At 42.4% G+C, this 144179-nt stretch overlaps 1 protein-coding gene across 1 annotated transcript; it reads right to left on the bottom strand.

The window, feature by feature from the left end:
• Window positions 1-61057: 61057 nt before the first annotated feature.
• TRIM44 (tripartite motif containing 44) lies at window positions 61058-118429 on the bottom strand. The gene is made up of 4 exons (XM_068989093.1): window positions 117586-118429; window positions 99211-99288; window positions 74507-74746; window positions 61058-61180 (listed from the first exon to the last, which is right to left on the bottom strand). The coding sequence occupies exons 1-4, from the start codon at window positions 118240-118242 to the stop codon at window positions 61157-61159; spliced, it is 999 nt and encodes a 332-aa protein (XP_068845194.1). The 5' UTR covers window positions 118243-118429; the 3' UTR covers window positions 61058-61156.
• Between the last annotated feature and the right edge of the window lie 25750 nt (window positions 118430-144179).

Here is a 144179-nt window from a genome sequence, read left to right as displayed (position 1 = left end):
TTTCTTTTCCTAGCAACAACTACTAAATACCAGCTTCCCAGGCTGGTTTTATGAGGTTTATTCTTCTTGCAGCAAAGAACTGGAGAAATACAAGTGAGACTCTGTTATTACAGGTTAAATTGTGTTATACTCAACTTGTGGAGAGGGTCCAGTTTCCTTTTATTATACCCCAATTTTGCTGTAAAGACTGTTGCTTGAGATAAATGAGCAATTGACAGGGGGTTAAACATAACAGGGATGCTTAAGTGATTTTTATGGTAGCAGTATTTGTTGTAACAGAATTTGACCTGTATTCTGGTTATTAGTTTTACTCATCACATTGGAAACTTGGCGCTTCCATTGTTCATGCCATTATATGCAAAGCACTGTAGCATGAAAGTCACTTACAAAGCTATGAAAAGAAACTCTCTAATCACAAGAGGCTCCTGGAACAATAAAACCTCGGGTAGGGGGATGTTTTGTTTTGTTAAGCTAAATGTTCTGGATAGTCCCAGATTTATTCCTTTAACCCCTAAAAAGGAAATTAGTTTCATTCTTTTGTACCATTTGTGATAGAAATATTTCTAAAATTTGATATGGAAGTTCTCACTTTCTTCTGAGCATAATTTAGTTTCAGGGTCATCATTTTGAGTATAATTACATGGTCCTATGATATGAGCGTTTAGAAATTGAGATGTGTAAAGAGCTATTTTTGGCACTAAATGCCACCCTGGAGTGGTTCTTGAACTCTTCAGTCTATTTAAACTTTTTGTGTGTGTCTTCTGTATTGCCGTCAGCTCTTTTTCCTTCTTGATTTAAGTTTCTGCTAGATGTCTGTTTCCCGCCCTTAAATTTAATCTGCGGTAGTCTTGGAAACCAGACAGCAAACATTTACAATTATGTGTGAAACAGGAATAAATAGGTTCTGCGTAGGTGCTTTATGGAGAGACAGATGGCCTTTCTCTTATGTGTTTGCTTCATGCTATTTATTTCAACTCATCAGGAGCCTTGTCTACTCACTTCATAGTTCTCAGTCATTTTCGAATGGGTCCAGCCGAGGTTTCAGATCTTTCCAGTTCTGCCTCAATTACTCATTGTCAGACCACTTGTGTTGTGTATTTTGTTTAAGAAGTAGGGATAGGTGAAGCTGGCTGAGCCCTAGGAAAATGAGTTGTGACTGACTCCCTAAACTGGTGTGAAGATTGTGGACCATTTTGGTAAGGCAAATCGCATGCTATGGCCAAGATGGCTCAACTCAGTAAATGAACTATAAAACAGACAAGCTCCCTTTACAGTCCCTTTCCAAGAATATGAAGCTGGCCTGATGTCAAGCTGTTGGAGACGCCTTTAAGACGTTTAATTAAATGACAGACTCGGTGCCAGAGATGGCTGACTTTGGGTATTCTAAGACTAAAGCCCAAGAAGCCAAGGCTTTGCCTCTGCTGGTGATTTAATGATTTATGGCCTTGGAAGAAAGGAGATAAGGCAAGTCTAGTAATTCCCTCCTTACGGAAGTGCAGTTTCAGGCCGGAGAGGATTTCACTCTTCTCTTTAGCCTTCCTTCTCTCACTGTACCTCTGCGTTTCACAAACTGTATAAAACAAGGCCTAAAAGGACAAATTCCTTTGCCCCAAGGCCACACTGCATGTGTTTGTGGGGAGGATGTGCATGGGTGATGTTGTTCACTGGCATAAGGTAGAATCAGTGCAGCTAGGAGAGGAGAGATTGAGAGCTGGGGTTTTATGTCAATTCCTGCTGTGATATGCTTAGTCGCTCAGTCGTGTCCGACTCTTTGTGACTCCACGGACTGTAGCCCACCAGACTCCTCTGTCCATGGGATTCTCCAGGCAAGAATACTGGAGTGGGTTGCCATGCCCTCCTCCAGGGGATCTTACCAACCCAGAGATTGAACCCAGGTCTCCCGTACTGCAGGCGGATTCATTACCATCTGAGCCACCAGGGAAGCCCAAGTCAGCCAGATCTGGGTTTAAATCCCACCTTTTCATTTATTGGGATGTGACCTTGGGCATAGCTTTTAACTCTCTGATGCCTGAACAATAAAATAGAGTAATATCAGTGTGATGAGAATTAAATAAGATAATGTAAAAAGCAATGAGGACAGTGCCTGGTCTGGAAAAAGAGCTCAGTAAATGGTAGCTATTATTTAACAAAATGAATGATTTAGCCTGCAAGACTGTCACATTGAACAAGGAATTAGTGCAGACACTCTGCTCAGCCAGTTATTGACTTTGTTTCCTTTTCTGTGACGTCTTCTTTTTTTGCTAATACCGGCAGCCTGACTTTCGGCCGGGTGTACCTACCTCTCGTTAAGGCCAGGAGATAGTCCAAACCAGCTGTAATTTCACTCTTTTATGAGTGTGAAGGAAATGGGGCCACCTGTAAGTTGGCCAAGCAAAGATCAATGAGACAAAATAAAGAGTTGTAGCTATCAGAGGGAAAGACGATAAAATGAGAAAAGGCTGGGGCAGTGGGATGTGGTATTGAGTTGCTGGCACCAGGAAGCAAGGAAGAAAACCTCCAAACACACTGTGGTTTGTTAAAACACCAAGACTCCCAAGTACCACAGTGCTTGGCAGCCCCATCTCACCAAGGCAGAAGTGTCCTCAGCAGCTGGGGAGGTTATGAGAGATGGGAGGAAGTGGGCCTAATGGTTACTCCAGGAGACAGAGAGTCTGATGGCCTGGCTCACTGGGTGACCTTACTTGCTCTAGAACCCTTACTGGAACAATTTCTCCAAAGTTCATACAGCCCCCAGCTAACTGAAGGGGTCTGATGGAGACAAATCTGTTAAAAAAATTGTTTTAGAGCAGGGCTCATACAAACACTCTTGCTGGTAGGTTTTAAAAACTGAATTTTAATACCTTTAGGTAGGACTTGTACTTTCTAATTCATACAGTATCTACTACCTTGAGTTTTCACATTTTGCCTCTTGGTTTTAATGCATCCTTGGCTCCTAGTATTACAAACTGGATGAGAACTGCTTCATTTATAACTTAATTCTATCTCTTCATCAGTTGTATAAAATGTGTACTTCTAAGATTCCCCAAAGATGATTTTGCTGGCCTAACTGTAATTTGCTCTATGAAATTTTTTTTTCCCTAGAAAATATGGTAAAGATTAAAGTTTTCCCACCCCCTTGGGCTAATCCAAATTGTAAAGCTTTAACATTATTTGAAAACATCATTCAGGACCAAGCATTCTTTACTTTATAATCTACTTTGCTCAGAAAATTTAATGTAGGCATGGATCGTTTCACTTTGAGGAGAAAACGTCTCTTTAAATAACTATGATTTTCAATCTGTCCTTCTGCAACTCCCAGAGACCTCCTAAGTCACTCCAGAGAAGCCAGGACGAAGGAGCATCCCATCTCTCATAACCAAAACACCATCATCTGCAGCATGATCATGGTTAAGAGTGCAGATCACTGTGAATATTTACACCTAGCACGTCCTTTGTGCAAAACTCTGAGAGACAAATGGTATTTCCAGGAATAGTTTATTGATTTCCAAATGCACAGGGGCACCGAGTCCAAACATCCTGGGATAGCGGTAAATCTCTCTCACAAGATAATTTACAGCAAGAAAATGATATACTGCAACATTAACTCAAACGTATAATTCCCTTGAAAGATTGAGTGTTCCCTTGTTTAATGTAAAGGGTGAAAGGGGAAGATGACTCAGGAGGGAATGAGACAGTGTACAGGAAAACAGGCAGAGGACGATGGATTCGTTGGTTCTCCCCATCCACGAAGTGGGTGCAAGACCGGTCACTGTAGAAAGACTGGCCACTGATACTCCCATGAAGGATAAATCTACTGTCCCTCAAGGTCATACCAAGCCCAGCATGATATGACCTGGCCCTGTGGTATTTTTGTACCAGTATACCACAAGTGTTGTAATTAATTTATTTTTATTTTCCTGCTCTGGCACCGGTTCTGCTGTTTCTGGTGTGTTCTCGGGCCTTATAGCTCTTGGAATGAGCTGGCGTGGGACTTCCAACACACTGTTGGGTAAGGCAGTATTAATGAGATCTAAAGTCTCCTCTATAGGCCTTTTTTTGTTTGTTTGTTTTTCTCAAGGCTAGGCTGAGTCCACTCATAATGAGATCGATTTGTTTTTTTAATCAGAAGATTTTAGATGTGCTAGGCACATAGTAAACAAGCAACTGATTTTCTTATGGAAAAGCATGTGTCGAACAGCTATTATATGCGTGTGCCAAGGTACAGGCAAGAGAATATTGTCTAGGTGGAGGAAAGAGCTTCCTAAGCCCTACCACTCTTACCAGTTATGAATTCTTCAGCCATGCCCTCAGGCCTGACTGCAGTGGTCAGACTCCCAGGTCACCAAAATGTCTGGGTATCCAAATTTCCCGTGTCATTAGACCTCCAGGAGTAGGGCTGGAGTGTAAATTCCTTCAGGGCTGTCACCTTCGCTCAGCTTTAGGAGCTGACAACCTTTGCCGAGGCACAGCTCTTCCTATAAGCATCTCTTGAGCAAGCACCACTGCTCCATTACCTGGTGACGCTTGTGATCAGAGCCGGCAGGAACCTCTGCATGGTATGTAAGATAATGAGGGGACTGCTCTGCAGTTCCCTTGGTTGTTAAACTGAGTGTGTGTGTATGTGTACATATACACATCAGGTATTTGCAGGGACGTCCATATTCACTGGACTTTGAATTGCCACATCCTCACAGGGCACAGACTAGCTAGGTTTACTAGAATATGAAGATTTCCTTTGCAGCAGCAGGCATTTTCAAATAGAGAGCGGAACACTGCTCACTTTCACTATTTCTGAGACGTTCCACATTCCTAAAGGCCTAGAAACACTTTATTTATGGGCTGCGTGCATGTTCAGTAGTGTCTGACTGTGAGCCTGGACTGTAGCCCGCCAGACTCTTCTGCCCATTCTCCAGGCAAGAATACTAGCATGGGTTGCTATGTCCTTCTCCAGATCTTTTCCACCCAGGGATCAAAGCTGTGTCTCTTGTATCTACTGCATTGGCAGGCAGGTGCTTTACCAGCTGAGCCACTGGGGAAACCCAGTAACTGGCCTAGATGGCTCCAACTCCCCCTTCTTTATGAGGGATGGCACCAAAGAGGAAAGGCCTCCTCCCATTCCTGGGGGCAGGCTCAAGTCAGCAACATGTACTTAATGTATCTGCTAAACTGGAAGAATAAGGCTACCCTGATGCCATTTCTGGGCCCAAACTACTGCCATGAAATGCCACTGTGAAAAAGAATCCTTAGAGTGGAATGGTCAGACTGTAGCAGGGGAACCCACAGTCTTTTCTGTATTTTAGGGATATATAAGAGTTAGGAAGGGAGAAGGAAATGGCAACCCACTCCAGTATTCTTGCCTAGAGAATCCTGTGGACAGAGGAGCCTGGAGGGCTGCTGTCCATAGGGTCACACAGAGTCGGACACGACTGAAACAACTTAGCATGCATGCATGCATTGGAGAAGGAAATGGCAACCCACTTCAGTATTGTTGCCTGGAGAATCCCAGGGACAGCAGAGCCTGGTGGGCTGGCATCTACGGGGTCGCCCAAAGTCATACACAGCTGAAGCGACTTAGCAGCAGCAGCAGCAGCAGCAGCAGCAGCAGCAGCAGCAGAGTTAGGAAGAGCCAGGTACAAAAATCTGGCTCCCATACTTTCTAGCTGCATAACTCAAGACAAATAACTCTTACCTACAAATCTGTATTATCATCTGAGAAATGGGGCCTTGGTGCAGGGTCCTCAGTATTTAAAATCATTTCCCTATTTGGGCTGTCAGAGCAGAGACCCCAGGCACTTCTTGGAATTGCCCTGGATGTAATGTCACCAAATCAAGGGTCAGACCTCCTCGTAGCCTCGGATATCCAACCTTTGGAAGGCATCCAGGGATTGCTGTGAGGACCCAATTCATTCTGAAGACAGTCATTACCTGTCTCCCTTGCTGACATCTCCCTAGGGATGTCTGCAAACCCTGCAGCCAGGCAGGACACAATTTGGAGCAACTCTACTGACCTGGTAGGAGGGAAGCCTCCTTGTGCTGGGGCTTAAGGCCAAGCAGCCTGCTCCAGCTTTGGGGAAGCTGGTGCCACTGCAGGCAGCATCCTAGCTCTTGCGTTGATAGATGCTGCCGGCAGGAACTCGGGAGCCTGGGCAGAAGCTGCTGTGCCGTGTTTAATGCTTCCCTGGTTAAAGTTTTATCAGGTACTGAGGACAGCGGGAGCCCATAAAGCAGATCTGAAATCCTTTCTAGGTAAAAGCCAAAGTGCTTTCCTCGAGGATTATAGAGATATGATAATTTATTGAGACAGGCTGGTATGTATTTTTATATTCCCATTCATATCCATTGCATAAATGCCTGGGTTTCCCAAATACTGATTTAAAGTAATAGCTATGATCACTTATGGAGGAGCCAATAAGCTGTTGATTGCTAAGATAAGGCTACCACTTGGAGATTAAACAATGGTTATGGGGAAAGACAACACAAGCTTCCAAATCCTACAGTCTTCTTAATCTTTCAATTTTTTAAACTCTTTTTGAGAATGGCCACTGGTCTTCCTTTAAAGGTAGTTGCATTGGATGTGCCTGGGGATGTAATTAGTGGTCTGCCAAAATCTCCAGTTTTTTGTGGGCAGAAAGGTAAAGCACCGAACATGTCTCAGCCATTTGTTGGCCACCAGTTTAAGAGAAAAAATTAAAAAAAAAACCAAAAAACAAAAAACAGCCCAAACTACTCTCAGCCCCCAGTGTCCCTCATGATTTAGTAAGCTGGGGTACTCTTAACTGAGAAGCGTATATGCCTGGTAGCTTCCTGGCATCAAAGAAATAGTCATTTCATAGCATGCACAGGATTGAACAGTGATATAAACAGGATTCCGACAGTAAGCACTATTTCTACCTCAAAACCACTCTGCACACACACATCAGTTGTTGACAGGTGTACAGGTCACAGGCAGGCAGGCAGGAAAAGAGGAAGATCCCCCGATGCAGGCCCCTGTGGTTCTGCCTCAGAAGCACTAGGAGTCTGGGTCCTGAGTCAGCAGAAGCCCCAAGGCTCTTGGATGTACGCAGTTCCAATTGTACTTCTCAGAAGCGAACACCCAAATACCACCGACGGCAGAGGAGGGGGAACGCACAGCCCACTTGCAAACAAAAGTCCTCTGCGAAGTCTCCCGTTTTATCTTTACAGTTTATGTATATGAACATTCTATTTCATAATGTAACTGTGTTTGTTTTATCCGAAAATAACATCATGCCCTGACTCCAAAACATTTGTTCAGTCAAAACTGCTGCTGCGGAAGAGGCATGCTTTTCAGTTTCCATTTCTGTGTTCCCTAGTACATCACTGCTTGGTTGGGAGTAAAAAGCTTGGCTGTAAGGAAATGTGATTTGGAGTGGGGAGAGGCCAGAGTCCAACCACCGTGTGTCTCTGCTCACAGCGTGAAAGAGGGGAGAGGCAGTGGGTGGGAAATGACCTGGATGTGGGGAGCGCTGGGGCCGGAGGGGTCCTCCCCTAGAGTGAAAGGAAGGTCTGTCTGCCAGGGGGTGGAGCTCAATTCACACACCACAGAGGGCCAAGTATCCTCCCCACTCTGCACTGAAGCCAAATCAGGCTAAGCTAGGGGAAGAGGAACAAAACCTACAGAGCAAATTCCCATTTGTGACACACATTCCAGACTTTCACGATGTGATGAGACCCATAAAACCTCAGAATCCACTCATATAATTCAGGTTCCGTCAGATCCTTTACTGACTATTTTGGAAACCTAGGCAATTTGAGTTCAGAAATATTTATTTCGATTTCAACTTTTAATCAGATCTTTTTGGTTCCCCCCTCTTTTTTTTTTTTTTTTAAAGTCATTTCCTTTCTACCTCTTCAATCTTTTTTTTTTTTTTTTTCATTTCCACAGGATTGAATTACGAATCTGAAGTCCAGGATAACCTCACGTACTAAAAATATCTTTATATATTTCTAACTTTTAACTCTGTAGGTTTTCAAGCCATCCATCTTAATTCATGAAACCACATTTTCACAGATGTATAATTGGACTTGTAGAGACTAATTACATGGGTTGATTCAGCCCTACTTTCCCCCTCATTTATTCCATGCTTCGATATGAATAAAGTGGGGGGTTATTAGCAGGGAGGGAAACAAATCCTGACTGCCCTTCAAGATGATTTCAGCTCCTTCTTAATGAAGTGGTACTGTTTGGGTATACACCATTACAGGGACTGGCTTTCCTGAGGAAGTTCAAAGCAGCTGTTGAGGGAATGACCCGAGGACCCTGTAATTGCTCCTGGTGGAGCACGGGGGCACTTCTCCTTTTCCTGCCACAAGAGAATGAGAAGCACGGTCAGTAACAGTAAAGCTGGTCATTCCCTGGAGAGCTCTGTGCCTGGTGCGGGTCTGGGGAGGCATCTGGCGGAAGCACGTTGCTTGCCGGGCAGCCTTCACAGGGGTCAGGAGCCGTTGCACACACGCTGTCACATACGCACAAGGGGAAGGAGGGGTGTTCCACCGGGGGGGACAGGCCTTCATGTGTCCTCGTCTTCATCGGCACCACTACAAAGGAAAGGAGAACCAGTGAGTTCAGACATCACAAGACGGGAGGCGCGCCTGTCTACTGACAGCAGGCATAGGCTCTGCCGTCAGAGCCCCCTAGATTCCAGCCCTCACCCTACCACTGCGGGCACTGCGGCCAGCGGCATGCTTCTGCCCCTCTCCATGTTCTGATTTCTTTATTTGACTGCAGAGATAATGATGATAATGAAACCTACTTTCTCAGGTTACTGGAGGAATAAATAAGAAAATACAGGTAAAATGCCTGTGCCTGGTACACAATAGGTGAATAGCTATTTAAAGGAACAAGTGATTTGTCATAGTATTTTTTTTTTTTATTGTAACTTGACAAAATAAATAGCTGCTAAAAATTGGGAGTCTGACTTCCCCTAAGCCTTAAAGCCAGGGCTTCCTCGGTGGCTCAGTGATGAAGAATCTGCCTGCCAACGTAGGAAACACAGGAGATGTGGGTTCAATCCCTGGGCTGGGAAGATCCCCTGGGGGAGGAAATGCAACCCACTCCTGTATTCTTGCTTGGATAATCCCATGGACAGAGGAGCCTGGCGGGCTACAGTCGTGGGGTCACAAAGAGTCAGATCCCACTGAGCACACACACAAACCCTAAAGTCACCTATTGTTAGAAGAGAAAAGCAAAGAGAAGCTGTCATTCTGTACACCCAGTGGCACTTCTCACTTGGAATAAAACCAAGGTTTCCATTCATGCCACAGGGACAGTCACTGGATTCAGGTATCACCGCCTCAGAGAAGGTCCCCTATCTCAGTCAGCCTCCTTGGTCATGTCCATCTCCATCTTATTTTTTCATAGCCCTTATCACGTCCTATAAATCATTTGCTTGCTATTTATGCCTCCCTCTACCCCCGCTAGAGCACAAAAAGAGGAGCAGTACTGTCTATTTTATCGACGACTGTTTATCTGGCACTAATACTGTGCTACACATAGAGAAGTGTTCAATAAATAGCTGTTTCTAAAAGGGAGTGAGAAATAAAAACGGGAAGGGAGGGAAGAAAGGTGCTGAAAGGAACAGTCATTCAAAGCTGCCTTGATCAGGGCATCTTGGGTGTTGGTGGTATGTCAGGGGCCAAAAAATGAGTTGTGAGTCTTAGAAGCACAGCTAGAAGCTCAGCTGCTCAGGGTTAGAGCCTTGCTGGCTTGGTCCTTGGAGAGAACACTGTTGATAAAATATGCAAGAAAAAGGCAGGGTCAGTAAAAGCCTTAGAAAAGTAGCAAACTTGCCTGGTTTCTCCTCCTCCACCACTTCTAGGGGTCACTATCCTGAAAATAAAGAAGGCTGAGCACTGACGAATTGACGTGTTTGAACTGGGGTGCTGGAGAAGACTCTTGAGAGTCCCTTGGACAGCAGGAGATCAAACTAGTCAATCCTAAAGGAAATCAACCCTGAATACTGGGAGAACTGGAAGAACTGATGCTGAAGCTGAAGCTTTAATACTTTGGCCACTGGATGTGAAGAGCTGACTCACTGGAAAAGATCCTGATGCTGGGAAAGATCGAGGGCAAGAGGAGAAGCGGGCAACAGAGTATGAAAGGGTTGGATGGCATCATCGTCTCAATGGACATGACTCTGAGCAAACTCTGGGAATCAGTGAAAGACAGGGAAGCCTGGTGTGCAGCAGTTCATGGGGTCATGAGAGTCAGACATGACTCAGCGACTGAACAACAGCAATGTCCTGAAAATAAAAAGAGCTTGATCAAGTGTGCCGGGGCACGAAGCTAAGCGCTCCTCGCCCATTCTTTCTATTACTCCTCACAACAACCCTAGGATGCAGGGACTACTGTTAATGTTATTATGTTCCCCATTTGGCAAATGAGGAAAGCGAAGCTCTGAGAGACATAAAATCCTCGGCCACAGAGTAAGGTCCATGTCCTTGAAACTTAGGGATTAGTTTTGGCTGGAGAAAGTCTCAGAGTCAGGCTAGGATACTTGGAAGGGAGGGAAAATCTCCTTCCTCTGGTCAAGACAGGAGTTAGGAAGAAGAAAGGCCTGGGGTGCCTTAGCTCCCAGCTATGACCTAGAAATTTGTTTTTTTTTTTAACGTCACAACAGATTATCTATGTCTATATAAAATCAGGGCTGTTTTGCATCCACTTGGGAAAGACTGTAAGGGAAAAATACCCTTAACAACAGACCTGTAGAACTGCTGCTTAGGGTGAAAGCACCTTAAGACACGGAGCCTGAAATTAAGGCAAGTGTACTCTAGGAGCCAGAAGATCCAACCCAGCAACCTTCACTATCCAAACTCTGCCCTATTCCATTTGCCCTATTCTATTCCCTCTTTCTGCCTGTTGTCCAATCTTGGGAGGAAGGGTGCACGCTTGGAGGGGTTGGTCAGTGAACTGTCATTAAGGAGCAGTGTTTGGTGGCATCCGTCCCAAAGGGAACAAAGGGTCTTTCATGAGAGTGCCTTGGCAGAATCAAGGCACAGTTGGAACTGGCGCCATAGTCTCCCCTCTGGTATTATATCCAAAGCAAGCTCAATGTTCTTTTGTCCATTTTCCTTCAAATATGAGAGTTCTAGCATCAGCGTGTGCCCTTCCCTTAAACTGCGGCTCACTTTTTAGCATTCTTAACTTGAGATACATAGTTTAGAGGGTTCATGAACCTACTGAAATTGTATACAAGATTGTGTCTGTGTGTTCCTTGTCGGACAGAGGCCATAATTTTCATTATACTCAAAAAGGGGTCAACAACCTCCCAAAATTAAGTATAATGAAATTATAAATAAATTTAAGTTCCTTTCAAGTGGCCAGGTCCCTTACTATGAGACATGCGGAGTTGACTTGGGGAGAAGATCAGAAGCCCTGGCTGATAAAATCTTTTCTCATTATCCTGAAAGAGATCTGTTATGGGGCCTGAATGACCACACTCAAATCACAGTTTAAAAGCATAAGACCTTGGGATTCTAGCACCAACTCTTTTGTGACCCCATGGACTGTAGCCTTTCAGCCTCCTCTTTCCATGGGCTCTCCCAGGCAAGAATACTGGAGTGGGTTGCCATTCCCTTTTCCAGAGGATTTTCCTGATCGAGGGATTGAACCCATGTCTCCTGCATTGGCGGGCAGATTTTTTACCACTGAGCCACCAGGGAAGTCCACGCCACTGATTAATCTGACTGTATACTCTGTATTAGTCAGGGCACTAGGCACAATGAGTAAGATGCGATCACCGTAGTTGCCCTCATGGACTTTACAGTCCAGTAGGTGAGGGAGGGGGAAGCGGAGGGGAGGGATGAGGGGAAAGAGAGAGGGAGATGGGGGGTTGAAGGAGAGAAACATTTTTGTCCAGAATAGCATCTTCAAATAAAGCATCTTCTTTTTCATAGTTAATGACCGGGCTTTTATACAACAATAAAGAAGAAAAAAATATAACTGAATCTATAGCACAGAGCTCTGTTCACTTTGCATGTGATCTCTCCTGGAGAGTCACACAGTATAGCTGGTGTGAGATATCATCTGAATGCTCCTTCTTGACTCTCTGTATGAGCTGATCTGCGTTCACAGGATTTTATCTTAGTCTGTAGGAGCCTTTACTTTCTCCAAGGGAAGAAACATTGTCTTCCATCTTAGCCACTTATCATCCTCTGCCCCTCACACTGGATTTATAATTGGAGTGATACTCAGAAACTTTTTAAGTGTTTGTTTTGTTGCTGCTGTTTTGAGAATAAACTAAGGGTGTTAGGTGGCCCATTCTGCAGTGGATATTCACCACGACAGAAGCAGCACTATATAATGGCTTTGAAGTCACCAAACCGAACTAGGTTGAACATCCCACTCACTCTGGCACTAATGAGCTGCGGGACTTGGGGTGAGCTGATCAGCCTCTCTGGGTCTCAGTTTCCTCGTGGTAATACTGTATATCTTACGGGCTTACTGTGAGAGTTCTATGCATTTTATGCCGTATAAATACAATGCCGGCTCCCTTCTTCACCCTGCCTTTCCAGAAGCAGTACCTGCCTAACTTTCCTTCCACGCTGCTCTTCTAGCATCTGAGATGCTGCATTGCAGAGCATGTGCGCTCCTGTCCCCAAATGTCCTTAAAACATCCTTAAAGTTCTGGAGTGCGACAGGCTATCCAGAGACAGACCTATGGATACTGAATAGAAAGAAAGGCTGAGCTCCCTGCTTCTGACCCTTCTGCTTGACTCAGTCGTGTCCGACTCTTTGCGACCCCGTGGACTGTAGTCTGCCAGGCTCCTCTGTCCATGGGGATTCTCCAGGCAAGAAGACTAGAGTGGGCTGCCAGGCCCTCCTCCAGGTTCTGTTTGACAGATCTCTAGAAAAGTCAGTCCCTTAAAAACACCGGTGAGGACAGACACGGTGAATCCAGTTCACTGGCCTCAGTCATAGACTGGCCCAGTTAGAGAGTGCTGGTGTTTCTAAAGGCAGAGGTTTTGAGACCAGGGTACACATGCCTCTGTGGTACCTAGTGATCTTCCAGGAGGTTATCTGCTGCTGCTGCTAAGTCACTTCAGTCGTGTCTGACTGTGCAACCCCATAGATGGCAACCCACCAGGCACCCCCGTCCCTGGGATTCTCCAGGCAAGAGCACTGGAGTGGGTTGCCATTTCCTTCTCCAATGCATGAAAGTGAAAAGTGAAAGGGAAGTCGCTCAGTCGTGTCTGACTCTTCATGATGGTCATGGCTCATTCAAAAGAAATTAATGTCCAGATCTGTACCTTCCATGTATACCCTTTCTTAAAACCGACCTCTCCCAGAACATGCTTGTATCTACAGGTTCTGTCTTTAGTCACTCTCACTTTTTACAATCACCTTACCTCCACCTCAGAAAAGAAATGCATACCCCTCATCCTACTGAATCTCACCACAGGACAATTTTAAAAAGCCTTGCTTCTATGAGAGCAGGGTAAGAAATAGTGAAGGATATAATCTTTTATTTCATTCGGGTAGTAAACTGACAAAGCTGTGTGCCTTTATCTGTCTATCCACGGATCTAAGAATTCATATTCAGAAGTCAGACACTTGTCATGAAATGTGTACTAATATGTTCATTTTTAATTGAAAAAAAAGAAAGAAAGAAACCAGATTTGGATCTGACAGAATGCAAAACTGATTTGGCTGGATGGTTTGACCATTTAAATCATCTTTGCTCATGAGAGTATACAGCGGATCTTGCCTATAAATTTAAAAAGCTGTATCTGTAGTGTCAAAGTTTTGACAAAAATGTATATAAAGCAACACAATATGTCAGAAATAACATCCTTTTCAACTATATAAACTTGATGTATAATTTTAGGAGTTAAAATGGGCAAGAAGACACATGATTTTTTTTTCTAAATTATTTTGGGGGGTGTAAGAACAAAAGAAATAGCTAAAGGAACTGAGAATTTCTAAATTGTGACTGGGTGAGTGATTTGACATTTAACACCTGCTGGGGGTAGGGCTCCAGGTGACAGAATGCGACTAAGAAGCCCCGCCCCGGCAGACCGCTGTGTCTCCTCTGCCAGCGGGGTGCACCTCCCCAAGAACAATCCCTTCTGTCTTGTGCTTGTGAACCTGAAGGCATTGTTAGAGGCAGGCCACAAGCCCCTGGTCCTATTGAGCCTCTCAACACCCGCTGATAAAGTGATTATGATGGAAGAGTGTTTCCCTGCCTGACAAGCTTTCAGACAGTCCATATAGACAGGCAGCTCAGATTTTCAGCTTCCGTCCCCAGAGATGGACACTTATACGAGGAAGTTAATAAATGAGGTGCGTAAGTACTCTGATCTCGCAAGTTACTTTCTTTTCCTGAGACTATAATACAACTTAATTCGATTTGGCATCACTTACACTGCCGAGTCCTTGGCTATTTATTATTATTGCTGTGAAAAGATTTTTCACTCATGAAGATGGAGAAATTAAGAGGTATCAACAAGAGAGGAAAGCTAGACTCAGCTGGGATTCCAAACGATAGATGTGGTGTTCTTCAAAAGTGAAGCCACACAGGTACTGTATGAGGAACTAATGGGAAGTCTCCATTCACCATCTAAAGCTGCAGTGTCTCACTTCCAGTGAGTGCGTGTTCAGCCCAGCTGGGGGATGGGCCAAACACCCAGATCAGAAACGCTCCTCCACCAGCCAGAGGACAGCTGCCACTCCTGTCTCCCAACACACCTGTCCCAACAGCCTAGGATGCAGGTGAGGGGGTTACTGTGCCAGAAGGAATCAGAACTCATATAAGTAGCTGCAGCCATGGTTTTTCCGGTAGTCATGTATGGATGTGAGAGTTGGATATAAAAAAAGCTGAGTGCTGAAGAATTGATGCTTTTGAACTGTGGTGTTGGAGAAGACTCTTGGAGTCCCTTGGACAGCAAGGAGATCCAACCAGTCCATTCTAAAGGAGATCAGTCCTCAATATTCATTGGAAGGACTGATGCTGAAGCTGAAACTCCAATATTTGGCCACCTGCTGCAGAGCTGACTCATTGGAAAAGACCCTGATGCTGGGAAAGATTGAAGGCAGGAGGAGAAGGGGACAACAGAGGAGAAGATAGTTGGATGGCATCACCAACTCAATGGACATGAGTTTGAGTAAGCTCTGGGAGTTGGTGATGGATGGGGAAGCAGGGAAGCCTGGTGTGCTGCAGTCCATGGGGTTGCAAAGAGCCGGACACGACTGAGCAACTGAACTGACTGACTGCCTGTAGGACTAATACAAATTAATTTTAAGAGATATAAGTGTACATTTTAAAGCGATACACACATAAAGCGAAATGTCCTAAGTTTATCCTGGGATAACAGAGAAATACATGAGAGGACCCCACAGTTCTAGTCCTAGCTTTGCTGTGGGACCTCATTTCCTCATCTGGTGAATTTCACCTTAATGAAATTTACAAAATTTCAAACCAGACAAAAGTGAAGCTCCTTCCTGACTTACCACTTGCTGGGCTGGTTAATTAGCTCTCACTTCTACTGTTTTTCCTCTTCCTTCCCGTGCACTACCCTCTTGCTCATGCTTCTCCAACTCAACCTGAAGGCTGACCTCAAGTGTTCAAGTTCTTTCACTTCTTTTTTTCTGGCTGGGCCCAAACACCAGGTTGATGAACTGCAGTGCTTGCTCAAGACCTAGGGCAGACCCTAGTTCAGTGAGCTCTGGTAACCTAATTCATCGTGGTTCCTGAAGTCTAACGTGGCACCAGCCTTGTTGCATCTTCCTTTGCAAATTACAGGGAACAAGGGAGAAGAGCACTTTCCTCTCTAGATCCGTTTATACTTTATCCCATGAATCTTCTCTCCTTCAACAGTGACCACTGTTCGCAGATGGGTGACTTCATGCTCTAGGCACTGGGCTAAGCAATTTATGTATACAATCTCACTAAACCCCGATAGTGACTTTAGAAGACGTATTATTATCTCCATCCTACAGATGAAAACACTGAGGCCAAGAGCAGCTACGTGACTTGCTTGAAATACACAGCTTGTAAATGGTAGATCTAGCCTATGAAGATTCCAGGACCCTCAGATATGAAACTGCACTCGTGTAAAAGGAGAGACATACACCTGATCCTCTGACCCTGGGGCCCAGATGGTAAGAGACAGCCATTTAAGAGCTCTAGGTTCAATTTTTACCTGAAAAATGAGATGATAATTATCTACCTTCAAGGGTTGCTGTAATGAATTGGAAGGTACATGCAAGTTCTGTTTTAAGATGAAAAATTTCCAATTAAGGGTAGGATGACTATGGAAGGAGAAGGAAATAGACACTGGGTTTGTCTCTCAGCCCTCACAGCTGCCTCTGCTCCTATAGACTGATGGAGGTACCTCTGAGAGAGGCTTGGGGTTCCAGTGGCCACAGATTCACACACTGACGACAGTGCTAAGTTTGATCTCTATGCACCCTGCAACCTGTTTATCGTTTGACAGGTGGCTGCCCTTCTCACACTCCACAGAGGCTGTGTGGGTGGTGGCCCTTTTCTATGGAGGACGGACAGGCACCAGCAGGCCTGTTCAGGCAGTGCCCTTTGATAGGGAGACCCCTGAACAGAAGTACCGGGCAGGCTTCTTAGCCTGCCAGCGTTCCATCTGTTCTCAGAACTCCCTTCTGTAGGACTGAGTCTTCTGCTACTGCTGCTGCTGGATTTATAATGGAATTAACCCCAACCATTTTTCTTTTAATTAAAAAGTAACTTTTTGTTTTTTGCTGATCTGTACTTTCTGGAGCAAACAAGTACTGCTTTTGTAAAAAGGGGGGAAAAAACCCATGCTGTTATCCACTGGTGATTAACACATAGAAATATATTCATTTATACCCCTCTGTGCATGCTAAGTCACTTCAGTCATGTCCTACACTTTGCAGACCCCCTGGACTTTAGCCCGCCAGGCTCCTCTGTCCATGGGGTTTTCCAGGCAAGAATATGGGAATGGGTTGCCATGCCCTCCTCCAGGGCATCTTCCCGACCCAGGGATCCAATTGGCAGGCGGGTTCTTTACCACTAGTACCACCTGGGAAGCCTCTATACCCCTCCTATGCGTATGTAAAATCATATATTTCAGTAAGTTCTTTCATAGTCTACGTTTTTCTTTCAACTATCAATCCTGAATACTGTTCCTTATCAAGAAATACAGTTCTATAAGGTTATGATTCATGATTAAGTTGTACAGATTTATCATACCTAATATTGGACACAAATTATTTCTACATTTTCATTATTACCTATATACGCTGGGATCCATATTCATATTGGTGAATCTTTAGGTTCACCCTTAATTATTTCCAAAGAAAAAAACTGCCTGAAGGGAAACTCCTGGGTCAAAGGAAAAAATTACAAAGATAGTACAGAGGGTTCCAATATCTAGTTTCCTTTAACACTATTATCTTACATTAGTGCATTTGTTAGAATGAATCAGCAAATTTGGTATACTAGCTTAATACTTATATAAACTAGTATTAATACTTATATAAGTATATATACACTTATATAATATTTAATATAATATTAAAGTATTGATATAAGTATTAATACTTATATAAACATATATCATGTCTGTATTTGATTCAGATACCCTTAGCTTTTTCCCTAATGTTCTTTTTCTGTTCCAAATTTCACTCGAGATACTACTTTATATTTAGTCATCAGGTCTCCTAAGCCTTGTTTTGGCTTTGACAGTTTCTTAGACTTTCTTGTTTTTGATGACCTTGACAGTGTTGAGAAGTGCTGGTCAGATATTTGGTAGAAAGTCCCTCACTGGGGATTTGTCTTAAGTTCTTCTCATGGTTGTGGGTCTTAAGAAGGAAAATCATAGAATAAAGTGCTGTTCTGATCCCATCATATCAAGGGCGCGTGCTATTGATATGACAGTGCTGTTGATGTTGACCTTGATCACCTGGCTGAGCTTGTACTTGTTAAAGGTTTTCCACTGGAAAGTTACTCTTTTTCCCCCTTTACCTACTGTACTCTCTGAAAAGAAGTCATGATGAGCAGCTACACCTAAGGAGTGAGGAGTTATGCTCCCCTTGGATGAAGGCAGAGTATCGAAAATCATTTGAAGTTTTCTGAACATGAGATATGTCCATTCTTCATTTATTTATTTATGGATCATTTGTTTACATCAGTATGGACTCACAGATACTTATTTTTACATTTGGGTTATAATCCAACGCTACTTTATTTTGTTGCTCAAATTGTTCAGCTTTGGCCTTTGGGAGCTCTTGTACTAGTAATAGTCCAATCCTGTGACCTCTGACATACCCTCATCAATGTGAGGTTTGCTTTGAGGATTTGCAGAAACACTTCCTTACTTTCTGACACTACAATACTATAGCCTCATTCTCTATATTTCCTGTCCCAGTCCAAGAATCAGATATTACCCCAACAAGCAAAGGATATGCATTTTTTAAGAGTATTTGATCTATTGTTGTCAAAATGTGCTCCAGAAGTCATTCCGTACTGATTTACAATCATTACTCAAATAGGAATGAAAATGCCCATCTTCCCCCCACCCTTGCCAACGTGGGGCAGTTCCAGTGACTGTGGGGATGAGATGGTGTGTGCTTCTTCTCTCTGCATTAACTTTTATGTTACTATTTGGTTTTCTGTTGAACTTCAAGAGGGAAATGCCATGCAGGCTGTAAGCTCTCCCTTTTCTCTGCCAATCTGTTGGTCTTCCCCAACCTCCCCTCCCTTCCACTACTGCTGGATTTCACATAACTGATGACCTCCTGTCGTGAGGGCTGAAAGGAACTCTTTCCAAAGCCTCCATTAGGCCCTGGGCAACTCCAGGGGGTAGGGGTTTAGAAGCAGAAAATAGCTCAAGGGTTTACCTTCCCTGCTTCCTGCACCTTCAGGAAATCCACCTGACCCAGTTTCCTCATCTTTTCTTGGCAAGTGCATAATAGAAACCAAATCTCTCTCAAGCAGTTTCCTTCCACAGAAATCTTAAACATAAGATTTAATAAAATGCTGGACTTCAAATTTCCTGTTGCCTCAGCTGCTGTATCTTACAAGTTACCAAAGGGAGAGGAGAAAAGATCAATAAATTAATACACTCTTGCCATAAATCTCTAATCTCTGTATGAATAGTAGGGTTTTCCCCCCAGATGTCCCATATTAGCTCTTAGTAGTTTTGAGTCCCAAGATGACCTTAAATTGAGGTCCGGAAGTTGTAGAAAGTTGGAAACTGGAAGCACACCAACTCTCAGAATCTACTTTTCATGTCTCAGAGGGTTATGAATGTGGATTTAAGAGTTAGGAACACCTAGGTTTGAGTCACAGCTTTGCCATTCACTAGTTGTGGGATTTGGGGTTTAATGTTCCTACCTGGAAATGGAAGACAACTTAGTACCTACCTAGAAGAGTTACTGGAAGGATCAGCTGAGGATTAACGTAGAGAGAGACTGCAGGACCTTTGTAGAGAGAGCTGAGCATGGAACCTGGCACCTAGAAAGTGCACAGTACATTGTATAGTTATAGATGAAGAAATCAAAGCTAAGAGAGGCCACAAGTTAAATAGGGCCTCTATTGAATATGAGATGAATTGAACACGAGTTTCTGGTTCCTGAACATATCATCATATTTGCAAGCCTCATTTTCTCTAAGAATGGCATTTATTAACAAGAGAGAAGAGACAACGCCGCTGTCACACATGCATGACAGGCATCATTCTGCCACTTGAATGGGTTCAAGATTGCTTCTCAAGCTTATTCTTTTGGTGTTTGATAACAGGCTGTTGGCTAATAACAACAGTCAACAACTATAATTTATTGAGTGCTTTATGTGTGCCAACCACTGTGCTCAAAATCTCCCTACTCCACTGAGTCCGCCAGCGAGTTCTGTCCACTCCCTCTGCACTTTTATCCTGTGGCTGTCCATTCCTCTTCTCCAGTGCCACCATCTCCTGCTTGAACGGCTGCAGTTGACTTTGGACTGGTTTTCCTATTTCTGTTCTTACTTCACTTCTGTTTGGTTTTCAAACTGCACTCAGAGTAATAGTTCGTAAGTGCACAACAGATCAAGTCACTGCCCACTTAAAAATCCATCAATGGCTTCCTAAAGCCTTGGAATAAAGTCCCTGGCCTACATGGTTTGGCCCCTGCCTGCCTCTCTGATCTATTTCATGCCACTTGCCAGCCACACTAGCTCTCTCTTTGCCTCCTCAGATAAGCAGAGCTTGGTCCTGTCTAAGGCTTGTGCGTTTGCAGTTAGGTCTCAAAAGCTTCCCCCCTCACAGCTTGGAATGACTGGCTCCTTAACGCTTAGGGCTCAGCTCCAATGTCACCTTTTCTGAGACTTTCCCTGACCAAGCAATCTAGAGTAGCAGCCCCACCCCTGTGCTGTTCCATTAGAATCTCCTGTTGTCTTCACAGCACTGATCACTACCTAACATTGTTTCGAGATGAAAAGGTCCTTAACTATTTTGTCCCCTGCTATGTCACTGGTACCTGATAATGAGCCTGGCACCAGTGAAACTTCAACACAGTTATTCTGAGCGAATGATCAAAACAACCGCATAAAGAATTACTGTTCTAGAAACATTCCAAGTCTCCCCAGGCAACTTGCTGGTCTTAGAGATACTGCCCAGGAATCTCATGGACAGCTTACTCACAGGTGAGCCTGGGATCCATTTCTTTCCTAACTCTCACTGTGATCACCAGGCACAAATAACCACTGGGGACACCAGGTGTGGATTAAAATGCTGTATCATGAGTGATGCTTATGTTTACAAATGTCTAAGCCTTACTGGTAAAGAATGTGCATGTCTGATGGACAAGGAATGCTGTGTCACTAAGGATAAAGCAGAAGCAAGTTCATGTCCAGTTCCTCCCAAGCAAAGAAACCTGTTCAGTTCAGTTCAATTGCTCAGTCGTGTCCAACTCTTTGCAACCTCATGAACCACAGCATGCCAGGCCTCCCTGTCCATCACCAACTCCCAGAGTTCACCCAAACCCAGGTCCATTGAGTCGGTGATGCCATCCAACCATCTCATCCTCTGTCGTCCCCTTCTCTTCCTGCTCTCAATCTTTCCCAGCATCAGGATCTTTTCAAATGAGTCACTTCTTTGCATCAGGTGGCCAAAGTATTGGAGTTTCAGCTTCAACATTAGTCCTTCCAATAAACACCCAGGACTGATCTCCTTTAGGATGGACTGGTTGGATCTCCTTGCAGGCCAAGGGACTCCCAAGAGTCTTCTCCAACACCACAGTTCAAAAGTATCAATTCTTCGGCTCTCAGCTTTCTTTACAGTCCAACTCTCACATCCATACATGACCACTGGAAAAACCACAGCCTTGACTAGATGGACCTTTGTTGGCAAAGTAATGTCTCTGCTTTTTAATATGCTATCTAGGTTGGTCATAACTTTCCTTCCAAGGAGTAAGCATCTTTTAATTCCATGGCTGCAGTCACCATCTGCAGTGATCTTGGAGCCCAGAAAAATAAAGTCAGCCACTATTTTCACTGTTTCCCCATCTATTTGCCATGAAGTGATGGGACCAGATGCCATGATCTTAGTTTTTAAGCCAACTTTTTCACTCTCTTTTTTCACTTTCATCAAGAGGCTCTTTAGTTCTTCCTCACTTTCTGCCATAAGGGTGGTGTCATCTGCATATCTGAGGTTATTGATATTTCCTACCTTCCTTACAAAACAGCTGCATGTTTGGCAACTTCCAGCCTTCTATAATCCAGCTGTGAGCTGACTCAAGGCAGGTTTGGATTCTAAGGCTTCAACTGTTTGCCCCTCACCCTAACGGTCTATGGAGGGAGAGTCGTCCAGGCCAAAATGGAAGTAAAGGGGAGTTTACTCACTGCCCCTCTCCTTCCCGTGGTGAGATGCCGGCTGAGGTGGAGATCCGGAGTGGGAGAGCTGGGTGGTTCCTGTGGTTGTAGTGACGGTACAAAAGCACACAACTAAGAATCAGAGACGTGGCTTCAAACCTCATTCCAGCTGCATCTAAAGAGCGACCTTGAGCAGTGGGGGGGAATGGGTACATAAATATGTATGGCTGAGTCCCTTTTCTGTCCACCTGAAACTATCACAATATTGTTAACTGGCTATACCCCAACACAAAATAGAAAGTTTTAATAAAAAATTCAATTAAGCCCTGTGATATGCTGTGAAATCAAATGCAAACTTCATATTGAAATCATTTACTAATTCAATTATACTAAAATTATCAGAATTATTACATGTTTTGCTCCTTTTAATACATAGTTTTCTTCCTATCTATATTTCAAAATTTGCATAGAACATTTTAAAGACTTTTGTAAACTCTGATATCAACTTTTGAAAATTTTTTATTTTAAATTTATATTCTATATTAAACAATTTATTGATGCTTGAAACAAACTATTTTATTAAAATATCATTCCCGAAGTAAAAGTCTTTTGAATTGTGAAAAAAAAAAGAAAAGCAGTATGACCCTGATTGAAAGGCCTCTTTAAAGTTTCCATGTTTGTTTGTAAAAGGAGGACAATGATACCTGTAGAAGTGAGCTCGCTCAGTCGTGTCCGACTCTTTGCGACCCCACGGACTGTAGGCCACCAGGCTCCTCCATCCATGGGATTCTCCAGGTAAGAACACTGGAGTGGGTTGCCATTTCCTTCTCCAGGGGAACTTCCCGACCCGGGGATCGAACCCGAGTCTCCTGCATTGCAGGCAGGCACTTTACCCTCTGAGCCACCGGGGAAGCTATAAGTACTCACTAAATGGATGCTACCATTATTTACTAATGGGCTTCCCTGGTGGCTCAGATAGTAAAGAATCCACCTGCAGTGCAGGAGACCTGGGTTCAATCCCTGGGTTAGGAAGATGGCTTGGAGAAGAGAATGGCCACCCACTTCAGTATTCTTGCCTGGGGAATTCCATGGACAGAGGAGTCTGGCGGGCTACAGTCTATGGGGTAGCAAAGAGTGGGATATGACTGAGTGACTAACGCTTTCACTTTTCACATTATCTACTAATAACCGTAACCTTAACTGTAACCCTCTATAACAGCACCACCACTCCATTTTACAGATGAAAAAAAGTGACAAGTAGAGACATGAATGACATCCCAAGGGCAGAGCTGGAATACAACCAAGGCAGGGCCCTTGCTTTCAACCATGGACAGGGGACTCAGTGCTGAGTGAAGGCAGCTATGTGGGGGCATGTGAAGTCAGCTTGGCCGCATTTATTCAGCCAGGTTACTGGTAATGCCTCAATACCAGTAGCATAGGTTGTAAACTTTGCTGACTGCTAAAGACTTTGCCAAGGCTTTGGCAAACTCAAATCCAAACCAAGTGCTAGAAAACCACCCCCCTGCCTTGAGGATCCCAAGAGTCTCTTTTTTAAAAAAGATACAGCTAGACGTTTTCATTTTTTTCAACCACAGCCAGTCTGTGACTTCCTTGTAGCAAGCCAGCTGCAAGTCAGCCATTTCCCTCTGATTCTCACCTTGGTTCTTGTGAGCTTCAGCAAACAGCCGTACAAAAGGGCCCACCCCTAAGATACCATCGCCTGGACAGAGTCTCTCTGGGTCAGACATCAGTTTCAATTTCAATTCCACTTGTCTTGAGGTGACAGGCACCCAGGTCCTATTTAATTAGGCTGCATAGAAAATATCCTTCAAGGCTTCAGCTGATTTTCACTCCACCCCACTAGAGAAGAAAATCAGTGTTAAGTCGAGATAATGCCCCACTGTCTGCCTTCAGGGAACTGGTGATGAAGGTGGTCTGAGGGATGTCTGCTCAGCCTGTGCAGCCTGCAAGGGGTTCAGGGATTCAGCACGCCTTTCCGTGGCTGTATTGTAAATGTCAGTCTTTGCTACTTGGACTCCTTGGAGGCTGGATCTGTTTTTCATTCACTGTTTACCCCAAGTGTTCACCAACATGCCTGGCACTTATGACGAATCTGGTGATGGGTACACAGTCTCTCTCACAACCTGCCTCGGCCAAGGAGAAGGGAGTCAGCTGGTGAAGGGCGCGGTGGGGAAGGTTGACCTTCAAGTAGAAGCTAGGTGCAGCAGGAAAGCAGATTTTCCTCCTAGGATTGCTAAGATCCACCTGCTAGTAGAACGCCTACAGGAGGTGGTGTGACATGTTAGGATCGCCCACTCTGGAGGAAGACCAGAATTCCCACCCAAGCCCTTCTGAGCTGTGCGACTCTGGCAAAACAACCTCTCTAAGTCTTCATCTCCTTATCTGCAAAACAGGGAGCCATTCATTCATTCACTCTCTCAGTGAACAAATGTTTATTGAGTATTCACAATATATTTAGGTTCTGTAACACATGATAGCATGATAGTAGTGAGCAAGACTGACAAAGTCTGGTTTTCATGAAGCTTAACTTCTAGTTAAGAAATAAGGGAGTTACACAAATTAATGCTTTCAGATGGTGCGGAGTACTATGAAGACAACAGAGCAAGATTCTGAGACAGCAAATGACGGGTGCATGTGTGTTGAGGGGCAAAAGTATCGGGGTCTACTGCTCAGAGTCGACGAGTAGTAAGTGAGATAACAGACGTAAACGAGTCAGCATCCTCACTAACAAGAAATGAGCCCTCAGTTGAAAGTCAACTGTTTCATGTTACTTCATCCTGAGGTCAGCTGCTTTTCTCTCAGCTCACAGCGGCTGAGCCCCTGCTATAGGCAAGTGAGCGGAAGGCAGGGTGGGATCAGATACGAGCTCAGAGTCAGGCAAAGAATGTAGCCTGTGTGTTATGAGAGAAGGGAGAAGTGGTAAGCTCCACCTATAGAGTCAGCAAAGGCTATCACTTAATGTTGACAGATGGACCGGTATGATTCAGGAAGACTATGGGGCCAGAAGAAGGGCATGCCAGGTGGAGAGAACAGCTGGAAAAAGCTCTTAAGGATGCAATACAGCTTGGCATGTTCAGGGAGCTGTGAAAAACTCAGAATGGCTAGAGATCGAGTGCAAGAGGGCACGCCAAGAGGAGAAGCATCTCATCAGCGGCTCCTAATGCTTATCTTCATGGGTCTGAAGTGTCTCCTAAGGAGATGCGGCGGGGGCTGTGGACGGGAAAGAACAGGAGATGAGAAGTGTGTCAGAGCTCCATATGGCGTCTACCACACTGCTAGCACTCCACTCCAAAACGTGAATAAGGGCTATGTTGAAAATGTGCAGCCTGGATTCTGTGTGACACTCCCTCTGGCAGCACAAACAGATGTTTCGAGGAGGGGGAAATCCAAACACCCAGTGGTAACTCAATATAAATCCCGTGCCAGTGGAAGGCAGGCATCGGGCTGCTCAAATAGGACTGTATCATCAGTGCAAGCCTGAGACTCAGCCTAGAGGAGGAATGCAGGTGACAGTGAATGATGCTGGGGGTCTGGAGTGAATGGACTCTTGTTCCCAAGAAGAACCAAGGACTCCCTCTTTGCCAAAGCCAGATTCACTTGTCCAAGGGTTTAAGGCCCATGGGGGAACTGTCTATGAGAGGGCTGTGTAACAGAGAAACAGGAAACTACAAGGAGGTTGCTTGTGCCAAGTTAGTAACTCAGGCATCTCTGCCAGCACGTCTTCTCTGAGATGTCTGTGTAAGGGCACCGTTCAGACAGAGGCCTGGTTCCCTGCCTATTTATTACTGCATCCTATCCCTGCCCCTGCAGTACACGCTCTTCTGTCAGGAGTCTCCCCAGGAAATGGAGAAGAAATTAAGAAGGTCTCATTTCCGTTCCCAATATTCCAAGAGCTTATCATACAGTCAACAGGTCTGGCCTGTAGGAATCTGCCCTTACTGGGAGGAAGGCTGCTCGAAGCAGACAGCCAAGGAAGGAGATGAACCTTACATCCAGTATGCATTCAGCATCTTACCTGAGGCTCTCCCCGGAGTCCAGCTCAGTTTGTTGGAGGCAGAACATTAGTCTGGCCAGAAGAGGGGAGGATGACCCCACACATGTGAACACACCCAGCAGGAGAGCCGAAGCACAGTGAGAAAAGGGGAATGAACACTCCACGCCCGTCATCCTTCTGCTTGCCACTGCCCAGAAGGCGATGGCACCCCACTCCAGGACTCTTGCCTGGAGAATCCCAGGGACGGGGGAGCCTGGTGGGCTGCCGTCTATGGAGTCGCACAGAGTCGGACACTACTGAAGCGACTTAGCAGCAGCAGCCCAGTCATAAGACTGAACAAAGACCACAGGTCTGACTCAAAGGGCTGCCCTAGGCATTGGAGGAATGAATAGATACCCAACATGACATCATGCAGAAAGCAGCCATCGCCTTCGTTACATGCAAAAGATCTCCGTATAAGCCATTAAATCTAAAGACCTTATCAAAGTCGTTTACCTTAAGTCTAAGGTAGTCACTCGAGCTGAGCTCCCAGAGTTAAAAATCAGTAGATATGACAAGATAAGAGTAGGCCATGGGATCACCATAAGCACTTGAGCACAGATGAGTTTTTGGGTGAGTCAGCCAGAAGCTGATGGGTTGAGATGGATGGTTAAGTTTCACTAGGGAAAAAGAAGTAATACTCCTTAAAGGGCCAGGACTAGGGTATAAGTACAGGATGCTGAAGGAAGCAGATAAAGATTATTAAATACATGTTCTGTCTTTCTCCTAGGTTTTCCTGAAGCCAGCTCTGCTGTGACACTCAAATGACATAACCCTACCACTTCAGACTTGGTTCATCCGTTTTCGGAAGAACCTGTCTATGGCTCAGTCTCAACACATATCAGATATTTTAAGACTGATTTCTGATACCTGGAAGGGAACTGGCCCAGTCACAGCACTCAGCTAGCCAGAGCAGAAAATACTCTGACTACCTGATGCAGAGAGCCGACTCACTGGAAAAGACCCTGATGCTGGGAAAGACTGAGGGCATGAGGAGAAGGGGGTGAGAGAAGATGAGATGGTTGGACGGCATCACCAATTCAATAAACATGAGTTTGAGCAAACTCCAAGAGATAGTGAAGGACAAGGAAGCCTAGAGTGCTACAGTCCATGAAGTGAAAGTCGCTCAGTCAGGTCCAACTCTTTGCAACCCCATGGACTATACAGTCCTTGGAATTCTCCAGGCCAGAATACTGGAGTGGGTAGCCTTTCCCTTCTCCAGGGGATCTTCACAACCCAGGGATCGAACCCAGGTCTCCTGCATTGCGGGTGGATTCTTTACCAGCTGAGTCACAAGGGAAGTCCATGAATACTGGAGTGGGTAGCCTTTCCCTTCTCCAGTGGGTCTTCCCAACCCAGGAATCGAACCGGGGTCTCCAGCACTATAGATGGATTCTTTACCAACTGAGGTACCAAGGAAGCCCAGTTCCCCGGCCTCAGTTTCCTCACCTGTACAACAAGTCTGTACAACAGGCTCCCAGGTTCTTCATGAACCTAAGAGGCATATCAGTTCAGTTCAGTTCATATGGCATATGGCAAATGCTCATTAGGTGGCTGTTCTTGTCAGGAAATGGTGTGCACGACAGTACCTGCAACTTTCCCCACTCAGCTCTGCTCCCTTCCTCCTGCCTGGATCAGATGCTCTCTCAGACTCCACACTCGGAGTCCCAGTCGGAATTAAAGTTTACACAGGACAGTAAGCATATCAGTAAGCACGAGAAACTAACAAAAGTACACAGATCTCCTGCTTTCCCTATCCGCTCACCTGCGCACTACTTAGAACATGCCACACTGTCCTCACCCAGCCCTGCACAGACGGGTCGGAGGGGCAACAAAATAAATATTTCAGCTCATCACTTTGGGGAAAAGATGAGAGAATCCCTTTAGGGGTGGTTTCTAAATTAAAAATAAATTTTGCTGTGAGACAATAAGGCCACTCTTCCCTAAAAACTAGTTTTATGGCTCTGGGCTAAAATATATACAAAAAATAAAGAAAAGAATAAAAAGATGAGAATTCTGTATATAAGAGTTTAAGAAAAATCTATGGAACTACTTGACTATGGAAAGAGAAAGCTCTATTCCTTCTCACATGGCTTCTCCAATCTCTCTGAAGTCTGATTTCATTTCACCTTTCCTGATCTCTATTACAGACATCACAGACACAGGCTATTGTGTCATTTAAGGTGTACAACGTGACGATTTGATACATGTGTATATTATGGAATGTTTCCCATAGTAAGGTTAGTTAACACATCCTTTGCCTCGCATAATTAGACTTTACTATTGTTGTTATGATCTAAGTCTGATTTCTGACAGTGCTCGGAGCTCGGTGGGACAAAGGACCCTGGTGGCTACTCAGACCTCTGGCCCATGGAGGAGGATGGGAAGACCAGTCTCTGGAAATGGCGCTAGATTAACTGCAGGAACCCGGTACCAAAGGCTGGAACCACTGGTCTACAAGGAAGACAACATGATCATCCACTTAGCTCTGATTTATTTTAAATGGCATGAATAGTAGCAGGGTAACTGTAAAGGGCACTCTTGCTAAGGGTCAAAATGAGACTCTCTGATGAGCCTCTAGCACAGGAATGTGAAACATGTCTAGAAGAGGAGAGTGGAATGACTCCACGAATCTGACATAACTCCATACGAGAGGCTTTATTTTCTCGCTTTCATTCCAACTCCTCCTCCCCTCCCCTCTGGTAAAGAACAGTAATAGCATTGAAATCCACAGATAATCCTTAAATCTCTGTGGCAGCTCCGGTTCTAAACTCCTCCTTCACACTGACGGTTTTAACAGCTGTTAACAAGTCATAACAAGGCCCTCTCTTGCTCCAGCCTGGAATATCGATATCCTTTCTCTTGGCCTACTCAAATCATACCAGCCTTCAGGTCCACATGTTCCATGAAGCTGTGCTGACCCTCCAGCCTACATGTGTGTGTGCTCAGTCATATCCAACTTTTTGAGACCCCATGGGCTGTAGCCTGCCAGACTCTTCTGTCCAAGGGATTGTCCAGGCAAGTATACTGGAGCGGGTTGCCATTTCCCCCTCCGAGGGATCTTCCTGACCCGGGGATCAAACCCACATCTTGAGCGGCTCCCACACTGCAGGTGGATTCTTTACCACAGTGCTACCTGGGAAGCCCTACAGAGACTCCAGCCTACAGAGACTACTCAGCATTCCCCCTCAGACTCTCAGGGTCTGGGTCCTGTCTGTAGGGCCCTGGGGAACTTAGCGGTTCCACAGCTCATGGCGGAGTGGTAGAAATACAGGATCCTGAGGGTGGGTGGATAAGACCAGGCAAGCTAGAAGCAGCCTAGTTCAGAGAATATGCGTGAAAATTGCCATGGAGGCAAGGCACTGAAGGGGCAGAGTGGCAGCTGGAGCGGTGAACCATGTCTATAAACAGGATCACTCATTATAAAGCCCAAAGTTCAGAAGGTCCACGAGGGCTAGGAAGTAGAGTGCAAGGTGAATAGGACTCAAGTGTTCAGGAGGGGCGCTGTGAACACGGTGGGCACTGGAAGCCTCTTTAGGCCATCTAGGCTGTGTGATTTGGGGCAAAGTGCCTGAAAAGTTCAAGAGTCACAAAGATGGGGATGAAGTACTTAATGTGAAATCCACTTTCCTGGCACTGACCCCCTCCACTACAGGTACCTCTTGCGGCGCTATTAATCTGGTAGGATGCTTGCCTTTTCCTCCTCTGGACAGCTTGCAGCCTCTCAAAGGCATATATTGCGACTTATCACAAATCTGATGAGCAGTTTCGTGTCTAAGAGTTGTGAAATGGAGGTAACGGTTTTGCATTTTCCCTCCATTTCCTATACCTCAATCACCTTCCCCTTGGTGAAGAGAATAGGAATTAGAAGATTAAGAAAAGTAGGAGGCAGTCTAGACCCCCACCCTGGGGTGGGGGGCGGACCATGGTCTGATGGCTGGTGGACTCTAGTGATGGCAGGGTGCTCCTAAGGGCACTGCACGCCTCTCACGGGGGTAACACACACACTGCGGAAATGTACTTCTAGCCACACTGTGCTCCTTATCTCTGTTTTCATTTTGCTTGGGGTTGTTTAAGAACAATGGAACCTTACCCATCCCATAATTCTCTCCTGATTATACCTCCAGACACGCTGGACAGAGGGAGACAAGGTGGGAAGGCGTCCGGAGCCGTGCCTCCCGCTGCCTCCCAGATGCTCTGGGACCTATCGTCTTGCTTTGCCGGAGCAGAGCCTGGCTGCCTCCTCCAGTCCCCAGTGCTTTCCCAGAGGTCAGCCACAAGTTCACGTCAGCAACAAGCAGTGATTACAGGTTGCTTGCCTGCTGAGAATATCCTTCTAGTGTCAAGCGACTGTTAAAAGCACTTAAGGAAATCACAAGTGGGAGGTGAGAGAATACTTTGGGAAGGGATGGGATAAGGCGGGCAGAAAGGAAAGCAGCAGCCCACCTCCTGCCTTGGAGGGAAAAACAGGCCAGAAAAAGCAAAACTGGTTCTAAAGAAGGGGCCCTCCTTTGGGAAACGCAGAACACTGCATTTTTCAACTACTCAACTGCTAGGGCCAAAACATTTCAGGGTGCCTGGGAAACCTTTTGCTGATACAGAATAAAATGAAATTTTAAGCCACTTTGTATTTCTTAAAAATTACTCAACGGCATATATTATAATAGGTATTTATATACAGTCTCTCATCCAATTTGGACTGCATCTTTGTGAAGAAGACATTTTCATTCCCCATTTTACAGATGTGTAAACTGACATTCAGAGAAGTCAGTGGCTCGATCATGTTTGGAGTTCAAGTTTGTCTGACTGCAAAGCCCATGTTCTTCCTACCAAAAAAAAAAAAGAAATGTGAGCTGTGACTCCTTGCCAGGGCTGCCTCATTCTGACCTACCTGCTATGAGTTACTCCTGGGTTAGTCAGGTATTAGCGTGTGGTGTGGGGTCTGTAGAGCACAGTGGCCCTTCCTGGGGTCCATTTAAAAGAAGAGCAAACCTATCCATCATAAGTGGGCTAACTGAGTCTCTGATAGACTCTTTCTTCAATCTTCCAGCTGTCAATAACCACCTAGAAGAGAAGGACTGGGTTCTGAGATAAGCAGACAATGAAACCTAGGTCACTTTCCTCTTTGAGTTTAGTATCATCTGTAAAACGTGTTCAATAAAACCTTTATAACTGAGTAGTTGTGAAATCTAAATAAGACACCTTATTGGAATCCTTAATATAATATCTGGCACAAGGTAAATACTTAATGACAGCTATTATTGCAATTTGTTTTTTTTTTTCAGTTTTGGAAAATACATATGTTTAGCTTCAACTAGTTCCCATTCTGTAGATACTATTTATTATTGAAAAATTTTTTTAAATCTTGAGTTTGTTTCATAGCCAAGAACAACTATTACAAAAGAATGGCAGTAGAAGCACAGACAATTTGAGTTCAGGGAACAGAGTCATATCCTCCTGGGCGCCGGTCTTCTCCCTATCTGCTCAGTCATCTTTGTTGTTCAGTCGCTAAGTCCTGTCCGACTCCTCTGCGACCCCATGGACAGTAGTAGTCTGCCAGTCTCCTTTATCTGTGGGATTTTTCAGGCAAAGATACTGGAGTGGGTTGTCACTGCCTCCTCCAGGGGATCTTCCGGACCCAGGGCTCCAACCTGTACCTCCTGAGTTGGCAGGTGGGTTCTTTACCACTAAGCCACCAGGGAGGCCCATCAGTCATCTTAGAGCAGACTGTAAGTGCAGCTACTTAGAGACTAGAAACTTATGCTACACACACACACACACACACACACACACACACACACACACACACACACACATATGGCAGGAGCCTTGAGCACTTCAGGAGGCAAAAGATGAATTAATGCAAGTGGCTCTGCTTCTAGTTATACAGTCCCCCGAAGGTACATTTACTTGAGGAACTCTCGTAAGATGCGCGGCTCCTCAGGAGGGCACTTTAGGCTGCTTCCCTGGCTTGTCAGCCAGCTTAGTCGAGCAGGGAGCAGTGAACCGAAGGAGAATCAGGCTGATACAGTGTCCTATCTCCTGCTCCTCACTCTGACCCTAACAGGGGCACGAAGACCTACATTCCTCTGTGGGTTTTAATCTCTGATACTTCTGACTCAAAGCTGGTGGTAAACTGCATCTTGCTCGAAGCCCATGGAAACCTGAAGCCACTGCTGCAGGAGACAGCTTCTATCTGCATCCTCATTCCTGCACCCCTTTCAGAAAGGCTTTCCAGGTTGAAGCAAGACTAAACCCTGCCGCAGGGCAAAAATAAACTGTGCTTTATATCACTGCCCCTGAGGAAATGGTGAACAAGCTTTCTCTTACTGTTCGACTCCTTTTCTTTTAGAGGATACAGCAAGCCATTCCAGTTGTTTGAATTTGCAAGAATGGAGACTTTGAGACGCAAGAGATTCAACTCAGAGCCAGATTCATTTGTGTTTTAACTAAACCCCCAAACAGTATATTTGGTTCTACAGAACTTCCTGTAAAATAGACTTTTCAGTGTAGGACAAGTTCAAGCAGCTTTGTGGCATGGAGGAAGGGAAGAGCAATAACTTCTTTGAGTACTGCACTGGTCTTAACCGGGCTTATACTTGTAGGTAGATTTGGGGAAACTAGTTCTCTCAAGGCTGTCTTTCAGGTATTGACAGAAGAGTCAGGGGACGAACTGTATAAAAATTAAGGCTCCAGAGACTCAGAGGGAAAAGCACTCCCTATGAAACAGAAAAGGAGAGATATTGAAATTCCACAGCCTCATTTTTTTGATAGATTTTCAGCAATAAAAATCTAGTGAGATTTAAGATTACTTAGAGACTAGAAAGAAATTTTGCCCCCCAGCCAAGCCAAATTTTAGAGTCACGCTTGCCCCTTTTTTATTAAAGGCAAGACCAAACATTTCCAGACCCCTGCCAATATTTGCATTTTGCATATGTGTGTACAAACACGCACGCCCACACCCGTTACCCATTCTAAATTCAGTTTGCAACCTCTATTTCTTATTTAATTTGCCTTGCAATCACTGAGTGGCCAATTTTTATTAACAGGCAACTCCTGAATATCTAAAAGATTTCGCTGAAATAGGTGCAGTATAAAAACATAGGATTTTATAGAAATTTAGGATACTCTTACATTCTGTAAACCACCACATCACCCCCTTTAAAATTCCTAGAACCTTTGAATGGGGATGCACAATATTGGGCCTGACAAGTTATCTTCTAGGTACCCTTTAACTGCTGAGATCCCAAGCCTTGGAAAGGATACGTTTGGTATCAATTCAGTTCAGTTCAGTTCAGTCGCTCAGTCGTGTCCAACTCTTTGCAATCCCATGAATCGCAGCACGCCAGGCCTCCCTGTCCATCACCAACTCCCGGAGTTCACTCAAACTCACGTCCATCGAGTCGGTGATGCCATCCAGCCATCTCATCCTCTGTCATCCCCTTTTCCTCCTGCCCCCAATCCCTCCCAGCATCAGAGTCTTTCCCAATGAGTCAACTCTTCCCATGAGGTGGCTAAAGTACTGGAGTTTCAGCTTTAGCATCATTCAGATATACCTAAAAACATATCACCCTAAGAACCCCCTGAAGACAGCAAGCTAAATGACCAGCACTTCTTGGCCCACAAATTGTTTCAAATATAGGGGAGGCCTGCCCCAGCCTCTCTCCATAAAGGCAACGTTCTACTACTATTGGGCATTTCAGACTCTGTGACTATTACCATCCCTCTATTTCATAGACAGACTCTCACCATAAAGATCAGGTCACATAATTAATTCCAAACTGAGCACATTCTGCTCCCTGGTGGGCCTGTCTCATTATTTACCTGCAATGTCAAAAAGGCTGTGACGGTGTGTGCTGAGTGATGAGACTGGCTGGTACCAAGCACATCAACCTTGCTGGCTATACACACGAGGTCAATAAGATCTTCAGGGTACCCCCAAAACTGGACCCCTCAATCAGCAAGGCTCTCTCTCTGCCTTTCTAACAATGTCTGACTATAATTTATGCCTACTGGGTAGGCCCTTCTATCCCTTAGGAAACCTGCTTGCATAGCTTTGCTGATGTTCACAGCACATTACTTCCAATGTGCCCTTCCAGGAAAGAGCCAGACTCCTACTTCAGGCACACAATTCATTCTGACCCAAACATCCTATCTACTGCATGAATGCAAAAACATATGCACACACACAGGGCGGCCCTCATTTTCTCTGGAGTAATGGGAGCCTGGGCAATACTTTAAGTATTCATTTCCCAACATAAATTAGAATGGAGCATTGAAAACACCAGTGACATCTGCACGGATCCAGAATGTATTCATTATGGTTGGTGCTATTACAATGAGAGGAAATGCATTCATAATGGCAGGACATTTGAAATAATGTGTTGCTGGATTCCGTGTCCATAAAGCAATAATGAAGAAACAGGAGTGGGTCAAAAATAAATTAGAAGGAGTAAGAGGGGCTTGGGATGAGGTGGCTTCAAGGGCTCTGGGCAATGTCAGTGAGCTGGCACATTCACTGGGTTCATAGGGAGGAAGTTATGAGAGTTTCAAGGTAGCAGAGGCAAGAAGGGCATCAGGCTGACACTCTGGAGAACTGAGGTCTGAATCCTGGCTCTGTTGTATGCTAGCTTTGTGATCCTGGGCAAGTCACGTCAGTATGCCCTTGATTATGTCCATACCTGGACTACTCATTTCTAACAAGAGGAGATAGACCTCAAGGACTGCATGAGGAGGAAAGGAGAGACCATATGTTAAGTGCTCAGCTAGAGTCTGGTGTGTAATAAGCATATGTCAACATTAGCTCTCCATTTTCTTTTTTTGTTATCACTAAATAAATGTTCAACTCTGTGATTTCAGGCACTATCTAGCTCTCCAAATCTCAGTTTCTTCTGCAAAGTGGAGCTAATAACACTGGCTCTTCCTACTGCGTGAGCTTATTACAAAGAGCAAGTGAAATGGAAAGTTTGGCAAGATACTATTGATTGGCTGAATCTAGTCATTCTCAACGCGCTCTCCCTGCTGCTTTCTGCTTTGGGGTGAGGAAGGGTTAAATATCTGCATACCAAGCCTGTACTGCAGTGGGGGATGGGGACACAGAGCCCAGTTCAAGCCTCTGACATAGAAGGATAAGTCTTCCGGTTGTATGTGGGGGGCTGTTTCCTGGAAAAAAAGTGCTCACTTTTCTGATTAATGCAGACAGGGCCCTTCTTCATGCTTGAACATGGATATGACACCCAGAGCTGCTGCCCTTTTTCAATCATAAGGCAGTGAGCACAAAGGAAAAGCCCAAGGAGTTTCACAGGAAGATGGCAGTACGGTCATCATTAGCCACTGAACCAAAGCCAGCACTCACCTCCCTCCAAACTTATTATGTGAAACAGATAAACCTCTGTTTGCTTAAGCTACTGATACCAGAGTTTTCTCTTACTCAAAGCTGAACACAGTTCTGATACAATGCATTAAGTACTCTGGAGAATTAAAAGCCCTATATATAAGTACATGATCCTTCCTCTGCCAAGAACTTCATTCCCTTGGACCCATCTGGCTAATTTATCTGTGTCCTTTAAACTTAGGTTTAGTAATGTCTCCTCTAGGAAGCTCTCCAAGGCCCTATCGCTTGCCTTTGTCCTGCCCTCTGGGCTTCTCAAAGCCCTCCATAGCACCAGGACCAGCACACGTTCCACTGCTTTGTAATGAGCCATCTCCTAGTCTCTTTGCTCCACCAGATGCTTTAGATGTCTCAACAACAAGGATCCCTATTTTACCCACTTAAAAAATTTCATAGTGCTTCTCATTAATACCTGGCACACAGAAATAATTCATTAAGGATTTATTGAAATACTGAACAAACCAACGAAAGAATGACCTGAAAGGACATGGGAAGTAAATGAGAGCCTGTAGTCTCATTGTCCATTCAGACTTTTGAGATACTGCAAATAGCTTTCTAATTCCTGTTATTACTTTAAGGGTATCTAGGTTGGGACAGCCTATGTTAGGTCTAGGCAGTGATTTATTGCTTTAAGTCACTCCACTTGATCCTAGTTTGAGTTCATGACAGTCCCCTATTCCTACCTCCTAAACTATTTTTTGCTGTGTATTGACTGAGTCCATACTTACCTACACAAAAAGAATTTTATTTCCTTCCTTGTGGTAACCAGGCTATCCTGGTTATCCTGTGATAACCAAAGGTATCCTGGGAATGATGCTATATAGCACCAAACTAAATGTTCACACCCCCCGGCAGCCTGCCGCCTAGGTGTCTGAGTTCTGTCTGTGTGTGGCTGGGTTTCTGGGAGCGCCTGTCTGACTCTGCCATACCTGGGTCCTTGCCATCCTCGAACGTACAACGTGAGGTCCTCAGGCTGAGCCTATGTGGTTCTCTAGAAGGAAATATAGGTAAACTCGTGTGCCCTCTCTTTGTTGATAAAGCCAGCTTGTCTCCATGACTTGTAGAGATCATAGCCTTCTTGAAGCCACATTACTAACCCATTGCAGAATACCGAGAAAAAGAGTAATGCCGAATAATGTAATAGTATGATTCAGATTATAAATCAGAAACATGTTCCATTATGAGGCCTGTTACATTTTCAAAAAGTCTAAAAGGTGAAGTGGCCTGCTGCGACGGTCACCAGCGGCCAGCCTCAAGTCTGAACTCCCGATCCCTTTGCCCCTAATGCTCACATGCCCATTTTTGCTTGGCTGGCCCCTTTGTTCAGTCAGGTTTCGGCTCAAAAGTGACCTCCTTAGCCCTTCTTTGAACACCTTATCTTTACCAGCTTCGTCTCCCCAACCCCCTTCTACCAAGTCACGCTTTTTCATTTCCTTTCTAACACTGCTATCTGAAATTATTTTCTTCATTTAATGGTTTACTAGTTTTTTTTGTCTATCTCTTCTCACTAGAATTAAATTCCACCAGGGAAGGGATCGCACCTGTCTTGTTCATCATGTATCTTTAGTCATTAGAGCTGTGCCTGGCATAATAGAGGTGTTTATTAAACATGCGTTGAAAATGAGTAAGAAGTGAGTGGGCAGCATGTATTCACCCAGGAAATCCACTTTGGTGCTCTTTATTTGAGTTTCCCTTTGGGAGTGAGGATGAGGATGGGGTTGAGGGCCAAGAGGAATCCTTCGGAGGGAGAGGTTGGCTGTGGGACACGCCGTGGAGACATGGAAAGAGCCAGAGTTCTCGTTCTGCTACTGTCTTAATTGGAACATGTCCCTTGATCTCACTGAGCTTCAGTTTTGTCATCTGAATGGTAAACTGTTTCAGCGGATCAGTGTAACAATTAAATAAGACAGCAGTGGCATGCAGTGAGTAAGTTTGTTCCCCTCTGCCTGGCCTTTGAGGCTGTAAAAGGAGGAAGCAGTCCAGGAGCCCCAGGAAAATCGAGAAAGTCGGCTAATGCTTTTCCCCCTTCTAGTAGTCACCTTAGCAACCGCAACAATCCTTCACGGAGATAATGTCAACCTGCTGTATCACGGAGGCTAGCCCACGGGCCAGTTGTGAAGTCCCGAGGATGTTCTGAAAACACTGAGCATGAGTCTACTTTAGTAGACTGCAAGTTTATTAGAAATGCATTCCTCTCTTCTCAACCTTACATCAACCTGCGTTAAACTGAGGCCGATGTTATTCCGCAGAGGTAAGCTTATCCATCTGCTTAAAGAGCGTTGGGTGCTGATTCTGCCACGGTATGTGCTTACTGCAGTCTCCTCAAAACCAGACATTCAAAGCCATCAAAAATTTGTGGTCTCCAGGCCTGCTAGACACACTTCTGGTGACTTCTTCTTTGATAGATGTTTACTGGTTTAAACACATTTAAATCCTTACACTCAATTTTTTCTACCTGTTCATTCGTTAATTCAACAAGCATTAACTTAGTGCCAACTGCATGTTTAACCCGAAGAGTTAACATATTCTCACAGTTATTAAATGGTAAGCACCGTGCCTAACCTTTATGAGCATCAGATCATTCGATCTTCATTTCACCCCACAGGCATTATAATTAAACCCATTTTACAGACAAGAGAGCTGAAACCCAGGAGTTTACGTAAATTGCTTTCATGGACAATTCATGGTGACCAGAACTTTAACCTAGGTCTTTCTGACAATACTTTCTGACAAGAGTTTCACAATACTCTAGCAAGTAGGTCTTAAAAAGGCACTTGGTGCTTATCAGGGTCCTAGATACTTTCATGAATTAAAAAGAAACCATGCTAGACTACTTGACCCTTCTCAGGAACTCTGTCTTACTCTTCTTTGCATTCCCAACCCCTTAAACAATAATGAGAATGTGACTCCTGTTCTCAAAGATACAGCAGAGCCAAACAGACAAGTGTGCATGAAAGACCTTAAGAAGAAGCCCAAGACACAAACTCTATAGGGTACAAAATGTGTGTGTGACTACCACTAGCGGATGGGTTTAACTTTATACCTGAGCAACAAAATGAGGAGACTGGACGAGCCTGGGCATCAGAGATTCCAGTGCTTATAGGGGCCCCACAGGTAACATGAATGAATGAGGCAAACAAATCGGGCCAGGTAGAGTCTGGTAAACTGCAAAGTACATACCCTTTCTAAGGAGCCAGCTGGTTAACGTCACGGGTAAATACAGATTCAGTACTGCTAAAAATTCTGAATTTTCAAAAGAAGCTGAAAAAAAAAATCTGCTTTTTGATGTGAAATCTTTCAATTTTTAAATGCTGGTCAGTTGGGAAAAATACTTTATGAGGCAAACAAAACACCTTTGGGCTAGATTTGGCTGGCTGATGACCCATGAGTTTGCAGTTTGGGGATTAGGCTGCATTTCATAATCTTCACCATCAAGGACCCCCATGTACCCTCCAAAGGCTTCAGAATTTGAAACTCTTTGTCTAACATACAACATTTTTTAATATTTAATTAGTTTTCTTGTGTGAATTAAATAATCAATAACTGACAAATTAGGTCACCATGGGGTGAAAAAACTTAACATAATTCTGCTCTGTTGCAGTTAAATGTAAGATTTCTCACTACAATTTTTGAAATACTGAAAATAGTTCATAGACTTTTATTTCTATCTTCATAGATCCTTTTGGCGTCTGAAGAGTCTAGGTACAAATTAAACATGTAGACTCTCAAGATCTGGTGGCAGTAAGGCATAGTGGGGAAAATGGGGGAACCAGAGTCAAACAGAACTGGGTTGAATCCTAGCTCTTTGACTTACTAGCTGAGTGAACGTCAATAAATAATTCAGCATCTTTTACTTATTTGCAAGAGGGGATAATTTGTGATCCTTGTTTTTCTCTTACCATCATCTAATTAAAAGAAGCACCCAGATAACAGCCCACTTAATACCATTACGATGATTAAAATAGTTCCAGCTCACAAATGAGCAAAGCAAAAGGCTCCCTGTCGTGAACAGGAGTCACGATGACGTGCGCGCTCATGGAGGAGCAGCGCACCTATGACCTTCCATTATGCATTTCATCCGGGGAACTCCAAGTGCACGATGACAGCCCAGAGAGGTAGAAAAGCAGAAACTTGGTGTGTTTACAAGTCCTGCCAAAAACCATGCATGCCCTGCCTTAGATGAGCAGATGCCAGAGGGTCCAATCCCTCAGTAACTCATGCTAAATATCAACCAAAAAGCTATCTTGGTTGCCACCACTAACATAATCGATTAATAACTGAACTCATCAGTATAGTGTTTTACTATTCACAAAATCATTCAATGCGCATTTATCATATGTTTCTCACAAGCATCTAGAGTGGCTGGGGAGGTACAAGTCAGCCCCATTTTGTGAATCAGAAAACAGATTCTAAGAGGTTAGAAGTAGTTTATGGCCACTAAATTAGCAAGAAATGGAAGTAACTCCATGTGATGTAAAATTCATGGTTTTTCTCATATACCCTGACCTTTAAGAGGCAACAGCAAATGAGAAACAGGGGTGCTGTTAAGAGTCACATGTTGGTTGAGTGTGCATCTTCTGTTTATCTGTGAGATGCTAAGTGTATAAGAAATAAAACTGTTCTGCAACAGACACTTCCAGGAGTTGGTGATGGACAGGGAGGCCTGGCGTGCTGCGATTCATGGAGTCGCAAAGAGTCGGACACGACTGAGTGACTGAACTGAATTGAACTGACAGGCACTTAAGGGCACTCTGCTGTCTAACTATAAAAAAACTGTTAAGAAAAATTAAATTGTCATCTTTGATTACATACCAGTTTGCTTCTCTAGGGGCACATAGCAGAATATTGTTCAATTTTTGCTTACCTTTTTCAATTCACCCTTCTGTCCTGTCCCTACCTGGGGGAAAAAAAGCCCTACAAACCACATGACGCCTCACCCCCCACCCTCACCCCCCTTCTACAGTAACTGATGAGACAGGCATGACTACCTAACTCAAGGGTAGCTATTAATAGACATGAATTGGCTAGATTTTCTCTCAAGACTGTAGTGAAGCAATGTTGAATTCTGCATCGGAAAACTATAGCAGGGACCAAAGTGCTGCCAGGACAAGCTGAGATTATAGGGAAAGAGGAGAGACAAAGCAAACAGAAAGTCTGCTCTGTGGGGTGGAGGGGGAAGCAGGAAGAAGAAAGAGGGAAAGAAGGAGCAGAGGCTGTGAGAGCAACTTTTGGTCTTAACCAGTTTCCATGCTTACACCCACCAGGTGCAGAAACGCTTCCTTTGATCGAGTCCTGTGAAAAATGTACCATATCTTTTCCATATCCCACTGTGTTATCTGAACTGGTTGGGGTAGATTTCTGTTCCTTACAATCAAAGAGTCTCTGGTTAATACAATGAGAAACAGGAGCCATAGTTATAACAGAGAACAATTTTTAAAAAATGGAAACAGTTAAAAGGAAATTAAATCTCTTTCTTTTAGATGGCAGAGAAAGAGAAGAAGAGAAAGAACTTCAAAACTTCAAAACTCTAGATCATGGCTCCTCAAAATATGCCAAGTTTATTTCCATTATGCCTATGCTCTTTCTAAAACCAGAAGGATAAATGTTGGCAAAGCTCTCTTCTTCTAAAGCACAATGCTGACAAAGGACTAAATAGTGATATAGTACATAATTTCTCCTCGTGCGCCACAGTTCAAAATTCCCTTGTCACTACCAGAACGTGAACATACAATTACGATGCCCATTCTCCATCAATCAACTTACTGTTGAATAGCTCGGTTCAGGCCACTGGTTCAAATGGGTCAACACCTGTGAAATCTTCCCTAATTCCCCAGGAAGAATTAGCCACTTTTTATTCTGCTTCCCATGGCACTCAGCACATCTCTCTATGTGGGTTCTCATGCCAGTGTATTATAGTTCTTTGCCCATGAGCTTCATTTCTCAATCAAACTGCAAGTGCTTTAAGAGTAGGGCCCGTGGCTCATTCTTTAACCCTGTTGCACCTCACACAGTGTCAGACATACACACTGATGGAATAATGCAAGGCTCATTAGCTTTGCCTCCTAGGAGACTTCCTAGAAACAATACTTAAGATTTTAAAAATTTTGTAAAGAATCAAGTGGGGTTACAACTACGCACGCAAATTGCGTTTAACCATTTCAACTGAATTGGCCTATAATTTTAGCTTTTAAAAAGGTACCAAAAGCATGTCAGAATTTAAACACCTGCTTGTTAAACAGTTATATTTCAAAACACTGGCTGTAGTGGAAGATAGGAAGGAGGTTAAAAACCTCAAACTATTCAGTACAACTTTCATCTTTGGGAACTTAGACTGTACCATTAATTTAATACTGACATTTCAAAGTAGTCATTTAACTAAAATGACCATATGAAAAGAGCACTGAATCCAGCATTTTGGGTGAAGTGGCTAAAAATATCAGGATATAAGAGGGAACCCAGTTTCCTGGAAACAAAGTGTAGAGGGCAGGCAGACACTGGTTGATGGCAACTCAGCTTTGATGCAATACTTATGACGCACAATAAACCAGTACTCTCTTTCACAGCTGCATTTTCCTGTGGGCCAAGCTGAGGGAGGGGGACAAGAAGCCATTACCAAGTGTGAGGGGATGCGGAAAGGGTCTGCTGAAGACCATGATGTCACTTGTTCACCGTGTTCTCCACTTTCAAACAAGGAGAGCAGAGACTTCAGGAGCTAAACTATGATCAAGGTATTACTTTTGTTAATGGAGACCCAATTAATATAGTGCCGAGATTTCTAAAGCTACAGTAGGTGCCTCCTGCCACCTCTCCCACTATTAGTGAAAGTGAAAGTCGCTCAGTCGTGTCCAACTCTTTGCAACCCCATGGACTATACAGTCCATGGAATTCTCCAGGCCAGAATACTGGAGTGGGTAGCCTATCCCTTCTCCAGGGGATCTTCCCAACCCAGGAATGGAACTGGGGTCTCCTGCATTGCAGGCAGATTCTTTACCAGCTGAGCTACCAGAGAAGATGCCCCTCCACTAAATTATTAAAGTTATCTGAATTCCAGGGAAGAAGTGACTTAATTTACTTAATTAGTCATTGATGGGGAAGCTGGAACAAAGACCTAACTTCATCCAAAAGAGACGGTTTCCTCCTAGTCCTCTTATTTCAGTGGAGAGCAAAGAGCAAGGAAGGTACATCCTGCCTGAACCCAGTGATTGAAGAAAGCAAAAGAGAAGAGAGAAAGACATAGCCATGCTGTCTTTTCAGGGCAGTGATTGCTAACACATTAACCCTGTGTAACTGAGAGGAGAGGTCAAATAATTGCCAGACTCTCACCAATCAGACAAGTTACTCCTCTTCCCAAGGGAAGGAGTGAGTACAGGATAAGAGGGGCTGTAGCATGCCCTTGAGAAGGAGGAAGAGTGGCAGAAATGTCTAATTCTGTGGATATGTGGTATGTGATAGGCTGGGGCAGGGGGGATAAGGATTCTTCTTAAACAGACTCCCAGGCTGACACTGTGAAGGTGCTATCATAACATGAAATATGCTGAGGGATAGAGAGATGCCAGGATGCCAAAAGATGCTGGAGAAACACTGTCCATAAGGCTACATTAGTCCCATGACCTCAAGGTGCTATGTGTTTCCAAGGACCCCATTTTGGAGATGAAAAAGAAATTCTATTTCCTTTTTGGATTCAAAATGAAGCCAAGTAGAAAGGGAGCTCTAAGCAAAATCAAAGAGGAAAGGCACACAACCCAGTGGGCTGAGACAGATGCAAACTGGAGTCACTCTAACACCTTCTCTCTAAGCCAGCCTTCCTTCCCATGAGCACCACTCCCAGTGGTCTGTGATCTCCTAAGACACAGACTTCAGAGTCAGAGCCAGAAAGAGACAGAGCTAGAGGGAACCTCAGGGGCCACATCAAACTCGGGTCTTTCATCTTATAAACGTTGAACTCAAAGCCCAGAATGGTTCCATGACCTGCCTGAGTTTACATAACTAGGTAGCAGCAGAGCAAGCCTTGGAAGCCAGTGCTCCTGACTGAGCTCCGTCTTCCTCCTTTATTCTCAAATGCGGTCACTCGCTAAGTTCTCGCCAGTCCCCATCCCATGCTTCTCCCACCTATCCTCTTCTCTGCATGGCCGCTCTTCTAATCCAAGCCTAGAACTTCAGGCTTTTTCATCTGAATCACTGCAAAAACGTTCTCATCTTGCAAGCCTTCCAGACTCTTCTATCCCTCTGTCGCTTGCCTCAAAAGTGAGCCCCTGCTCTCCTGGGGTGAGCTGCACCATTTTGCTACCGCTCTTTCCCCTTTGCCAGCCAGCATGTCCTACACGGGGTCTGCTCTTTAGCCTAGGTCTTGGAATGAAGGAGAAGGGGCCAGAGCTAAAGCTGATCCACAGGGGACACGCAGTATGTGAGAGAAGTAAAGGCTTGCTGTCGCCACTGAGATTTCAGGGGCCTTTTCCATATCCCATGCACTCAGAACAGTGCCTAGCTCAGATTTGGCACTCAAAAGATTTTTTTTTTAATGAATGATCTCACTAATCCTCTCATTAATCTTAACTATAGATACTGTTATCATCTCTATTTGGCAGATGAGAAAAAAAAGCTTAAGGAATTGAAATAGTAGGGCTAAGGTTATATAGCTAGTAGTGATGAGGTTGGAATTCTGACCCAGAACCTCTGACCCCAAAGTCTGTATTCTTTACCCAGTGCATCACATTGATTCTTTGAACTCTTAAAGTGATAGAGTATAAAACACGCACTCAGTTTTTAATGAATGTTTTGTCTTAAAGCTGTCTGATTATTTCATATATTACATCATTCCTCTGTATCCACAGGGGAATCGATTCCAGGATCTCCCTCAGACACCAAAATCCATGATGCGCAAGCCCCTTATTTATATATAATAGTGGAGTACACACATATAACCTCCTCTGCCATTTCCCCTTAGTTGCAGGCAGAGTCTCTCCTAAAGATGTCTTTACTGACTGATGCTGGTTGATTCAGGACAAGAGTTCACTCTTCCTACTTCCAGTTCTCATGGAGTCAGAAGGCTGACTTGAGTACTCCTCACCTTGACTCAAGAGCTCCACAGGCAAAGACTGAATTTTAAACAACTTTCAGGCCTGATGGAGATGTAACTTGTAAAGAAGTAGATCACTTCTCCTTTTTCCCAGATGTCAGCCCTGTCACTCAAAGGCAGGTAGGAAGAGAAATGCCTTCTAGAAAGATTGTTTTAAGAGAAGAAAGAGGAAACAGGCTTCGGCTGGAAAAGCAAGAGTCAGCACAAAACCCCCCTATTTGGGGAACTATCTCACAGTGATACATGTGAGTTCACACCCTGTTTTTCCAGACAGCAGCCTGTACTAATGCTGGCTCAGACAGGCCACCATCACAAGGCTCCAACTTCACCATCACAAGGCACACAAGTCCACAGCTAAAAGGGTGGCCACTGACATGAAGGCACCTCTGCACCCCATCACTTGTCAAGGACAGAGAAAGAGCACCGCCCAAATCTCTCCACGGTCCTGAGAGCGCAGTTTACTCCATGCAAAGCTCTCATTGCTGCATCCCTACCCTTCTCAGAAGGCTTACACAGAGCAAACAGGGCACGTGTGAAGCTTTAAATGAAAAGAGCCAAGAAACTAGCCTTGAATACTTAGATTAAAAGCCTTCTTTAGCACAGATGCACCAAGCTGAACTATTGTTTTTTTAAATATTTATTTACTAAATCATCTACTTATCTATCTATCTATCTTGCTGTACGCCTACACTGAGGATTTGCAAAGGTAGAAGAAAGAGTTGGTTAAGAATACAGACTCCACAGCCAGATGGCTTTGGTTCAAACCCTGGCTCTCTATCATTCACTGGCTATGTGACCTTGGGCAAACTATGTACTCTTTCTGTGCTTAATTGTCCTCATCTGGAAAATGGGGCCAGTAGCAGCCTCTCAGAGAAGGCGATGGCATCCCACTCCAGTGTTCTTGCCTGGAAAATCCCATGGACAGAGGAGCCTGGTAGGCTGCATGCAGTCACTGGGGTCGCGAAGAGTCGGACATGACTGAGTGACTTCCCTTTCACTTTTCACTTTCATGCATTGGAGAAGGAAATGGCAACCCACTCCAGTGTTCTTGCCTGGAGAATCCCAGGGACGGGGGAGCCTGGTGGGCTGCTGTCTATGGGGTCACACAGAGTCGGACACGACTGAAGTGACTTATTGGCAGTAGCAGCAGCAGCCTCTACCCCTATGGGGCTATCAAAAGGATTAAATGAAACCATGACACGTAACACTTAGAACAGCACCTGGCCCGTGGTAAGTCCTTTTATCAGTGTTTGCTATTATGGCCATGATCATTATTATCTAAGGAATAGCCAAGGGTTCATGAGTCCTAATCAGTCATTTTCCAAGCCTGGAACATGGCTAAGTATTGCTCATGTATACAGTTAGCGAATAGTATAACAGACCTGCTATGGCTCCTTCTGAGATGAAGAAAAACCAAGTACAGCTGCCACCGTTCAGAAACTCACAGGCTGTTAGAGGATAACAAAAGCAGATTCGCAAATAATGGATGAAGGTAAATGACCTATACGAGGTGACAAGATAATCCAGTGAATCTAAGGTTTTCCTATTCCAAACCAGAGTTCTCTCCACAACTTCGAAAACAGGTTTTGCATAGCTATTTATTCAGATTAATTGTGTGCCTATCACTTTCCAGACACTGAGAGAACAGTGGTGAAGAAGACAAAGCTTTTGCCCTCATGACATTTACTTCCAGTGGGGGAAAAAATAAGTTACATGTATAATCCATTTTAACGTAGTGGCAAGTATAGCAGAAAGCCAAAGCAGGGAAGGAAGGAAGGAAGGTCCGAAGAGGCAACATTTCAGCTGAGGCTTAGATAATGAGAGGGAAGATCTGAGGAGGAACACCCGGGCAGAAGTGAACCCAAGCACGAAGGCCCTGAAGTGAAGGACCGTCCCCTCCGTCTGAAGGACAGTGAAAGAGCTGTGGCTGCAGCGAGCACGGGGGTGAACAGCAGGCGTGAGGATGGTAGAACCCCCTCCTGTGTGACTTTATAGGTCCTCTTGCTCCAGGGGATTCTGAAGCAAACTCTAGACATGATATATTTCATCCTGGGGCAGTCTAAATAATTAGATGATCTCCTTTGTATCCTAAGAGAACCTTTCAGTATCTACGTGGAGAATGGATTGGGCAGGGGTGGGGGGCGGGTACAGTGAGGGAAAAGATGAGTAAGAGTGGCCATAAGGGAATGCCAGTAGAATGCCTGCAGAGAAATTATGTGGCCTGCACCAGTATGCAGAGTGGGTGGAGGAGAGAAGTCCTTGGATCTGATGTATAGATGAGGGTAAATCTGACAAAATTACTGATTAATTGGATGTGGAATGTGAAGAAAAGAGAGATATTGAGTATTACTCTTAGGTCACTGGCTTGAGACATGATGATGCCATTTACTGAGAAGGAGAAGTCAAGGGTAGAACGTGCTGGAGAGGGAGAAAAGCAAGAGCGATGTTCTGAACAAAAGCAGCTGTGAGGGCAAAGACACGGGACGGAGAGCAAGAAGGCCTTACTGCAAGTTCTGACTCTAGGTGCCTCTGCTTCTAGCTGGGCGACCCTGAGCAGATCACTTACTCTCACTGAACTTTCTCATCTAAGTAACATGGGGGTAAACAAAACTACAGCCCAGGTTTGTTTGAATAAGGAAATAAGATGTCTATGTTGTTGTTTAGTCACCAAGTGAGTCCAACTCTTTTGTGACCCTGTGGACTGTAGCCCACCAGGCTCCTTGTCTATGGAGTTTTCTGGGCAAGAGTACTAGAGTGGTTTGCCATTTCCTTCTCCAGGGGATCTTCCCAAGCCAGGAAGCAAACCCACATCTCCTGTTCAGCAGGCGGATTCTTTACCACTGAGCCACCTGTGTATATCATGTAAATTGTAAAGGTGCTGAATCAAAGGTAACCTACCTGTTTCTTTTGTTACTTCTGATAAATGTCTGTTTAAATAATTCATATATGAACCTCAGGTTACATCTTAAATAGTATTATGAAAAGGCTTATTTTTATGTCATTTTGCTCGTTTAATGCTTATACTTTCGAAGGGCATGAAGCATCATTGACATTTCTTATTTGCATTTATTATATACCACTGTTCACATATGTTGTCTCACTTAATCGTTAATACAGACAGAATGGGTGCTCTATGGGCCCTAAACGACTGATGAGAAAATTGAAGGACAGAGAAGTTCTATCAAAGACCTGACATCCTAGTCTCACGGCCTTCCTCTCTTTAAGTCAGAATACTGCAATCCTGTTAAATAATTCACTTGGCATTAGGGCGGGTCATATTGGGGCAATTTCTGACACACAGAATATTGAGCACCTCCATGATCACTGGTTAAAAAAAAAACACACACCAAACTCCAAACACGACAGCTCCTTAGACCTAGCATGTAACAGCTTGAAAGCTACTTCTATACATATAAATTTTCTTGGTTCCCTCAACTTGTGATTAAGCATGGCACTATCATATGACAAAACGATACACTCACTTTATACACTGACCAAAAACTGGAAAAATGGAACTTTTCTTATTGCTCTATATTTAGTAACGTTCCTTGTCATTGTCTGTTTCAGTCATTCACTCAACAATATCTGAGAGTCTGCTCTATACTATACAATATGCTGGTGCTTGGGATATGTAGGAATCACAACTTTTTTATTGTTAAAGAGTGAAAGGAATTATGTTATTAAGACCAGAAGAACAAAAAACTGATTTTTGATAGATAAATTATCTTTGAAAGGAATCAAGGACATCCAAGTTTAATTTGCATGTCAATTAAAAAAATTCCCACTGGCCCTCTTCAGGCTTTCTTTTCCCAGGAAGGTGTATCAGTTTCCATTGTTTGAACCTCTGATAGCTACACGTCCATTTGTATTGGACATAAATTAATAATAGTAGAGAAATGGTTCAGAAGACCTAGTTTTTAAAAATACAACAAGATTTCAACCTAAGAGATGTGGACTCCTACTTCATTGTCTTTCATTTCTTATACCCTCTTTCTAGATGGCAATTCATCAGCAACAGTTCTTAATATCTAGTGGACGATAAGCCACCTTCCTCCAGCTGAGGAACACTGCTGCTAAAGGGTATTTATGTGATAGGGGATAAAAGATTCTTATGGTCAAGAAGTTTGGGAATGCTGGGTTAAACAAAGTAAGTCAGTCTTACTATTTACAGGAGTGCTCAAAGCCTTTATTATGCCATGGTACTTGTGGAACTTCAAGAGCTGGGTAAACAAGCAGCATTTGCCAGACTTATTGGACCCTAGAACCCTAGTTTAAAAGACTAAGTCAACAACTCAGATAATCAGTGTTCAGTCTAATATACTTGGAAGCCCAGGGTTGGGGGATTTCCATTTATAACTGCACGTGATGAGCATCTTTTTAGTAAGGTGCTGATTCTTTAAGACTGGGGAGAGTTGAACAGGGAACAGATGTATGGCTCTGAAATGGGGAGGAGAGACCAGTTGCTATAAGGTATGGGAGATGGTGATGGACAGGGAGGCCTGGCGTGCTGCGATTCATGGGGTCGCAAAGAGTCGGACACGACTGAGCGACTGAACTGAACTGAAGCACCATGCAAAAAGGGACTCTTTTGGCTTTTGATTTCTATGACAGTTTCAACATCTAGCACTGCCTGGCACATAACAGACATTGGATATAATTTATGTTAATAAATGGATAAGTGGAATGAAACCTACAGAAATTTTAAAAAAAAGGTGATATAAATTTCAGAATGAGTGACTGCATTGTTTCTCTGTCTTCAATGATTTCGATTTCCATATCTAGACTCCTAGACAGTGCTTAATTTATTTTCTTAGAACAAAAGGCTGAGAATTATTCCAACTGCCTTTTGCATCATGACCCTGCAATAATCTAATAAGAAAGGTTACACTGCTTTTTTGTAGATGAACCCACATTAATGAGATCTCCTTGAAGTAATCCTGCTTCCACTATGCAGACAAAATTACATTTTCCAGCATAATTATTGTGTCAGTCGAGTTCCCAAATTTTGATATTAATTGTTTCATTTGCAAAGGCAACATCAACTTACTAGTTTGTCAAACCTCTGAAAAACTGAAGGGAAGCTCATTGTTTTTAGTGGTGATTATCCATCTATGCCTCTCTTGTAGTCTATCTTTTGCACATTTTCCTACCAGCCAGAAGGACTGGGCAAGTTTTAGCTCTTGTAATAGGTTTTAAGAGAAGAACTAATGGCTTTCTGGATGTGAGAGTTGGACTGTGAAGAAAGCCGAGCGCCGAAGAATTGATGCTTTTGAACTGTGGTGTTGGAGAAGACCCTTGAGAGTCCCTTGGACTGCAAGGAGATCCAACCAGTCCATTCTGAAGGAGATCAGCCCTGGGATTCCTTTGGAAGGAATGATGCTGAAGCTGAAACTTCAGTACTTTTGCCACCTCATGCAAAGAGTTGACTCGTTGGAAAAGACTCTGATGCTGGGAGGGATTGGGGGCAGGAGGAGAAGGGGACAACCCAGGATGAGATGGCTGGATGGCATCACCGACTCGATGGACGTGAGTCTGAGTGAACTCCAGGAGACGGTGATGGACAGGGAGGCCTGGCGTGCTGCGATTCATGAGGTCGCAAAGAGTCGGACACGACTGAGCGACTGAACTGAACTGAACTGAACTGAACTGAGGATGTGTTTTTAAATTACATACCATTTACATTCTTCAGTCTTTACTTGAGATTTCAGACTATAAGCTCTTTGAGAGCTATGTGGACCATGAATGCTTTGTTGAAAACTATATTCTGCACACCGAAGAACGATGCCTGGAACAATGCGCTGTAAGTTCTGCATGAACATCATGTTTCTCCTTTCACTGAGACTCACCGTTTTAAAGTAAAATCTTTCTCTCTCCCTTCCCCACATTTTCTCCCTCTCCCCTCCCTCCTGCCAGCTCTTTATTTATTTCTCTCTCCTATCATGTATGTGCATCACACACACATACTCTGGAATACAGGGAGGTCTTGCTATACACTATGGCATTTTCCCCATGAAAAATACATAAAGCATGGAAGTTTGGTGAAAATCTATCATTAGAGGAGTTTTGGACAGTTACTTTGCATTGTGCAATGTCACCTCCTCGTCCAAGCCTTAACCTGCCCTGAGCCACAGAACAAGTCTGGAAGAAATCCTGACTCACACTTAAGTCATCTGATCAGAGCTGATCGGTGACACAGGGCTAATCTGTGAACCACGAGACCGAGAGATCTCAAACCCACGACAGGACATTCTCCAGCACTGCTTATCTAGTAATTTTTATTTTGTAGCTTATCTTTATTTTACTAGAAAAAACATATTTTCCTTTTTATTGTAAACTGTTTATATCTACTTAAGCCTGATTTTACTCTAGATTGGGACCATGACATCCCCATAGAGTACTATAGGTGTTACTTTAAAAACACAAATCAGTAGGATAATAGGATTCAGTACATTGCTTTACTAGCTCTGTGACCTTGGGTAAAGCACTGAACATGTGTAAGTCTGATATGAGAATAATAACAGCACCATTGTCCCAGGCTGTTGTAAGGATTAAATGAGATAGATGATCCATGTGGAATGCTTAGCTCACGTCCATTACTGCAGTCTCTGGGGAGCTGATAGATGAATAGCCATGATGATCAATGACCTTAACAAGCTCATCACTTCTGTAAGTCTTCTTTTTGTTTTCTTTCTAATAAGCTACTCTCCTGGATTCCATCCACAGAAGTAGAAGCTCACAATGGGTACGCCTTGTGGGTCTTGTTTTATCTCCAGGCATGAATTCCTCCTGCAGAGTTTAGATAGCATTTCTGGATTGCTGTTGGTTGGGTGATGTCATTTAGGGTAGTCATTTATCTGGCCCCCTGCATTTCTTTCTTACAGCCTATATAACTTCCTTTTTCTTTATTTGGTACTTAAAGAGTCTTGATTGGCTGGGGACTCGACCCTTCATTTTCATTTATCAAAAATTCCTAACCAGAAGGGATGAACACAGAGTTCCAGGGGCATGCTGAGCTGGGGCGTCTGTGCCTGGCCTTTTTATCTGTGAAGCTTGCTGGTAATTGCTAAGTTTTCCCTCCTGAAACAATTATCCCCCCATTTCTCTCCCCACCTCCACCCCACCCCCCAGTTAATTATCAGTTCTGGAATTAAACTGCTTGCCTCTCCTGCCGTTGTCATGACAACAGTTGGCCTGCACCTGCCACTGGGTGAACAGTGGCTCTTTGAGAAGAGGCGATGGCAGTTGCTGGCTCCACAAAAGCCAGGGAGTAAACTAATGTTTACCTGTCTAGGGAGAGAAGTTTCTGTTCATTCCACCTTAGGCAGTTTCCTGGCAAGTTCCACCTCGACTTCTGCCTCATACAAACTGCTGTTGGCATTCGATAAAGAAAATGAAAACAACATTTTCTGATAAAAATGCCAGACCCCTATTGGCTTGTCACCATTCTATCCATTAACTTTACTTATTGCCAGCCAAGACGTTGGAAGATACGGATCTTCCATCTCCTGAGAGTGAGAGTATAGTGTGCAGGTTAAAAGCACAGAATTTTAAGCCTAACAGATTTGGGTTCTAATCCTTTCTAACTGTGTGCCCATGGCCTAAGAACTTCTTGTAATATCAATTTCTTCATCTGTAAAAAGGGGATGGGAATCACTAAATTTAACAGAGGTTTTGTTTCTTTTAAAGCTTTGAAATAATATCTGTAGGTCTGACTCCTATTTTAGGCACAACCCATAAGCAGGTATCAGTATGACAGCTGCTTAGGTGCTAATCCTGGATAGACCTGAAAGTCAGGGCAAAGTTGGCAGCTCGGTTGCTTTTAACCGGTCCTTGTCTGAGTGGCAGTATCTGAGAAGCAGGAGAATGCGGTACTCTCCTCCACAGCGCCTGAACCGACGCATCTAGCGGCCACGGAGGGCTGAGAGATGCTTCTTTGCCTACCTTCTCTGTAATTCAGTCAGCTCCTCCCTCTCTCTACTGTTTTTCTCACGCTCAGTCTCACTTTCCTTTAAATAGAATTGATAGAACCAGGGGGCGGGGGGTGAAGGAGACATGTACTCACCAAGGAAACAAAGCACTTTTCTGTTTTACAACCACATTACAACCTACAGGGAACAATTGGTAGTGGTACTAAGGAGTGGGGGAATGAGGCATTTATGTAAGGAAGTCTTTTTCTTTCCTAATACCCCTGCTTCTGGCTAAAGAAGTCTCTTTATTTTTATTTTTTTTAAATGAACCTATAACCACTCACAGTTAGGTCCCAGGTCCAAATAGGACAGGCACAAGAGTACTGTTCCTTGGCAAAGATGTCACCATTTAGGGTACCCCGGTCTTAGCTCAGCCTTTGGCTACCTTCTTCATGTTCTGAAGCTCCCTCCTTGTAGTTCTAGTTTTAAAGAAACCCGAATGCAGTGACTCCAAAACTTCATACCATCTTGAAAAGAAAAAGCCCCAAACAAAAAACACACCAGCTTCTGCTCCCAGCATCTGGTATAGACACCTGCTGTGGGTTTCTGGGTAAAGAGGTGAATGCAGTTCAGCCATGCAGAGCTTACAGAAAAAGGAAGGCTCCTTGGAAGTTACGGGGGAAAGAGAATTATTCACCTCTTGCCTGCCTCTCACTGAGAGGCAGTAAGAAGATGCTAGAGACCAGCAGGTTTCTCCTAAAATGAAAAAGACACCACTAACAACATTTGGCTGAGGCTGCCAGGGGTGAGGAGGCGGCAGAACCAAGGACATCAAGTTTACTTATTCTTAAAACACAGACTGGAGTTTTGTGACTCCCTAACATCTATCACTGGCTTAGTGCCAGTCCAAAATGTTTATGAAGATTAAACAAGGAAGAAGAGAATTAGGCTCCAACCAGACTATTCAGCACCGGAGCTAACTCAGGGATACCTGTGACATCAATTGAGTTCTTTGACTAGCTTCTTGGACTGCAAGGAGATCCAACCAGTCCATTCTGAAGGAGATCAGCCCTGGGATTTCTTTGGAGGGAATGATGCTGAAGCTGAAACTCCAGTACTTTGGCCACCTCATGCAAAGAGTTGACTCATTGGAAAAGACCCTGATGCTGGGAAAGATTGCAGGCAAAAGGAGAGGGGCAGCAGAGGATGAGATGGTTGGCTAGCGTTGCTGATGTGACTGTTGCTCGTATCTGACTCTTTGCAACCCCTTGGATGCAGCACTGCAGTCAGGGTCCTCTGTCCCCCACTATGTCCCAGAGTTGGCTCAAATTCATGTTCATTTAGTTAGTGATGCCATTCAACCATCTCATCTTCCGTCGTCCGCTTTCTCCTCCAGTCCTCAATCTTCCCCAGCATCAACAACATTGTTGGCATTCAATAAATGCTTTTTTTTATAATAATTTATAATTATAATTACTATATTGCCCTTACATGTGAAATTAAAATTGTTTACTTAGTTCTCTCTTTTGAACTAGACTTTGAGATCCTCAAATACAGAGCCAAAGTCTTTCTCCATCTTCATATCTCTGCAGCCTAGCATGGGGCCTGGCAACAGAGTAGACAATTGAAAATGTTTCTGAACAAACGAATGAAAAAATTCCTCTGCAATTTTACTTGCTAAAGAGATAAGGGAACAGAGCTCCTAAAAGTGACTGTTATTCTGATGAGCTCTGAGGTCAAACATATAAACAAGGTAAGCCTGCCAAGCATCATAACTACGCACTGGATGGCAAACCAAAGTTGATTTAGCACAAAACCACGCTATGAAGAGTGACATCCAGGTCTCTTCCTCCTGGGCCTTTTTTTCTTAGCATTATTAAGCCAAAAAAGGCAGGCTGCTCCTAGCTAGCATTCCCACTGTAAGGTAGGTAGAATAAGCTAGAGTCACCTTGGCTGAATTTTCCAGCTGTGAATGGATTCTCTGGTTATTGGCAAATATGCACAAAATAAAATTTAGCTGTGGCTCTCACAGGCAAATATATGAAAATCAATTACTTTAGGAAGAAGGCTTGCTTTTTATTAAAGATAGGCAGTACAATGCATTGCATGGCTTCATCCTTCATCTGGGTGAGGAGGGGATGAACAATTCACATCAGCAGAAGAAAACAAAGTCAGCTCAGGCTCCATAAGAGGGAAATGTGAGAGCAAAGACACTCTCTGTGCTGAAGCCCAACAAAGATGTTAGAGCCCCACGTGAGGATAATAGGCAATCCTGACAGTTCCACTCAATGTCACAAGCATCAGAGCCATTTTCTTTGGCATGAAGACAATGTAAATACCAAACCACAAATTTACCATCAGAGGATAAAAGATACCTAAGTGTATCACTGACTTATCACTTGTGCCCTCTTATCTCTACAACCTAAGTAATTAGGAAGACAAATGCCAGATTTGAGGACATGCATATAGTTGTTATTTTAGGGCGTGGGGGGAAAGAGTACCTAGTATACAGAACCAAGAAAATTTGTAAAGGAAAACTCTACCAAATTATAGACTCTATAATCTGCTATAAGCAATTATTTTAATTTCACATTTGATATGTGGCTGTATTCCTGCACACACTGTATTCCCAAACACTGGGGGCAGAGTAGGGCAAAGAAGGCTAGGATTTACAGGAAAATAAAACCCAGCTACACAGAGACAAAGAGGTTAAATGACTTGCCCAGGGTCACGCAGTCGGTCCCCTACCAAGAACAGCGGGTAGGTCTGCTGACTCTCCTTGCGCTCCTACTTCCTTAGAAGTTTGTTGGATCACAGAATGAGCATGGCCAGTCACACGGATCTCAGCGGGAGCTCTTTGCCTGAATAAGAGCCAGCTCTGAAGATGAAAAATTCTACAGAAATCCTCAGTATGGCTGTTACTATTTAAAAAGCCATTTTCCTTTTAGTTTAAAAAAAAAAAAATCAGAGAAAATCTCAATAGCAAATGAAAATTTAATATTGATCTCGCTACTTTCTCCTCAGAACACACGAGTTTAAGGGTCCTTCCCTCTCTGACTTCCTCCCACTACACAACAGCTTTCAAGGCAGCAGAACCTATTGCCGCCTCCTCTCCTTGAATATATATTACTTCTCAGCAGGCTCCGGCAGGAGTAGAGAAGGAGCCAATCTGTGAGGGAGCAAACACAAGATCTCCCATAATAGCATAGAGAAGACAGAAAATTGCTGCCAAAAGTGTAAATTGCTTTTTTTTTCCCCTTTGGCATGGGAAAAAAAAAATCACTATGGGCTTTAAAGATACCCTCTTAAAAGGTGATTCCACAGTGGTTAATATCCATGTTCTACACATTAGGACTTCTGTTCCCCCACTCCCTCCAAGAATCCTTGTCATCTGTATAACTGTATCATGGATTTGAAGAGGGACTCCCGAGAAGTGAGAGGCAGCTGATTCTGCAGGGTCAAAGGAAGGCTTGGTTGCCTGCTCCCGAGGGAGTCTAAAAGCACCCCTTTTACTGCTGACCCTCAGGGGGCAGTGTGTGAGGATGAGATGAAGAAATAGCTCCTTATAGTGACAGAGGCTAAGGAGAGGAAAAGTAGCCTGCAGAAGACAGAGGCCGTAACATTTGAACGTCAGCTCAAGTAAGAACTCCCAGGTTAGAGGAATGAGATCAAAGTGATGCTCTGACAAGTGAGTGTGAATCCTCAGGCCTTTCATTCGGGGTCACAGAGAGACGTGGGCTGGCCCCTGGGAGGCAGTCCGCGTCATGGCTGAGGGCATGAGCTCTGAAACCAGACTAGATTTAAAACCTAGCTCTGCTTCTACTAGCTGTGTGAATCATCCTGAGTGTTAGTTTCCTCTCTTTTACAAGTGAGATAATAGCTCCATCCTAAGCTTTACATGAGGGTTAAAAGAGAATATATAAACAACACCTGTGCACAGTAAAACTTTAAAATAAATGGTATCTTTGATGATCATTGTTGTTAAGTAGCAGGAAAAGTACACAACAGAATTCAGAACAAGGAAGAGACATAACCCAAAGCACGAATACTCGGCCACCTCAAATCTAACGAGGTTGGGAAGTCAAAAGTGAAAAGAAAAAAGAAGGCAGGGAGGCTCTAGCTGGCAGGAATGGAGGAAAATATAGATCTATTTCAGACAAATGTGTTTCAAAAGGACAGGGTATTTCCTTTGTTCCGACCACCCTAGAGAGTGGCTGGAATCCATCTCTCCCTGGACTTCTGTGCAGAGTGGGGAAGGAGCTGTGTGGTGAGAACACCAGCAAAGGAGACCCAGGCATGAAACTCCGAGCAGACCTGGAGCACAGCGTCTCCAGATTTATGTCTCTTCCATCCCCCGTGCGGGAAGACCCACACTTCCTTCTGTCTTCCTTACACATCAGACTCTCATTTAACACTGTCAGCAACAGAGAAGCCTTTGGAACAGAACTCTGGCTTACTGAGATGGTAAAGTGTATATCATAAATGTGAGAAATTTCAGATCAAAGGCAATCCGCCCTGAGGTGTTAATTGGAATAAATTGAGCCAAATGGTAGTTCAACGCAAACTGAATGGAACCAGGTAGGAATTTAAAGGGTAAAAGGAAAATTTGACTCCTCTTTCTGCCATACTGGAACACGCTTTTTTCAAGTGCTCATTTTACCAAATAAGTCCCAGTCCAACAGATCCCTACTGACGTCCATGGCAGCGTGGCTGGAGGGAGAAAGCTTGCTGTCTTGGTTGCCAGTAAAGAAACTATTTGTTGTTGTTGTTTAGTTGCTAACTCATGTCTGACTCTTTTGCAACCCCCCCATGGACTGCTGCCTGCCAGGCTCCTCTGTCCTGGAATTCTCCAGGCAAGAATACTGGAAGGGGTTGTCATTTCCTCCTTCAAGGATCTTCCAGACCCAGGGATCACACTCACATCTCCTGCATTGGCAGGTGGATTCTTTACCACTGACCCACCAGGGAAGCCCAAAGAAACTCTAAACACTTCACCACTATCTTGTCAAAATGGCAGGAAGGAATGTGCGATTAAATTCTGAAGCCAGTATCTCATATTGAACAGTATCTCTGAAGGGAGTTAATCTCTTCATAAGGTCCCTCATAAGGTCAACCTGACTCTGGCATGTGGTCATGAAGACAAGATGAACGTGTCCCTCCTAACCAGGCATGCACAGAATATTCTATATGCAGAATATGTACACTACATCGGCTGAAGTGTTTTCTTTATATTGGTCCTGCTTGAATCCTCTCTCTGGGGAAGAAAATCTCTAGGACTCTGCTTTGTCTGGATTTTAGGGAGCTAGAGCTAGTTTGAGAGAAGAGGTGGAGTTTTTCTAAACCAAAGGTTACAGATAATCTGATGAGTTTGTCTAAATCAAAGGTCTGTGTAAAATGGTGAAAAATTGGTCAATAACTAGAGAAGACGTGGATATAGGCTCCCATCATCACGAGCCTGATATAACTAGTCTCCCAGGCTCTGAAACACCTCCCATTCACTTCCCTTTCTGCATGCAGATGAGCATGCAGACGAGACTTCCAAAATGCAAATCTACTCAGGTTTAATTTATGTTTTAAATTATTTAAGCCCTCCCACTTCAAGAGGCCTGCAAGGGCCCCCAGCGAGCTGGGCTCTGCTTTCTTGCCTGCACTCTTCTCTCGTCTAGAGCTAGTCCCCAGGTTGTTCCCCGGCCCTGTAACAGCCCTGTCTCCGCCTCTCCTCTGCCTGCCTCCTCATCCTTCAGACCTGCATTTACACAAAATCTTTTCTGGTTCAGTTCAGTTCAGTCGCTCAGTTGTGTCCAACTCTTTGTGACCCCATGAATCGCAGCACACCAGGCCTCTCTGTCCATCACCAGCTCCCGGAGTTCACTCAGACTCACGTCCATCGAGTCGGTGATGCAATCCAGCCACCTCATCCTCTGTCATCCCCTTCTCCTCCTGCCCCCAATCCCTCCCAGCGTCAGTCTTTTAAAACGAGTCAACTCTTCGCATGAGGTGGCCAAAGTACTGAAGTTTCAGCTTTAGCATCAGTCCTTCCAAAGAACACCCAGGACTGATCTCCTTTAGAATGGACTGGTTGGATCTCCTTGCAGTCCAAGGGACTCTCAAGAGTCTTCTCCAACACCACAGTTCAAAAGCATCAATTCTTCAGGGTTCAGCTTTCTTCACAGTCCAACTTTCACATCCATACATGACCACTGGAAAAAACATAGCCTTGACTAGATGGACATTTGTTGGCAAAGTAATGTCTCTGCTTTTGAATATACTATCTAGGTTGGTCATAACTTTCCTTCCAAGGAGTAAGCGTCTTTTAATTTCATGGCTGTAGTCACCATCTGCAGTGATTTCGGATCCCCCAAAAATAAAGTCTGACACTGTTTCCACTGTTTCCCCAACGATTTCCCATGAAGTGATGGGACCAGATGTCATGATCTTAGTTTTCTGAATGTTCAGCTTTAAGCCAACTTTTTCACTCTCCTCTTTCACTTTCATCAAGAGGCTTTTGAGTTCCTCTTCACTTTCTGCCATAAGGGTGGTGTCATCTGCATATCTGAAGTGACTGATATTTCTCCCGGCAATCTTGATTCCAGCTTGTGCTTCTTCCAGCCCAGCGTTTCTCATGATGTACTCTGCATAGAAGTTAAATAAGCAGGGTGACAATACACAGCCTTGACATACTCCTTTTCCTATTTGGAACCAGTCTGTTGTTCCATGTCCAGTTCTAACTGTTGCTTCCTGACCTGCATATAGGTTTCTCAAGAGGCATATAGGTTTGTTAAGAGGCAGGTCAGGTGGTCTGATATTCCCATCACTTTCAGAATTTTCCACAGTTTATTGTGACCCACACAGTCAAAGGCTTTGGCATAGTCAATAAAGCAGAAATAGATGTTTTTCTGGAACTCTCTTCCTTTTTCCATGATCCAGTGGATGTTGGCAATTTGATCTCTGGTTCCTCTGCCTTTTCTGAAACCAGCTTGAACATCTGGAAGTTCACAGTTCACGTACTGCTGAAGCCTGGCTTGGAGAATTTTGAGCATTACTTTACTAGCATGTGAGATGAGTGCAATTGTGTGGTAGTTTGAGGCTTTTTTGGCATTGCCTTTCTTTGGGATTGGAATGAAAACTGACCTTTTCCAGTCTTGTGGCCACTGCTGAGTTTTCCAAATTTACTGGCATATTGAGTGCAGCACTTTCACAGCATCAACTTCCAGGATTTGAAATAGCTCCACTGGAATTCCATCACCTCCAGTAGCTTTGTTCGTAGTGATGCTTTCTAAGGCCCACTTGACTTCACATTCCAGGATGTCTGGCTCTAGATGAGTGATCACACCATCATGATTATACGGGTCGTGAAGATCTTTTTTGTACAGTGAGCCGCCCCTTATTCTCCCAGACTGTCTCAGGAGCCCTTCCTAAAGCAGCCTAAACTTCACTTAATCATAGCACTTCCTCCAGACTATAAGTGCCCAGCCATGTTGCTTATCTCTCCTACTAGACTTAGGACTCCCAAGGGCAGGGACCATATCTGTCTTAGTTTTCACATATGCTCAGTGTATAGCACAGTGCCCGACACACAGTAGGGTTATGAGAAAAAGAGAGTGGGAGAGAGGGCGAGAGGAAGGAAGGAAAGAAATGAACCGCAACACAAAAGGAGCCTGTTCCTGAGGATGGCTGGAGGATGGGCCTGAAGAGATCCCCTGAAGCTCTCTGGGCTTAAAGCAGGGGCACCTGTACCACTGGGCACAGAGGACAAGGAACGAGACTGAGGCTGAGAACTAGAGTCCCAAGGAAGGAAGCAGCCCGAAATACAGATGTGGGATAACATTTGGCACTAAGACAGGGGCTCAGGATGTGTGGAGGGAGAAAGGAAAAGGAAGGAACTGTATTTGTAAACAAAAGCAAAGAAGGACCAAATCCTGGCTCCAGGCAGGTAACCTTGGGCATCTCACTTAGCTTCTTTCAATGAGAGGCCTGCATTAGATGAGTGACTTTCAAACTGAGTTCTCAGGAACCCTAGGTTTGTGAGAGAAGTTTCACCAGTAGATGTGGCCCCAACTTTAACCAGACAAAAAATGCTTTGTATACACTCTACCCAAGGCCCATCTGAAAAAAAAAAGCTGTTTCTACTAAAACTAAAGTTTGAATAGCAGTGGCCTGGATGATCTTTCTGACAACTCCCAGCCTTAACAGTCCTGGATCCTGTGTGACAGAGGGGGCCCATCTGGACATTGCATTTTACTTTGTACAAATGCCCCTTGAGCGTATTCATAGCAGAGGTGCAGCATTGCCTAGAGCCTGTTCTCACTGCTGAGCAGAGAGAAGCAAAGGTAAGCAAACTAAAATCCAGGTTCACTGAGGCAGAGGCAATGAAAAATTGCACTTTTAAATCTCATGTGGTGAAACAACAGCACAAAGAAGCATGTTTTTCTTCCTAAACAAAGTGTTGTATACCTATGACGTTGGGTTCACTGTATTGGTGTCTTGAGTCAGACACAAGGCTGTTATGGGTCAGAAATAAAGAATATTGGATCCAGAGTCCATTCAAAAAAAAAAGGCAATCCAATTCCAATCAAGAAAGAACAATGCAAAAGTTTATCTATTCAGTCCACCTGATACCTAATTACCATTTAAATATAGTACCTACTGGTCTTAACAAGGTATTCGGAGTGTGCTACAGAATAAAGCAGAGTTACTGTCATGGTATGCTTTAAAGCTTATCTTTATCTGAAGGTTACAGACAGGAAATAGCATAGATTGGGAGGGAGATGGGAATCTTACAAAATAAGATCTTCAAAGCCCCTGGCTTAAGATGGAGATCGCTTATCTGTGCTGTTCCTTGGCTGGTCATATTTCACGGGGCCTGCAAAGGCCACAAATGTCACTCTACTTCAATTCTGAGAACACACAAGCCACAGTAACGTGATCTTACCCGGGTTCTTCCTCGTCGCCCTGAAAGAAACAGAAAGAAGCAACATAAGAAATCAGGATCAGTAGAGGCGGATTGAGATTTTTTTTTTGTTTCCCCTCTTCTCTCCCAATCTGAAAGCAAAGCTTGTACATTTATTGCAACAGAGACAAGCTAGTCGACATCTAAGTGCTAAGACAAGGGCTAATATAATCCTATGTTCAAACTGCCCAGCAGAGATGAACTAATAATCTGTCCTTGCAAGCAGAGAAGTGAATGCATAGACCTAGGGGGCCTAAATAATAGCCTTGCCTTTTATTTGTATGGCTGGCAGTATTTAGTTTTGAGCAAACTGAGAGCCCAAAATAGCAGCAGGTCTCAGGCAAAAGCTGACCAGCTCCAAAAGCATCAAGCTGTTCCCCTCAAAGGCACACTTCAGCCTCAACCTGGCATCCTTTCCCTCCAAACATGAACAGAGAAGCTCTAATAGAGAGCACACCATGTGCACAAGGCTCTAAACTGGGGCTCGGGAAACTGGAATTCTAGTCCAAGCTCCGTTATTTATTAGCTATGAGCCCTTGGGCAAGCCAGCTAATTAATCAGGACCTTGATCTTCTTTGTAAAAGGACAGTTCTGGCATTTGATGAGCCAGACCATTCTCCAGCCAAACAATGACATTTCTCTACTTATCCACTCTTTACAAAAGCAATGTGTGATGGTGATTTGTCCAGGTACTGTATTCTGTGAGCCTAACTTTATCAGTGATCACAGCAGATTTCTTTGAGCCTCTTTTTGTGACCAAACAAGATTTTTCAAATGACACTCAAGCCTTCTCCAAGGGACCTCACTTATCCTTCTAGCGACAGAGTATCTTTGATGTCCTCCTCTTTAGTCATTCAGGATTGGTTTCAATAGAGACTGTATCTCTTAGTTGGAGATAACTCCCCAGGAACTTATTTGATTAATGGACAGATTGACTGATTGATCTTATAGGTATAAAGGAGAATGAGCTCTGGAGTCAGATACTTGGTTCAAATCTTCACTGCATTACTTGCTTGCTGTCTTACCCCAGTCAAATTATTTTGCCTTTCTTAACTTCAATTTTCTAATTAGTAACATAGGGGTAAAAATTGTCTTTATAATATATAGGGTAAGCATGAAATTAAATGAAATAATGTGTACAAATGTCAAACACAGTGCCTAAGACACAGAATGCATGTAATAAAGGTTATTATCAACATCACTAACGATTCAGTGTGATTCATTACGAAGCTCTTACCTCAGGGCACTGAAGATAATAGACAAAAAACCCATTGGGATCTATCCTTCTAGGAGCTCCCATTCCAGAGTAGGGGAATTAGATAGAAAGTGAACTATGCCTAAATGTCTTAAGGGTGCTACCAAAGACATACACAGAAGGCTCAGAGAGTCAGAAGAGAAGTGATAAACACAGCCTCTCCTGGAGAAGGAGGAAAAGGCCCCACAGAGAATGTGGCATTGTATGTCAAGACTGTATATTGTCACCCTGCCTATTTAAATTACATGCAGAGTACATCATGAGAAACACTGGACTGGAAGAAACACAAGCTGGAATCAAGATTGCCGGGAGAAATATCAACAACCTCAGATATGCAGATGACACCACCCTTATGGCAGAAAGTGAAAAGGAGGTAAAGAGCCTCTTGATGAAAGTGAAAGAGAAGAGTGAAAAAGTTGGCTTAAAGCTCAACATTCAGAAAACGAAGATCACGGCATCCGGTCCCATCACTTCATGGGAAATAGATGGGGAAACAGTGGAAAGAGTGTCAGACTTTATTTTGGGGGGCTCCAAAATCACTGCAGATGGTGCCTACAGCCATGAAATTAAAAGACGCTTACTCCTTGGAAGGAAAGTTATGACCAACCTAGATAGTATATTCAAAAGCAGAGACATTACTTTGCCGACTAAGGTCCATCTGGTCAAGGCTACGGTTTTTCCAGTGGTCATGTTATGGATGTGAGAGTTGGACTGTGAAGAAGGCTGAGCGCTGAAGAATTGATGCTTTTGAACGGTGGTGTTGGAGAAGACTCTTGAGAGTCCCTTGGACTGCAAGGAGGTCCAACCAGTCCATTCTAAAGGAGATCAGCCCTGGGGTTTCTTTGGAAGGACTGATGCTAAAGCTGAAGCTCCAGTACTTTGGCCACCTCATGCGCAGAGTTGACTCATTGGAAAAGACTCTGGTGCTGGGAGGGATTGGGGGCAGGAGGAGAAGGGGACGACTGAGGATGAGATGGCTGGATGGCATCACGGACTCGATGGACATGAGTCTGAGTAAACTCCGAGAGATGGTGGTGGACAGGGAGGCCTGGCGTGCTGCAGTTCATGGGGTCGCAAAGAGTTGGACACGACTGAGTGACTGAACTGAACTGAACTTGAGGAAGAAGAATGATTTTCCCAGGTTGAGAACAGAAGTAAACAGGGAGAGCACTGGAAGAGCAAGAGCAAAGCCACCGCGGTTTATAAAATGCAGGTTTAAGGAACTTGAGCTCTGTGGAACTAGAGAGTGGGGATGTGTATGTGCGTGTCTTGGGCAGGAGATGTCGGGGTGGCAGTGGTGTGGGGGGGCTTGGGGGGCTGGGAATGCAACAGAGGTAACAGGACACGGCCACCGCACAAGCCTCTCAAGGACACCTGTGGTCAGAAAGGCGATTCTGCACAGATTATGCACTGGAGGTTAGATAAAAAGGACACTTTTAGAAGACTGTTAAGAATCTGCACCATTGCTGAGGGTGCTAATCATCCAATGAGAGGCGGGGCAAGTGGTGGAAGGAGGGTACCAGGGTGGTGGAAACCTTCTCTTGTAGTTTGTTTGACTGGCATGTCTTATGGGAACTATAATCTAGTGGAAAAAAAATCCATATAATTTAAATTTAATATGAGCTACGTAACTATCAATGACATATTTAAACCTCAACACAATTTTCCAATTATCTTCGGGTGTTAAAACATAATTATCTAGGAGAACTGTAAAGAAAAAAGTATCCAGACTTCCTTCCCCGAATGATTCAGAGGAAGTCTTCACAGTCACCTAACTTGGTATAATGGTCAAGAGACAGGCTTTCTAAGTGAGAGAAACATGGCTTTGAATTCTGGTTCATCAACTCCAACAGTGAAGCTGTTGGCAATTTACTTAACTTTTCCAAGGTTCAGTTTCCTCATCTGCACGTGGAAATCCTAATTCTTACCTCACAGGGTGGCTACACGGATTCATTAAATGAGAAAATGTGTATACAACATTAAGCAAGTGTCTAGTATAAGTGCTCAACAAATGGTGGTCATTATTGTTCTTCTCTGAAATGTTAAACATTTCTAGGGATAGTGGGAAAGAACAGAGAAGATGGGCTTTGCTTTCATTCATCCATTTCTGCTGCCTATAGGTAGGCGATTGTTTTTAAAAAAACAATAATCACTATCACAAAGCATAGGAAAAACAGGGTGAGAGTTTCACTTTTGAAGAAATGAATTAAATGAATGCAAAAACAAATGCACATACATATAGGCAATTTTGAACTGGTCAGCAGACATTCAGAGGATTAGTAATCTTGCTAGTAAAAGGTGAGCCCATTTCTTCCCATTACTTGAAATGCCCACTCCAGTGTTCTTGCCTGGAGAATCCAGGGACAGGGGAGCCTGGTGGGCTGCCGTCTATGGGGGTCGCACAGAGTCAGACACGAATGAAGTGACTTAGCAGCAGCAGCAGTATTCTGAGGGCTAATTCCCATCCTTAAAGGTCAAGCCTCACTCGGAAAATTTTCCTCAGTAGCGGTACAAATGAACTTACTCACAGAACAGAAAAAGACTCATAGACATAGAAAAAAAACTTATGGTTGCCAAATGGTAAAGAGGTGGGAAGGCATAAATTAGAAGCCTGGAATTAACAGATACATACTTGCATTCATGCTAAATTGCTTCAGTAGTGTCTGATTCTTCACAACCTATGGACTACAGCCTGCCCAGGCTTCCCTTTCCAAGGGATTTGCCAGGCAAGAATACCAGAGTGGGTTGTCATTTCCTACTCTAGGAACAGATATATACTATTATATATAAAATAGATAAAAAATAAGGATTGACTCTATAGCACAGGGAACTGTATTGAATATCTTAAAATAATGTATAATGGAAAAGAAACTGGAAAAGAATATATATATATATAAACATGTACGTGTATATATATCAAAGTGATTCAGTTATATAAATATATCATACTTATATATATAAATTTGATATATTTATATAACTGAATCACTTTGACATACACCTGAAACATAACATTGCAAACTAACTATACTTCAATTTAAAACTGGTATAACAAAAGGATTCTACATTCAACTTTCTTCAAATGTTATCCTCCTCACTTAAAAAGAGACTGAAACTGGACCTTATAAGTGAAACAGTATGAGTATGGTTTATGCCAGAAATGGGACATTCCACTCCAAAGAGCAAACTCATACTCTCAAACAAAAGGCCTTAACTTGGAATCAAATAAATATACTGGGAATATATTTTGCTGGCTATATATTATACTGGCAAATAATTCACTGGCTTTAGAATAATCTTCATGAGAAAAAAAGCAAATAGCACTTGGGCAGGTGGGACACCTAGACATATTGTTTTTATCAGCTTTATTGAGGTATAATTTTTAATACTATAAAATTAACTGCTTTAAGATTATATAAATAACTTTAAATTTAGAGTTAAGCAACTATTACTACAAACGTGCTTTAAAACTCTACATACATACACACAAGCACACAGACATGAAATTAGCCTCTTCCTTCTTAACTTCCTTAAAAGCACAGTTTTAAGCTAAAATTATAGGTCTTGCAGTGTTTATTACATATATAAATTATATACATATGACAACTATAACATAAAGGATATGGAAAGAGGGTCAATTGACCTATATAGTTTCAAGCTACGGACACTTTATGTGCAGTGGTTTAAAATTAATTTTAAGTAAACTGAAAATTTAAGGATACATACTACAATCTGTACAGAAACCACTAAAAAATAATGCAAAATAATAGAGCTAAAAGGCCAATGGATATATTACAATGGGATTCAAGGAAATGTTTCAAAAATCCAAAAGAGAGCAAGAAAAGACAATGAGAAGAACAAAAACAGAAAACAAATTGTACAATGGCAGACCTAAATTTAACCATATTAATAATAACATCAAATGTTAATGGACATTACGCTTCAATTAAAAGACATAGATTACCAGATGGATAAATGACTAAGACCCAGCTACCTGTTGTCTATGAGAGACATAAGTTAACAACATAGACAGACTGAAAGCAAATGAATGGAAAGAGATACACCACAAAAACAGTAATCATAACACTAAACTGGCTTTACTAACGTTAGATAAAATAGACATCAAGACAGAGCACAAACAGAGAAAAAGGGAATGTTCATAATGACTAAAGGACTGGTTCATCAGGAAGATGTGACCATCATAAATATGTATTTGCTTAGTGACAGAGCTTCAAAATATCTGAAGAACAGTCGACAGAATTAAAGAAATAGATAATCCCTAATCATACTTGAAATGTAACATCCCTCTCTCAGCAGTAGGTTGAACTAGACATAAAAATAAGTAAAAACATAAATTATCTGAACTTCTAATTGCTATTTAAAGCACATCACACTTTAGAATACATATTCTTTTTAGGTGTGGATATGCATTCAACAAGAAAGACCATATGACAGGCCATAAAGCAAGCCTCAGTAAGTGTTAGATGATTGAAATCATTCAGAATAGGTTCTCTGTTGACAATGAAACTAAACTAGAAACAACAAGGTACATAGGAAAATACCCTATATATAGAAACTAAACAATACACTCCTAAATAATCAATGAACAAAAAGAAGAAATCACACGGTAAATGAAAAAATATTTCAAACTGAATGATAAAGAAATCACAACATAACCAAGTTGTATGATTCAACATAAATATATATTCATAAAGATATTAAGATATTAAGAAGAGGTGGCAAGAATACACGGAAGAACTGTACAAAAAAGATCTTCACGACCCAGATAATCATGATGATGTGATCACTAATCTAGAGCCAGACATCTTGGAGTGTGAAGTCAAGTGGGCCTTAGAAAGCATCACTACGAACAAAGCTAGTGGAGGTGATGGAATTCCAGTTGAGCTGTTCAAATCCTGAAAGATGATGCTGTCAAAGTGCTGCACTCAATATGCCAGCAAATTTGGAAACTCAGCAGTGGCCACAAGACTGGAAAAGGTCAGTTTTCATTCCAATCCCAAAGAAAGGCAATGCCAAAGAAGCCTCAAACTACCACACAATTGCACTCATCTCACATGCTAGTAAAGTAATGCTCAAAGTTCTCCAAGTCAGGCTTCAGCAATACGTGAACCGTGAACTTCCTGATGTTCAAGCTGGTTTTAGAAAAGGCAGAGGAACCAGAGATCAAATTGCCAACATCTGCTGGATCATGGAAAAACCAAGAGAGTTCCAGAAAAACATCTATTTCTGCTTTATTGACTATGCCAAAGCCTTTGACTGTGTGGATCACAATAAACTGTGGAAAATTCTGAAAGAGATGGGAATACCAGACCACCTGACCTGCCTCTTGAGAAACCTATATGCAGGTCAGGAAGCAACAGTTAGAACTGGGCACGGAACAACAGACTGGTTCCAAATAGGAAAAGGAGTATGTCAAGGCTGTATATTGTCACCCTGCTTATTTAACTTCTATTCAGAGTACATCATGAGAAACGCTGGGCTGGAAGAAACACAAGCTGGAATCAAGATTGCGGGGAGAAATATCAATAACCTCAGATATGCAGATGACACCACCCTTATGGCAAAAAGTGAAGAGGAGCTAAAAAGCCTCTTGATGAAAAAGTTGGCTTAAAGCTCAACATTCAGAAAACGAAGATCATGGCATCCGGTCCCATCATTTCATGGGAAATAGATGGGGAAACAGTGGAAACAGTGTCAGACTTTATTTTGGGGGGCTCCAAAATCACTGCAGATGGTGCCTACAGCCATGAAATTAAAAGACGCTTACTCCTTGGAAGAAAAGTTATGACCAACCTAGATAGTATATTCAAAAGCAGAGACATTACTTTGCCGACTAAGTTCCGTCTAGTCAAGGCTATGGTTTTTCCAGTGGTCATGTATGGATGTGAGAGTTGGACTGTGAAGAAGGCTGAGCGCCAAAGAATTGATGCTTTTGAACTGTGGTGCTGGAGAAGACTCTTGAGAGTCCCTTGGACTGAAAGGAGATCCAACCAGTCCATTCTGAAGGAGATCAACCCTGGGATTTCTTTGGAAGGACTGATGCTAAAGCTGAAACTTCAGTACTTTGGCCACCTCATGTAAAGAATTGACTCGTTGGAAAAGACTCTGATGCTGGGAGGGACTGGGGGCAGGAGGAGAAGGGGACAACTGAGGATGAGATGGCTGGATGGCATCACGGACTCGATGGATGTGAGTCTGAGTGAACTCCGGGAGACGGTGATGGACAGGGAGGCCTGGCGTGCTGCGATTCATGGGGTTGCAAAGAGTCGGACACGACTGAGTGACTGAACTGAATTGAACTGATGATTCAACAGTGATTAGAGGAAAATGTATTGCTCTAAAAATTTACATAAAAGAAGAAAGTAGTAAAATCCACAATCTATTTAGGCAGAAAAAAGAATAAGGTAAACTCAAAACAAATAGGAAAAAAGCAGATGTACGTAAAATAGAAAACAAAGAGTAAAATTAGCATATCCAAAAGTCAGTTCTTTAAAAAAACTAATAAAATTAATAAAATATAAGTTAGAATGATCAAGGATAAAAGAGGGAAAATCACAAATTATCAGTATCAGAAATGAAAGATGGGTTACTATTCTAGAGACTGCTGCTGGTGCAACTCTGTGCAACCCCATAGATGGCAGCCCACCAGGCTCCTCTGTCCCTAGAGACTACAGACAATTAAAATATATGAGAAAATATATAAACAACTTTATATTAAAAACTAAAACAACTTAGGTGAAAATTACAAATTCCTTGAAAATTACCTATTTTAACATTTCAAATCAATGTAAGATGAAAAAATTTGACCAGGTCTATATCAAAGAACTTGAATTGGCTATCAAAAACCTTCACATAAAGAAACTCTGTGACAGAGGGTTTTGCTTATAAATTCTACCAAATATTTAAGGAATAAATAACACCAATCTTACAAGAACTCTTCCAGAAAATAGATGAGGAGGAAATAACTTCTTAGGTTGTTTTCTGAGGCCAGCACTATCCTAATACCAAAGCCTGACAATGATATTATAGAAATATAAACTTACAAATGAATATCCCTCTCTGAAGAGGGCTTCCCTGGTGGCTCAGACAGTAAAGAATCTGCCTGCAATGCAGGAGATCCAGGTTCAATCCTTAGGTTAAGAAGATCCCCTGGAGAAAGGAATGGCTACCCACTCCAGTATTCTTGCCTAGAGAATTCCATGGGCAGAGGAGCCCAGTGGGCTACAGTCAATGGGTTCACAAAGAGTTGGGCATGACTGAGAGACTAACACTTTCGCCTCACATCTCTCTCTGAACACAGACATAAAAATCTTTAACAAAATATTAATGAATTGAACTCAGATAACACATAATGACCAGGTGGGAGTTTATCTCAGGAATGCAAGGTTTAGTATTGTAATGCAAGATTCAACATTGTAAAATTAACCAAAGTAATCAGCCATCACACCGGAATAATGGAAGAAATTCACTTAATAATTTCAGCGGATAAAAGAAATATCTTACATCTAACCATGTTCATCTGAATTATTGTTTCCCATGTCTAATGTCACTTCTCTTTCATTTCAAGATTTTTTCTTTGTCGTAAGTTTTTGGAAGTTTGATTTTGATGAGTCTAGGTATGGATTTCTTAGGTTTATCTCTCTTGGGTTCATTCGGTTTCTTAAATCTTTGGGTTTATATTTTCAACCAAATTTTAGAAATCCTTTTTCCTCCCCTTGCTGGACAAGTGACATATATATCAGAGCTTTCTTTATTATCCCATAGATCTCTGAGATTCAATGCAATTATTTTTCAATCTTTTTTCTTGGTTGTTCAAACTGAGTGTCCATTGATGTGTCTTAAATTCACTGATTCTTTCCTCTGTCATTTCCTATTTGCCATTGAGCCAGTCCAGTGAATTTTTCATGTCTGTCATTGTATTTTTCAGCTTTAAAATTTCATTTGGTCCTTCTTTATATCTTATATTAATATTTCTTTCCTGAGATTTAAAAATATTTTTCATTTGTTTCCAGCATGTTACTGCTTATTGAGACATTTTTATAATAGGGATCTTAAAGTTCTAGTCTCATAATCCCTAGTACTGTGTCTTCCTGGTGTGGCCATATCCTGATTTTCTTTCTCATTAGAATTGAGATTTCACTGGTTCTTGGTATAATGAAGAACTATATCCTAAACATGATAAGATCCAGTTACTAATTATATCTATTCTAGCAGACTGTCAACCTATTTAGGTTCAGAACACATATCCTACATCACTTTTACAGCTTATGGTTCACGTCATGTGAGTTTATTAAACTTCTGCAGCGCCATTCTGGTCGCCTCCTTCAGATGACAGAGCTCCAGTCTATCGTCTCCGTCAGTGCCAGCTCAGGAGGAGGAGGGGAACCAATGCATCACTACCAAGTAAAAAGGAAGGTATGATTCCACCCACTGAGTCAGCTGGGGAGGGGTGCTGCCTAGTTAATGCAGGGTGAGAGGGAGGCGTTAAAGCTCCATCTACAGTGCCCACATGGGAGGGGTGATATGAAAGTGAAAGTGTTAGCCACTCAACTGAGACCCCATGGACTATATAGCCTGCCAGGCTTCTCTGTCCATGAAATTCTCCAGGCAAGAACACTGGAGTGGGTAGCCATTCCTTTTGCCAGAGGATCTTCCCGACCTAGGGACTGAACCCAGGTCTCCTGCATTGCAGGTAGATTCTTCACCATTTGAGTCACCAGAGAACCCCACAGGGGACAGTTTGCTATTTCCTTCCTATTATTGCAGAGGAGTGGTAGAGGTCAGAGTTCCACCTTCAGGCTCCATAAGAGTTAGGCATCACGTAATTACTGTCATGTAATTACAGTACAAACTTTTACCTAAAGACTCCATGGAGAAAAAATGACACCCCAGTAGTTTGGGTGAGGGCGCAAAATAGGGTTTCCCTCACTGGCTCCACTACTGTGGCATCAGCTGGGGCTGGGAAGGGATGCAACTTTTTTCATGGTGTCTTCCCCACCAGGAAGACACAGTATTAGGGATTATCAGATGAGAATTTTAAAGTCACTATTATAAACACCAGAATAGGCAGAAATGATTAAAGGGTTTCTCTTCAGTTGAACTGCCCTTTTCCAAGTCCTTTGGCTAGAGAGCAGGTTTTCTCTTGGAGATGTTCTTTTTGTCTGTGCGCATTAGTATTTCTAGCTTGCAGAACACCCAGGCCAGGATATATAGGAAGCAAGAACCCTGCCTCCACTCCCCTCAAGAAAATCCTTGTGGTGTGGCTCCTCATATCCCAAGATCCCTGGTCAGTCTGCCATCTTTTCTCCACTTTTGAGAATATTCTAGTAGGTGACTCAGTATTTTGTCTAGGAATTTTTGCTGTGATCAGTGGGAAGGAGTACAGTGAAAATGAATTTACTCCATCTTGTTCAGAACCAGAACGTGCAATTTGTTTTTAAATGTGAAGAAGAACTGAGGATAGAAGGTTGGAAAGATGGCTATATACATAAAATGAATTAAGTACAGTAAACTGTTAATGGCAGAATCCTGGTGCAAATATATGGGTGTTATCTATAAAATTCTTTCAATTTTGCTATATATATGAAATTGTTCATAATAAAGTGTTGGGTAGGATTTTCTGATCAAAATAAAAATTCAGGAAATTTTTAAAGACCTACACAATGCAAAGAGAAGCAAACAATTCCTCTGTTGAGTGAAAGAGAGGTACTGGAAATTTGCTCTGATCAGTAAGTTACCACATTAGCTGGAATGAGTGGCTATTACAGAATAACAGCTTTGTGTAAAAGCTTTAGCCAGATGTATGCTACTTCTCATTTTTAATAGCTTACTGTGTCCATTGCCTGGTCCTTAGGGCTTGTCATCTTTGCACCCCTCAGAGCAATTCCATCGGAGTTAACAAGGATAGTGAAACTGAGCTACTCAAGTAGTTAAAGGACAATTAATGTTGGGGAGGGGCTAAATTCTTTATTTGAAATGAAAATTAGAGAGAGGGTATCTCTTCAAAATGGAATCTTTATTTCTGAAAAAAAAAAAAATCGACACACAGAATAAATGTGAAGGGTCCAATCTGAGCTGAACTGGGGACAGAGTTACGTCAATGACCTCTTAAGGCTGAACCTTTGTTTGTTTGGACTTTGGACGCAAAGTCCACTCCATTATTAAAGAAAAATTTTAAATAAATTAATTTTAAAATAAATGTATTATTATTTATAATTAATTTTTTAAAAGACACGCAGTGACCATTTCCACAGAGTAAAGGGTCTTAGGAATGCAAAGCATTCCAGGACACTGATTCTCCTTATTCTTCCCACAGATATAAACAGGACATTTGCCAGATGGTAGGGAAAAGCACAGGCACAGAAACAGGATGGACTGAATCCTGGCTCTTTTCTGCTAAATAAACGACGCCTGGTCAGTGTCTATAGGTCTTGGCATCTCAACAGCCCATCTGTAAAATGGATAAAATGAACACTGAAATAAAGATTAACTGAAATGATAAATATAACATGCTCTCTCACCTATCTAGAAACGTATTTAGGCACACACTTTGTTTGTTAATTCTGGAGAGGATGAAATGAAAAGAACAAGTGCTATTCTATTCTGTTCACACACTAATGACAATTAATCAAGAACTCTAGATGAGTGAAACAATGGTCTCTCACGTTCCCTGTCAGGATGACACCAGCAGTACCCGCCTCCTAGATGGACCCTGGCTGCTTTGTTGGCTGGATTATTCTGTGGCTGGGCTCTCCTGGGCCAAGGCAAAATTATTCGTTAAGGCTGAGCTGACTGAGTCAGCAGCTATACTAGAAAGTTCACCGGACACTCCTAGGTTTTCTTCTAGAAAGGCCTACCCTAAACCTACCTGGCATGAGCTTAACCAGCGTTTTCAACATAGTGGTATGAAACCTCATAAAAAATAGCCTCTCTCCAGTGGCTGAAATATAAGTTTTACATGTGGGCTTCCCAAGGCGGCGCTAGTGGTAAAGAATCCACCTGCCAATGCAGGGGCTGCAAGAGATGTGGGTTCAATCCCTGGGTCTGGAAGATCCCCTGGAGTAGGAAATGGCAGCCCACTCTAGTATTCTTGCCTGGAAAGTTCCATGGACAGAGGAGCCTGGCAGGATACAGTCCACGAGGTCGCAAAGAGTCAGATGCTACTGAGCACATGCATTTAAAAAAATGGCCACCTTAATTTTTTTTTTTTTTTTAGCAATAGATTCTAAATGGCTGAATATGTTGTTTGGTAAAATGTCTTAAGATTCTTTTATTCTTGTTACAAAATAACAATGAATGTAGTGACCAAAACTGTCATTTAACATTTACCTTGAGTCTTTCACTGCTATCTTTGATTCTCACAATGCCTGAGCCCACATGCCCCTCAATCCAATAGTCATGCCCCCAATTTATGCAATTAGCTTCATAAAAAGACCAGCTGGAGGCACATTTTCACTATTCACAAAATGAGTCCAGTCTTTTATTTTGGCCTGCTTTATGCTCACTTCCTGACATTCTCATTCAGCCCAGTTCTCATCCCCGTGGTGACTTTATCTATAGGCTCATTTAATAATTGGGAATCTGTCAATTGTCCTCTTCTTTGGCTCTGATTTCTGGCTTCCCTCATTACCTGGGAACAGTATCTGGCCCACTGACTACACTCCTTTAAGGCACAGTGTACACATATTTTGCTAGGCCTAGTTTTTGAGTGCAGACCTGAGCAGCCAATATTTCCAAACTGGTTTACACACCAGTCTAAACACTTTCACTTTTCACTTTCATGCACTGGAGAAGGAAATGGCAATCCACTCCAGTGTTCTTGCCTGGAGAATCCCAGGGACGGGGGAGCCTGGTGGGCTGCTGTCTATGGGGTCGCACAGAGTCGGACACGACTGACATGACTTAGCAGCAGCAAACACTCATGTCCTATTGAAGCTTTCAATCCATTCATGTTTAGGGACCAAAATGGGGGAATTTCCAGAATTAACAAACATGGCAGTCAGTTTCTGCCTATTTTTCATGCTACTGGTTTATTACAGGCATTTTCCTTTACCTCCGCCTTTGGCTCAGCTGATTCATTAGAGGTATCAAGTTGTTCCTTGGCTTGGGCCATCTGAGTCATCAATCTATCCATATGGGACTGGATGTCAGCCAGTATCTCAGTCACATGAGCTGTGGCCATTGCTTCCTGGATATCCACTAAATGAAGGGCCTTCTGCTCTTCATCCGCAATCACTTTTTGAACTTTCTTAAATTCTTGCTGTATAAACGCCTTCATCTGGTCCCGCGTTACCTACGGAACAGAGACAAATAAGAATACGTTGGACACACAAAGACATGGGAGAGTAGGGCTATTATTCTAAATGCTAGGTAGCCGTGGCCACAACACAAACCATGGGTCCTATCAGATCCCAAAGTTTTGGGAATATCCTCAGAACAATGTTTCTCGGATATCGTTGATGAATTTCCTGCTACTCTTTTTGCTTTTTTCATTCTTTAGGAAGTGATTCCTTGTCCTTCCTTTTTACTTTTTTGTTTTCATACCAGCAATACATTACTTTTTAAAAATTTAATAGGTATTGTTGTTCTTTTTTAGTTGCTGAGTCGTGTCTGACTCTTTGTGACTCCATGGACTGTAGCCATTCAAGCTCCTCTATCCGTGGGATTTTCCAGCAAGAATACTGGAGTGGGGTGCCATTTCCTTCTCTAGGAGATCTTCCCCACCCAGGGCCTGAACCCATGTCTCCTATATTGCAGACAGACTTTTTATGTATATTTAAAAAGATAGAAATTTCTCTTCTCTCTCTTTCCCAATACCATTTTCCTCCTCAGTGGGTTAATTACTGTTAACAGTCTGATACATGCCTTTCTGGTCATTATGTGTGTGTATGTGTGTATATATATACATATATATACAGGCATACCTTGGAGACTCACAGGTTCTGCTCTAGACCACCATGGTAAAGTAAATATTACAATAAAGAATCACACAAACTTTTTGGTTTCCCAGTAAATATAAAAGTTATATTTATACTACACTGTAGTCTATTAAGTATGCAAGAGCATTATGTTTGCAAAAATAATATATATACTTTAATTTAGAAATACTTCATTGCTAAAAAATGCTAACCATCATTTGAGCCTTCAGCAAGTCATAAACTTTTTATAATGGTAACATCCAGATCACTGATCAAAGATCAACAAGATAACAGATATAATAATAATGAAAAAGTTTGATATGCTGCAAGAATTACCACAATTGACATAGGGACAGAAAGTGAGCATATGCTGTTGGGAAAACAGTACTGCTCAATGCAGGGCTGCTGCAAACCTTCCATTTGTAAGACACGGTATCTGCAAAGCACAATGACATGAACCACAGCAAAACGAAGTATACTGTATACATACAGACAATGACATTGCTTTTATGTAAATGGATCATGGTGAACATATGGTTCTGTGTCTTGATTTCCTACTTAAAAAGTTAGTATACACAGAGCAACTTCATCCATTGTATTATTTTTAATGCCTGTATGAAACAGGTATATATAGGTATGGACATCTATATTTAGAGAGATAAAAGAATAAATATATCCATTAAATATTTCCCTTCTTTATAGAAATACAAGATATTTCCAAACTTTTGCTTTTATGAACAGGATAGCAATGAACATCAATGGCCATACCTCTTAATATTTGCATATGAATTTCTTTAGAAACCTTTGGAAACACTGAATCAATTTATATATATATTCTAAAACTACTGACTGACACTGCCAAACTGTCCTCCAAAAAAAATGCACCAATTACATTCCCACAGTGTGTGAAGCATGCATTTTCCTACACTTCCCCCAAGAGTGGATAATACCAAGTCTTTAAATTTTTACTGATGAGTGAAATATATTATTGTTTTAGTTTGCAACAACTGCGTAGAATAAATAAACTGTGACTCCGCTGCATTTGGCTAGGGCATAAGGCAAAGAAAATGAGAAACTACCAAATCTGAACTTCTAAATGCCATATCTTGCCAGCAACTACACGTATTGATGTTTCCTCATAACCATGTTTATTTTATGAGTATTTTTAGGCAACTATGCATGCTGAGTAGCTGAGCTAGGAAACAGGGAAGAGGCAGAACAGTAGACAAAAGGACAAACGCCAGTAGAGAATTTTAAAGCTGAGAGAGAAAGTCGCTGTCATCTAAGCGAACCCCCGGCTTTCACAGATGAGGAAGCAGCCCCAGCTGTAAACTTGTAGGAGACACTGAGTTCTCCAATCTTTCCGCTCCCAGTCTGGTGCTCTGTTCACTATAACTGTCTGTCAGAAGGGAAGCCAAACTGGGAAAACCTAAAAAGGAGACTAGGAGAGAAAAAGACTACAGGAGAGAGGAAGAAGAGGCCATTTTCTATTAGCCTCTTAAAAACTGAAATAGGCTTGATACTTTAAGCAGCTTTTGTAACACTGCCATAAAAAACGTCAAGGCAAAATAAGGCCTGAAGGACACGTATCCATTCACGCCGCAAGTGACGAAGTGACGTAAGCCCTCATGAATTCACATACTCTTTGCAGGAACTCTCCCCAGTGCTAAAGAAAAGGGGAGAGGGAGTGTTAAATGTTATTAATGTCCCTCCAAGTTCTTTATCAGATTGAGAACTGTGATGTGTTTATTTATATAATTCCTTTTTATTTTTAGTGAATATATTTCAAGGGTGTTATGCTTTATGGTAATCATTTATCAGTGAATCTGGATCCCTACCCTTGAAATAAATTTAGTCTTATAAGACCTCTCTTTAGAGACTAAATCTTTAACTAAGGCATAAACTTTTTGAATTCCTAAGAAAAGCTCTTCCAAGTGGCTAAAAATGGAGAGCTTAATCAAAACTGACTTGTAACCTACAGAGAAGGCTCTTGCAAGTCCCTTGGACTGCAAGGAGATCCAACCAGTCCATCCTAAAGGAGACTAGTCCTGGGTGTTCACTGGAGGGACTGATGTTGAGGCTGAAACTCCAGTACTTTGGCCACCTCATGCGAAGAGTTGACTCATTGGAAAAGACCCTGATGCTGGGAGGGATTGGGGGCAGGAGGAGAAGGGGACGACAGAGGATGAGATGGCTGGATGGCATTACCGACTTGATGCACATGAGTTTGGGTGAACTCCAGGAGTTGGTGATGGACAGGGAGGCCTGGCGTGCTGCGATTCATGGGGTCGCAAAGAGTCGGACACCACTGAGTGACTGAACTGAACTGAACTGAACCTATTTCACTAGACATCACATACACATGTGATATGAAGTTAAGAAGCTGACATCACAGTCAGGAAAGGTGGGGATTACATTACAGTAGGTGAATAAATCATGGTTTTTAAATTTTAAATTATCTCTTTTCCTTTACTTTACATAGGTTTTTCAACCTTTATTTTATGCAATTAATTTTTATACAGTTTAGGTCACAGATTTGAAGGCAGAATACTTTATAAAACCTTTATGCCTTCTTCTCACTCCGATTCTCTATTAATCAACAATAGGTATTCTCCAGCCTAGTTCAAAATGGCAAGAACAAACTTTTGGGTCATGGCATGCATTTAAATCCAGAGCCCAAGGGAGAGACTCCTCGGAGGATTAGGCCACTGGTAGGTTAACAGGTTGAGTACTCTGGAGAAAGGACCCCTACCAATTGCAGAAATGAAACAGCTTTCAAAACTTCCTTTCAGGTTTCATTGTACCCCATCATCAGAACTCCATCCTGCTATAAACTTCACAATTCTCCAGGAGCAACCAGCCCTTCACATCAGCACTGATGGATGGGAGCCACTGACATCATTTCTGAGTAGGCTTCCTAGAATTTAGGTAGTCTCCATCCTACAGCTTCCCAAAGATGACAGTGATAGTCTCTACTCTTGACTATACTACACGCAAATTATGTCAAAAGAAAAAGTTCTTCATAAGCAAAGAAGACAGAAGGCCGGATGTATCACAGAATGATAAGACTGGTGATGTAGAAGTTTCCTTTTTATAGAATCTACTAGTAATTGTCACACCTTTTAAAAGCCACAGAACTTCCCTTGCCCCAAACAAAGTCTTAATGTAGAACCCCGAAGTGTAATAGAGCCCAAAGTAAAACCACTCTGGTTAAAAGAAAAACCTCCTCTTCCTCCCCGAAGTGCTTCCTGGGGCACTGGAGGTGCACTCCAGGAAAATCGCACCTGAGTAGCCTGGGTCCCCTACACAAGTGAAACCATAAAAAGAGTTTGCTCTCTTTGGTCAACTGATTGTTCCCTAAGTTGTTAAAACTTTAAAGCCCTAGGTTATACGCAAGTTGATATATCTTTCTTATAGGTGTATTCGGTGAAAAAAAAATAGCATTTTCTAAAATTACTTAAACACAGCATATCAAAGAATAAGCAGCTTATTTGTGAATGGTCAGAACTAACTAGTGAACATCTGATTGCTCTTACTAGAGCTGAGTCCAACTTTCTGGTAAGGAAAAAAAAAAGCCCCAGAGAGGTACAGTCACAAAGTATGGTTTAGAAGCCAACTTGCCTCGGGTCTAGGTCTGGTGTACCTTCTGCCATAACATGTTGCCTCTAAGGATCCCTTTCTTCCTGCTTCAAGTTCTTCATATTTATTTCTTCTTAATTGAGATATTTCTGCTGTTAACAGGTTGCTTCTGTTATTATCCCCACTAGGACATTATTTTCCCAAAGTGAATCTTGGGAGGAAGGATGTACATCTGAAGAGTTAAGTCTCATCCCGTGGTACTTTCCATATGCTCTTATAGTTAACATTTCTAAGCCAGACCAGACCCAAGAGGTATGCAGACTGGCACTTTATATATACATAATTAAACACATAAAACCCTGAATTAAGAGCTTGTACTTGGAAACACTACCATTCAATGGGTTTGACATGAACTGGAAGTCATTAACTCATTAGCTGGCCTGTAGGAAACCAAGGATTTATTTACTTTTTATTATAGGAAGATTATAAAAACAACAAGCATACTAGCTAGAAAGCATCATGATGGCTTAAGAAAGATTTGTTCTAGAAAAGTGTTGCTGAGATGAACTGAGAAAGATGGAACATGGTCAGGAACAGGAAGCTACACAAAAGCAACACATCTGAGTCTACCCTGATTGAAGCTTCCAGAAGTACTTGCTCTATTAGTCAAATCTTCTGCAAATAACTTTAAAGTAGCCCATTCCAAAAAAAAAAAAAAAAAGGTTTCAGTGGAACTTTTTCAATGCTATAATCTGTCCTCACTCCCACAACACAGTACCCTTTCAGCATGCCAGTGTCCACGGAAACTTTCAGGTAGGCAATCTCAAAGTTAAGGCTGCCAGTATAGCCTGTGGATTTATTCTGGCATTTTTGCCTCAAGAGAGCTCCTTGAAAACCTCTGCCAAGCTCCAGTGAGGGCAGACAAGGGAAGAGCTTCATCTGCAAGGAGGACAGAGTCTTTTTTCAGTGGATGCCTGGATCTCCCATCTCCTGTGTCTTTTGTGTATGAGGGGAATAGCCAATATTTATGAATAAAACAACTGTCCATTCCTAAGGCTTGGGAAATTATCTAACAGAAGCTTCCCTTGTGGCTCAGACAGTAAAGAATCTGCCTGCAATGTAGGAGAGCTACGTTCATTCTCTGGGTTGGGAAGATCCCCTGCAGAAGGGAATGGCTACCCACTCTAGTACACTTGCCTGGAGAATTTCATGGACAGAGGGGCCTGGCGGGCTACAGTCTATGAGGTGGCAACAAGCTGGACACGACTGAGTGACTAACATTTTCACTACACTTCACTTTTAGAAGCATAGCAGATAAGAACTATGGAAAAAAAAAAATCCCCCAAACTATGAACCACATTCTATTACCAACATTCTGAGAGATGACAAAAATTTTCCTGACAATGGTTAGAAGCTTGGATTGCTTGGATTTTACAATGGGGTATTGAGAAGCATAGTGAAAAGGTTATTAAAATGAACATTTAATCTCCTCCCAAGCCATTTTTCTCATCATCAGAAGCCTCTAGACAAAAGTAGTCATTAGTGTCTTCTTTACGTTCTTTCCTCTTTGTTAAGAGTACCATGTGATCGCTACCTCAGCCATCACTTAGTTATTTCAAGTATCCACTCAATGAACTAATAATGATATTTATTGTTCCAGTTATTATTTGTATTATAAAGACTAGAATAAACATGGCTTCCCTGGTGGCTCAGCGATAAAGAATCTGCCTGCCAGTGTAGGAGATGCAGGTTCGATCCCTGGGTGGAGAAGATCTCCTGGAGAAGGAAACTGCAACCCACTCCAGGATTCTTGCCTTGAGAATTCTGTGGACAGAGGAGCCTGGCAGGCTACAGTTCGCAGGGTTGCAAAGAGTCGGATACGACTGAGTGACTAACACACACCAGGATTCTTGCTTGGGAAATTCCATGGACAGAGGAGCTTGGTGGGCTACAGTCCATGAGGTCACAGTCAGACACAACTTGGTGACAACTACAACAGCAAACCAAACACATCAAAATGTCAGAGGGCGGTTATGTCTGAGTGCTGGAATTAAGAGTACTTTTCTTTCTTTTTCTTTACTTTTAAGTTCACATTTTCTACAATAATGTGTAATACTTTTTCTTTAAGAGTAATTTTTAAAAAGAAATATGGCTCAAAGAAAGTTAAGTCCTCAATAAGACATTAGCAAATCAAACCCAAAAAAGTATAAAAGGAATTATATACCATGACTTAGAGGGATTTACCCCAGGTATGCAAGGCTGGTTCAACATTTGAAAATCAGTTCATCTAATCTATAATCAACAGGCTAAAGAAGAAAAATCACATGACCATATCAATAGATACAAAAAAAGCACTTGACAAAATCTAATATCCATGTATGATAAAAATCCTCAGGGGACTAGAAATAGAGAAGAACTTTCTCAACTTCATAAAAAGGTGTACCAAAAAAATCTACAGTCAATGTCTTATTGTGTGGTGAGAAACTGATTTTTCCAGCTAAGATCAAGAACAAGGCAAGGACGTTTTATCTTACTTCTCCTTTTCAAAAGACAAAAGGAAATAAAAGGTTTATAGGTTGAGAAGGCAGAAATAAAGCAGCCTCTGTTCACAACTGACATGATTATTTATGTAGAAAATCTGAAAGAATCATCAAAAAAAAAAAAAGCTCCCAAACTAACAGGCAGTTATAACAACGCTGCCAGACAAAAAGCTAATATATAAAAGTCAATCACTTTCCTATATATACCATCGATGAACATGGAATTTGAATTTTAAAACACAATACCATTTAAATTAGCACCCCCCAAATTAAAGACTTAGGTATAAATCTCACTAAATATGTACAAAATCTGTATAAGGAAATCTATAATGAAAGAAATTAAAAGAGAAAATAATAAAAGTAAAGACAGTCCGTGTTCATAGACAGGAAGACTAAAAACTGTCAGGGTCTAATTAGCTGATTCAGTGAGTGGCCTGAAGTGTGAAGTCATTGACTTTTAAGAAATACCAGACACATCAATGACATATAGACATCACCACAATATAGTGGAAAGATATCTGCTTTAAGACCTTGTATAACTACAGCAACACCAACCCTCACTATACTGCTCTTATGGCAGAGTAAGGAGATGGGGTGAGGAGCAAGGCTGGGTGACTCAGACAGCATGTCTAATGTTGGCCTGCTTTCTGTCACTGGACATTCTCTTGCCCCTTAATCTGTGACAAAGACAGGGTCTTATGAATCATAATAATGAAGAGAGGGACCATGTGCAAGCAGTGTTCCAAGTGCCATCTCAGACGTGTTTCTGATTTAATCCTCAGGGAGGCAATAATACTTTCATTTTATGGGGAGGGGACATTGAAGTCCCCACTGATGAAGTCACTGATCTGGTGTTACACAGCAGGTAAGCTATGGAGCAAAGATTCACCGCAGGTCAGCCTGATCTAGGTCATCACACTGAAAACCACTCTATCTAGTAACCTCCTTCCTCTTAGAACGAGGATGAGACCCCTGGAAAGCAACGTGGCATGGAAGAGAGCACTTGCGATGGGAAGTCAGCGGCTGGGATGGCATGCAGGTCTGTCTTTAAGAACTAACCAGCTGCTTGACTTTGGATAAGTCAGGGAATCTCTCAGGGCCTCAGGCTCCCGAGCTATTAAAAGTGAAAAGCTAAACTCAGTCTCCCTTTTATCTCTAAAATGATGGAGCTGCACAAATGTTACACTCTTGGAACTAATTCACTAATCCAGATTTGCCTCTAATCACATTTGTTGCTAAAACAAGAGGGGGCATCAGAGGAGTAGGAATCTGACCTAGAAGTTGTTAGCCTGATACACAGTCAAATTGAGAAGTAAAGAAGAATGCAGAATTAACACTTTTCCTATGGCAACGCTGCCCTCTCAAGAGATCATTCTCTCTCCTACCTTTAACCACCAAGCTTATTTAGAAAGTCACATAAAACTTGCACCCCGGTCTCCTCCAGCACTGAAGACTCTCCTGGCTGCTGACTCCCTCTGCTCTCACGATCAGCCTCTCTGTACCATACGCCACTGCTGATAGCCCTCAGTCTTCAATTTCTCTTCTCCCATGGTTTCTGCGACCTAGACTGCCCTGGTTTTATGTTCATCAGCTTCGTCCCCACAAACTTTACACATACTCTCCAGACGACTGTGACTGAGGAAACTACAAGGGTTTTTCAGCCTTGGCACAAGTTACATCTATTGTTGGTATTCGCTGTGGGGGGAAATGAACTGTGCTTTGTAAAATAGGAAGCAGCCTCCTTGGCCTCTGTGTAGTAGATGATACATTGCTCCCGATCCCCAGTTAATGCAAACAAGAGTCTTCAGACATTGTGAAATGCCCTCTGGAGACAAAACTGCTTTCTCTCCATAACTTCCTGCGTATTAGTTTCACCTCATCTTTGCAATTCAGCTACCACCTCAATGGAGATGGCTCCAAAGCCTGGGTTTTCTCTCTACGTCTCCAGTCTCACAATGCCTTTTGATGTATATCTCTACCTGGATACTTTCCTATTACTTAAACCATCAAGCATCAAACGGAATCCTCGTCCTCCTCATCATCACTGCTACCCTTTGGAGCACTTACATATTAGGCACTATTTTAAGCACTTTACATGCTGTTTCAATTAATCATCGCAATGATATCATGAGGTAGCAATTCTTATTATATCAGTTTTATAGATGAAGAAACTGAGGTTGAGTGGGGGTAAGAAACCTGCCCAAATTCACACACAGAGCAGGTGGCAAATTTGGAGCTTGAACTCACATAGTTCGATTGCATAATCTGCTTTCTAAACACAACAATAATCTTTCATATCTTCCATTCAAACCTTGTCTGTTCCCTTCTCCCTGTTAACAATATCAAAGTTTAGGCAGTCACCCCAGCTTTAAACTCTGGAGTCAGGTTTTATTTTCTCCACTAGATAATAGGTGAACTTAATATCTGGAGAAAAAAATTATGACATCTTTGCTTAGGGTCTGGCACATAATGGCAGTCAATCCTTCTGACCAAGTGTCAGAAACCATCCCACACCTGTCTCCACCACAGGCTGGCTGAAGAAGCCTGCCCCTATACAAATGAATCCCTTTTCTTGCACCGTCTCCCATTACTCCCCACTAAATAACTATACCCAACTCTCTAGACTCAAATACTCCACTTAAGCTCCACCTACCCCCATCCCCACCTAGACCTACCTACGTTAAACTAGCCCCACTCTCACTTACACCACTAATTTTCTGAAACAAAATTCTATGTCACAAAGGGCTTCTGAGTGATCTGAAGAAACTCTTTAGGATTCCAATCCTACCTCCAACCTGTTTTCGGCCAGCTTTTTCTCCTTTCTCATTTTCGCTTGGCCCAGAATCCTTGGCTTTCTAATCTTGACCTCAAATCCCACCTTAACCCTTTCAGACTTGGTAACTACATATGTCCTTCAAGCTCTCCTTCTTGGGTGTTTAGACCTTAGATTTGCCTTACAGAGTCTTCAGCTAGGCTTGTATCTTTGACTTGCAGAATCACATTCTCATGGATAGGAGCCCCACATTTCAGCTAGAATACTCCAGCCTTCCTCTATTTCTGCCAGAGTGCTTCTTCCTGAGATTATAAATTTTGGTGCCTGAGCCTAAGTACTCTATTGTTCTTTATCAGCTTCATGTATAAGACCCGGCAATATGCTCCTTCTGAATATCCTCCCTTTCATGGTTTTCCCTCAACATACATAAACACACATGTACATGAGCGCACATATACCCAGAATGTTAGAGACTCAGGACTATGTTTTCTAAAGGCTTGGTGCTGGAAAGATCCTAATAAACATCTGAATCTGCTAATCAGCTGTGGAGTGGACAGGAACTGTGTGCTCCAGTCATCTGCGGGACACAGGGCAAGCCAACAAGCAGCCCCACATGAGAGACAGAGCTAACCACCGCGGTTAGGGCATCAGTGCAAGTGCTCTCTCCTCCCAGGGCTGCTTGCTCACGCTGTCGGCTGCTGTGAATTTCGTGCCATGAGAATTTGATGTGGAGCTTGGTGTCATGGCATTGAGCTGGATGCACCAGAGAACAATTCAAGAGGGATGCTGGGCTCTCTCTGAATGGTACTGCTGCTTGCCCTTAAGATGCTTCTCTCTGCCTGACTCCAGGGTGGCAACAGAGAAAGCAGTCATGAGCTTCTGAGGAACACTTGGCTTGAGTGGACAGAAAAAAATTCTGGGTGCCCCCTGTAGAAATGTGAAAGTAGAAGAATGGGTCCCCAGAGACCTTTAGCACACGTGAATACGAGTGAGAGCATCTACTCCGCCTTGTTTTCAGCTTTATTTCTACCTTAACATATATAGAAACCAGACAGATGGCTTCTGCCTCAGGAGTCATTGTTTAGGAAGTGGGAGGTAGGAACTGACCCTGAAAGTTTCAGGGGCAACTAAACAAAAATTATACTAGTTTTAAACCTCTTAGACTTAAATATACAAAGAAAGCCTATTTTATCTGTTGAAGATTGAAAGCAATTTCAAAACAAGACCCACCTATCACCTCCATTCTGGTTCTCTACCCACACATCTTTCTTGCAAAGATATGCCTGGCTATCTGCATGCCATAGAGACCAACAAACCACACAACCCGAGCTACCAGGAACCCTCAGGAAAGGACACTGAGATGCAGAGCTCCTGTTTTCTGGGTCTTCTTTGCTATAGAGGGTCAGAATGGTAAAGCTGGTGGAGTCTGTGGTGATAAAGAAAGCTTTTAGTGTTGGCCCTGCTCTGTGCTTCTGAAGCTCAGAAAGGGGTAAGTTTTTTCATTTGTAAAACAGGGCTAATAATATGGCTCTCATAGACATTTCTGTGACATTTATACAAAGTAATACATGGGAAGAACTTAGTACTTTCTAGGAACCCAGACGTACCAGCAGAACTGTTCTGCTGGCCCAGGTAACAGTAACTGTGATCATTTAGGGGCTTCCTGCATAGCTCAAATGGTAAAGAATCCACCTGCAATGTCAGAGACCTGCATTCAATCCCTGGATTTGGAAGATCCCCTGGAAAAAGGCATGGCAACCCACTCCAGTATTCTTGCTTGGAGAATCCCATGGACAGAGGAACCTGGAGGCAACATTTATCATGGGTTTTTCCTTTGGTACCCACTGAGCTCTCACAGATACACAGCTCCAGTCAGTTCTCCCAGAGAAAGAGAGCCCACACCCTTGGGAGTAGATTCTAATTTCCCACAGGAACCCGGGAAGGACTTCCTCACAGACCCTAGGCACTGAAGAGGACGGAGTCAAGCCAGAGGTTCCTTGCCTCAGTTTCAGGAGATGGTCAAATTGTCACAGAGCCTTTTCTAGTTTGATAAGATTAGATACAATCTACTTCCATGACATGGACGCAAAGCACAGAAAGCGCAGGAAGGACAGGTCACACTCCGTGCCTCAGCACCTACACAGAGCCTGAGGGTAGAGTCAGCTGCAACGTCACAGCTCGCCTCTATCACATTTGCTCTCTTTGGCTGACTCAAACCCTACGACACCTCCTCAAGGAGCTAACAATCTGCTAACCTAAGAACCACAGGGCCTGTTAGACAACAACAGTTTTGAAAATTCTTTTCGGGCCGCCAAAAGCCCTGAAACCAAACTTCATCATTTCTTATCTGCCTCTCAAAAGTTTATGTTTTCAGGGTTCAGTTCACTTCAGTTCAGTCACTCACTCATGTCCCACTCTTTGTGACCCCATGAATCGCAGCACGCCAGGCCTCCCTGTCCATCACCATCTTCCGGAGTTCACTCAGACTCACCTCCGTCAAGTCAGTGATGCCATCCAGCCATCTTATCCTCTGTCGTTCCTTTCTCCTCCTGCCCTCAATCCTTCCCAGCATCAAGGTCTTTTCCAATGAGTCAACTCTTTGCATGAGGTGGCCAAAGTATTGGAGTTTCAGCTTTAGCACCATTCCTTCCAAAGAATCCCAGGGTTGATCTCCTTCAGAATGGACTGGTTGGATCTCCTTGCAGTCCAAGGGATTCTCAAGAGTCTTCTCCAACACCACAGTTCAAAAGCATCAATAAAAACATAGTATGATTAGTTTCAGTTCAGTAGGTCAGTCGTGTCCAACTCTTTGGACCCCATGGACTGCAGCACGCCAGGCCTCCCTGTTCATCACCAATTCCTAGAGTTTGCTTAAACTCATGTCCATTGAGTCGGTGATGTCATCCAACCATCTCATCCTCTGTCATTCCCTTCTACTCCTGCCCTCAATCTTTCCCAGCATCAGGGTCTTTTCAAATGAGTCAGCTTTTCGCATGAGGTGGCCAAAGTATTACAGTTTCAGCTTCAGCTTCAGTCCTTCCAATGAACATTCAGGATTAATATCCTTTAGGATGGACTGGTTGGATCTCCTTGCAGCCCAAGGGACTCTCAAGAGTCTTCTCCAACACCACAGTTCAAAAGCATCAACTCTTCAGTGCTCAGTTTTCTTTATAGTCCAACTCTCACATCCATACATGACCACTGGAAAAACCATAGCCTTGACTAGATGGACCTTTGTTGGCAAAGTAATGTCTCTGCTTTTGAATATGCTGTCTAGGTTGGTCCTAACTTTTCTTCCAAGGAGTAAGTATCTTTTTATTTCATGGCTGCAATCACCATCTGCAGTGATTTTGGAGCCCCAAAAAAATAAAGTCTGACACTGTTTACACTGTTTCTCCAACTATTTGCCAAGAAGCGATGGGACTGCATGCTATGATCTTAGCTTTCTGAATGTTGAGCTTTAAGCCAACTTTTTCACTCTCCTCTTTCACTTTCATCAAGAGGCTCTTTGTTCTTCTTTGCTTTCTGCCATAAGGGTGGTGTCATCCGCATATCTGAGGTGATTGATATTTTTCCCGGCAATCTTGATTCCACTTGTGCTTCTTCCAGTCCAGCGTTTCTCATGATGTACTCTGCATGTAAGTTAAATAACCATGGTGATAATATACAGCCTTGACGTACTCCTTGTCCTATTTGGAACCAGTCTGTTGTTCCATGTCCAGTTCTAACTGTTGCTTCCTGATCTGCATACAGATTTCTCAAGAAGCAGGTCAGGTGGTCTGGTATTCCCATCTCTTTCAGAATTTTCCACAGTTTATTGTGATCCACACAGTCAAGGGCTTTGGGATAGTCAATAAAGCAGAAATAGATGTTTTCCTGGAACTTGGTTTTTCAATGATCCAGTAGATGCTGGCAATTTGATCTCTGGTTTCTCTGCCTTTTCTAAAACCAGCTTGAACACCTGGAAGTTCATGGTTCATGTATTGCTGAAGCCTGGCTTGGAGAATTTTGAGCATTACTTTACTAGCGTGTGAGATGAGTGCAATTGTGTGGTAGTCTGAGCATTCTTTGGCATTGCCTTTCTTTGGAATTGGAATGAAAACTGATGTTTTCCAGTCCTTTGGCCACTGCTGAGTTTTCCACATTTGCTGGCATATTGAATGCAGCACTTTCACGGCATCATCTTCCAGGATTTGAAATAGCTCAATTGGAATTCCATCACCTCCACTAGCTTTGTTCATACTGATGCTTCCTAAGGCCCACTTGACTTCACATTCCAGGATGTCTGGCTCTAGGTAAGTGATCACATCATCATGATCATCTGGGTCATGAAGATCTTTTTTGTACAGTTCTTCTGTGTATTCTTGCCACCTCTTCTTAATATCCTCTCCTTCTGTGAGGTCCATATCACATCTGTCCTTTATTCAGCCCATCTTTGCATGGAATAGTCCCTTGGTATCTCTGATGTTCTTGAAGAGATCTCTAGTCTTTCCCATTCTATTGTTTTCCTCTATTTCTTTGCACTGATCACTAAGGAAGGCTTTCTTTTCTCTCCTTGCTATTTTTTGGAACTCTGCATTCAAAAGGGTATATCTTTCCTTTTCTCCTTTGCTTTTCGCCTCTCTTCTTTTCACAGCTATTTGTAAGGCCTCCTCAGACAGCCATTTTGCTTTGTTGCTTTTCTTTTTCTTGGGGATGGGCTTGCTCCCTGTCTCCTGTACAATGTCACAAACACCCTCTTCCAAAAACACAAGAGAAGACTCTATACATGGACATCACCAGATGGTCAACACCGAAATCAGCCTAATTATATTCCTTGCAGCCAAAGATGGAGAAGATCTATACAGTCAGCAAAAACAAGACCGGCAGCTAACTGTGGCTCAGATCATGAACTCCTTATTTCCAAATTCAGACTTAAATTGAAGAAAGTAGGAAAAACCACTAGGCCATTCAGATATGACCTAAATCGAATCCTTAATGATTATACAGTAGAAGTGAGAAATAGATTTAAGGGACTAGATCTGATAGACAGAGTGCCTGATGAACTATGATTAGTCTCACTTCATAATTAAACTGAAGGTTCAGTCAAATTAAATGAGGGAGGTAATTAAGTTCCAGTGCTTGAATAAAATCATCCTGTTCTAATATCTGGGCTCTTTTGCCATAAAAGTAAAGGAAAGCATGGCATAGTTGATTTAACTTTTCCCCTAAAAGTCTGTACAAACTCAGACTGTATTTGTATACTATTCCCAACCCATCTTCTATAAGTAAAAAGTTAATGCTGCTGCTGCTGCTGCTAAGTTGCTTCAGTCGTGTCCGACTCTGTGTGACCCCATAGACAGCAGCCCATCAGGCTCTGTCGTCCCTGGGATTCTCCAGGCAAGAACACTGGAGTGGGTTGCCATTTCATTCTCCAAGGCATGAAAGTGAAAACCTCCTATAATTAATACTAATTCTGTATAGCAATCACACAAAGGCAATTGATTGCCATCCCCAGCCCTGTGGCCTTGGACAAGTCATTAAACCTCTTACATATTTGCTTCTTCAATTGTAAAATGAGGATTATAATGTGTATTTAATCAGATTGACTTGGGAATTAAGGTGATATCATAGAATCTATTTCACCTACTAAAGAAGTAAAACAAAAGCCATTCAACCATGGGATGGTCATCAGTTGGATCATGGGGTTGAATGGCAGTTCTCCACACAACCACAGAGACTCAGAGACTTGATGGATTTTGCCCTTTGCCTAAATGCAGGTCTCAACCAGGGGAGAGGCCGGTTTTCAAATTTTACATTCGTGTATACATACAAGCATCTATGGGGCTTCCTCACTGGCTCAGCACTAAAGAATCTGCGTGCAATGCCGGAGACGCAGGTTCGATCCCTGGTTGAACTAAAAGGAAAAGCGAAGGGAGGGGGACAGGAAAGGAAGAGGCCCTTAAATAAAACTCTGGGTGGTTTTTTATCACTATTATCACAGTAAAGTTTTATATCTAGATACCCAGGCTCCTAAATTAAATGTCAAATACAATCCTGCACTGGAAACGTGAAGTGTGGCTGCTGTGGGAGAGTCCTGACAGCTCCATTGCCTTCTTCTCGTTGGCCACGTAATAGGCCTTTTAAGCTCTGGCAGAGAGTATATTATCAAGGCTGCTGCCAGTGCAGAGGAGCTGGAGCAGGGGGAGAAGGACATCACGATGTGTTAATTTTATTAAGCCATTTAAAGCTCAATTCCTTTGATTTCTAACAATGCTCCAGCCCCCTGGGCGGCTCAGAGACCATGTACACCTAGTTTTAAAAAGCCTGGAGTGGATTTGTACGGTGCTTCAGTTAGGAGCTCGGGTGCTCCATAAGAAAGAGAACAGTCAAAAGGTAAGGCAGAAGGGGAAGAGGAAGTAGGGTGGGAACCAGTATCCCAGTGGTATTTACTTTAAAGTGGGGTATATTTCCTAGTATGTCTCAAATGCCATACTTGATTTCTTTTGTGGCTCTTAATTTCTTTACTTTTATTTTAATTTGGCACCAGATAGTTATGCTAACTAGAGTTTGCTTCATAACAATAAACATAATTGCTTCTATGCATTGATTTCTTATTTCTACTGGGAATCTATGGACAAACAGTCACATACTCCCCGAGGCAGATATGTTTGCCTTGACTTGAATGGGCAATAGACACTGAGTCAACAACCAGCAAGGTCACCCTGCAAAGCCCACAGTCAGCCAGCCAGGCAACAACACCTAGCGGTCTCAACTCAATTTATTTAACTCAATTTATTTGCATGTTATTATCACTCAAAGAGGTAGCAATGGCCCTTTGAAACCTGCAATCTGTAAGTGTCACTAATCCTGGGAAGTGTTAATTGACGTAAGTGCAGAATACAGTTAGTTATAAAACAGGTGGCTTATTTCTCTCCACCAGTATCAGAAGGTCTTCTGAACTCTTGGAGGGGTTGAGGGAGAAATCTACACCCACTGTGAACCCTTGCCCTTCCGCTGGAAACAGTGATGGTTCTCAGACTAGGAGACAGCTAGCAGCAGCCACCATTTACAGGATGTTGTCCTGTGCATTTTAAATGGATTACCTCATTTAATTTTCCTAACAACCCTATGAAGTATGTACTATTATCCTCTATTTTGCAGCTGAAAAAACAAACAAACAAAAAAGACCCTGAGAAATGGGGGTGTTAAACACAGGATCTGCTCAAGACTGCAGTTATCAAGGCATCTGTCCCAGGGAGCTCTTAGTAACTATATAGTGTTGCCTCCCCTAACAGAGGCTAATGTTAGATCTCTGGCCTTCACTCCTGCTAGAAGAGGAAAGGGGAAAGAAAAAGACTATTCACTGATGACATTTCAAGTGAAGGGCTGAAAAAAGAGTGACTCAGACAATAATCTCTCAACAGCTTTACTGAGATATAATTCACATGTCATATAATTCAGTGCTTTTTAGTACATTCACAGAATTGTGTGATCATTACCACAATCAATTTCAGAATATTAGCAATCACTATCTCTCCATTCCTCCATCTCCCTCAGCCCCAGGCAACAAGTCTAGTTTCCTTCTCTAAAAATTTGCCTATTCTAGACATTTCATATAAATGGAATCAGGCAATCATGCAGTATTTGGCCTTTTGTGACTGACTTTCACTCGACATGTTTCCAAGGATTATCCTTGTTGCAGCATGTGTCAGGACTTGATTTCTTTTTTTTGCCAAATAGTACTCTGCATTGGTTGGGTTGTTTTCACATTCTGGACAGTATGAATAATGTTGCTATGAACACTGGTGTGCAGTTTCTGTGTGGATGTATGTTTTCATCTCTCTTGGGTTTATACCCTAGAATGGAATTGCTGGATAACACAGCAACTCTTAGGTTTAAACTTTTGAGTAATTGCCAGACCTTTTTCCAAAGTGACTATACCATTTTATATCCCCCCAGAAAGCTCAGTTGGTGAAGAATCCACCTGCAATGCAGGAGACCCTCGTTTGATTCCTGGGTCGGGAAGATCCCCTAGAGAAGGGATAGGCTACCCACTCCAGTATCCTTGGGCTTCCTTTGTGGCTCAGCTGGTAAAGAATCTGCCTGCAATGCGGAAGACCTGGGTTCTACCCCAGGGTTGGGAAGAGCCCCTGGAGAAGGGAAAGGCTACCCACTCCAGTATTCTGGCCTAGAGAATTCCATGGACTGTATAGTGCATGGGGTCGCAAAGAGTTGGACACGACTGAGCAAATTTTATTTTCAAGAAAGTTATGAGGATTCTAAATTTTTCCACATCCTTGTCAAATGGACAAAACTTCTCCTTATTGGAAAACTACAGAGCTGTAGTCCTAAAAGCTGTCAGCCTTCTCTCACTCTGCTGTAACTGACTGGGTGACCTTGGACAAGAACCTTTATTCCCCTGGCACCTCAGTGTTCTCATCTACAGAGGGGAGGGACTGGAGCCGATGGCCTTGGACGTCCCACTGTGCTCTGCATTTATTCATTCAGCCCCATGATGGGAGACAGCCTGACCAGTGCGGAGGCAGATAGTGTGAAACAGGTAGCTTGGCGCTAACTACACAGCTGCGTATCTGGCTTTGCACTAACTCAGTTTCCATTGTGCCTGAATAACCTGAGACTGTGACTATCATGCTTGCCTCAAAAAAAAAAAAAAAACAAATAAACTCACAGAATCTGCTTACACTCTTAGGGAGAAAACAGAAATGCCTTATTAGGTAAAGTTTCCATTTGGCAATAAAGGCAGACTGGCATTCAGGACTTGAGCTTTTGAAACTGGGGTTCAAAGATAGAAGTGAATTCAAATGATAAAATATACGTATATAAGGAATAATGTCCAGGAGATAAAAGCAGGGTACAAATTACGTATGTATGTGTGTGTGTATACAGCTATATAGTTTTACATATATATAAACACACACACACACACACACACACACACACACACACACAAAGAATTCTAACAGGTATATATACCATTGTCTCTTGAACAGTGCTGCGGGCAACCCTCTGTTGAAGTTGGGCTGAAGGTCCCTGTCTGGTTCAGAGTCAGCCCTCCACATACGGGATTCTTCCATACCCGCCATTCTGGGTTCTGTGTGCACAAATCCAACCAACTGCAGCTTGTGTAGAACTATAGTATTTACTACTGAAAAAAAAAAAATCCTTAAATAAGTGGAACCTCGCAGTTCAAATCATGTTGTTCAGAGGTCAACTGTATATAGAATAATAGGACTATTCTATCTAAAAGGCCAAGCACCACAGTATTAACCAGCTTTTTCACTGGTGTGTTTTGAAGTTGACAGTGTGCATCAGGCCGCATACTAAAAAAGCAGAACCGTGAACTACCAAATTAGATGTTCTGAGTGAGGCTCAAGAATCCTCAATTTTAGAAAAAAGTACCGAAAGCTTACAAACCACTGCAAGGAAGCAGCAGATTGGCAGACTTTTTCCCTTTTTCACTATAGTTGTCTGTACTTTCCATATTTTTCTACGAAGTACATGTATTACTTTTTATAACCGGCGGATGAGAAAAGGGGAAACTGTTTTGTTTTTATAAAGGCAGGGAGTTGGTGAAAGATGGCAAAGAGCCTGCTTCTCTTTTTTTCACTGCCCCAGTATCTACATGTGATGAAAAGAGGCCATATTTGCTTCAGGGTCATTTCTATGCCTCAGAGCCTAGACTGGACCTGAGAAAGCACTGGTACGTTTCCTAAAAGAAGGGTGAGAGGGAAAGAAGGTAAAAGAAGGATGTGAGGGAAAAATAGTGAAGAGTCATATCACTAGACAGGCTATGTGTATAAATATCAACTCATCCATGGGTTCAACAATAGTATGGGGTATGTAACATGAAACAGGATGATCTGAAGTTAAGCTATATTCCCATCACTTACTAGCAAGCTGTTTAACACCTCTGAGTCTTAGATTGCATGTCCATAAATAGGGGAAATAATAATATTTCTTTTCATATGGTTGTTGTAGTAGATAATACATATCTATTACTACAGGGCTTCCCAGGTGGCTCAATGGTAAAAGAATCCACCTGCCATTGCAGAAGACATGGGTTCAATTCCTGGGTCTGCAAGCTCTTCTGGAGAAGGAAATGGCAACCCAGACCAGTGTTCTTGCCTGGAAAATCCCATGGTTGGGGAGCCTGGTAGGCTATAGTTCATGGGGTCACAAAGAGCTGGATGTGACTAAGCAAGCACAAGAAGAAGAAAATCTATTACCGTGTGCCAGGTACCATGCTCGTAGGGCTTGAGGACACAGAGATAAACACAGTTCATGTCTTCCAAGATTACTGTTTATAAGTTTTTTATTTAAACTGAAGAACTAGGTCAACAATTCTAATAACCCTCCAACCAAAGAAACACTTTTGAATGTCTAGAAATTTAATAACTGGGGCATCTTAATTATTTGCTTCAGATAGTTGATTAAATACTGCCTCAGTGAATACTTCTATCTTGTGGCAGGACAAGGACTGGCACAAGGCCTGGCTTGACCCAGCTGATAACAAGACACTAAGAATTCAAGTTCGGTTTGGCTTCTATCCATTACCATTTGTACATGCAAAACCTGTCATTTTAACAATAGTCTGATTAGCACTGGAGTGAAGGTCTGTCCTATGTTCTATGTCAATGACATCAGCTATTAAAAAGTACCATAAAGTCCTCTTTCAATTATAAAATGCTCTATAAATGCTAAATAAAAATAAAATAAGAAAACAATCCTCAGTTCTATTTAATTTCATGTTGCTAGACAATTCTTTGGTTTCACACTTCAGTAAGAATAACTTTAGAGATCAGAGAAAAAAGGAAAAGAACCTGATTGTATTCTAGACAGTCTTAGCATGATTAGATCTCATGTTTAATTCCACTCCATTAAGAGAGAACAATGTGAGCCACTTGGCTCAAGTTTAAGATGCTTTTTTGAGGATAACTTCTTAATAAATCAGTATAAATTCTAGACACACAAACATGGTTTAACTGTTTGTTTCAAGCACACTAGCTATAGGAAGCAGTCAATGGTGCCTCTTCTATGGAAAGAAAAGTAATCAATATATAATGGAGAAAATGGCTATCATTAACTGCATGATGAGAGGTTGGTTACACTGAGCTTAGCATGTTATACTTTTGATTCAATGCTTTCTGGGAGACTGAGCAGAGGGAAGAAAAGGAAAGGAATCGATGTGTTTTTTAAGTTTCAGGTTTCCCCTGGGTAAACTATGAAAGATGATTGCATAGTCACTACAAAGGAAAGCTGTGACAGAACTCATGTGCTTTAAATTTCCTAAAAATCCAGCCTGGACATATACACACACATACAAACCCCTAATTAACTACATCTTTTAGTTTCCCTAAAGTCTAGAATAAATGTAAGAAATCTAGGGACTAAAATCCTGCTTTGTGCAACAGATGTTTCTGAAAAGTTTGGCTGCAAAAAAATGTTTGCAAACTGGATCATGTCAAACACATGAGAATTACTTGATAGACAACTTCCAATTAAACATAATAAAGATTGCTATTAAAAATAATTTCTTTCCACTGTACACAAGTTCTGGATCCCTGGAGGTCTGTCCCCTTTAAAGCTAGGCTCACCCCAGCAACACGCAGACACACAACCTCATGTGGACCTGTGCCTTCTTTACCAACCATCACCGGTGCTCTTTCCCATGCGCAGGCTCAATCCTAGTAGCTGGGATTTGATATCTCTTGCTGTTCCTCTGGTCTTGGAACTCAGCCCACTCCTAGACCATGACACTTTGATCATCCTTCCTCACTCCTGACCAGAACTCCTTCCCCTTTATTTGGCTTTGTTGCTTCCCTGTTGGACATAACTGTTTAAAGGAACCCTGTCCTCTCAGGGAGCCTGAGCTGATGACTCAGCTCACCTCGCTTCCCCTCTCTTACTCCTCTGCTGCCTCAGCTCAGTTTGTTTTCTAAGCCTAGACTTTTATGTATTTCGTTTGTTCCAAGGTTGAAATCATTTGGAGTTATTTACAAGGGCTCTTCTGGCTATTTGCAGAAAAGAATGAAAAAAAACAAAAACAAAACACAAGAGGGCAGGAAAATAAGGAAAGTCCAACACAGTTTCTAGTCCCCCCAGATTCACTGAATCAGAAACTCTGGGTTGGGTCCGGTATGCTATATTTTAATAAGTCCTCCAAGTGATTTTCATGCACACTAAAGTTTAAGAACCATTGATTGGAAGAAAAGAGGGTATCTGACGAATATTTTGGACAAAATGAGGCATCTCATTTAGAAGTCTATATTACTGACACTGAAGAATGTTTTAGACATTCTGTGTCTTAAGCCACAGCTATGGCATAATTTTTGTAAAATATCCTAGAAACGTTTATTTCTACATGAAAAAAGGTCTAGAAGGTTACATAGCAAAATGTTAACAGTGGTTAACTTGAGGGAAATTCATTTTAATTTCCTTTATGAATATCTGTATTTTTAATCTATAAGCATATATTATTTTATAATTTTTTTTTTAAAAAAGGTTAATCTAGGCATCTTCCACTTCTCTCTGGCAAAACTGAGATGTGAAAATTAACTCAGTCCCCAGCAGACCTCAGTATCTGGACTAATCAAGTTTTGTGAGGCTTTAGGGAATTCCTGAGGAAGTGAGGCAGAGAGAGTGCTCAGTGCTCCATGACTTAATCAGTGCTTCTACGTAAAGCTGCCACACCCGGAAATGACAGGTCCCAAAGCCTGAGAGATTTTGCCCTTCTTAAATAGGCCAACATAAGAAAGGGGTGGTAGGGTTAGGAGGGAAGACAGAACAGACTAAAAATGCACGGATTCTTTTGGAAGACACCGGTTTATTTCTGGGAAATTTTTCTTTGTTGCAGAAATCATGTATTTAAGTGTCCCATTTTTCATCCCCTCTTTGTGATCTGACAGTCATTCTGCACTGACCTGGGTCCTTCTTCAAGCTGGCTCCAGGTAAAAAATGGCACACACAGATGGTGGGCGAGAAAGGGGCTTGACAATAAAACAGACTGGCGGGAAATCATCCAGGATGAGATAAAGAGAAGATGAAAGAAAGGTGAGTGTGCATAAATATCCTCAAGATCAAGCGAGGTCCTAACAAATATCCTTTAGCTTATGATGCATCGTGGGAAAATCCCAAGGCTTCCGTGGGTTGCTCGCAGGAGACTACTCAGTCCTTTCAGCTCTGGCAAGTTTCCCATCAGATGCACTATATGCATCATAAAGGATCCCAAAGCACTTCACCTGTATTGTCATCAGGCACAGAAGCCACTCAGTGTAATCGGTACACATCCTCTTGCTCTTCACTGCCTATAAGCATGTGGGTATGGCAGAAAGAGGAAATACATTTGTTTCCTTCAGGATAGCTGTTGTCCCAGAAACCAGAGAAACTTGGTTAAAAAAAAAAAAAAGGCTTTCTGCTATCTTTAATAATTAATTGGTTCACTTTCACTAAAGGAAAACTAATGTAAGTAGTTTTGAGGGGGTCTTTCTACTTTGAGCTACCAAAATTGACAAAAGTTACTCTATTTTTTTTTTTTTTTTTTTGTATTAAGATGCTCTGGAACCCTAAACACACCAGAAGGCAAGAGGTGTTACTGATGTCCCAAGAACTTTCAATGCTGTATAAAATGAAAATTACTTTGTAGACTGGTGACTGCAACCACCTTTTGAAGAGCCTGTCATTGTCTGCGGCTCTGCCTCATACAGTGTTTCACAATAGAAAACGGAAGCGTAATGTGATTATATAGGAGAACGGAGATGAAACCCAGTGCTTGCAGCATAATAAAAAAGAACACAAACACTGGAATCAGATTTTGAATCTCAGCCCTAAATTATACTCTAGTTGGGGCTAATGGCCCTCTCTCTGAACCTCAGTGTTCTTATCAATAAAATGGGAATAAAAGCTAATGTACAAGGTTACTGCAATGATCACAAGCGTGTAAGAGGAGAGGGAGAATGAAGTTAGTGCTTCATGGCACAGTTTCGGTTTGGGATGATGGATAAAGTTCTGGAGATGGAGAGTAGTGATGCTGCATAACAAAATGAATGTACTTAACGTCATGGAACTGAACACGTTAAAATGATAAGTTTCATTTTGTATATTTTACCACAATTTTTTTAAAAGGTATGCAAAGATCCTAGCACAGTGTTTGGCTCTTAGTAGGTGCTCAGGAAATGCTAGTCTAATTCCTCTTATAAAATTTTTTAATTAAAAAAAATGACAATACAGAAAGTCAAATAAAATCATCTTCCTTTCTCTCTTAAATTGGGAGAGGCTCTGACTCTCAGGCAAAGCCAACTGGCACCAGTACCGGGAGCGCCACAGCGAGCGTCTGGGTAGGAGAAGGGAGGCTGCATGAGTCATAATCCCTCAGGCATGTTCAGTTCCCCATCCACCCCCAAACCCTGGTATGGCACCTCCCGGAACACCAATCCTAGAGCACCCCCAACATCTCGCAAAGAAAGCTGGGAAGCTTAAACCATTTCCCACACCAGACTCCAGGTCATGAGGACAAAGGCGTTCACTGTGGCAGCTGGTTCCTGTAAGTGGGAGAGTGACAAGACGCTCGTACTGAACACCAACTGCATAGGCCTGAGCTTATTCCAGTCCCCAGCATTAAGCTGATTGTGTCTCTGATGCCTGTGGCTGGATTTAATGGACACAGGGACCAGTAGTCTCAAAGGCCCAGTAAAGGAAGATTAAAAATGCACTTGTCTGCAGTTCAGAGAAAACAATTAATGATTATGTGTTGTAAGTCATAAAATAGAGAAGGGGAAAAATAGATGACTTATCTCTAGGCACATTAGAACACTGCTTTTGATGGGCAGGCTTAATTAATCTTGATGCAATGTTCAGACAGACTGTCATTAACATCCCTCGAATTTAGCCCAAGGAGAATGAAATACTTGGGGTACCAATATCCAATTAAATCCAAAACAATACTTACTTTAGGGTCTGAGCTCTTGAACTTTAACCTTTCCACCAACTCTATCATAGCCGCCTTCAGTCCGCCTGAGTCTTTGCTCTAGAAGAAAGGAAAGTCAGGGGTCATTAGACAGCACTTTGTTACTCTCTAGAACACAAACAGTATTTCACGGGACAATGAAACGGAAGGCATTTTTTTCCCTTCCTATCAGCAAGAAGACTAAACGACTAAGGAAAGCTGTGTTGCCCCTTTTCCTCTTCTCTATGGACAAAGGCGGTTGGGACATAAATTGCCCAGTGACCTGAGAGAACAATTGGAATGAAAATTAAACACAATTTGTATAGGGTGACTCACTGCTTCATCTCAGGGCTCAACTGTGCCATTATCCCCTGAGGGCCAAAGCTTTGCAAGAGATTTCTATCCAAGATGTCTATTTTATGACTAAGTGATTTTGATTTTAAACTTTTACATCACAAATACAGATGTATGCAATACTAAATATTCTTACAAAAATAAAAACAAACCAAAAAAATGCCCCAAGATTTAACTGGAAATGGCATTTCAGGGTGCTGGTTGAACACAGGTTTTTGAGTCAGACATAAAACGTTTCAAATTCGGGGTCTACGTTAACTAGTTAACTAACCTCAGGCAGGTTACTGACTCTCAAAACCTCCTCCCTTTTCAACAAAATGAAGATTATAACAAGGGTTGTTTTGAAGCTTAATTGAAATGGTGTTTGTAAAGGCATGAGCATAACATGTAGCACCAAGTGAGCGCTCAATAAATGTCCCCTATTATTATTGTTGTTGTTACTGCATTATAATGATTTAGCCTAGCACCGGCCAATAGAAATATAAGCCAAAAATGCAAGGCACGTATATAAGTTTTCAAGTAGTCAAAATAAAAAAAAAAAACAAAAACGGAAATTTAATTCGAATACATTTTACTTAATTCAGTATACCCACAATATTATCACCACAACATGTGGTTTCAACATGAGGTAATGTTATACTTTTTTTTTTTCATACCAGAGCCTTGGAATCTAGTGTGTATTTCACACAGCCCAATTCAATTCGGACTCACCAAGTTTCAAGTACTCTAAAGCCACGTATAGCTAGTGATCGCTGCACTGGTTAGCACAGACTGAAAGCACAGACTAAAGCTGCACTGCCTGGTTCAAGTCCCAAATCTACCACTAGGTCTGCGTGACCTCAGGCAAATCACACAGCCTCTCAGAGCCTCAGCTGCTTTATCTCTAATATGAAGCTAATAACAGTACCCATTTCAGAGGGCTGTAGTAAGATAAAGCAAGCTCACATACATCAAGGTACTTGGAACAGGGCCTGGCACGTGGTAAAGACAATGGATGTATGAGGTGTGTTTATTATTGTCCGTCTCCCTCACAATATTTAAAACTCCTTAAAGGTAATAACTCCATCTTTTCTCTGTATCTGTGTCCAGCATCAAGGCGTTTTAAAAAGTATGCTGAACAAATGAATGAATGAATGAATGAATATTCAATCTTAAGATACAAATGCCTTAATAATAATACATGTGTATAGCATGAGATGGAAAGTCACATGAATTAGTTTGTTTTCTTATCTCAACTCCTTGGGGATAGGACAGGATCTTTACCCTCATTTCACCAGTGATGGAAAGGAGGAATGAGAAAATCAAGTCATTTTTCTGGGCAAGGAACAATAAATAAGTGTAATATAATCAAACATGACAAATATCTGTTCTTCAAAATTGGCCTCAGACTCAGTGATATTTTCCCAATTTGGGAGGAAAATTCCAATTTCTCCAAAACAGGGCATACTTAGTAAGTCTCCATCATATAGATTAAAATAGACTAAAGCCTAAATCCTTTTTCCCCTCTCTACCCTCCATTCTCTCCCAAGTCTACAGTAAAAGTCTGATGTAACCTAAGATGGATATCTGCTTTAGATGTGCTCTCCAGACGCAGCTGACATTCCCACCCTAACTGTGGTTCTAAGCTTTAGTCCATATTTTCAGGATGATGACATCACTTCCCAAATTTCATCACCAATTTAAATCTTTAATCTCTGGTCTCACAGCAGACAGGTGGGAAAAGGACTCTGGAGGTCACATAGCAAGAAGTGCGTGAGACCCAAAGTACCTAAAGAAGGGTTAAATTGCCAGACACAATCCTGCTTTTATGAGATGATCAGACAGTAACGCCTGTCTGGTGATATCGTTCCTCTAACCTGCTTCTCATTGGCCGAACAAGCAGGTCACTTGTCCCTGGAAAGCTCTATTCCCCCACATCCCAGCTGCCAGCACCCATTTTAAGCTCTCAGCAAGAGCGCTGATGTATTATGACTTCCTCACCGTCCTGCCTCCCCCCACAGCTTAGAGAACAGAAAGGAATGCACTAAGCTGTGTCTCAAAACACTCAGAAGAGAAGCAGGATGACGAAGGAATCCCTAAGAAGCAGACAGCCTGTTTGCCGGCAGATGTGCCTTGTGAGGGGAGATAAGGGAACCCTTAGACTTCTTTCATAAAAATCCAGTGGGTCAGCGGAATCCTTCTTCCTTTTCACAAAGCAATAGCAGCACTGCCTGCCAGGCAAGTGATAGAGGAGAGGCAGAGACCCTTCCTTCAGGAAATTTACCCAGACCACTCCCCACCCCGCTCTCTTTGAGAATATTCTCAAAGATAACTGGGGTCTATATGGAGCCAGCCTCTAAATGAGTGGTGAAAAAAAAAAAAAAAAAAGTCCCTAATGGCTTAAGAAAAAAAACCAAACTACCCTCCCTCCCAAATAAGCAGTTGGGAGACTCTCCTCTGACAGCTGCAGGGCTGAGGCAAGAGTTAAAATGGACTACCCTGGCCCCAAAGCCATTGCCTTTCTTTTTTCACACACCCCGGTCCCTTCCTGCACCTCAACAAGCCTTGTACACAGATGCTCTGGCTAGTACACCCAAGTTCTGGGAACATCTCTTTCAAACCATCACCCTGGGCCACACCTGGAACGTAAGAATGCACTTATCAGGGGTGGGGTCTATTGGTTTGATTCATCTTTTGGAGGATGGGCTCAGAAAAAGCCTCTGCAGGCCCTGAGAGCAGGGTCAGGACATTTCATTAGGTAATTCTTGGATTCTGGATACTTAGGAGAGTGGTCTAGAAGGGCGGGAGGGTGGGGGGAGGGTGGTGGTGGTGGTGTAGTCGCTAAGTTGTGTTCGACTCTTGCAACCCCATGGACTGTGGTCCGCCAGGCTCCTCTGTCCATGAGATTCTCCAGGCAAGAATACTGGAGTGGGTTGCCATTTACTTCTCCACTAGAAGGGGGCAGGCATGGGCAAAAGAAGGGCCCTCTAAGGCACAGGGCAGGGGCACAGGTTGTCTATGCCTAAGGTGGTATTTGAGTATGAGTGTCTCCAAAGCATCGTGTGGTATTGTATTTTAATAGTTTGCTGAGGGCACCCATCAGTCAAAAGATAACTGGAATAGGTCATACTTACATACTTCCCTACTGTGGTGGAATGGAAGAGGTACCTCTGAAACTTGTGTTCTAACTGAGAAGTCAGAAGAATTCTAACTTTGGACACATGTGGATCCATAAACGGCCAGATTCTACTATGTCAGTCCTTGGGGCAAGCACTGTGAGTGGTGATGAAGTGAGTGTCTCCTGATGCTGCTCTTCCTCACCTCCTTCCCACATGTGAGCCTATCCTTGTTTATGAACCTCTCTCCTCCCCCAAGAAGAGTGTAGATTAAAACAAGACAAGTGCTCTGTTGCGACACCCACCCCTCAAATTACAGAGCTGGTCAGCAGCAAAATCAGGATCAAAAAGACCCAAATGACAAAGATTTGTAACATATACAAGAGAAGAGGCTGGTATCAGGAACACATGGAAAAATACATAAGGGATTCCTATAAATAAGAAAAAGCCAAATAAGCACAAAAGAAATCCCAACACAGGATATGAACATAATAGAAATGTGAAATGGCTAATACACGTATGAAAAGATGTTAAAAGATGCTCAAACTTACTTGTAATTATGATATCATTTCTTATCCATCATACTTATCCAAATCAAAAAAAAAAAAGTTTTGATTTGATAACACCAAGCAATGAGAGACTTTGGGGAGGTAGGGAATTTTCATATGTTGCTGATATAACAAAGCTACTTTGAAATCACATGCCAAGGGAGTTCATTTTTCACCTTCTTCCCTTGAGAAACACTAACATGTGTCAAGGAGGTATGCCCAAAAATAATTTTTGCAGCACTGTTTTTAATAGTAAAAACCTGGAAATATCCTAAGCATCCATCAATTGTGGGTGGCTAAATAAACTATGGAATTAAAAATGAGGTCTGATATGGCAAATGAAAAGAATGAAGTAGACCAGTGTATACATGGCAATGCACAATGCTGAATTTAAAAAAAAACTTTCCAAACAAGGCATACTATATCATTTATTTGTCCATCAGCAGATGAATGGATAAGGAAGCTTTGGTACATATACACGATGGAGTATTACTCAGCCGTTAAAAAGAATTCATTTGAATCAGTTCTGATGAGATGGATGAAACTGGAGCCGATTATACAGAGTGAAGTAAGCCAGAAAGAAAAACACCAATACAGTATACTAACACATATATATGGAATTTAGAAAGATGGCAATGATGACCCTGTATGCAAGACAGGAAAAAAGACACAGCTGTGTATAACGGACTTTTGGACTCAGAGAGAGAGGGAGAGGGCGGGATGATTTGGGAGAATGGCATTCTATCATGTATACTATCATGTAAGAATTGAATCGCCAGTCTATGTCTGACGCAGGATACAGCATGATTGGGGCTGGTGCATGGGGATCACCCACAGAGATGTTATGGGGAGGGAGGTGGGAGGGGGTTTCATGTTTGGGAACACATGTAAGAATTAAAGATTTTAAAATTTAATAAAAAAAATAAAAATAAAAAAAAATAAAAAAAAAAAAAAAAATAAAGAAATATAAAACTATTCTATGGGTTACATATGTATGTAAAAGATTAGAAAAGCAATGACTTGGGGCGACTGGTAATGGGAATACTGGTAGGAAGCGTCTTAGACTTACTTAAATGTATTCCTATTGTCTAATTAGGATTCAATACACAAAAAGGAGTAGGGGGGAGGAAGGGAAGACCAACCCAGAGTTTCTGCTTCGAGTGTCTCTCTCCTTGAATTTGCCTGCGTATAAATACCAGGGCACTTGTTCCCTTTGCAGCAAACATGAACCAAAGGTGTCAGAGAAGATTCTCCACCTAGGATTCATATATTGATTTCAGGGAGTTTGAAATCCCCAAACTATACACAAGATTTGGAAAGTACATGCACTATTCTATGAAAAGGGACTGGCGCATTCCTCAACGACCCCCCAAAGTTTCATTTTCCTAGTGTAAAGGGCACTGCATAAAGAGAAGGGAGAATCAGGCTTCATTCCTACTAACTGCTATGCGAGCTTGGAAAAGTCATTTTATATCTCAGAGTTTCTGTTTCTCAACTTGTAAATGAGGAAAAGGAGCCAAATCAGAACCTACAAATTCACAGGTCACAGCTGACACAACTTTTGTTTTGTTTTTAGAGTGTTGTCCCACACTAGCACGCTAGCAATTTAAAATTAATCGCCAACACTTAAAAACAAGGAGATATGACATCATGAAGATTGCTAGCTTCTTCTGAAAATCTGAAAGGTCTGACTGTACTGGGTTCCCTTTCCACACAGCAGCAACTGGCCGAAGCTGAGTAGCAACTATCCACTTCAGGCGAGGCAAGCTCCCTTCAGTACGTCGCAGTTACCCTGGATGGCTTCTCATTTATATTACCTTGCTGTTCCCTGTAGACATCTGAAGTTGCCACCCTTAGCAGCAACTCAGAGAGTTTTCTACCTCTAAGGGTTTTTGTATTTGAACACCAAGAAAGGTGGCATGTCTTTCCTCACAGGGATTCAGAATAACTCATAAATACATGTCCATCCAAAACACAGAAGTAATATAGTTCATTCTAATGTAAACATTCTTCGAAAAATGGGCAAGAGGTAGAAAAAAGGTGGAATATGGCAGGTAAAGGGGGCATCAGAACAGGAAGTGTTTCTTGACAACCAGTCTCTATACTTTCAGAGGAGTCAGTCTAGTCTAAAGCCTATTACCACCTGGGGACCAAAAGAAAAGTTGTGTGTCACTAGAAATGTAAAGATCACTTAGTATCTTAAACTGGCTCCTAAATACTAAATTCTGTATTACAAAGAATCAGAAGATGCTGGGTTGCAAAAGAATATTGGCTGCCTGTTTGTTGTTGTTGTTTTTTCTTTTCTATCCCAGTGGCCTTGCATTGGTACCATGCTTTCAAAAAGAAAAAGAAAAAAAAAATCAATCTAACTTTCTATCATTTTCACAAAAAGTTTTATTGGGGAGAAACAATGGAAAAAGATTGAGAGACAGACTGTATAAGAAGTCCTCCTAAGGAATCCAACCATAAAGCAAAGTCCTGACAAAATTAAATTAAACCGAATTTAGTATCACCACACCATGTCCAAAAATTCTCTTCCAAGTTCTTCACATGACTTGATTTTCCAACTCCAAATCCATTCCTATGTTAGGTAACCACCTTTACAGAGTTGCTCAGAAAAACCTATCACCAAGTCTTTTCAGACCTAACTCTAAAACCTAGGCCAAGTTCAATTACTCTTTTAGGCTTCCCTGGTGGCTCAGGCGGTAAAGCGCCTGTCTACAATGTGGGAGACCTGGGTTCGATCCCTGGGTCGGGAAGATCCTCTGGAGAAGGAAATGGCAATCCACTCCAGTACTATTGCCTGGAAAATCCCATGGACAGAGGAGCCTGGTAGGCTACAGTCCATGGGGTCGCAAAGAGTCGGACATGACTGAGCGACTTCACTTTACCATCTCTACTACTCCCTGCTTGTTTGAGGCCCAAGGAGCAATACCGCTCCCCTCACCTACCCTACAGTCCCTTCTCCACACAGGCAACAGAGTGAAATTTAAAGGTTAAAATATCAAAGGTTATATATGACTTCCATTCCTCACACACATGAAGTCAGAGTCTATCATTCACCACAAGTTATACCCCACCAGGGTTCACACAGACCTGAAGGATGGAGGGGAGGACAATGGGGGTGCCTATCACGGCTTTCCCCGACTTGTCCCCATTTCCTACTGGAAAGAAAACGGAGGCTATTTTCTAAGCAGAAAGAAAACGGTGTATTGCCCCTGCCTCCTCTCTGCTTCTATAAAAATTTCCCACAGTTCAGAATGTAAAACAGAATTTAAAGAGGACAACCAGCAAGACTTGTGAACCTAAAATTAGACATACCAGCTGTGTTTTGGTTAGCTAGTGCATAAGGCCCCAGCAGGACACTGAAATATACAGGAGCCTCTTCTCTGAAGACAGGTTTTTCACCAGCCTTTCTACCCACCAGAATAGAGCAGGCAGAAGGAGAGGGGGCTGACCAGTTTCCACCCAAAGAAACTTGGTGTCCGAACTTCTACTTCTGTCAGACTCACTGGTCTGGAATTGAGCTCAGAATAGTGGCTCCATAGGTGTAGGAAGAGTCACTAATGGCTGAGGGATTATAATATTCCAGGCACTGTGCTAAGATCTTTCCGTGTATTATTTGGTTTTCACTACAGCCCTAAAAGGAGAAGTAATTATTATGGCCATGTTACAAATGATGAAACCAAGATTGAGAGAGAGAGGATGAATTCTCCAGCATGACACAGGTAACAAGTAGCTGAGCCAGGATTCAAACCCATGGAGGGTGATGCCAATTAAGGCAAGACAGCTTGGTCCTTCATATTCATCCTGCCATTTCTCCTTAGTAACACTCCAGTTTTAGCTGGACACACCATGGCCTGAAAAAAAAGACTGTTTCCTAGCACCCTCTCTTGCAACTAGATAATGCCATGGGGCTGAACTCTGACCACTGAAATATAAACAGCAATGTGTGCAACTTCTGGAAGGTTCTCTTAAAATAAAGGGTTCTCTTCCCTTCTTCATGTTCCTGTGCCTGCCATCCTGGAATTCAGATGTATTGGCTGGACCTCCAGTAGTCATCTTGGTCCATGACAAGGACTAAACCCTAGAGGTAGAAACAGCCTAGATGCCTAGTAACTTCATGATTCTTCCATACCAGCTTCAGACAGCCTACTTCCTTATATACAAGAGAGAAAACATCCGTCTTGTTTGAGCTGCCATTATTTTGGAGTTTTCCACATTACTTCACCATTTTAGATGCAGTTGAACTTAATGTAAACATTGATGTGGTAAATCCCTATGCAATAGTCTCTTTCTTTGATGCCCTGTGACTATTAGAGATTATACTTCATATCATACATTTACAGAACATATGTACATCTACTCTCCAGCAGGCACTGTGCTAGGTGGAGGGACAGAAAGATGACATACAGTCCTAACCCTAGAAGAATTGATAACACAGGACACAGGCATGTGGGGAAGAAATAATAGTGATATAATATACTGTGCACAGTCTGTTGCTATGGGAACACAGAGGCCAACTGCCCAGCACTTGAGTGGTATCTACCCAGTAAAAGCGCACCCATCAAATACCGCTTTCTCTAAGAAAGCGCTGCTGATTACATGTCTCCAGCTGAAATTAACTTCTCTTTCCTCTGAGCCCCCATGCGTGCATGCTAAGTTGTTTCAGTTGTGTCCGATTTTTGCGACATGGACTGCGGTCTGTCGGGCTCCTCTGCCCCCGTGACATCCAATTTGTACCTCTTTTCTAATATTTACACACAAATAGGCATGTGAAAGAGAGTATGAGCTTTCCAATGTCAGGAACCTTTCTTTTTCTCAGTATCTGTCACATGGCTTACCCTAAGTGCTCCGAAACTCACACAAATAAAATCAGCTTAAAAACACCAGGTTTTGACAATTAAGCTAACTATATGCTATAGTCTGGATATATTTTCTCTAATATTCTATTGAAGTTAAAAGCAGATTACTCTATCTGATCAAAAACTAGCTAAATACATCTGACCTGAGTTTAATCTATAAATACATGTTCAACAGGAACAATTTAGCATAACACAATGCACATCAGAGTCACTGCCCATATGGTTATTTGCCATAAATTATGGATTTAACACAGTGTAACTGGAAGCTGTTGCTTGCTTGCTTTTTTTCATTCTTGATTAATTTCTGACATCTGTAAAGGGCATCAATATTGATTTTTTTTATCCTGATATCATGTTGGCTTGATCCCTAGCATAGTCACACACACACACATTGGCTTGATCCCTAGCATAGTCACAGACACACACACATCAAGATTCTCATCTCTACCCCACATATCTGGACTAGAGTATTTGTTTCACCCCTTCTTTGTGCTGCCTCCCCTTCTGAGAGGTCATGAGCATCTGTGTTCCTTCCTGCCACATGACGGGTTTAGCCTCTGGCTCTGGATATTAAAACACACAACAGAAACAAGAGCGTGAAGCTGAGCCAGTTATCCCAAACTGAACTGTAACTTCAAGCAGAAGACACACCGACACCAACAGATCTCTAGCTTCTCAATTGTGGGTGAGATGCATGGGAAGAGAAAAGGTGGACGTTATCAGTGGATAGACAGGGCAACATCCGTTTGTGGGCTATGTCAAGAAAAGGTGATACCACAGGCACATAGTCCTTTATCCCCAGAGTGGCTTAAGAATTACACACCTACTACATCAGCAAACTTTACCCTGAAAAGTAATCATCTGATAGCACAGTATGTCTATTAATCCATTCTATTCTGACTGAAAGGTTGGGGCAGGGAAAAAGAGGGCACTTCCGGGGAGAGAATGCAAGGGAAGTCTGGACCTTTTCTCGCAAGAGTCCCCTTGACAGTATGTACCCTTAATTCCATGGTCTTCCTTCTACAAACCAGTAACTCCAATCTAACCATGAGATGAAGAGGTGGCAAATCTCAAGAGAAAGACATTCTACAAAATACCTGACCATTCCTGAAGATTCTGATTTTAGGCTGGGGTAAGGCCAGTCATAGGTACTTTCTAGAGAACCCCACTCCACAGGTGATTCCAGAATGTGGCAACAAGGTGAGGAACACACCGTCCTGTCAACCTACTTCCTACTCCTCTTTCATTCCAGAATGGCCTTTTTGCTGTCCTTCCAGTACCCCAAAGTCACCTCTACCTTTTTTCTTAATTCCTAGATTATAAGTGTCATTTTAATAATAAAGATTGGGGGAAGAGTCATACCCTTAACAAAATGTGATGGCTTTTCCCCTGCACTTAACCCTACAGAAGCTCTCTAGGCTCTCTCTAATGAAGTTCCACCCACCGTGAGTGCTGAATCCCCTTTCACCTTAGTCTTAGCTTTTGTCTTCTTGGGTCTTATTCTATACAAATAAATGGGGCTTCCCAGGTGGTGCAGTGGTAAAGAATCCACCTGCCAATGCAGAAGATGCAAGAAACATTGGTTCGATCTCCTGGGTCAGGAAGATCCCTGGAGGAGGAAATGGCAACCCACTCCAGTATTCTTGCCTGGAAATGCCATGGACAGAGGAGCCTGGCAGGCTACAGTGCATGGGGTTGCAAAGAGTCGGACACAACTTGAGCACACACATACAAATAAATGACACTGAGTGAAGGACTGTATAGCCAATGTTTTATGGTTTTATTAGAAGATACCCCAAATCCATTCAGTCAGGAATAAAACTATACATAGGGACATTACAGCAGAAATTCAACCTTTCGCCTCCCTCCCAGAGCTGCTTCTTAGGAGCTGACTACACAGGAAGAGCTACTGGCCATCAGGAGACGCAGCAGCGGCATGCCCCCACCTCCAGCCCCGCCAGTCACAGCTGTTCTGTGCGTGTGCCCAAATCCTCCCAACCACCTGCTACCAGTGTCCCCTCCCGGGCTACCCCCGGCAGTTGTTCCCACTGCCACTTAACCAAACATTCTTCCCTCCTAACATCCATCCATCTTAAAGACACGTCCAAGGACAAAGGGAGTGGCTTCAAAACCTTTGGATCTGTCCATAGCAAAGCAACGTTAAAAACCCCACAGATGCTTATAAGTACTTGCTGGATTCTGTCAATCACTTCCCCCTTTGGCATTTTATGACTCCACCTTTCCTTCGGGTGATCTTAGAATGAACTAGACAAGTGCATTTCAAACCATAGAACTTGACCCACTAGTGGGCAATGAAATCAATTTATTGGGAGAATCTAGAATTTTTTTTTGACAGAAAAGAAGAGAAACAGAGCAGAATATATCATGTGCAGTAAGGTTAACAGTGTTCCATTTGTGTTAGTTAAATGTGTGTGTGTGTGTGTGTGTGTGTGTGTGTGTGTGTAAACTAGATCACAATGTAAACTATATTTCCCCTACTGTAAGTTATGTTCAAAATAATTTTTTAACCTGCTGGTCTAGAGTTCTGAATATATGTAATTGCACTTATATTGTTCAACCAAAACAATTCATTAACTATAGCTATGAATGCAAATTCCCATGGCAACATAATTTTCATATGAAAATATCCATGAACCAGATCAAGCTCCTTTGTTAGACTCCATGACCTATTTTCAGAATTAGAAACTGGTCACAGTAAGAGAAACTTGCATATCTGAGATGAGAGGTTCTGAGCCAGATGAGAGGTCATAATAAGGGCTGTGTAACTATATTTCTATGATAAAGCTGGAGCACAGGCTCAATACAAGTTTGGACCCACAGAATCCTTTGGAGACCAAATCCTCTGGAGCCAAACTGGAAATACAGCACAGGAGGAAAGGCAAGACTTCAAAAGTCATTTCAGAGATTAAGGGTTAAACTTATCCTTTCAAGGTGTTCGCCTTAGTCCTTCTGGCATAGCCTTCAGGTTGCCTCTGCCTAGATCCCCTCTTGCTCTACCATCACCCTGGTTTTTTGACCATTCTGGCCTACCTACTCTTAAGTTTGCTTTACTCTAGCCCTTGGCAACAATTTGATCTTCTACTGCCAGCATAAGCCACTCACAGTCTAGTCTGGCATTGAGATCTCAAAACATATATTGTTTAAATTCCTCTTAACTCTAAACTCATACATTTAGCAAGACTCCTCCTATAATAATAACAAAGACAACAGCTAACATTTAAAGAGCACTTACAATGTGTTAAGCATTGTTAAAGTTTTATCACAAACTAGATTATTTTACTCTCACAAAACACTATTTCTTAACTTTATACCCCTTTTAGAGATATAAAAACACAGCCAACTGTTAAGTAACTTGTCCAGGGTCTAAAAGCCAGTGGCAGAACTAGGACACTTCTGTCCCTCTCCAAACCCACAGTGTTGTTTCATTTTTTCTTTATATCACTTACTACATGCTTATGTGCCCATTTGTTCTATTTCCTTCCAATACAATGTATACTCCAGCAGAAGTAGACTTTTTCCATCTTGCTATATTTCCAGCGCTTAGAAAGCACTTGCCCTTGGCTGACGCTCAGTAAATATTTGGTGAAAGAATAAATGCAGCATAAAAAAGGTTCTCTTCTCTAGCCATTATCATGCCAAAACACTTTTAATATTTTAAGAGACCTACTCTCTTGTCAATAGGTAAAATGTACAGTGTCCTCAAAATACATGAAACCAGTCATGAAATGAAACTAATTAATGCTGCAATCCAGCTCTGACCAAGTTCAAATTTTTACTGGGTAGAAATGATCAGCCCCTCATCCTAGCTGCCTTATGGAGCAAATGGTATGCCCTTTGTGAGGGGTTAAAATATGACTCTAGTATCTAGAGTTCTTTTAAACAGAGTGTCTAACTTTGAATGAAAAATCATGAGAGATGAAAAATCATGAAAATATGGCATATAATCAAGAATCAGACCCCAAAAGATAGAGAGAAATGGACCTTTTAAAAAAAGAGCCAAATAGGTAGAGTTGAAAAACAATACCATAAATTAAGAATTTAATGTCTGTGTCTCCTTTCCTGCCCTGCGTATAGAACCATCATACCATCTTTATAGATACCAGGAGGTTTAAAAGGGAAGGGACATATGTATACCTATGGCTGATTCATGTTGATGTATGGCAGAAATCATCACAATATTGTAAAGTGATTCTCTGCCAATTAAAAAAGATTTTTCAAAAAAGCTAAAAATAATTAATGACTGACACTCATTAGAGTATTTTCAGCTAAAATAGGTAAGTAAATAAATAAATAGGGAGGTCTATGGAGTGATTTCCAAGACATACTACTAAGTGAAAGAAAGCAAAACATTAAAGAGAATTTCTATTGCTCCAGAACCCACAATTCAAGTTTCACCATGAAAAAAACATCAGAGAAATCCAAACTGAGGGACAGTCGACCAAATACCTGACTGGCACTCCTCAAAACTATCATGATCAAAAACAAAAAACTATAATATGGCCAGAGGACCCTGGCACTGAAGTCATCAGAGAAAAAACTGATGAAAAAATTCTAATAAGGTTTAGTAGTACTGTTCCACTGTTAACACAAGCAGAATATAAGAAACAGCTCTATTGACCTGAGTACATTTACTGATCACAAGAAACTGGGATGTGCATTTGATTATAGGCAGAAAGTGATGTTGGGGGGAGGGGGCTGCCACTTCAAGAGTACATGAACTGAGAACTTACAGAGTTCAAGCTGGTTTTAGAAAAGGCATAGGAACCAGAGATCAAATTGCCAACATCCGTTGGATCATAGAAAAAAGCAAGAAAGTTTCAGAAAAACATCTACTTCTGTTTCATTGACTACGCTAAAGCCTTTGACTATGTGGATCACAACAAACCGTGGAAAATTCTGAAAGAGATGGGAATAACAAACCACCTGACCTGCCTCCTGCAAAACCTGTATACAGGTCAAAAAGCAACAGTTAGAACCAGAAATGGAACAATGGATTGGTTCCAAATTGGGAAAGGAGTACGTCAAGGCTGTATATTGTCACCCTGCTTATTTAAATTACATGCAAAGTACATCATGCAAAATGCCAAGCTGGATGAAGCATAAGTTGGAATCAAGATTGCCAGGAGAAATGTCAATAACCTCAGATATGCAAGAGACACCACCCTTATGGCAGAGAGCGAAGAGGAACTAAAGAGCCTCTTGATGAAGGCAAAAGAGGAGAGTGAAAAACTGGTTTAAAACTCAACATTCAAAAAATGAAGATCTTGGCATCTGGTCCCATCACTTCATGACAGATAGATGGGGAAACAGTGCTAGATTTTATTTTCTAGGGCACCAAAATCACTGCAGATAGTGACTGCAGTGAAGCCTTGCATACTGCAGTCCACAGGATCAGAGTTGGACAGAACTGAGTGACAGAAGGAAAACGACAAAGGGGTCCTAAACAAGTTGTACACCTAGGTCTTAGCAGAAGCAAACTCAAATCCTCTTTTGAAGAATCCAGCTTCATGCCAAGGCTTGGGAAATCCCCCCAAAATAATTTTTTAATGGTAATGGAAAGTTACTCAAATATAACAAGCACAGAAGGAAATAATGAAACCTGCTAATCACCACCAAAAACAATAGCTAGCAGAGAGAGATCTACAAAGTCTTCACCTACTGGAAATATCAGTAACAGATTATAAGTCAACATGCTTATTGTTCTTAAAGGAATAAAGAGGATAGCAACAGTATGAAAAAAGATAGCAAGAGGATATGATTCATAAATCTATGCTAGCATATTGGAAAATTTAAACAAAATGGACCAACTTCTAGGAAAATCTAACTTATCAAAATTGACTCAAAGGAAAATAGACAACCTAGACAGGCATATAACCATCAAATAAATTGAATCCATAATCAAAAATACCATAAAAGAATAACAAAATAAATTCTTTCTCTCTCTCATTTCAGATGCAAATGGCTTCCCTGGTCAGTTTTATCAATCATTCTAGGAAGAAATATTCCAGTCTTATACAAACACTTCCAGAGCATTAAAACAGGAAGAAAATATATGAGAAGCAATACATCCTGACTCATACTATGAAGCCAACATAACCTTGATAGCAAAATCTCAAGAGGACATTACAAGAAAGGAAATTTACAAGCCAATTTCTCTCATAAATATAAATGAAAACTCCTATATAACTTATTAATAAGTTAAATTCAAAAACATAAGGATACTTCATCAAATTGAATTTACTCCAGAAATGGCAGATTGTTTTAATTGAAAAATATAATAATAATAATGAAGGGATGAAAATAAGACTATATATATGTACACACCGATATTTGCAAAAAGAAACAAACACTTGAACAATAAGTGAAAAAACTAATAAAAGCAGTTACCAAAGGTGAAAAAGAGGTTTTTGAGACATATGAACATAATACTGATTTTCAAATTATTAAGCATATCAATTAATGCAATTCATCACATCAGCACAGCAGAAAAGTAAAATCACATAACATGCAACAGATGCAGAAAAAGCATTTGATAAAATTCAACATCCATTCAGTACTAAGAAAAACCCTTAAACTTGGACTAGAAGGGAATTTTCTTAATCTCATGCAATGTATCTGTGGGAAAAAAGTTACACCACACTCGTAAAATGTTATGAATTATCCCTCAATTAAGAACAAGGCAAAAAAACCTACCATCAGTTTTATTCAACATTATATTGGCAGGCCTATCCACAGCATCAGGGCAAGGAGGAAAAAAAAACAAGCATAAGGACTGAAAAGAAACAAAAACTGTCCCTCTTGAAACTAATATGATCATGTGCATAGAATAAATTTACAGATTTATTATTAAAATAGTAAGTTTAAATGAAAATCAGTATATAAAAGTTAATCATATTCCTATATACAATTAGGGAAAAAATTAAAAACATTTTTTACAATACTATAAAACAACTGTTAAGTACTCATGAATAAACTTCCCAGTAATGTATAAGATCTCCAAGAAAAAAAAATTATAAAACTTTATTGTGAGGCAATGTAAAGGACTTTAAAAAATGGATCAGATGACTACATTTTGTAGTGACACTAATTCTCCTTGTATTGGTTTATAATTTCAATACAATATTAAAAAAAAGTCTTGCAGGTTCTTTTTATTTTTAATATATAACTTTGTGATATGATTCTAAGAAATGTAAAAGGCCAAGACCGGTTAAGACACTCTTTGAGAAGAACCAAGTGGACAGACTTGCTCTACCAGATATTAAGACATGTTACTAACTTATGGTAACTAAGAAAACATGTTGCTCATGCAGGAATATACTGACAGATCAATGGTACAAAACAGAAGTCCCAAGAAACACACCGCACACATATGGGCGGGCATTTGATAGATGACTGGTGGCACAGCGGATGAGTACAGAAAGGAAAGGCTTTTCAATAAATGCTGCTAGAGCAACTGGCTATCTGTACAGGGTGAAAAGTGAGGTTGAGCCCCCACCTCCACTGCCCAAAGAATCAATACTAAGTGGAACAAGACACAAAAAGAACTAATGATAAAGGAAGTTAATGATAAAGCTTATTAACTTTTAATGAAGAACTTCTCTGTTCAAGGCACAATTTTTTAAAAAATGAAAAGAAAAAGAGGGTAGAAGATTTTTGTAATCCATAAAACAAAGAAGTTAGTTATATATATGTATGTGTGGGTGGGTGGGTGGGTGTGTGTATCAATTCCTGTAAATTAATGAGAAAAAGATAACCCAAATGAAAAATGAGCAAAAGACCTGAATGAGTAGTTTGCAAAAAAAAAAAAGAAAAAACACAAATGACATTCAAAGTAGCTTTAAATTTTAAACCACAAGAAGAAACCATGACACATCCATATGACCGACAAAAGTTAAAAATTCTGTAATAACAAGTATTGGTGAAGATACTGAGAAAAAGGAACTCTCTTACACCCTTCATGGGAATGCAAATTGGTACAACTTTGGAAAACAGTTGGCAACATCAAATATTACTGAAGATATGTATAGTAAAAGGCTGATATTCCATTTAAATGTATGTAGATGTCCAGCAGGAGATATATACAAGAATGCTCACACCAACACTATTTACAATAAACAGAATCTCCAGAATTCGGAAATCAGATATTCCTCCTTGACAGAACAGGTAACTTGTGGCATTTATAAAATGGAATTCTACACAACAATGCATATGAACAGTCACCCACTGGATGAATCTCACAATGTTGAAAAAATGAAGCAAATTCCAAAAGAATGCATGATAACAGTACAATAGCAATATCAACTGTGTCAAGTTCAAATAAGTTTAGAAATGCATAAATGTGGTAAAAGTATAAAGATGAGCAAGGAAATTACCACCACAAAAGTCAGGATAATGGCTACCTAAGGGAAAGGGAGATGGCTATAACTGGAAAATTATAAAAAGGGCATTAGGCTTCAATAGTGCTACTAATAATCTATTTCTTCATCTAGGTGGAATTTACATCAGTATTTGCTTTACAGTTGTTAGACTGTGCATGTTTTTATACACTTTGAGTGTGCATTTTACAATTTTAAAAAAGAGGAAAAATCCTAATATAGCAGATTTCGTTATCAAAGTTATTTCCCATCCCAGTGGCAGCAACTGCAAGGTTGCTTAGAGAAACAAAAGATGTCACAATGACAATAAGCTAATGAATTAATCACTTAATGAACTGATCACTCACTTTCCTGCCTGGTTAACTCCAGATGTCTCTCTCACTGATTTGTAAGCATCCACAGTATAAATAAAAGGCAAATCATCTTCAAATTCATTCATTCAACAAATATTTATTAATATTTATAATATTTCCATACACTGTTCCAGGGGACCAGCACGATTCAAGATAAATGAAGGCCCTGCCCTCCTGCAAAAGATAAAGGACAGGGGAACCCCCACTCCCAGCCAAATTTTGCCTCCACCCACTCATTCTTTTTTCCAAACAAGTATCAAAGATGAAGAACTAAAATGGACCTCAGGAATACACATGAAGTTATCATCAAAACCTAACCTTAGGGAGTCTCTTCACTACAGAGGAACCACATGCTTCGGTTCTCTGGCTAAACTATGGTTTGCCACGTTTTCAAGTAGGCAAAATGACTGCCTTATCAAGAACTTTAAGTCAAGGCACTCGTCTCAACAATGGCGATGCTGTGGAAACTGGCTTAAATGGAGTCAAAATCCCAAGGAATGGCATCCAAAGACCAGAGGCTTGTCATTTTCCAGACACTGTACCCTAGACTTTGCGTGTACATTAATTTTTCTCATATCAGAGTCCAGAACTTTCATCTGATTCTCGAGTTCAATCAAAAAGGGGCCATTAAGCCCCGTTCCCAACAAGTTGAACAGGCCAGCTTTTTAGGGACATGGTAAATGTGAATGTGGCCACAGGAAGGCCACCTGAGTTGAAACCCACGTGTCCTGACCTCTGGGCCTATGCTCCGAATGACCAATACTTACTCTTAGTTCCTCGAAGGCTTCATCGAGGGTGGAGAGATGGTGGCCATGGTGAGCCCCAATGACTGGGCAGAGCACACAGATGAGCTGCTTGTCTTCCTGGCAATAGGTACTCAAATCAAGCCCATGGTCCGGACACTTCCTCTTGGCCACTCTCTCTGCTTCCATTTCTATTTCGGGGTCAAATTCGCTTTCCGCCTCCGTTTCTCCCTCGGCCTCGGATTCTCCTTCCTGGTTGTCCTCCTCGGCTTCGCTCTCTTGCTCGTCCTCCATTTCTTCCTCACTGTCTTCCTCGCTCTCATCCTCGCTCTCTTCCTCTGTCTCGCTCTCTTCTTCGGGCTCACTGTCTTCCTCGGACTCGCTCCCTTCCCCCGCCTCGCTTTCTAGGGCTTTCTCATTCTCCACCGGGGCCTCGACTGCTTCCTCCCCGGCCCCATCCCCGCGGGCTCCCGGGGTCCAGGCCTGGGCAGCGCAGTGAACGTACTCGGCCAGATGGTGTCTGGGGAACTTCTGCCCGTGCGCCTCCGCGTGGTGGCGGCAGTAGCAGAAGCCGCATTCTCGGCACACTTCCTCGGCCCCCGGAGCCTCGTCCGGCTCGCACTCATCACACGTGCCGTCGTGCGGCAGCTCCTCGAAGGCCGCACCCCCTCCGGAGGCCATGTGGAGGCTCTGCCGCGGCCCGGGTCTCGGGGCTACCGATCTCGCCGTCTAGCCTCAGAGTGGCCTCCTCGCGGCCTCCACCCCAGCCCGGGCCCGTCCCGGGGACTGGCCGCGCCGTGTCCCGCAGCCTCAGGGCCGCTGATGCCTGCTCCTGGCAGCCCGCGTCCGGCCGAGGAGCGAAGGGCCTTCCCGCCGGCTCGGCAGCTCGGCGGCCGGAGCACTTCCTCCCGAGGTTGGGGCACTTCCGGCGCGGCCTCGCCGCGCCGCGCCGCCCGCTCGGCCTCCCGCTGCCCCCGACGAGATCGCGGAGCCGCGGGGCCTCCGCGCCGCCCCGGTTCCACTTTGCCTCCCCCTCCCCCCAATCAGGCGGCCTCCTTTCACTTCCTGAGTCACTTAAAGTGGCGATGGTCCTTTTCTGCGTTTCCCGCGGGGGCCCAGCATCCCCGGAAGGAGGGGAAAGATGGAAGAGGTGTCTAGTTCACTCTGCTCACTCTGGAGGCGGGAATTGCGCCCCGCCTCCTCCACTCGCTCTCTGGAGTTGTCAACCTGACTTTTTCAGGTCCCTAGGCAGGTGTACAGGTGCATTTCAGCCTCCTTCCTTCGAATTTGTTGCTGACCGTCTCAGCCCCTGCTGCTGCCAGTTCTGCAAGGTGCCAGAACAGTGTTGTTTACCAGACTGAACCTGACCCCTTGGGATTTCCAGGGGGAAAGGTTGTGTTTGTTCCTCTAGGCTCAGGGAATCGGAGTCAGGATGAGCAAACAGACATTTTCGATCTAAAGCAATACTATGCTTTGTCTATTTGCAAAGTCTGTTTGCATTCTTGCTCTCTTAGGGGCTCCGAAACTCTAGAATGGTAGCCTCTGCGCCTTTTTTTGAGAGCTTGCCTTGGGTTTGGCTGAGATGTCAGTGAAAGTAGGTAGAGAGAGACAGTATTTGTCGAGTGAGAGTTCTGGCATGCCGTCATTATCCTTTATGTAAGGAGACCATCTGGATTCAGACTGGTTCCTGGAGAAAGAACAAGGACTGTTATTTATTAACCAATACTAAAGAGCCAGGAATTGAGCTCGATCTTTTTTGGCTCTTTAAAAGCCAAGTTGGGAAGAGCCACTGCCCAAGGACCGACAAATCCTGGTACTACAACTCACTGGCTTTGCAACTATGAAGTTAACTGATCATTCTGTTTTCCATTATATATATATATATGCAAAGTGGAAATAATAGCAATACCTACTCATAGGCCTTTTTTGTGGATGAAATGTAAAGGTACCTGCCTTGTAGAAGTAGTCACTATATTTTAACTGTTATTGGCACAAATTATAATTCGTGCACGTAATGACCCTTAACACATTCTGGCTGGCTGCTGTTTTAAGCAACTCCCCACCTCTGCCTCATATATATGTCTCTCCATTCATAGAAGAGCTTTTGATTTGTTTATTTGGGAGTGGAAATGGACATGTTGATCTAGTCCAGGGAGAAACTGAGATATAGTTGAGAAGAAGAAAGGGAACTGGGATGGTGTCTGTCTTTTATTGATTCACTTAGATACATTTGAGCTAGGATTTCTAGATGATCTTCACAAAAATGCCAGGGGATTGGGGGGTGGTGTAAAAAATCATTTAAAATAATTTTTAATACCCATACCTATGCTGCTGCTACTGCTGCTAAGTCACTTCAGTCGTGTCTGATTCTGTGCGACCCCATAGGCTGCAGCCCACCAGGCTCCCCAGTCCCTGGGATTCTCCAGGCAAGAACACTGGAGTGGGTTGCCATTTCCTTCTCCAGTGCATGAAAGTGAAAAATGAAAGTGAAGTCGCTCAGTCGTGTCCGACTCTTTGCAACCTCATGGACTGCAGCCTACCAGGCTCCTACGCCCATGGGATTTTCCAGGCAAGAGTACTGGAGTGGGTTGCCATTGCCTTCTCCACCTGTATCTATGATGTATGCTTAATTTCTGTACAGCTTTTGTCAGAGATTTTATTTTGAAAAAAATCTTTTGTTTTATTCCCTAGAATTGCTTTGAGGAATCCAAAGTTTCGTTTTGTTCCAATTTCATACACATTTCTTTTTTTTTTTTTTGCAGTTCATTTCTCCAGAAATTATGCCTTTTGTTGTCATTATTTGGCTTCCCAGGTGGCACAGTGGTAAAAAATTCACCTGCCAATGCAGGAGAGGTAGGTTTGATCCCTGGGTTGGGAAGATCTCCTGGAGAAGTGCATGGCAACCCACTCCAGTATTCTTGCCTGCAGAATTCCATGGACAAAGGAGCCAGGCAGGCTACAGTCCATGGGGTCACAAAGAGTTGGACAGGACTAAGCATGCATGCATGCTGTTATTATCATCATTATTGTTTGTTCTTAATTTTGTCTGACAGAAAGTTAAAGAATCATATAATTCAGTATCTGACACTTGACAAGCCTTTTTGGAGTCCTCTGTGGTGAGAGGGTCTTAGAGACAGAAGTTAATGGAAATGTTAAAAAGGGACTTCATAAAATTCTGGAGATGGAATATGGCAGACTCACAAGATGGGCCATCTGTATCCCTCTGCACAGAAATCAGAATGGTCTGATTTCACAGGAATTGGAAACTTTGGGTGTATGTAGAGACAGAAACGTATTATAAACCATAAACTATAATCCATTACTGCATAAAAATACCTCAAAATGTAGCAGCTTAAAACAATGAACAATTATCACTTCACTTATTCCTGAGCCAGGATTATAGGAGTGGCTTAACTGAGTGGTTCAATTCAGGGTATCTCAAGAGATTTCAGTGAAATGTTGGCTGGGGCTGTAGTCATTTGAAGACTTGACTAGAAGTGTAGGATTTGCTTCCAAGATGGCTCCTTCACATGGCTGTTGTCAGGAAGCCTTGCCATTTTCTGTTGGGTTGCTTGAATGTCCTCATGATATGGCAGGTAAATTCTCCCAAAGCAAATAATGCAAGAGGGAACAAAGTGAAAGATACAATGTCTTTTTTTATCCTTTTTTTTGTCTCCACCACATGCTTGCAGGTTATTAGTTCCCCAACCAGGGATAGACCATGCCCGCTGCATTGGGAGCATAGTCTTAACCACTGGAACTCTAGGGAAGTGCCTGCAATGTCTTATATTGGGATGTCTTATAACGTCTAAATTCAGACATGAATTTAATGTCTAAAATCATTTCCAACATAGACTATTAGTTATAGAGAGGACTATTTGTGCAGGTCATGAATATCAAGAGGTGGCAATCAGGGGCATCTTTAAGGTGGGATATCATATTCTGTCCTTTGTCCCCTAGTGATTTATGTCTCTCTTACATATGAACTGAATTGAACTGAACTGAACTAAATGCAAAATACGTTCACTTCCTCCCAAGTTGCATCAAACTCTTAACTCATTATATCATCAACTCAAAGTCCAGAATCTTATCATCTAAAACAGGCCCAGGAGTGGAAGAGGTTCCTAGGTGTGTGTGTGTGTATGTGTGTGCTCTGAGTGACTAGTGCACACAAATACACACATACACACACACACACCCAGGAACCTCATCCACTCCTAGATCTGTTTTAGACGTTCACTTCCTCCCAAGTTGTGTCAAACTCTTAACTCATTATATCATCAGCTCAAAGTCCAGAATCTTATCATCTAAAACAGGCCCAGGAGTGGAAGAGGTTCCTAGGTGTATGTGTGTGTGTGTGTGCTCTGAGTGACTAATGCACACAAATACACACACACACACACACACACACACCCTAGGAACCTCATCTACTCCTAGACCTGTTTTATTTTTTATTTTTTTCCATTGTCTGCTTTTATTCATTCATTCATTTGCACATTTATTAAGCTCTGTGCTGGTTATTCTTTAACCTCTGCCCCCTTCCTGCTCTAATCTGTTTAGCCTCCACTTTTCTCTCTCTTTTTTTTTTAATTAATTTTTTTTAATTTAATTTTAAAATCTTTAATTCTTACATGTGTTCCCAAACATGAACCCCCCTCCCACCTCCCTCCCCATAACATCTCTGTGGGTCATCCCCATGCACCAGCCCCAAGCATGCTGTATCCTGCGTCAGACATAGACTGGCGATTCAATTCTTACATGATAGTATACATGATAGAATGCCATTCTCCCAAATCATCCCACCCTCTCCCTCTGAGTCCAAAAGTCCGTTATACACCGCTGTGTCTTTTTTCCTGTCTTGCATACAGGGTCCCTAGACCTGTTTTAGATGATAAGGTTCTAGACTGCGGACCCTGAAGTTCTAACAACAGGAAGCAGACTGACAAACTACACAGCTGCAAACATAAGTTTCTTTTCAAAGAGAAAGGGTAACTCAGAGAGTAGAATCAAGAGCCCAAGGGGTATAAAGTGAAAAGCCATGGAGAATCATTCCCAGTCAGAAGTAGGATTGAGCCCTAATCAGGGCACTTCTAACACATGTCTAGAAGGATTTTTAGGACTGTTATGGAACTCCAACTCTTCTGTGCCTCCTGTCTTTTCTTCTTTTTGAACAGGGGTGTCTGTACCAATTATCTGAAGCTCGTCCCGCCATTGTATGTTGGGAGGCATTCAGGTGAAAAGGAGGAGTGGCATATGGGAAACACCTGGGGCTTCCTGGGTAGCTCAACCGGGAAAGAATCTGCCTGAAATGTGGGAGATCCTAGGTCGGGAAGACCCCTGGAGAAGGGCAAGGCAACCCACTCCAGTATTCTTGCCTGAAGATTCCATGGACAGAGGAGTCTGCCGGGGTGTAATCCATGGGGTTGCAGAGAGTCGAACCCAACTGAGTGACTTAGCACTCACTCACTCATCCCTTGCTTAAGTCCTCAGTAAGTCTGCTGGTTAAAATATAAATTCTCCACTTTTAGGCTGTAAGTCAGTCTCCAGCTGAAATTAACTTCTCTTTTCTCTGAGCCCCCATGCATGCATTCTAAGTTGCTTCAGTCATGTCCAACTCTCTGCGACCCCATGGACTACACCCCCGCAGGCTCCTCTGTCCATGGAATCTTCAGGCAAGAATACTGGAGTGGGTTGCCATGCCCTTCTCCAGGGGTCTTCCCGACCTAGGATCTCCCACATTTCAGGCAGATTCTTTTCCGGTTGAGCTACCCAGGAAGCCCCAGGTGTTTCCCATATGCCACTCCTCCCTTTCACCTGAATGCCTCCCAACATACAATGGCGGGACGAGCTTCAGATAATTGGTACAGACACTCCTGTTCAGAAAGAAGAAAAGACAGGAGGCACAGAAGAGTTGGAGTTTCATAACAGTCCTAAAAATCCTTCTAGACATGTGTTAGAAGTGCCCTGATTAGGGCTCAATCCTACTTCTGCCTGGGAATGAGTCTTCACAACTTTTGACTTTACCCCTTGGGCTCTTGATTCCACTCTCTGAGTTACTGTTTCTCTTCTATGAAGAGATACTCATGTGTGCAGCTGTGTAGTTTGTCAGTCTGCTTCCTGTCTCTAGAACTTCAGGGTCCAAAGTCTCCGTTTCATCTTGTACTATCTCTGTCCCATTTACTCCATGCAGGCAGTGTTTCGGCCAGTATCATTCATTTAAAAAGTTTGTGAGTCTCCTGTGAATCTAACTGGGGGTCTACTCCATTGGACAAAAGTCATACCTGCAAATCTCTGAGGTAAGCTCTTCTGTACTCTGGAGGCTCATTCTGATGAAACTGCTGAGGTACAACACTCATAAATTTCTTTAAAGCCCTATTGTTTGTCTGAATGATTCTCTGAATCACTGCTGTAGATCTTTTTGAGGTCTGAACAAATGGTTTCACAGCCACACTCTCACCTTCATCATCTGATGATGTTTTCTTTGCAGCACCCTAGAGTTTATTTTTAACTGGAAGTCATTTCTTCATTTTAGTAGTATTTGCCATCCGAAGAAGACAGGAATTTTCAAATCTAGCAAGCCCTGGGTCCTTCTTTAAAATTAGTTTTTTATATTATCTTTTTCTTCCCACATTTTGCTATAATCAGGAAGAAGACTTCAGTCAACACCTTCAGCACTTTACCTGGAAATGTAGTTAACTAGAATACCCGATTAATTAGGCAAATTTCCCACTTTCCACATTATTGCAGGTGACAGTGTTGCTAAGTTCTTGCCACTACATAACAAAGACCCTCTTTCTCCAGTTTCCAGTAACATTTTCCTCATTTCCCCTTGAGCCTTTATCTACAGCTTTTCCAAAACCCACCAGGGGGACTTCCGTGGTGGTCCAGTGGTTAAGACTCTGTGCTTTCATTGTAGGGAGGTTGAGATTGATCCCTGGTGGAAGAACTAAGATCTTGCATGCCTGTGGTGTGGCCAAAAAAAAAAAAAAAAAAAGCAGGATTCTCATAACAGTTTCTTCAGGTTTCTTCAGGCTTTTACGATACTCTCCTCCAAGTCCTTCTGTTACAAAATCCTAGCTCACTCTGCTCACAGGATAGCCAGTGAATCCAAGACAAGGTTTTGGGACTACCAAGCCACTTTATTTGGGAGCTGGCTGGCAGAGAAGATGGCAGGGTAACACCTCAAAATAACCATCTTGTTGGGGCCTGGTTGCCAGGTTCTTTTATGGATTAGAGATGGGGGGAGGTGAGGAAACAAAGTAAAAAGACTATTCAGTCTTGGCAAACCTTCCCTAGCATGCCGAGCTTCAGGCAGGGGAATGTGTTAGTTTTACTTCCTTACAGTCCTTCACAGGTAGGTGGCTCAGGTTATCTCCCTGGGGCAAGCCATTGTGTATGCCTACGGTCACAAAAGCAGCAAGATGGGGGTTAAAGTCACACAAGCAGAACCAGCATAAATTCAAAACTAACCATTCTTGGTTATAATTCCAGCTTTTCCCTCTATCTAATTCCAAATGAAGTCCAACATTTTAGGTTATGGTTTTGTTATGGAGTGAGCATGTGAGTGAGCCATTCAGTTGTTTCCAACTCTTTTCAACTCCACAGACTGTAGCCTACCAGGCTCCTCTGTCCATGGAATTCTCCAGACTGAAATGCTGGAGTGGGAAGCCATTCCCTTCTCCAGGGCATCTTCCTAACCCAGGGATCAAACCCCGGTCTCCTGCATTGCAGGCAGATTCTTTACTGTCAAAGCCACCAGGGAAGTCCAAGTATACTGGAGTGGGTAGCCTATCCCTTCTCCAGCCAATCTTGTGGACCCAGGAATCAAACCGGGGTCTCTTGCATGGCAGGTGGATTCTTTATTATTACTTAAGTAATAATAAAATATATATTAGTTGTCTATTGGCTCAGACAGTAAAGAATCTGCTGGCAATGAAGGAGACCCCGGTTCAATCCCCGGGTTGGGAAGATCCCCTGGAGAAAGAAATGGTAACCCATTCCAGTATTCTTGCCTGGAGAATCCCATGGACAGAGGAACCTTGTGGGCTAAAGTCCATGGGATCGCAAAGAGCTGGACAAAACTGAGCGACTGACACTTTCACTTTCACTACATAATAAACTATTCCAAACCTTTGGATCATCCTGGGGGTACCACACTTGGCATTGGCATTGTCTTCTAGTTTCACTTAGCAACACCGATAAGATACCACCAAGATCCTCAGCAGGCAGTACATGTGGAGAGTGGAGAAAAGAACAGAAGAGTTTGCATTTGAGACTGTTCATGTGGGACTTTTAGAAATATATGGTGTGTTCCTAAAGTACATAAGAATCTCCTTATTATGTAGGTGATAGCTCTTAACTTATTAGACGCTTGAACCTATACACATAAGGAAGCCTAAGTTCAGAGAGGTGAAGAAGCTTGTTACATGTTACCCAGCCATAAGGTAGCTAAATTGGGATTCAAACTCAGATCTACCTGACTCCATCTTACCACATTCACTGGTGGTATGAACAGGTGATACCTCCACCCCCCAATTGCCTAACCGCTTCCTAGTAAACTTACCTGTCTTTACCTTTCAACTCTGAAATCAATTTCTCTCTCTTTCATGTCTTCCAAAGAGACAATCTCGGTTTAGTAAGATTCATGGCATAGTACATTTAATTTCAGAAAAGCCTCTAGAAGTTGAAAAGAGAACAGGGTGGAATTTCTAAGTCCACTGCTTTAGGGAAGGTATTTGCACCCCTCAGCCTATCCCATTCTCATGTAATCACATTGTTACTTTAGTGACTGATTTCATCCCCCTTCCCCAAGCTCCTGAGAGCACCTAAATCTCATCTCATGCTGCTATCATATTCAGTTCAGTTCAGTTCAGTCGCTCAGTCGCGTCTGACTCTTTGCGACCCCATGTACTGCAGCAAGCCAGGCCTCCCTGTCCATCACCAACTCCTGGAGTCCACCCAAACCCATGTCCACTGAGTCAGTGATGCAATCCAACCATCTCATCTTCTGTCGTCCCCTTCTCCTCCTGCCCTCAATCTTTCCCAGCATCAGGGTCTTTTCAAGTGAGTCAGTTCTTCACATCAGGTGGCCAAAGTATTGGAGTTTCGGCTTCTACATCAGTCCTTCCAATGAACACCCACGACTGATCTCCTTTCGGATGAACTGGTTGGATCTCCTTGCAGTCCAAGGGACTCTCAAGAGTCTTCTCCAACACCACAGTTCAAAAGCATCAATTCTTCAGCACGCAGCCTTCTTTATAGTCCAACTCTCACATCCATACATGACCACTGGAAAAACCATAGCCTTGACTAGACGGACCTTTGTTGGCAAAGTAATGTCTCTGCTTTTGAATATGCTATCTAGGTTGGTCATAACTTTCCTTCCAAGGAGTAAGCAGCTTTTAATTTTATGGCTGCAGTCACCATCTGCAATGATTTTGGAGCCCCCCAAAATAAAGTCTGACACTGTTTCCACTGTTTCACCATCTATTTGCCATGAAGTGATGGGACCGGATGCCATGATCTTCATTTTCTGAATGTTGAGTTTTAAGCCAACTTTTTCACTCTCCTCTTTCACTTTCATCAAGAGGCTTTTAGTTCCTCTTCACTTTCTGCCATAAGGGTGGTGTCATCTGCATATCTGAGGTTATTGATATTTCTCCTGGCAATCTTGATTCCAGCTTGTGCTTCCTCCAGCCCAGCGTTTCTCATGATGTACTCTGCATATAAGTGAAATAAGCAGGGTGACAATATACAGCCTTGACGTACTCCTTTTTCTATTTAGCCAACATCTTATCTTATTAAAGTGAATGCAGTGAAATATGATATCCCAATCCTCCCAAAACAGCAAGAATGAAGTCTGTACCACTGGGCCTGACTCTCATAGGCCCCAGAAGCCTATGGAGATGGATACCAGAATGATTCCTTGGCCCAACACCTTCCTGAACAAGTTCATTTTACCCAATTCTCACATATATACCCAAGTGGTTCCCTGCTTGTTAGTATTGTAATTCTCCAAATACCTCCATCCCTTCAAAAGTAAGTATTTGCAAAGATAGCCCCAGGTAAGCTCTGATCAAGATATTTTAATTACACTCCTTTAGTACGTTACTTGCTAAATAGTGTTAAGTAATTCCTATAACCACCACAGATAATAGAAATATCTTATTTTCATAACCATTATTTCATTCACCCCAAGAATGCAAAAAAAAAGAAAATCCCACTGATGCTTCTTTCAGTTTTCTTCAGATACCTTCAACAAAGCCCTTGCTAGTGGAGTCCTTGCCTCGGTTTGAACAGTATGGAAACTAATGCCGAAAGAGTTATTTTTAAAAGAAAATCCAGTCAATTGTGTGTTAATCTCTGACTTCCTTCGTAATCTCCCGGCCATCTCCCAGATCCCTGAGTAATACTAATTCTTTTTGGCAAAATTATGTTTTTCAAACTTTTGGAAATGCTTTCTTAGGGGTGGTCTTGGTGTTAATCTGAGTGGGCTGTAGGGAATGAGGGCAGACACTTAATCAACTATAAAATCAGTACTCTTTGGGAGTGAGAAAAATCCCTAAATTTGCCTTCCATTATCCAGTGGGAAAAGCAGTCACCTGTGGACAGGAACTAATTAAATACTGTGTATATTAGCAGGTAGAGCACTGCCCTTGTAAATCAGGAATTATGAGAGAGAATCGCCCTTGGATTCTCTGGAGGCTTGCTCTCTCCACTTACTTGTTTATTTTGGAGTGTAGATAGTCTAGTTAATCATACCACTGAGATCGTAACCTGTCTTTAGTTCATGTAATACATCTTTGTTATTTTATTGCATTTGATCTAATTTTATTTTTCCTTCATCTCCCTACCCCACTCCCATTACTGAAACTTTTTTCCACAGAATCTCTAACATATTTAATAAAAGTTCATGAATACACATTTTTTAAAGTATTTTATTGTTTTGTTTATTTGTATGTTAAACGTTACATGTATGATGCTCAAGAAAGTTTTCTGTTTCTTTCATTTTCTCACTGAGTGTTGTGATTGGTAAAATCTTGGATATCTACTCCTCGATATTTGGTTATCTCCGAATTTCTGATTTTTGTCAATCTTATGGATATAAAGTGATAACTCATTGCAGCATTATATTTACATTTCTTGGGTTACTAATAAAGATATATAGCTCTTTATAAGCTTGTTATGTAATGTCAAAATAAAACAATTCAGTAACAAGTTTGATATCCTTTATTCAAGGGAAAACAGTCCATAACCAGTGGACCACTCTTTTGAGGGATTTTGAGCAAGAATGAGTTTTACAGAGCGTTAGAAGTGGCAATGTGGAAATGGCATGACTGACTGGTGTTGCGTATCTGATCTCATATTTCAAAAGATCAAGGAACAAGGAAATAACTCTACAGTCCAGAGTTGGCTTGGCGTTTGGAGTTGGCTGACTGGATACAGTCTGTTTCTGATCAAGTGGAACATTTTCAGGAACAGGAAATTTAGGTTTGCTGATGAGTGAGGGTTACTCACTCAGTCGTGTCCTACTCTTTGCAATCCTATGGACTGTAGCCCACCAGGTTCCTCTGTCCATGGGATTTCCAGGCGAGATTATTGGAGTGGGTTACCATTCCCTTCTCCAGGGGATCTTTCCGACCCAGGGATCAAACCCTGGTCTCCTGCATTGCAGACAGATTCTTAACTATCTGAGCCACCAGGGAATATGACAACCCAAACCGGAGCAGCTCCATCTTGAGCCTAGAAATGGATTTCAATAGTGAATACCCCATTTTTACCATTTGCGTATTTTTGAGTTCTCTGCCATTTTCCTACCATTTTAAAATCTTTCCTTGTACTTTCTAGTTATTAACCCTAGTCAGTTTTAAAGTAAATATCTTCTCCCAGTCTGTTACATGTTCAAGAACATTGCATATAGTAATGCTGTTTTGAATGGAGATCTTATGTTTTGATGTAGTCAAATCCATCCTTCTTAAGTCCGGCTCCACTTCAAGATGATAATATCTTAACTCAAATATCGTCTTCTTTTATCTTTATGATTTTACTTTTCACAATAAGCTCCAACTAAAGATCACTTTTGTGTGCAGTTTGAGGTATAGATCCAACTTTATTTTTTCCTATAGCATAAGACAGTTTTCTCAATATCCTAAGTCAATTATAGTCCTACTCATGAATGAAGAAATTCATATTAAGGAAGATATCATGATGAAATGACTGGTGAGGTGACTTCCTTTCCCTAAGTAAGCTTCCTAAAATGGTACCTTTTCAAAGAAAAGTTTTAAGGTAGCACATTGCCATAGTCCTTATTCAGACTGTGATGATGAGACATTAGAGGAGTAGAATTGATTGGAAGAAGAGGTTTTAGTTTAGGGGAAAAAAACAGATAAACCACAGGGCAACTGACATAGTCAAAAGTGGGAGGGCTATCCTGAAAAGTCTTCGGAAGCTTCTTCTGATAAGGGTGAAAGGAGGGGTGAAACCAGGCAATTTCAGACTGGGCCATTCACTCAGTCAATAAGTTTTGATTGCTTTCCATGGGTCAGGCACTCTTCTAGACTCTGTAGATGCAACCACAAAGCAAGACTGATGGGATTGCTGCTGCCAGTGCACTTGTGTTTCTAGAATGGGTTGACATTCCTACATTTCTGCTTTCCCCTCTACACTGCCACCAAATAATTCTTCCAACTATTTAAGATATAAGTAAATTGAATAAGATATAAAGCAAATTAAATAAGATATACTGATCTCATGAACATCCATCAGTAGATTTCTATTGGCCACTGCAGTCCTGGCATGTGATACCCCAGGTCTTCCCTGATTAGACCACATACCTACATTTACAACTTCATCCCTTAGCTACTCCCCTACCTCTACCGGCTGATCCCTAATAAAACAAACCATTACGTGTGCTAAACCTCAGGTAATCCCAGACATTACAGCAATCCCGCTGTGTTCTCATGAGAGGATCACTCAAAAAAGCTCTGATGGCCAACTTGAATGCACAAATGTTTGGGGATACAGATGAAAAAATTTCAATGTCTACTTACTATGTTCATGGGGTTCTCAAGGCAGGAATACTGAAGTGGTTTGCCATTCCCTTCTCCAGTGGACCACATTCTGTGTGGATCACAATAAACTGTGGAGAATTCTTCAAGAGATGGGAATACCAGACCACCCGACCTGCCTCTTGAGAAACCTATATGCAGGTCAGGAAGCAACAGTTAGAACTGGGCATGGAACAACAGACTGGTTCCAAATGGGAAAAGGAGTATGTCAAGGCTGTATATTGTCACCCTGCTTATTTCACTTATATGCAGAGTACATCATGAGAAATGCTGGACTGGAAGAAGCACAAGCTGGAATCAAGATTGCTGGGAGAAATAGCAATAACCTCAGATATGCAGATGACACCACCCTTATGGCAGAAAGTGAAGAGGAGCTAAAAAGCCTCTTGATGAAAGTGAAAGAGGAGAGTGAAAAAGTTGGCTTAAAGCTCAGCATTCAGAAAACTAAGATCATGGCATCCGGTCCCATCACTTCATGGGAAATAGATGGGGAAACAGTGGAAAGAGTGTCAGACTTTATTTTGGGGGGCTCCAAAATCATTGCAGATGGTGACTGCAGCCATGAAATTAAAAGACACTCTTTGGAAGAAAAGTTATGACCAACCTAGATAGTATATTCAAAAGCAGAGACATTACTTTGCCAACAAAGGTCCATCTAGTCAAGGCTATGGTTTTTCCTGTGGTCACGTATGGATGTGAGAGTTGGACTGTGAAGAAAGCTGAGCGCTGAAGAATTGATGCTTTTGAGCTGCGGTGTTGGAAAAGACTCTTGAGAGTCCCTTGGACTGCAAGGAGATCCAACCAGTCCATTCTAAAGGAGATCAGCCCTGGGATTTCTTTGGAAGGAATGATGCTAAAGCTGAAACTCCAGTACTTTGGCCACCTGATGCAAAGAGTTGACTCATTGGAAAAGACTCTGATGCTGGGAGGGATTGGGGGCAGGAGGAGAAGGGGACGACAGAGGATGAGATGGCTGGAAGGCATCACCAACTTGATGGACATGAATTTGAGTGAACTCCGGGAGATGGTGATGGACAGGGAGGCCTGGTGTGCTGCAGTTCATGGGGTGGCAAAGAGTTGGATGCCACTGAGCAACTGAACTGACTGACTGACTGACTTACTATGTTTAACATTAATGTAAATGTGTCAAATTAAATATTACTGAAATGTTAATAAAATGGAAATATTGATTCCTTTGTGTCTCAAATTTCATGAAATATTTATTTCTAACTCTACATTGACAGCTCTGACAACAATGTTTGTTTCCACCATCACTACAGCCATTTTTGAGTCACAGAATGCAGATTTTCAGAATATATCATCTTTTTAATTCTGTGTGTTGTTTGTACACAGAACTTTTTGAAGCCAAGTGATGTGCCACTGGAATCTTTATCACAAGCCACACATATTCATACCCCTTTATATAGAAATAAACATTTCAAAAAGTCTCCGATGGGTGTATATGTGTATTCTCCATTATGCAGCTATGTGCTATTTTTAAAATGGTCTTTAAAAGGCCAATTCATGATGACATACCCAAACAATTTTGAAGACATATTCAAACTGTGGTGTTGGAGAAGACTGATGAAACCAGTCAATCCTACAAGAAATTAACTCTGAATATTCATTGGAAGGACTAGTGCCGAAGCTGAAGCTCCAATACTTTGGCCACCTGATGCTAAGAGCCAACCCATTGGAAAAGACCCTGATGCTGGGAAAGATTGAAGGCAGGAGGAGAAGGGGACAACAAGGATGAGATGGTTGGATGGCATTGTTGACTCAATGGACATGAGTTTGAGCAAGCTCCAGGAGATGGTGACAGACAAGAAAGGCTGGTGTGCTATCGTCCATGGGTCACAAAGAGTCAAATGTGACTGAGCGACAGAACAACATCCCAGGCAAAAAAATAGTACTAAATATACTTTAAATCTCTCCCTCCTTCTCTCTCTCCCCTAATGTCATCTTCCCCAAATGGTAATTTATTTTATTTAAAAGAAAGTAACCATCAGGGATGTAATGTACAGCATAAGGAATATAGTCAATAATATTGTTAAGACCTTTGTATGGTGACAGATGGCAACTAGACTTATCATGGTGATCATTTCATACTGTGTAAAAATATTGAATCACTATGTTGTACACCTGAAACTAATGTAATATTACCAGTCAACTATACTTCAATAAAATAAAATGGTAAAATAAGCAAGGGATCACTTCATAAAACAATAGACTTTGGAATAAATAAAATATGACACTTTTCTGAAAAATAAGTTTGAGGGAGATTTTTGCCTTACACTTGCCCATAGGAAGGATTGGTTACTATGGTTCCCAAACCATGCCATGTTTCCATACTCCCATGCCTTTGCACTTGCTTTCCCTCTGTCCATAACGCACTGCCCCATCTCTCACTTCAGCTTCTGCCTGCCCCTGCACCCAACAGTGCCTCTGTGACTGTGTGTCATCCATCAGAAAGCTGTTACCTATTTCTGCTACCATGCAGTGGACTCTTTGAGGTCAGGGGCTGTGTCTGAGGACACTGAGGTCCTTAGCGCACTTTGTAGCATCTAGTGCCTTGTTCTTTTCCGTGAAACAGACCTGAAGTGGTTGACTGTGAGTGAATGGTTGAGGAGGTCATCATATGATTTATCATCCCAACCGGAAAACCTTGTTTGGATGTGAAATGAAGCACTATTGACAACTATGCCAAGACACTAGTCGTGGGCCAGAACTGTTCTTGGTAAACCGAGAGATAGTAAACCTAATAAGATGACCAGGGAGGTGACTTCTGGTTTCTAGTTTGAAAATAGTAGATCAGTATTTGACCCTTCCTTTCTGTTTATGTCTTCTTTCCCATTCCTCTTCCTTATTTTTTTTCTTCTGCTCAGCAAGACGCATACAAACTTGCTGAACCAACATGCTGCACTCTCATTCTTCGCTTCACAAGGTTATTTACGGATAAGAGCCCATGAATCCTGAGAGGCAGCATGTTGGGGTTGGGTGGGAAGTGCCTTAAATATAGTTCTTGTGAAGTTAGCCCTCAAGATTTTTTTCTTTCTTTCCTTAAGTCCTAGTGACTCCGAGTATGCGCTCAACAAGGTTAAGGTCTTAAATGAGCCAAACTTGTCTTCTCTGCCTTTGTCCTGAAATCCCCAGTGAACTGAAGGCACCTTTAAAATATGAAAGGCAGAGTTGGGCTGAATGGAATCACTGCATCCTGCAAGATAGAAAAACTTGATTTGTTGGGAAAATGCCCTTGTGAGTCAGTGGAAGCTGTGTACCATGATGATTAAAAGAGCAAGAATTTTAGAATCAGACATATCTAGATTTGAATTCTGACTCTATCACTTACTTAGCTTGGTGACTATGAGCACATTACTTAACCTCATTTATCTTATTTGTAAAATAAGGGGTTGCACCAGACCTACTACAGAGACTCACTGTGAGAATTAGATGAGATAATGCATTTAGCACTGTGCCATGCACATAATAAATACTCAGTGCAAGCTATTACATTGTATACACATCAAGTAAAGTTGCAAAAGCACTCATTATGTCTGTATATAAACAGTTACGTCAGGTTTGATGATCAGAGCACTAGGTTGAGAATGCAGAAATCTGAGTTCTTACCATACCTCTGTGCCTGTTGAGCTATGTGGCTCTGAGTAGATCATTTAACGGTAGTTTTTCAGACTCCTCTGGGAAATGAGTGAACTGAAGATGATTTCTGTTTCAATTACCTATTACTCTGTCAAGTGCGTGCGTGCATGCAAAGTGCAGGCGCAACTTCAATCATGTCCGATTCTTTGCCACACTATGGACTCTAGTCCTCCAGGCTTCTCTGTCCATGGGATTCTCCACCAAGAATACTGAAGTGGGTTGTCATGCCCTTGTGCAGGGGATCTTCCCAACCCAGGGATGGAACCCGTATCTCTTACATCTCCTGCATTGGAAGGCAGGTTCTTTACCACTAGCATCACTTGGGAAGTCCTTGCTCTGTCTCACACCATCCCAAAACATAATGGCTTAAACCAATAATGATTCATGGCTTTCCTGGTGGCATAGATGGTAAAGAATCTGCCTGCAATGTGGGAGACCTGGGTTCAATCCTTGGATTGGGAAGATCCCCAGAGGAGGGCTTGACAACCCACTCCACTGTTCTTGCCTGGAGAATCCCATGGACCAAGGAGCCTGGCGGGCTATAGTCCGTAGAGTCACAAAGAGTCAGACGTGACTGAGCAACTAAGCACACACATTGCTCAGCATCTTGGGAATTCTCTGGGCTCAGCTGGGTGGTTCTTCTGCTCTGTGTGATGTTAGCTGGGGTTGCCCATCCATTTGCTTTCAGCTGGGTGCTTAGCTGGGGCCAGAATATTCCAGAATATTCTCATGTGGTTGGCAGCTGTATTTGTCAGCTTCAGTTTTCAAGTCAACTCATCCTCTGGTGCTGTTCTCTCTCTACAGGGCCCTTCCAGAAGGATCCCTATGTCCTATTTCTGGGCAACTAGCTTCTAAGAGGAAGGAAAATGAAAGCTTCAAACTTTCTTAGGTCAGAGGTCAGTGTTAGTTCCATTATAGAAAGTTTGTCAGAGAAACAGGCCAGCCAAAATTAAGGGTAGGTGAAGAGACTTTACCTCCTGAAGATTTTCAAGTGAAAGCCGTTCAGTCATGTCCAACTCTTTGCAACCCCATGAACTATACAGTTCATGGAATTCTCCAGGCCAGAATACTGGAGTGGGTAGCCATTCCCTTTTCTAGAGGATCTTCCCAACCCAGGGATTGAAGCCAGGTCTCCCACATTGCAGGCAGATTCTTTACTGTCTGAGCCACCAGAGAAGCCCAAGAATGCTGGAATGAGTAGCCTATCCCTTCTCCAGAAGATCTTCCCAACCCAGGTATTGAACTGGGATCTCCTGCATTGCAGGCAGGTTCTTTACCAACTGAGTTACCAGGGAAGATTTTCAAAGTCACATTATTAAAAAAGGAGCAGGATGAAAGCGATTGTTGTGACTATTTTTCAAAGCAATCACTTCAATCCCCGTGTTCCATGCTAGTTTTGACTGTCCACATTGAAACCTAAAGCTCAGAGGCAATCCAATTTCTTGATTTGGTTTATGGACTCTCTGAATTTCCCAGGGAGCTCCTAGTATGCTCCAGAATTTAAAACCTACCCTGCTCTCAGTTTAGCCCCAATACAAATCCAGTGTTTTTGCTATCCAATATCTTCTCAGCCTCCTCCTGATAATCAAATGCCCCAATTTCCCTCCAGGAAACTGGTGCAGACACCAGTTACAGTTGGTTACAACCCAGTGGCCACTCTCCATTCTTCCTTACCAGTAGAACCCTTTTTCTAGTTATTTATATGTTAGCGTCCTCAGTCTAAGAGCATGAGCTTTCTTAGAGATAAACATGTGACTCAGTGCTGGCTGATGATACATCAAGGCAAGTCTCCTGAGGGGCCTTCTGGAAAAGATTTTCTTTCTTGAGCAAAAGAAACAGACTCATAAGAAAGCTCTGTCCATTCCTTCCTACTTTAGGATCTTATTATGTGGAACCAGCTGTGGAAGCCACCTTGTGATCATGAAGGGTAAACGCCAAGGACCACAGAGAAGCACTCAGACCCTTGACATTATTAAACTTCAGATTTATCCAAGCTGGAACTCCCTACCCAGTATTTCTTGTAAAGACCCTGTAAATAAGAGTCTGTTAGCTACAGTCAAAATTATCCCTCCCCCACTCTTGTGAATCTATATGGTCTAGTGATGCTGACACCACCCCTGAGTCTAGAAAGGAACACATAACCCGTAACTAAGCAATCAGAATGTGCATTCATCTGACCACAGCAGTTACTTCAAAGATGGGCCAGGGACTCTGGCATAACCCATGCAGTTTTCCCTGGCACTTTAGGAAAGAGGAATTCACTCTTTTCTTGTCGGACTTAAATGCTGACAGGAAATAGCAGCTAGAGTTGCTGTAGCTGTTTTGTTACCATCTCACTGACTTGAAGCGTCAACTCAGGGAGGCAGATTCAAGAGAAAAAAGGGAAAACTGATTCTCGGTAAGATCATTTGAGTCCAGGATCCAGGCATACCTGAAGCCCCGATCCTGCATTTTTCAGGTTATTTGACCCACTCTTTTTGGAATAAGCTGTCTGACGAGACTTTTGTCATTTGTAAGGAGAAGACTCCCACATGAGGACATGCAGCTAATCATTGTGAAACTATCCGTCAAGCTACCACTGTGACTGGAGGGCACTAGAACTTTAGTCTTCAATGTCTGTTTTTTACCCAAGCTTATCCACTGTTATAGATATATTTTCAGTACCTGTACTTATATTATCTAGCCATTAAGAGTAAGACCTTAGGACTATGCTTGGTCTTGGATTCAAACCCAGCACTGCTATGGATTAGATCTTGACTTTGGGCAGGTCTTTCGAACTTCTGTATTCTTTAGCTTTGGCATGTTTAAAATTAGAACTATAATGGTTCCTGCCTCCTAGGGTTATCGTGAGGACCAAAGCAGAAAATGTATGCAAAATGCTTAGTCAGCATAATGCCTGGCCCATGCTGCTGCAGCTGCTACGTCGCTTCAGTGCAATTTTTTTATTTAATGAAAAACCTAACCTAGTAGGGTAGGGCAGAGTAATGACTCCGTGAAAATAACCATCTCCCAAACCTTCAGTTCAGTTCAGTCGCTCAGTCGTGTCCGACTCTGCGATCCCATGAATTGCAGCATGCCAGGCCTCCCTGTCCATCACCAACTCCTAGAGTTCACCCAAACCCATGTCCTTCGAGTTGGTGATGCCATCCAGCCATCTCATCCTCTGTCATCCCCTTCTTCTCCTGCCCCCAATCCCTCCCAGCATCAGAGTCTTTTCTAATGAGTCAACTCTTCGCATGAGGTGGCCAAAGTATTTGAGTTTCAGCTTTAGCATCAGTCCTTCCAAAGAACACCCAGGACTGATCTCCTTTAGAATGGACTGGTTGGATCTCCTTGCAGTCCAAGGGACTCTCAAGAGTCTTCTCCAACACCACAGTTCAAAAGCATCAATTCTTCGGCACTCAGCCTTCTTCACAGTCCAACTCTCACATCCATACATAACTACTGGAAAAACCATAGCCTTGACTAGATGGACCTTTGTTGGCAAAGTAATGTCTCTGTTTTTGAATATGCTATCTAGGTTGGTCATAACTTTCCTTCCAAGGAACAAAAGTCTTTTAATTTCATGGCTGCAGTCACCATCTGCAGTGATTTTGGAGCCCAAAAAAATTAAGTCTGACACTCTTTCCATTGTTTCCCCATCTATTTGCCATGAAGTGATGGGACCAGATGCTGTGATCTTCGTTTTCTGAATGTTGAGCTTTAAGCCAACTTTTTCACTCTTCTGTTTCACTTTCATCAAGAGGCTTTTGAGTTCTTCCTCACTTTCTGTCATAAGGGTGGTGTCATCTGCATATCTGAGGTTACTGATATTTCTCTTGGCAATCTTGATTCCAGCTTGTCCTTCTTCCAGCTCAGCATTTTTCATGACGTACTCTGCATATTAAGCAAACATTAGAACCTGTGAATATACTCTGTTTCATGGCAAAGGGGAATTAAGATTGTATAAGGAACTGAGGTTGCTAATCAGCTGTCTTTACAATAGAAAGATTAACCTAGATTATCCAGGTGGGTCCAATGTCCAAGTGTTCTTTTTTTTTTAAGTGTTTTTTTTCACTTTTTAATTTTCGTTTAATTATGAAAATTGAACATATTCATAAGAGATTCGGAAAATACAGAACAAAGTTACATGAAGTTCCACTATATATTACAATTATCTTTTAAATAGATAAGTTAAGATTTTAGACAGGAGTTTCAATATCAAACTCTCAAAAATTAATAGAATAAATATACAGAAATATAGAATGATATAGTAGACCTGAAAAGCACCACAAACCAAGTCAACAAATTAAGATTTATACAATTTTCCTACAACATTAGGATATAAATTCTGTTCAAGTTCCCATAGACTGCAAACTTGAAGACATGAGAAAATATCCAGGGACATAAAACAAGGTGCAAACATTTTATGGTCTAAATGCATTGAAATCATATAGAATCTGTTCTCTTATCTCTTACTGAATTCTGTTAGAAATCAATATCAAAAGATATTTGAAAATAACCCATATATTTTCAGGTGCAGTGTGACATTTACCAAGAGAGATCTCTGACTTAGCCATTGAAAACCTCAATAAAGTTAGAAGACTGGAAAAACACAGAGGGCAATTACAGAGAAGATAGTATTTAAGTGAGAAATTAATGTCAAAATGAGAAATTAAGATCAAAGATACTTTAAAAACCCCAGATATTTAGAAATCAAATGACCACTTTTAAATGATGGGTATGTCTAAGAAGTCATAACAGGGAAAACTAGAAAATATTTGTAAAAATGAAAAGAGAATTTACCTGAATATTTTGCATGCAGATGAAGCTGCTCAGTGCAACTAAATACAATGTGGAACCTTGAATAAGGTATGAAAACAAATAATGGACACTCACACAAAATTTTGTGAAATTTGAACAAAATCTGTACCACAAAGCTTCTTAAAAATAGAAGAAGGAGGCAGAGGAATTAGTCAAAGTGATGTGATGTGAGAAGGACTCAATCTGCCATTTCTGGCTTTGAAGATGGAGAAAAAAGGCTATGAGCCAAGGGATGTGGGCAGGCTCTAAAAGCTGGAAAAGGCAAGGAAGCAAGTCTTCCCCTGGAATCTTCAGAAAGAAATGCAGCTCCGTTGATTAGCCGGGAGACCGTCTACAAACCTTTTCCTCTATATCATCTTGTAATCACTACCAGGGACTCAGCCATTAATGAGAAAGTCATGGCTCTACCCTTATGGAGCTTATGGGGGGGGGTGCATATTCTGTGGGGTAAATGGAAGTGTTTGTTGCTCAGTTCTGTCCAGCTCTTTGCCAACGCATGGACTGTATGCCAACCCACAGACTTCTATGTCCATGGGATTCTTCAGGCAAGAATACTGGAACGGATAGCCATTCCCTTCTCCACGGATCCTCCTCACTAAGGGATTGAACCTGAGTCTCTTGCATTGCAGACAGACTCTTTACCATCTGAGCCACCAGGGATGCCCATATTCTGTGGTATCCAGGGTTTTATTGAGATCCTATTTGGTAACAAGCATGGGATTTACCACTAAGAATTAGGAGATGTGAGTCAAGGCAATTACCTGGAACAGAGACTTCTAGAGAGGGAAAGTACCAGTGGAGCAGGGATTGTTAATTGGAATAAGGACTGAAACAGTAGATGTTTGGAAGTCCATCTAGGATGCAAGTCTTAAGGTGAGACTGGTCTGGCTCCTCTGTGTGGGTGCTCAGGGAAGAGAGAAACATCAGTTTTGATAGGAGGGAGCTATGAGAAGGGACAGGAGACAGAAACCCAAGCTCTCTATGCACCAAGCACCAATGACATCAAACCTCACCTCAACCTTCTAAGAGGTGTTATTAGATCCCTTTCATAGAGGAGAAAATCAAGGCTCATAGAAATTAAGTATTAATTAAGAAATTTAATTACAGTAAATAAAAGTAATTAGTTTAAGAAATTTCACCAATAAGTAAACGGTGAAAAGGAATTTTTAAAAATTAATTAGCTTTATTTTTTTGCCAATAAAGGACCACACATCCTCTCTGTTTCTGCACAGTGTTCGCTTAGCTGTCTCAGTGTTCTCTGTACACTGTGTACTTCACATTGTAAATTACTTGGTAGCCAGAACTGTCTGGGCTTATTTACTCAGAACAGAGCACCAGAAAGCTTAATGCTTAGGACTATATTTTATCAAATCGTAGATACCATCTATTGGAACATGCATCATCATTTCATAAAGCGTGAAGAAAGAAAACATGCTGGGAGTTGTTCAGATTCCCTGATGGAGAGATGTCAAAATATGGGAAAATGTGTATCTTGGGAGTCCCCGTAGAGTGAAAAAAAATTGTTTTATGATGATGTTGATGAAGTGTCAAATTCCAGTTTGCTAATCCACCTCCAGTCTTACCCATGATTTAGGTTTCTTATGTTTTAGCTCAGCTTGTTTTAAAATGTCTTTAGTAAATTCCCTTTGGATAATTCTTTCGGAAGACTTTCATTGTTCAAAATGTGGTACTATTAAGTAGTAGCTCCATAAACGTAAATAATGAACTTGGGCTTCCCAGGTGGCTCAGTGGGTAAAGAATCTGCCTGCGATCCAGGAGATGTAGTTCTATCCCTGGGTTGGGAAGAGCCCCTCGGGAAGGAAATGGCAACCTACTCTAGTTCTCTTGCCTGAAGAATTCCATGGATGGAGCAGCCTGGTAGACTACAGTCCATGGAGCCGCAAAGGCTAAGACACGAGTGAAGCAGCTTAGCACAGCACACAATTTATGCGCTAGACATTGTGTGAAGTGCATCACACGCACGACCCTTTTTAATTTCGCATAATCTTCTTACGAACAATTAGGTTTTTATTATTGCCATTTTCACACAAGACAGTCGAGGCCCATGCAAGTTTAGTACCTTGTCCAAGGACACCCAGCTAGCAAATGCCAGAGATGAGACTCGAGTCTCTGACTTCAGTGCTTGCTTTTTTAATGGCTGTTTTTCATGTAAGCAAAAAGGTTGGAGGGAGCCTCTCTTTTCCTTTATAAAAAATTCTTGAACCATAACCTGTTGCATCATATAATTAATGTCTGCTTTTCCTCAGTCTTTCTGAGCTTACCCAGTTAGACCTCCAAGAAGTGCTTTTAGCTCCCAGTACTCATTTGTTCTTGTTCTCTCAGAAATCAGTCTCCAGAATTTTAATCATTTTTGGCTCACTTTTCTGACAACCTTACCAAAGACATGTGCTGGGACGGGCAGTCAGAAAAGTGCCCTGAAAACTTGAACACACACACACACACAAACTACAGTGTATCTGATCTACACAGGAAATTAGAAAACACCACATACTTAACTGGAAAAATACTTGAAATGAAATGAAAAGTGAGGTTTACTGTTATTTAGATTTTGATTAAAAAATGTTTATCCTTTATCTAAGGCTCAGGGACACTGGAAATGAAGAAGCTGGAAGCTTGCTTTATAGAACTTTAATGATCTTCTCTTATTATGTTTTATTACTGTTTCCTAAGCCTGTGGTCAAATACAATAGCTTTATTAAAGCTGTGATTCAGTTAGAAAGGGGAATGAATTTTTCTGCCACAGGAGCACTGGTGAAAGATGAGGGAAGAGGATAGGGCCATTGGGAGAAAGGAAACTTCACAAGGAAACTGCTTACCCCACCAGTCTATTCTTCCCTCTGGGAAACAGCTTTCCTGAATCCACAGCTTAGCAGCCTGGGGGTACTTAGCTTCTAGTCCATTGGAGGAAGGAAAACAAAACAAAGCAGAGAGGAGGCTAGAGTTACTGTTTGGACAGGAGATAAGGCTGCTTGTGTTCTGTGTAAAGTTCTGACCAATGCTTCATGGACTGTGATCAACACTCTCATTTATTTAACATTCACTGTGGTCCAGGCACTCCACTATGTTATATCATCTAATCCCTTCAAACCTAGACAATATATTTAAATCAGAGCTATCACTTTACTGACAAAGGTCTGTGTAGTTAAAGCTATGGTTTTTCTGGTAGTCATGTATGGATGTGAGAGTTGGACCATAATGAAGGCTGAGCGCTGAAAAATTGATGCTTTTGAATTGGGATGATAGAGAAGACTCTTGAGAGTCCCTTGGAAAGCAAGGAGATCAAACAAGTCAATCCTAAAGGAAATCAGTCCAGAATACTCATTGGAAGGACTGATGCTGATGCTGAAACTCCAATACTTTGGCCACGTGATGCGAAGAGTCGACCCTTTGGAAAAGACCCTGATACTGAGAAAGACTGAGGGCAGGAGGAGGAGAGGGTGACGGAGGATGAGGTGGTTGGATGGCATCACGGACTCAATGGACATGAGTTTGAGCAAACTCTGGGAGATAGTGAAGGACAGTGAAACCTGGAATGTTGCAGTCCATGGGGTCGCAAAGAGCTGGACACGACTTAGGGACTAAACAACAACTAATCTCCTCAACAGCCTCATAAGGTGGATACTATTATCATTTGCATTTTATAACAGAGAAAAGAGGCCAAGAAAGTAACTTACCTAAGTTCACACGATAAGGGGTGTAGCCAGGACCTGATCAGATATTTTAACTCAAGTCCAGACATGTACTAGGCTGTGATATGACAGGACAGTGTTAAATACCCATCTGCTTTTGCCAGGAGCCATGCACCCTGGAGGCTAGTTAGGCATAGGGGTGGGAGAGCCTCTCAGAACCAATAACCTCAACACAGACTGAGAAAAGAGGGATTTGGAAGGAAATTGTGACGGGGCCTCCTAACCGATGCACCTCTAGCTCCCTTTGATGGGAGAGAAATAAAGCAATTTCAAAGAGTTGGCAGAGGTTAGAGGTCAAGACTAAGCCACCGTAGCTAAGCAATGGAGAAATGCAAGCCTGTCATTGCCGAAGTGACAAAATAGAATATCAGGGCACATTCAAAACAACCTCCTGTAATTATTATGGAAATCAACTGTTGCTATTTCTGGGACATTTTTGCCAGCCATGTGAGGGACATATGACATCATGAACAATTACTGATAAAAGAGAGGATGAGGAATTGAGACTTGGGGGCAACTGTATGACCTTGGCCAGGCTACTTAACCTCCCTGAGCTCCAGTCCACTCGTTTGTAAAAGGGAGATATTAATAGCCTCTACCTCTTAGCATTCTTGCAAGAATTAAGAGATGATAATGTAGGCAAATCGCTTGGCACCACGCACAGCGCACAGAAAGTGCCGAAAACATGTGAATTCTCCCTTGTGCTCTCCTGTCAGTTCCACCTGCTATAAAACTGAGGCCCATCTGTCTTGAGGGAGATGCATCATTTACCCATGAAGAGGGGGATTTGAATACCAACAAATATGTGTTGAGTGTCCTCCTGGTCCCAGAGTGTGTGCTGGGTGCTAGAGATACCATAGTGCTCCCTTTGGGCCTGATTTTTGCAAAAAATCAAGAAGCATTTTCTTTCTTTTTTCTTTTTTTTTTTGGTTGTGCTGCACACCATGTGGGATCTTAGTTCCCTAACCAGGGATTGAACTCATTCCCCCAGCAGCGGAAGCACAGAGTCTTAGCCACTGTATGGTGAGGGAAGTCCCAGATAAGTATTTGATTCCCAGAATGCATTAGGCTCCTACCACATATTCCCAGAACATCTTCTACTGCCTCCATTTTTGCTTATTTTATTTGCAATCCTACTTCCCACCATTCTGTTAAGCCTCCCCGAGAAAGGGACAATTCATGCCTTAAGGAGGAATGTTAGTTGGTTAAGGGGAGGGAATTAGAGGTCCCCAGGCAAGCAGAAGAGCTGGGGTGAAGTCTCAGAGCCAGTGTAGAAGGAGGGTTTCCAAGAGCTGACAGCCAACAGGATCCAGTTTGGTTGGAACTCAGAGAGCATGGAATGGTAGATACTGGGTGAGGTTAGAGCCAGAGGTGGGATTAC

This window comes from Capricornis sumatraensis, chromosome 16, assembly GCF_032405125.1.
Source record: "Capricornis sumatraensis isolate serow.1 chromosome 16, serow.2, whole genome shotgun sequence".
Taxonomy (NCBI): Eukaryota; Metazoa; Chordata; class Mammalia; order Artiodactyla; family Bovidae; genus Capricornis; species Capricornis sumatraensis.
This window is presented reverse-complemented; position numbering and strand designations above follow the sequence as displayed.

Excerpts from the sequence above, each read along its gene's own strand:
- TRIM44 (XM_068989093.1), bottom strand. The coding sequence starts at position 118,242 with ATGGCCTCCGGAGGGGGTGCGGCCTTCGAGGAGCTGCCGCACGACGGC. Across the intron at positions 74,747-99,210 it reads TCAAGAGCTCAGACCCTAAA|GTAACGCGGGACCAGATGAA; the intron begins GTAAGTATTGTT and ends TCTGTTCCGTAG. Across the intron at positions 61,181-74,506 it reads CAGCTGAGCCAAAGGCGGAG|GGCGACGAGGAAGAACCCGG; the intron begins GTAAAGGAAAAT and ends TGTTTCTTTCAG.